The 117097-nt window shown below is 36.1% G+C and overlaps 1 protein-coding gene and 1 non-coding gene across 2 annotated transcripts; one reads left to right on the top strand and one right to left on the bottom strand.

The window, feature by feature from the left end:
- Positions 1-1328: 1328 nt before the first annotated feature.
- On the top strand, positions 1329-1435 carry LOC111693333. The gene has a single exon (XR_002763395.1). It is a non-coding gene; the product is annotated as a U6 spliceosomal RNA (small nuclear RNA).
- A 13943-nt stretch (positions 1436-15378) lies between these two features.
- LOC106648899 (transcription factor Sox-3-like) lies at positions 15379-94184 on the bottom strand. The gene is made up of 4 exons (XM_014366052.2): positions 91956-94184; positions 49603-49668; positions 20083-20209; positions 15379-15628 (listed from the first exon to the last, which is right to left on the bottom strand). Exons 1-3 carry the CDS (start codon positions 93413-93415, stop codon positions 20158-20160), a joined length of 1578 nt encoding a protein of 525 aa, XP_014221538.1. The 5' UTR covers positions 93416-94184; the 3' UTR covers positions 15379-15628; positions 20083-20157.
- Between the last annotated feature and the right edge of the window lie 22913 nt (positions 94185-117097).

Raw genomic sequence — 117097 nt, 5'->3', positions numbered from 1 at the left:
AAATTTTTCCCGCCAAAATTCAAAAATTTTCCCGCCAAAATTCAAAATTTTTTCCCGCCAAAATTTGAAATTTTTTTCCCGCCAAAATTTGAAATTTTTCCCGGCAAAATTCAAATTTTTTTCCCGCCAAAATTTGAAATATTTTCCCGCCAAAATTCAAATTTTTCCCGCCAAAATTCAAAAATTTTCCCGCCAAAATTCAAATGTTTTTCCCGCCAAAATTTGAAATTTTTTTCCCGCCAAAATTTGAAATTTTTTTCCCGCCAAAATTTGAAATATTTTCCCGCCAAAATTCAAATTTTTCCCGCCAAAATTTGAAATTTTTTTCCCGCCAAAATTCAAATTTTTTTCCTCCCAAAATTCAATAATTTTCCCGCCAAAATTTGACATTTTTTTTCGCCAAATTTCGAAAATAGACCCGCGTAATTTCTGAATTTTGTCAGGAAAAATTTTTCAAAATCACGTGGGTCAATTTTTGAATTTTGGCGGGAAAAAATGTCAGATTTTGGTGGGAAAATTTTTTGTATTTATGCGGGAAGAAATTTTGGAAATTTGGAGGGAATTTTTTTAAATTTGTTAGGATTTTGCACGGAAATTTAAAATTTATGCGGAATTTATCCGAAATATTCCCGCCAAATTGTATGACAACATTTTATACAATTCCTGCCATCGAAACGTTCAAATTGCTACTGCGAACACGTTTGTCAAGGAGAAGTTAACCTCTTCGGGCATGTTGGGTATGAGATGTGATTCTGTAAAAACCGTACGCAAGTATGTACGTACGTCGCACGATTGCACGCAATAATTGTAGGAACATAGACTCTATATGGACAGGATACTGCAGCGCACTGCACGTTGGCAGCTGCCGCTTCGGTTGCTGAGTCGTAGACACGCGCCTAAGAAGCAGCAGCAGTATACTCAACGTCATGTAACTCTGTCTCTCTCTCTCTTTCTCGTGCGCGCACGCTATGGGTGTTCATGCGTAGAGCGTCATGTCTGTTTGTCTCACATTTGTTATAAGCAAAATACACATATGCCCACATTACATCTTCAGTCCTGTATGTAGACGCGCCAATAATTTTTTGATTAAATTTGTAATACTTAACTATAATTCATCACGTAAAGACCTATTAACCCGTTATTAACGCCATTGTTTCCATATTTTGGACCTTAAAAATACAAAGATAGTATCGTTCTCAAAGGATAAGTTTATGGTTTTTTAGAAAAACGAGGAATTATGGCACAAGCTGAAGGCGAATATTCAGCTCGTACATTTTTTAAATAATTAAAAATGCATACCCAAGTATCCCTTAGTAACCCGATCGATCTTACTTGCTTCGGCAGTACATATACTAAAATTGGAACGATACAGAGAAGATTAGCATGGCCCCTGCGCAAGGATGACACGCAAAATCGTGAAGCGTTCCACATTTTTTCCCCGCGAAGTAATGCCCAACGGCGGTCCCGCGGGGGTCAAACAGGGGCAGAAGGAGATGTCGATGGGCCTTTCACACTTTTTGTTTTATATCTATTTCTCCACCTCTTACCTCACATAACATATGTAGCAAAAATACGCAAATGTATTGAAATACATTTTTCTTTTTAAATAAACTGAGCCCATCGCTCCCATTAAAAAGAAAAAAAAAAACCCGATCGATCCAGCTCGTGTAGGTATTAAATGATTATGAAAGTAAATACAAGCAGCCTGAGTAAACTAGCTTATGGAGTTTTTAAGTAATCTATTTTGCAAATACAAGTAAACCGAAGTAGCCAATCACGGACCCGACACTGATGTATGGTAAGATTCTTCGTATTTGTATGAAATATTGTAATCGTGTTAAGGATATTTCGCTCAATATTGCATAAAATTTTGTATGCAACACTTGCCTAAATTTTTGGCTCACACAAAACAAACCTTACCGTGCCGGAAACAAACGTAGCCGAAAAAAAACAGTCAAGCCCCATACCCGGTCGCAAGTTTGTGTGAAAAGTTACATTAATTACATTACCAAATTACATTAATTCAAACGATTTATGCAATAGAGAGCGAAAAATACTCAACACGATTACAATATTTTATACAAATACGAGGAAATTTACCGCACCTCAGTGCCCAAAAACCCTCTTTGTGCCCTAAAAAGTGTGCAATCTTTGAAAAGAAGAAAAATATTCAGCTATTAAGAAAATATTTAGATATTTAAAAAATTGAGTACGAGACTATATTCTTGTACTATACTTATACTATACTATTATACTATACTATACTATACTATACTATATTTAATGCAAAATAAATTCGCATGAAACATGCGAAAGAAATTGAATACTATAACCTATCTGACAGGCTAAGGTCATATGGCCCCCCTCTTTCTCTCTCGCTCTCACTCTCTCTGTCTCGGAAAAAAGTAACGTCAAAGAACCAATCGAGATTCAAGTTCAGATAGTTAATATTTCTCAGAGAGAAACAGACAGATAGATACAGTCAAGCAAGAACGAGACTTTGATCTTATATATATGTGCACGAGTCTTTCACTTAGGGTATCTGCGCGCGATCGTATCAATGTATTATCCATGAATTCAGTACGCAGCAGCGTTTTTTCTGTGGCATTGCTGAGAGACGTTTCAATTATTCCAACTGAAAAAAGTCGATTCACTTAGCCATGATTATTTCGATAAGTTCTCGTTTCACTTTAGGACGCAGACAAAAAATTATCCGAGCTCGTGTACTTATACAGAGTATAAATTTGTTGCATTCCATGGATTCATTAAAAAATTGTAGAAGCAAAATTTTTTCGTTTCATTTCAAGCCAGTTCTCTGAGACAAAAGTAATTTGTACAAATCGAGCAATTTTCGGAAGTACGGTGGGCGTAGCGAAAAAAAAGTGTCGGTCCATGTGGCTGTGTGTGTTTGTAAGCGCGCGCTCGCGATGCAGCAGCACGCGATCTTTCTCTGCACGGGTAACGCGTTAAGCGAAGCATTGCTATGGGTACAGCATCGAGAAATATTATTACCAATTGTGAGCGAGCGAGAGAATCAACTGATTATAGCCATTATTCTATAATAATGTGTGCATGTGGGATGTATGAGTGCACGACGTGTATACGTGAGTGTGCGTATATATGCAAGCGAAGGTTAGCCAACCAAGACGACAAGCGTATGCGCTATTTGCTGCGGCATCAGCAATTTTAGTTACACATTTTGGGAGAGAAACGAAAAAAAATTTTTCTCCGTTGTTGAGCGAAATCATGTCGAGCGAATATATTTGGACGCTACGGTGTGCTACGATGTTTAGTGTAGCAAATAAACGAGTGCTGGTATGGATATATGATACTATTTGAGCTATTATGCACAGGTCGTTTAATCGAAAATCCTATTGCTTCCGTGAAGTGGCCATCTCATCTTCCACTCGTCTCAACATCAAGGTGATTTTCAATCGTCCGAAACTTAGCACTACTGTGGCATGTTAACTATTACTTGCGAAAAACTCGCTGCATTTATTTTTTTGGCTCAAATTGAAATTTCCCTTTTACACTTATCGATAAATAGTGATATTATTATAATTTTCTTTAGACTGACTAATATATAATTCAAAGAAAGAAACAAATTATTTTTAAAGTAAATAATGATCAATGATAATGAGACTTGTGTGCGTATTTAATAATACCGAAAGAACGTCTTAAAATGAAATCTGCAATTTTATTATTAAATTGATTACAGATAATTTAGCGACATTACACGTATAAACACTTTGTAAATAAGTGTTATGTTTCATCTTTCGTTCCGAAACTTCGAACGAAGGAGAAATAAAGTTTTCTGAAATTTGAAATATACATTCTATATCATACGATAACGGTACAATACGTGCAGCAAGTTAATTTTCAGCGTCGTCATGCAAATAACGAAAATTCCAATTTCGTTTAGTTTGCTGTTGAAAGCAGCAGCCGAAAAAAAGCCTGCTGCTCAACAAGAGAAAAAAAAAGCGAGAACAATCTCTTATTCGGGCTGATGCAAAATATATACGTACCAGGCTTGCTACAGCAAGAACGTAAAAAAGGCTTCAAACCAAAACAAAACGGCGCCGATATTTTACATGTCGAAATTCTTGGAATATTGTGGCGCTCGACGCGAGTGCCTTCGCCGATTTCGCTACCTGTTTTTAAGTTTAGGCACGCGAGTCAGATCTCTCAGCTGTTCATTGCGTTTTTTCTCTTTTATTTGTAAGCTTTGGTTCAAACTCACAATCTTAATTATTAATAGCAGCCCAGATTCACAGCTACTGTAAACGAATCAAGCATAAAAATCGTTGCTAATTCATAAATAGAAAACATTTTCATTTTCGTGTTATATAATGTAACTTTTTAAATGTTCAATAATCCTTACGTTGTTTGTTTTAAATTACAGTTCAATTGCCCTTCTTTCATAATCAGTACACAAAATTTGAAAAATTACTTAAAAAATAAAAAAACATAACATAATTCAAAAAAATAAAACCAATTGAAAAATTTCTTTAACGCTTAACGCAATCACAATTGACAATAAATGCAGTAAATAAATGCAGTAAATTTAATTTCCTATTTTCGAGAGAACAAAATTATTATACGAGACCTGGTTTTAAAGGTCGTTTTACAACCTATCAGAGGACTTTCTTACGGAGGAACAAAATATAACACAGTAAAAGTTTCCGTTAAGGTCCTCAAGTAATTTATTCATTAGTTCTATTTATCAAAAAATTTTCAGCAGAATTTTGTTTCATAGAAAGTGTATATCATATTCTATGCCAACTTTGTCCCCGTTGATTATTTAATTAAAGAATCATAATACGTAATTTTGATGATTAATGGTCCAAAATGTATATTTTTTAAAATATTTATTTTATAATCATAATCAAGATCATTCATTAGTTTTCAAGCACTATAACGTGTTTAGATTTTATGCGCTAATCAATATAACTAAAGAATTACCAGTTAAATTTATCTGACTACTCTTTAAAAGTAAATTGTGGTGTTTATGCAATACTCATAGGTACTTATTTACGCATATCAAATTAATAATATTCGCAGTTACGCTATTGCAAAATTTTATCTCATCTATTTTTTATGTGCCCAACACCCTTTTGGTCTTGGTCGTTTCACCTTATTCGCTCGATGCATTTCTTTGAGTATTATTGCACTGGCAGGACGTGTGCGCTCGGAGATGTAGTCGCTCGCGCTTTCCCGAGCTAATTTATGCCTCCGGTCCGCGGGAGCTCGTTCGCTCGGGGGGTCCTCGCGCCATCGTTCGCTTTACGATATGCTGCTGTTGCTGCTCGCCTGCCTACATTCCCCTGCAACTGCCAACAATTAGTTATTTACGATCGAGAGACACATAATGCGCGAAAGCTCTTGACATATCACGGAGAAAAGACGTATAGCGTGTGCAAGAGCATCAGGACGAGCATTGCTGATTTCATTGAATTGAAAACTGGTCACAGCGAAAATTGAACAATCGTTTAAGTATTTTAGATGAAAGCAGAATTTTTGTAGTGCAAGCAAATGGTATCCTAGCTAATAATAATCAAGTATAAAATTGTATTTATTTTCGGGCAAGGCGTTTCTGGCCTTCATATCTGTGTTTACGCTATTATGATGTAACAATAATAGTGTCTCGAGTCGTAAAAATATATAATCAATATTACTCGTTATATTTCAAAAATTAGGTCCAGGCATTCCTTATCACGAGAAATAAAAATTGTGCATTCCTCTGCTCGTAAGATCGCAATGAGTCAAATTTAAATAATTAATTAAATCATTTACGAATCAAGAAAATATGCGCTAACGAAATAAAATATACATTTGCAAGCAAATTCCACAGTTGTTGGCCGCTAAAATCCATTTCCGTTAAGTCTTTCGATAAATTAGAAACGCTCTTAAAAATAATCCCATTCGTAAATCACCTGGCTGGTTATTATAATCATTAACGCGACAAATTTACACCCCAAGCTCTCGGTAATAACGTGCTTTCCGTCGATGTTTACACAAAAGCCAGAACTGCCATTGAAAAGCGCGCATCGATAAAAAAGCCAAAACTATCATATGCACAGAGCAAGAGCAAAAGCGAGAGAGTAAGAGAGTTATTTGTCTGGAAAAAAATTTACTGCAAAATTTATTAAGTCAACTACCGTTTATCCAAAGCACAGATGACGAAGATCATTTAAATTATTATTGGGACGAGCATGAGCCGTACATTATCACGATTCTCTCACCGTGGAAAGTTTTCTCTATATGCTGCTACTCGACTACCACACACACGATTTACGGCATGTAAATTCCACAGAAGTTTGATTTATAAGTAAAGCACGAATAAAAATTAACAAATAAAACCCGTTTATAAAGTTAACTACTGCGTGTAATGCGCAAACTTCTGCTTGTACTAGAGCTGATTTACACGAAGGTAAGACTCTTGTTGGATCCCTCAACAGTTTTGATTTTTTACTAATCTACTTGTTGGAGAAAACACTTAAGATCTAATTCAAATTAAGCCTTTTGATTTCGTTAATCTAAAGTAGACAAGTTCTTGCAATGCACGCGAAAATCGTTTATTTGACTGAATATCTTGGTCAATGTCGTGTTCTGTTATCGGAATCATTGGGTCTCTTTTGAAAAATCAGGTATATTAAGGATATTTTTTATCACCGTATTATGCACTACAGTACGTCAGGGATGCAGTGCGTTTCGATTCTCACGTTACACCTTCTGCTCTCGAGCAGCCTCTCTCTCTCTCTTTTTCTCTTCCTCTCTTTCTACCCGACGGGTGGCCGTTCGTAAGTAGGCGAGAAAAACCTCGCGTCAGAGGCATTAATAATCTGCGGTATGGTAGCTGCTCATATGTTAAACGTCCGCCCTGTATGTATGCAGCAGCCAACAAGAAACCTCTCTCTTTACCTACCGCAAGCGCGCCCAAGTTAGTTCTTACATATAGCTATCTTTCTCTCTGTGAATCGCGCGATTATCGCTGAAATACACGATTTTTTTATCTTTCTATTTATATGTTGGGTTATCTCGGCTACTAAGTTGAGAGATGAGTAATCGACGCGCATTCCGAGTTCTCCCGCTTTGCGTCCGTACGACTGCGGTAAAACGCGAGACCGACTCTTGGTCCATTCAGCTCACTCGAGCTTTTCTGCGCCAATGGGGAGGGGCGCGCGCGTGAGTCTCCACACGGTGTATTGCTATGACGAGATGCTTATCTTCTCATAAAAATAATTGAATCTTTGTTTTGCTTCTAGTAGTTGATCTTAGAAAACAAGCCAACTTGATTGATTGAAATGGTACAACTTTTTTGAAGCGATTCTGTAGCGTCTGAAAGTGTCAATTTATTATTACTTGCATTGGCTTGTAATTCATATTTATGAGCAGGAGGATTATATCGGTCAATTTCGATGCCTCAAGAATTGTACGATATCGCATTGAGACTTCCAAATAAGCTGTATACGAGCTTGGAACGTGAAGAGCTACATCTTTATCCAAATTTGTTGATATACACTCGATACTTCAGCGATCGTGCTCGCAAGTACTCGATAAACCGAAAGTTTATGCCATGCGCACGCAACGTCATCTCTTCATCTCGGGGCTAAAAGTTGTACGCACGCGCGCGCAACCCAATCGTATTTATGCGTCCACGATAAATTCTTGAGGATGAGATCGGCACGCGATCTGCGCAGTGCTCGTATACTGTGTAGGAGACGTCCCGCGGAGAACGGTAGCTGCATGCGAATTTCGCGCCCGGGCAATAATGAGAGATCAACCGGAGATATGAGCTGGAAAGACGGAGAGAACTCCGTCGAGTTATTAATTGTGCGTGTGCTCGGCAGCTTCCGAGCGAGCACAATCCGCCGTGTGAGCATCTCTTGTTTTTTCTATACTTTTTGCAGTGGCTGCACCGACGCCGCGTACACATTGTATGTGATGCATGACATGGGAGCAGAGCGAAATTTTTTTAGCCACGAGGCAAAATTTGAACTTCATTTCAAAGGTGTTGTTGAAAATAATTAATGCAATGGAAAAATTCCGTCTGCCGAGGTGAAAATAATTTTGTCGGCTCAGCCCTGATTCAAGCACGAGATCGATCAAGTGCGATTTCTCGTAATGACTCCCATTTTATCCATAATTTCACTACTGCTACGAAGTACTGTATAATTCTCAAATTAGATGTGTACACGTTTTTTGCGCTTGCGTGTGAGATTTATTAAGTATCGTTCATTAAATGCAGGCATTTTCATTTGTATTTGAACAGAAATGTAGCTGTATTTTCTCTGACAGAGCACACATGAATTTGCTCAAATTAGATAAAAAAAAGTAAACAGGCGGCATATTATTCAAAGACCATTGATTTTATCAATAGTTTCAGTGGAATCATACTGTTCATATTATACTAGACTCTCGCAAACTACGAGTATTTACGCTTTACAACAATTTACTTATCGATGAAATATGAGATTTTCAGAAAAGCTTTGAACTTTGCGTACGTGTGAAGATTTATTTTAATGTATAAAGCTTTGATTTTATTATTCAGTATTATTGACACAGGGTAATTTATTGTAAATTGTTCGAGGCGTTTCGGGTAGGAGAATGAGTGTAATGAGTTAAGGTAGCTTACTCGAGGTAATAATACGGGAAATAGAGAGAGATAAAGTTTGGGCATGAAAAAAAAAATAAATAAATAAATAAATAAAGGAACGTGGCTTTGATTTGAGAGTCGTCCGGCTTATCTTTGATCGGATACATCAAATACAAAAAGATAAAAAATTTCACTTTTTTTTCAGGTGTATATCAACATCCGCGACTTATTGCAAATTCGGCATATATTGAGCTCTCTATGTTTTTTTTAATTTTATCTACCCATATGCTTATTTTGAAAGTAGAAATAATTTTTAGTATTTTTTATGTATAACAGTTAAATTCAATAACGAGTCCAACTCGCATTAAACTTGATGAATGTTTGATTCTTGGATCATTTGTAATAATTCTCCAATTCTCAAGTTTCATGCGCAAGGTCTCAGAAAAATACTTTGTATTGTAAACTGTTTGTACAGTTTAATACACGCGTACGCATCAAATCGCTTTTGAGTTGATACAGGATACATAGTGTGCCGGTAGTAGTCAGAGATTGATTTCGTATGCCGAAATACGGAAGGCGAAATCGAGATGCGTGAAATACAAGAGTTGAAAGATCTTTTACACGCGTATAATGCTCTGCACAATTTCATGCAAGCCTCGGCTCATGAATAATCATTGTGAAACTATGATCGGCACACGTGTCAGGTAACCATGAAAAATACCAACAACATCTAACCAGTATTGTTGAGTTCAATTTATACCGCTTAAGTGCATAATATTGTTTGAAAAAAGTTATTTCATTCAAGCTACATCGTGATTTGGAACGCTCGTTTGGCGAACTTTTAATCCTGAAGTAACATGATCGTTGCAATGAAAGTCATAAGTTTCTACCTATGGTATTTATAATCATCGTCTCATCGGAACTAGTTACAGCAATATATCTGTGAATGCGAGGGTGATGCAACAGTCAAAGGTGCCAATTATGATAACAAAGCGAGGGTCCAAATAAAGCCATCGACTTATTCTTCAATCTCAATGTTAATGCATCTCTTTCGAACTCCCAATTTCCCGACGACAACGACAAAGAAGACGTTTCTACTCTCAACTTTATTATTATTTTCCCTCTCTTTGACATTGTCAGTGTACGCGCGTTTTTCACGACTGCGGCGACGAGCCCGATCTCTCTCGCTTCTCCCATTTCCAGTCCATTCCCCTCGTTTCCGTATACTCGAGTGTCCTTTCTCGTCTCTTCTCTGCTGCGTGAGGCACTTTGAAGATGAGATCTTGAAACAAATTACAACTACGAGCCATCTACAACCCTTTTTGCCTGACTGAACTGCACCAGTTTCCGTTCATAGTACTTGGTCTATCTCTCGCTCTTTCTATACGGGCTAGAGAATTGAAATAATGGCAGTCATTTTGGTAAGGGTATAGAAAGACAGAGCTTGCGCGAGAGAGAAAGTGGATGATTGTCGCCCGGGATTTGCAACTTGTCTTTACGTTACTGTTGAGCGATGAATTTAATTGGCGATTCAAGTGAGGTCGGTTGCGCTCTTGTATCATTTTTAATAAAATTTAAATTAATCCCTTTTTTTAAAGTAAATAAGCACCGCTGGCTGACGCTGCTTAAGACTAGACTTGATAAAATGTAACTTATTCACTTTTCAAAAAAAAAAATATTTATATAGTTTTATTAAAAATTTAATTGATCTTGAGAGGTGCGTAGAATTCCACTTTATGCTTGACTAAGTTTGTCAACTTTCCGCAACGGTTCGAATTTGCGTTTCTCGATAATATTATACGCCCACATGAAGCCACAACAAAAGTAACTAGTTTACAGTTGTCAAATGCAACCCCACGAGCTCCTCGCGACAATAGTCTGCAGCGATATCTGCACGAGCTTAGTTAAATCAACTCACGCCTAGCGCACTCGTCGTTTTCATCAAGGCTACTAGCACAGGGTCCACGCTCATCCTGCCAATCTACGTTTCATCATCAATGCCACGCGTGCATTCTAAGATTAGCCACAGAGCTTGGTATAAAACATACGTAAGATGCCGGTTCGTATCAGAGCTTGAATTTAAATGCAAGGCACAAGCACGCATTCGTACATGTCGCTTGCATCGATTGTATCACCCTTTCCACAATGTGTCGTGTACACGTTCACATTTTACTTGCTGATTTTAAAATTGATTTACATTTAAAGTTGATAAATGTATCATTTAATGATTTTAGAAAATATTCATCACACAAAGTTCCAATTATTAGCATTTCATCGGAAAGTTATGACGCAATTTGGTCTGAATTAATAAAAATCCTTATCGAAAGATGAAGATTTCTATCAAGATACGATGATGATTCAGTTCAATTTTGTAGACCACTAGGAAATGATAAAAGCAGTATTCAATTATCTCATATCCACCTTTTTATAGCTAGATAGCCCGTACATTAACGCAAGTAAACCCCTCTGGGAGACTCTGCGTTAGCGCCGATCGAAGTAAGCCGTGACACGTGCATGTATGTACTCGTACACATGTCGCCGCTGTGTGCAGTTAGAATCTCAACATTACATGTGGTTATTCGCGCTAAGCACAGTACATCAAAGAAATACTGGACTTACGTACACAATTGTAACGCATAACACAATTTTTAAAATACCGAACAAATACTGTTTACTGTAGCCTTCCTCAGTACTCAATTGATCATTTTTACTTTTTAATTTTCATAAAAATTAAATTTAAATAATAGTTTTTAAATTGATGCAAAAGTAAAATAAGTATTCAGCTAAAGTTTTAATGATGTTAATAATACTTTTAAACGTCTCTTCTGATTCGATAAGGGCTCAAAGGTGCCTTCAAATCGAAAAAAAAATTTTTGGAAGGGATGTTTCTTACCATTTTCATCGTTTTTTTTCAACTCCGTAATTTTTATTTCTCTTTTTGATGCAGCTTTTTCCGTAAATATTTTTTTTATATATTGTCAGTAAAAGTTTTTCTTTTTTTGCACTTTTTGAGGTTTCTAGTTTTCCAAAAATTAGTTTTATTTCCGTTTCAGATAAACCATTTAAATTACAGTGCTAGGATTGTGTACACTTTTCCAGAATATCAATGGTTACAGGTAAGATCATTTCTGAAATGTTTGAACACGTAGTTTATTCTAAGCATGTACTTGACCATAACTGTTTGACAAATTCCATTATAAATATACTGATAGAGAGCGACCTAATAAGTTTTCAATTATTTTGTAAGTGGTTTGAAACCATTGATGTTTTAAAAAAGTGTACGACATTTGAGCGCTGTAGCTCAAATGGTTCGCTCTGAAATTCAGATCAGTTTTTGAAAAACATGATTTGAGAGAAAACGCAAAAGAAGAAAAAATGTATCACATTGATTATACAAAGTAGGCTCACGGAAACCGTTGTATTTCAGCAAGAAATCAACAATTTAAAGTTTTAAAAAAAGCAATAAAAGTTTTTCAATTTTAAGGTACATTTGAGCCGTTAATAAAGAGTACGATTTTTTCATGTAGTATCGTTCGTAATCAATATAGAAATAAAAATGTAATCCTGAAAATAATTGGCATAAGAAGCTCGTAGCTTTCTAAACATCAAAGAGGTCTCTTTTTCCACATGGCAAACCAGAGCTTTTTCTTGTGTCCACTGAGCCGTGCCTAGGTTAAACAAAATAAATTCAAGGTTCATTTACAAAAGGGCGCTTGGAAAGTTCGATTTTTCGACGTCATGAAATCATGCATTAAATTTAAAAAAGTATTATTTTCAGGTAAATATACGATTTATAGGAAAATAATTTTTCACGGCATATTGTACACAACCATTTTGCTGATAATGCGAATCAATTCGATTTACAATAGTAAAATCAACGGGTAACGACAGCAAAATCTTCAATATACAAAAAGTAAATTAAACGATCCTCCATCGAACGACAAAAAAGGAGAAAAGTGATATCGGTCTGTGCGCGGAACAGGGCTACGGATAAAAGGAAAAGCTGCTGCGTCGCTGCTGAAGATCCAGGGGATTGTATGTCGAGAACCACGTAGGGGTTGCGCCAGCCGATTAGATCGCTGTCCTTATGCGGTGAGATGGGGAACGCAAAAAATGCAATCGGCTCTTACGATAATGAAAAAATCGCGGGGGCCAGTCGTTGAGCTCTGGTCTCGAAGGCCAAAAAAAAAATACATCTGCCTACCCTTGGTAATGTTTATTAGACGCAAATACCTTTGGCTTTCACATTTTTATTAGAAGATACAAAAATCGTCAAGCGTCTGCGTTAATTCGGAAAAACGACAAAATTTGACGAGTTCGTCATAATAATTTTTTAATATGTACAATATTATTGATTAAATGGATGTGTTAAAATAATTATAAAATAAATCAAATTTAGATGAGGACTGTTTAGTGCGATCTTAATCGCTGCGAATGCATTCCCACGCACGCCTGCTTTGCGTACCAGCTCAATTTAATTTTGAATACCATGTATATAGAACACTGGACCCCCCACATAGATAGCTATCGCAAAATTTGAAAAATGACTTTCTACTTATTAGGCCCACACATTTGTAAAATTAATTACTAATTTATGACCGTTTATGACCGATTTGAAGTGAAAAATATTTCATCTATATTTAAATATAACTTGCCAAATACTCGAATTTCCACATGAAATAACCATAGTAAGTTAACTGAGTTAAAATGGGAAAAAATTTAACTTTTTAAAACTTACAAAATTAATGTCGATAAAGAACAATTGTGAAAAACAGCAACTCCCAGGAAAAGCTTACTAATTAACGAGAGATCGAATAAGCTATAACGTTTAGTGCGCAAAAAGTTTCCATAGAATTTCGAGGCAAATTTTTTCAACTCCAAGCCAAGCTCAATATGTAATTGCTACACAAGATAATCATTCAAGCTAGTTTATTCATTGATTGACAAGGCCCGCCCTTGCTTTTTTCTCGTCTCTTAATCAGTACTCATATGTAAGCATATGCAGCGTTATCAAAATTAATAATGCTGACCTGTATTATGAACATACAGAGATCGGGTACGTTCGGCTTTAAAAAACATACCGATACGCGTTATAAATCGATACAGGTATATTAGTTACAGGCCCCATTTTCGATGAAATTGCAATCGAAATGAAGGCGAACAAGCATCTAAGCATGCATAAAACATAAAACTTCAAAAAACTAGGGAGTAGAGGGAGTGATTGAAATCATGCATATATACGCATGATTTATAAATGAGATTTTTAATAGAGTTGTTAAATTTTTTGGGTCGATTTTCAATATTCTTATTTTATTTCCTTATCCTGCGTGAAAAAAATTAGACATTTTTTAACTATCAATTTTATCAACTCGTGTTCATAGCAGCAAAAATTTTACGACGTTAAACATTACATTATAAAACTATTTTTTGAAAATTAGCAGATAAAAAAAAAGTTTGGTTTATTATCCAAAAACAATGGAAAAAGTTATTACAAAAACATGTAGTCTGTGTACGCAAAATAAATATATACGTACGAAGTAGCACAAGGTTAAGTTCTGCGAAGCGCACATTCAACGGGAAGGAAGAGGCGGAGGAGGAGGATGACAAGGAGTGGTAGAGCGTCGCACAAGCGCGGTATGAGCTAAAACAAAGCCGAGCCCCTAACCACCCCTTGAGCCGGGTGGTCGATATCCAGCATCGCGCCAATCAGGCGAGCTCTAGTAGTACAGCCAGTCAGATTGCAACACTGCCAGTACATATATAGTTACTTTCTCTGCTCTCTTGCTCCCTCTTGCGTTTAAAACTTGCACAAGTAGACAAAAAACTTTATTGTACTATATTTTCAAGTTTCGTGTCCTGTTTACTTAGTTGAATATTATATGTACTATCTTTTTGACGTTAAACAAGTAAATTGGCTAAAAAAAAGAATTTTATTTACATTGAGGACATTCAACATTCAAAGATTTATTCACTTACATACTTCTCTATTTTAATTCGTAAACTCGCAGCGAAGATGTAGTGAGAGGGATTAGCTGCTTGTTTCTACAACAACGTGAGAGAGCAGATGCCCCTGAAGGTAATTCATCTGTTTGTACACGTAAGCGCAAAAGTACGCTTTTTTTGAGTTACGTACCAACAGCTAAGCGAAAAATGAAGTTTGTTCTGGTTGAATATTGATGAAGTCTAACCAATAGTATATTTTAGGCGTTTCAAAGAAGTTTTTTGCTTTAATTAATGCAGTGACTTATAAAGCATATAACGTACATGTGACGAAGGAAGACGAACTTCCTATACTTTAGCGAATCAAATTATTTAGCGTCTAGAGCGCAAATGATATTTGTCCTAAGCTGTTACTAATTAGAGGAGAGTCACAAGTTTGTTAATTAAGTAACAGTAGGGACCAGAAGGAAGGAGGGAGAGAGATGAAAAGAGAGAGAGCTTGCATGTGCAAGCTTTCTCCGTGAGATCGCGCTTTCTCATACTTTAGTCGTAGAATAGCAGCAATCGCACAGGCTTGCGCTATTCTAATTACGCTCAAGTTCGGGAGTACGAATGCACGTTTCCAAAGCCTTTTGCTGCTAGGATTGTTTGTGCTTAAGGAGCTTCTGGGCCTGAATTAGTTCTACTTCCGAGGGTAGTCGTTGACCGTAAATGGATGCCAAGTCGTTCGCCACTTATCCGTTTGAAATCCTTTGTTTTTAAAAACATTCAAATACTTAATATTATTTTAATAATAAAGATGTGTAAGTAAATGTGATTAATATTTAACAACTTCAAGGGCAGTCGATTAATTACACTTTTTATTTAATTATAATTATTAAATGTATTTACATTAAAAAGTTGTTCTGAGTGCTATTAATGCTTTTTCAACGAAGATCATTCAACACTTACATTTTTATACATTATTAAATCGAAATCTACATAAAAATTTATTAAAACGAGCTTGAATGTATATGAGTTTTTCCGTTTATTTATGAAGTGGTCTCAGTTAAATCAGTTTTAGATTCCATTGATACTCGCAGCAGTTTGGATCTGAAAAAAATCAAAAAGTATTAGTTACTTTCCTGTTGTTTAGTTTTTTATTGATTATATTTTAATGCTTAAAAAAAATTCACTTTAATTAAGGGTTTGCCACTAAGGTCTCTTTGTTAAGATTTTTTGATGATGCATTGAAGCGTAAATTGACTGTTCGATTAGGTTGTTATTACGGAGCATTACACTAAACCCTGTGCCCAAGACAATCATTCCTCGGGGATATCTGTAGCTCGGTAAATACCTTGTTCCAACGCGTCAAACCGTCAAAAATGTACTTTTTGTTATGAGAAAAATAACCTTCAATCTCCCTAGAGAGTCGGCACGATATAAATGCAATGATAATTCACAATCACCCCACTGCTCCGAAGCTTTATTAATTCCACGAGATGATTATGAAAACTGCAGAGGTGCAACCGAATGTACAGTGATACTAACCCCACGGGAGATTCGATCTCGCTAGAATCACGCGTGGAGCGATGATATTCATTTTGTATTGGCAAATGTGTACGTACATCTGTGAGTGCACGTATGGGTACGTAATGAAAGCATTCGAATATATATTGTAACCTTTTATGTAATGTTTATGCGGGTCGCTGCTGATAATTTTCTCAATGGGTAATTACAGGTTTCTTTGGTCGAAATTAATGCATGCACTTTCACAGTTATGACGTTCACGTATACATTTGTGCTTAAAAGGGATTTGGATTCAGAGTATATTTACACTCATCCTCGCGTGAATGATGTCTTTTTTAATTTTTGCTGCATTGTGCCCATTATCTTTTTGTTTTTACTTTAATCAAGTACATGCAGGCGCGTAGATAATATTAACTAATTATTAACAGTACGTTTATTCACACCTTTAGCGATTTGACAATGAAATCATAGTTTATACGAATTAACATAACACCTATGAAATGTCTGCCCCACAGCGACTTTTCTTCCGCTACTTCAAGCGAATGAATTTTTATTAGCGTCAAGTCGGGCGTTCGGGCTTATCGAGGCGTCATTTATACCGAGCATCCACGCCCGCGCAATTGGCACAATAGACTTCGGCTTCAGGATATATCAAGTCTGCTGTCCCGGAGGGCGCGCGCGCCAGCTACACAGGCGCTTCTGCGCTGGTAATTATTTTTGTGGTAACGCTCCGTGGAGAAAGACAAGGACAGAAAGAGAGAAATATATAGTAGTGGCGTACCGACGGTATTCCTACCTCCTACTGCCGCTGCTACTGACAGCCCCGACAACGAATCGTGCAAGTTTGCAGAGACGCACTAGACGAGAAGTATTGCGTATGTTTATGCATGGTATAAGTATATCTGCCCGAGTTTATACTCCGTTTAATGTTTTTAAATTGTCCAAACTATTGGTTCATCAGCAATGAAATATTCATAATTTTATGATAAAATTGCAGGATAATCCGTTTTTGCAAAAGTTTGCTTTAAAAGGAAATACAAAACTGGCTTATGCAGTAATGAAAACCGAACAATATCGGGCATAATTCCATTGGTCGTCTTAAATTTCTTTCTCTTTTCCGATTGTAAAAAGTGAATCGGTGGTTAAAGTATTACTACAACTTATACGTCATCGCGCTTCTCGACTAGCGAAGGATCGAAAAGACTTGTCATAGTAAAACAGAGTGCGAGAAGGAAAGAGAGCATAATAACAATGCCTCGTGTCATCGACAGAAGAGTAACAAAGAAAAGAGAGGGGGAAATTGAGACTTCTGGAAAATGACAAGCTGGTTGAGCCGTTATCTTATGGCTAAAAGCTATATAATATAGCAAAAACGCGATATTTTCTTAGATTTGAAAAAAAAACAATATAAACTAAGAATGATTGTATTGTCTGAGTATTAAAAAACGATATATTACTGTGCATAGAAACCATGCAGTTATTAACGAGTGGAACCATTGGATGAACTACTAACGTAGCCTTCTCAGAAACCTCGTGACGGAAGTTATGAACAACTCTTTCGAAAAAATCGTTCGCACGACTTGTGTGACTAATGGATCGTGTAGAGAAAAGTCATATCACGCATCGCCTGAAATGTTGACTATATATGATTTAGACAGTTCAGACAGATACAAATATGTTCACTCAAATTATACTTATTTTTTTCTTTTCTATAAGAATTAACGAAACCTCCACCGTGATTTTTGTTATTGTCATGTTAATTATTTCCTTTTATCTTTTTTTCTGTTCAAAAAATCTTTTGATGTTCTCCCAAAATTAATGATTATGACTCGTTTAGCAATGTAAACGTTCTTTTTAACAACGCACGTAGTGACGATTTTGAAGTACAACAAAATAATTTTGTTTATTGTATGGAATAAATGAGAGATTTTTAAAATTTTTACTCAGCCACTCCATCACGTGTACGTGTCTCCAAAAATGTAATTAATATTTTTGTAAAGTTCAAAACTACAAATAGTTACATTAATAATTCTAATATTTAAATGTACTGAAGTACATTACGCAAAGTTGTGACTTGATGTTAGAACAAATTTTGTGTTGTGACAATCTTTCTTATCTACTGCATTAAAGCTGGATTAAGCAGTAGCCCTAATTAAAAGTTTTCTTAATACTTAAAAATGATCATTGAAACCGTAAAATGAGCGTTCTCGTTAGTTTACTCTTTCAGCATCATTTTCCTTGTAATAGATTAGGTTCAATGTATTTTTTTTTCGAAATCACACTCAAAAATTAGTGGCACGTCTATCTGTGGATATGTATCCCGTTGGTCGAACATAAGTATTTAACAGATCCAATAAGTGGATGATCAGGCAGAAAAATGACTTTCAAGATGTGAAATGCAATACGAGTAAGTAACAAATAATATATCCAAGCTCGCGGGTGATGTACGACTTTGCAACGTGTAATCTTAATTTCTGATGATGTGTATCTTGAGATGCAATTAAAAAGTGACGCGAACCAAATTACTATGTAATTGACACTCCGAAACACAGAGGCTAAACTAAATTATCAAATATATACAGGTAAGTGGTAAAACAGCGTAAGTCCATAGCTTTCCTCATATTCTAGTATACGGTATATGATTACTTCAATCGACTATCTGACGAATAAATATAGCCGGACCAATCGAACTTCTCACCCTTCATCTCTTGTCGGGTAAACCTCTCAGTTAATCGGACAGAGCGAGAGAGCGAGACGGTGGAAGGAGGAGTCATGCGGCAAAGCGTGATGGGCGAAAAGGGCCGATGGGAAGCGCAAAGTCACGACGTGTAACGAGCTCCATCGAAAGAGACGAGCAAAGCCAGAGCGAGAGAAGAAAACGAGAGTTTATATAGATTGATACGCACGCGCGCACAGGGATTATTAAAAGAAATCAGCAGAAGTTTTGACGCATTTCGACTTTTTAAGATTGTCATGATACCGTTGTATATGATTCTGATGGGAGTTAAGATGACGTGACTTCGAAAGTATAAGATTGCTAACATTTTTGAAGAGAATATCAAATGCATATTGTTTATACGAGTCTAATGAACATGTAGACTACACTTGCTAGTCATGATTAACGCCAATAATCAAATGATACGTCTTATCAGGGAAACGATTTACCGTGTTTGATGCATTTATGTCACATATAATTAGAGTTAATTCGATTAAATTTTTAGCATAAATTATCTTATCAAAGTAATGAATCAGACTTTGAACAAGATTGTAGATCTAAGAAAAAGGAGACGGACTATTTTAACAAACAATCTTTACTGATAACAAACGATTCGACTTAGTGCAAAAGGTTTTTTTTGTTGATGCTATATCAGCATCAACACTGTCTAGTTAATTACCAACTCGCAACGATAACCCATTACCCTTAGGTAGACGTTCGCATTATCTACTGTGACGAGTCAATCTCCCAAGGGTGAGAAAAAACATATGACGGCTTTTCATGACTCAGCAATATTAGGTGCGTATACTTCTATAACGCTTCATCTCCGGTTGCGTTGTACCTGTAAGTTTTTGGATCGAGAAATGAAAAATGAAACGGTCAGTAGGTTTTGGAATGAAAATGTTGACGCCTTGATCAAACTTAAAAGGGAAAATGACTTTCAATTTTCGATAAATTTACATTTTATTATGAAGCAAATAAAATTGATAATTTTATTTTTCATGTATTCAACGATCTAGAAAATGTGCGCGATGACTGAAAATATGTATTTTATTCCTTCAATATACTCTACTGCATGAATTTTTTCATATTGAATAATAGCGTGGTAAAGTTTAATTCAGATAATTACACCCTGAGTTCATCACGTGTACAAACAAATAATCACAAACTTTTAGCAGTAACAGACTACCAATAATAAATGCATTGTACTCAAGCGTTGTCAATTCAGAAACAAAAATAAATGAAATATTTTTTCAACTCCTTAGAGCACTAGAAAGTCAAGTTGCAGAAAAATGTCTCGGAATATCATGAGAATTCTCACCATTTACTGCAAGTCGATCTAGAAACTTGAGTTGTCGTCTTGGTGAAAATTCGATTGTTTCATTGTGAACCCCGCTCACGTAGGCCAAGATTCTTGTACTCGAACGTTGTTCGTCGAGTTCCATTCCCTGTAAAACACACAAAAATTATAAGAGTCTTACGTTCTGTTTTTGCGTTATTTATGAGTTCTATAACCTTTAAACCCATATGTAAAGTCATGTAAATAATCGTTATTCATTTTTTCAAACTATTTGAAACTGTTTTTTCAGTAATTATTTGAGGTAGTTTCTTCAGAACCTGACCTACCAATTCGGGCATATGTCTAGAAAAAATCTGAAAAAACTCATACGCTTTCCTTGGCAAATTCTAAGACTTGTTTTTTTTTTAAATTTTTTGTAGAGTTCATACTTATTAAGATAAAAAATCGCAAAGATTCATTGCTTGGAATTGTTTTTATAGCACTGCGTGGCATAAGTTCACATTTATGGCACGCTTTTTGGTGGCATAAGTCGCACATTCTGGCACCGCTGCGTTCGCATCACACTCGCATTACTTATGCCACTAGTATCGTAAAGTACTAGTACGATACTCGTGACGTGGAGACACATTTCGGCCCAGCTATTAGGAAACTACGCCGCGCCAAAAAGTGTTACTTATGCCACTAGTATCGTAAAGTACTAAAATTTGAATCGTATATAGCTCGCGAAAAATAGATTTTAGAGAAAATTTGCAAGAGCATCTTTTTGTTTAAAATGACCCTTCAAACCTTAAGAAGTGGATTTCAGGTCAAAAAGTTAAAATTTTTATTTTTGCAATGTTTTTACATCAAATTTTCTCAAAAACTGTATGGTCAAGTTTTTCCAGTTTTTGAGCTATGTTTCAGTACATACTGAACAATCATTTCCTAGTTTTTGAAAAGATTTTATCGATGTGTTTTTTTAAAATCACACAAAATAGCGTCTTTTCGACACGCTAGCATAGGGATCCCATGTTAAAGTACCGAACTTTGATTAATTATATTTCGGAAATGGTTTGGTTAAAGTTCCTGAAATTTCTCACATATATGAAAAGCACTGTCAATAATATGTGGTTAAAAATTCAAGACCCTTTATCGATATTCATTTTTTTGAGGGAACTACTTAATATTTTCCGCCTAAAATCAAAAAAATATCAGTTTATTCTAATGAATTTGGATCGATTTATTTTAGATCACCTCCGGTTCGTGCTATAATCCCTCGTTTTGCTAAAAAAATTATATGTGCACCCGTTAAGAAATATACTATTCTTTGATAACTTAAATATGAATCACTAAGCTGATTGATGGAATCAACAGCTTTGAGTATGACATCAACCTGCGCATCACCCTAAAAAAAAAGTAACAATCGCACCATCCAAATATGAATTATTAATACTCATATTCATTTAAAAGTGAAGAAGGGAGCAAAAAATTTCATGTCATTTATATTATTCTCGCTATCTTTCATGTTACTCTGTATTGGACCAACATTATTCAACGCTTTAAATTTTTTGCCAAGTCCCATAGTTTTTTATAAATGTAAAGTAATTAATATTAGCTATGATAAACACATTGCTAAAATGAATGTTGACATGTTTTTTCAAGCAATTATACTAGCGCTAAAAACGTTCAATAGTTTAATTGGTAAACAAGCCTCATTCAGTAGGTCGAAAAAAATATTCAATACTTCGTACGCGAGAAAATATCGTATGCAACTAGTGTACGAAAAAGATGACTTACTTAGAAGTCTTTGCACCCTCGTTACGCTCAGATGCAACATCATCTGCTTCGCGTACTCGTTACATAATATAATATAAATAATAAAATATATATTCGTAAAAAATAATTTTATATTATTTTGTTTTTCATATTCAATACGTACATTGATTGAGCTTATTTCCGAGGATTACCACTGTCGTTAATATTAAATAAGACACTGAAACATTTAGTGAGTTCTATTGTCAAACAGCTAGCCATGTATAGTCTGCGTAAAAAAATTTTTCCCCCGACAGGTCGTACATCGAGAATTTACATTCAAAAAGTAAGTTCATGAACTTTAATTAATGTTAAATTTCTTAACTATTCAACTATACAGATCTTAAAAATCAAATGTAACCACAAAATTACCACCTCAATCGATTTTTTAGTAGTCTAAAGAACTATCAATCTTAGACTAGAATAATTACCAAGACACTTCTTTGTCAAATCCTTTTTTTGTGCATTGAAGAATGCCTTCTCGCTTAGTAAAATGTTGATGCGTTCTTAAGTATATGTATGTATGCGTTTTCACGCGTCAGTTTATATATCATATATATTCGTGCAACATATTATATATAGACATTATACATGAATTCGCTTAGATTTCTGAGCGCAACCGACGTCGTCTTTCTTTTGTCGAAGAATTTATATGTGCATATATTTTTTAAGTTCTACGCTAACAGAAAATGTATATGCAACTATCGGTTGATTTTTTTAAATTTAGCTTTCGATTTTTATTGGCAAATGTACGCCTTGTGTATAACTAATTAACTTTAAATTTGCCTATTGTCGGATGAAAAAGGTAAACCTAAAAAATATCTGTAATCGTTAAGAGTAGAAAATAATTATTTGATGATGAGTTTTACATGCGCTTTTTATTACTGTCACCGCTTTGATGCGATCGACAGTAATTAATTAAAATAATGGGTTAATTTATTAATTATGCGCAAAATATGTTAGATACTTCATTGATATAGTTGCTAGAGCCCAATAGTTCACACGCTTATCTTTTCTTATTTATTCATACTCATAGGAATTGCAAGTTGTCAATCGTAGTCGCAGAGTTAACGAGATGAGCTCCAAGTAAAAGTGAACATCTTCTCACGCTGCAACGTCACATGATGAATATTCTTTCTCTGCGAATCGCTGCAAAGGTCGCGTATAATAATTAAAGCTCCGCTCAGTGAGAGTCAAGTTTTTCGAGATATATTCCAGCTCAAGTAAAGTATACAAATATACGCGTATACATACAGAGACATTATATGCAAGCATGAGCTTGGCTGAGGAACGAGCGAGTAATACAAAAGGATCTGTGACTACTGGTGCATTGAAATTTATGAGCACTGTACGCAATGTTCGCACTTGCAAGAATCTGAAATGATATAATTTTTGCATAATCTCATTTCAAAAGATCAATCTCTGCAATTAGATCCATACGTAATTGATTGTTTCAAGTACCGTATTTATTTATACTTTATTTGATGATCATTTTTATAAAAAATCATAAAAAAAGAAAATTTCCTCTAAAAGCTCTTAATAGGAGTTGTATTCGATGCTACTGCAATATCATGACTGCAGTATAAACACAGCAAAATATCGGGCTAGATATCTGGCTAAAAAAATTGCACTGAAAAATACTGAGTTGGGTGCGACGTTATTACACAGTTCATTAAGAAAATGTGCCGCAGGCGTTATGCAATACAGCAATTGCACGAGGCTTTTCAAAACTATACGTACACTACATTTTCATCATTACCATAAAATTGCCGCCAAGCGACTCTTTCATTAGTTACTTTCTTTTTCGCGTGTGCTTGTTTTGCTTAAGCATTATTTTCCAAATTTTTCTTTCTTTTTGGAAAATTCGTAAATTTGTAAAAAATCGTAAATTCTTCGATTGAAAATAGATTATGATTTACTTTTATTTCAATGGAAAAATCAATTTTTGATGTAAGAGAAGAATTCTTTAATATAGGTTTCAAATGTTTTAAATGAGATAATTTTACAATTTTTATATATACTTTTAAACGAAATGTAAAACATAAAAAATATAAGACTGCATAAGCTTTGAAAGAGGAGGAGAAAGGTAAGAACGTAAAGGAGGTTGGCTAGAGCAAGGCGAGGCTTCAAGTCCCCACTCTTTGAACTGCATGGTCCAACCTACAACATGCCTTATACTCCCTCCCAAGAATATGCGTATTATATGAACGCATGAAAATCACTGAGGCTATCTATAAGCGCATTTCAATCGTAGTGATGAAATAAATTTAGCGTTTAACTAATCTATTCCTCTATCATACCGGATACATTTTTGCATAGTATTAATATAATAAAAATGTACTTTTTTAAAGCATCCAACCATCCATTAAATAAACTCCAAACCTTTTTTAACGTTAAGTTACATAATTAGTTCATTACTTAATAACAAATATTTTGATGGAAAATGAACTCAAAATGATACGTTTATTCTGAATAGTTGAAAAGCAAAGTAGAAAGATCTTGAAACTAATGAGAAAATCTTCATTTCGTAGTGAAATGAAAAAGCTGCTGAAGAGTCGGTCAAATAAACGAAATCCTGTGTGTGCACTAATTAGCAAAGAATCGAGCTCTTACTCTCATGGTTCACCTCTTCTCATCATCTCTCCTCTCTATCCCTTTATTTTTCATATCTCGACTATAGTTTAGCTCTATTACTCGAGACCTGGCTTTAGACTAGGTTTTATTTACGATTCTTAAGTATCTCGAAAAAATTTTGAATAAGATATCATTTGGAAATTTGAGGAATCGCAACCTCCTGTTGGATGAATTATTTCATCAGCTAAAATTTTTTCTATCGACAAGTTTGGAACTTATAATAATGAAATATTTTGAAAAAATTAAGTAGCTAAATTAACATATTTATCACATATTTATAAAATAAAAGAAGAATTATTAGTTAAGTAGAAAAGGAGTAACAATGTAACTTTGGACACCGAGTTATTGCTTTAGGCTTTAAAAAAAGTTGGAAAGCAAAGTTGCAGTGACTCGTTTTCGATGTTCTCCGCAAAATTACGAGTAGCAGCAACAGTCTAGAAGTAGTAGTTTTGGCAGAGTGAGAGGAAGTCGACGAAGCGTGTAACGCGCGCACGCGGGGTCACGACTGCGACGCTTTTTATGGATTCCGGTTGGCCGGAACTTGCGCCGGACGATCTCATCTCTCTCTCTCTCTCTCTCTCTCTCTCTTTCTCTCTCTCTTATTCCACATGTATGTATGTATGCACGTCTGAGTGTTTATGTGGAATGAGTTTGCTTTCGCAAACAGAGCATGGCATATACAGGGTGGGGAATAAATATGGAAACCCCTGGAAATTTCGCAGAATAAGTTGGGAAAAAAAATCAAAAACCTCATATCCGACGTATTTTTTCACGGGGAATCCAATGGTGACCTTGAATTTGACCTTGAACATGACCTTCAAGCTCCAGCGACCCAAAAATCGATTTTTCAAATGTAACCCCCATTTTTTATTGCAGATTTGAAAAGAGCACAAAATTTCACGTCAAAATGTATGTTTTGTTTTTTTTTTCAAGGTCATTTTAAGGGCGTTACAGAAGCGAATAAAACCCCAATTTAACCTAAAACTAAGTTCAAGTAAGGGCTTTTTTTCTCATTGTACCGCCTCCTAAATGACCTTAAAAAAAAAAATTAAAATACATATTTTCACGTAAAATTTTTCACTCTTTTCAATGGTGACCTTCAATTTGACCTTGAACATAACCTATACTCTACGGTGAACCAAAAATCGATTATTCGCACGGTGACCCCCATTTTTTATAACAGATTTGAAAAGAGCACCAAATTTCACTTCAAAATGTACGTTTCGTTTTTTTTTTTTAAGGTCATTTAGGAGGCGGTACAATGAGAAAAAAAGCCCTTACTTGAACTTAATTTTAGGTTAAATTGGGGTTTTATTTGCGTCTGTAACGCCCTTAAAATGACCTTGAAAAAAAAAACAAAACATACATTTTGACGTGAAATTTTGTGCTCTTTTCAAATCTGCAATAAAAAATGGGGGTTACATTTGAAAAATCGATTTTTGGGTCGCTGGAGCTTGAAGGTCATGTTCAAGGTCAAATTCAAGGTCACCATTGGGTTCCCCGTGAAAAAATACGTTGGATATGAGGTTTTTGATTTTTTTTCCCAACTTATTCTGCGAAATTTCCAGGGGTTTCCATATTTATTCCCCACCCTGTATATATATATATATATTTATTTATATATATTATACGATGGTAGAAGGCTAGAAAATGTGAAATGGCGGATATTTTATTGTAACTGTTTGTTTTTGTACATTTTTAACGCTTTAAATTTTACGTGAAATTATTAAAGAAAATAAATAATAGATTATAGAACACTACATATTGCTTCTAAATTAATTTGTTACGTTATGGTGTGTTATATTATTATTACATCAATTTGTTAATGTAAAACGTATTTATGCTGCGTTCGCATCACATTCGCATACGCTCGTGCGCTAACGTCACTTCGCGCTACCAGAAAGTGCGACTCGTGGCTCGGAAAAGAGGGCATAAATGTGAACTTAGCACAGTGCTATAAAATGTTGTACGATACTTGTGCCATGGGGACACTATTCGGCCCAGCTATTAGGCCCAGCTATTCCAAACTACGCCGTGCCAAAAAGTGTTACTAATTATGCCACTGGTATCGTAAAGTACTATTATACATTTTTTACTGATTAAAAATCATTTTAACGGTTTCTGATCAATTTCTTAATTGAAAGTCATGTTAGAAGTACATAGATACATAAAATACATGGAAAAAAGGCTCAGAACTCCCGAGAAAATCGAAAATTCTGTATACCTACTACATCGATTTTATGTAAATATGATTTCTTTATGCAAAGCTTTCAAGTGAGATTCATTACTTGATGAAAATGAATGAATAAAAATAATGCTTAATATTTACAGAACGATTATAATATCATTCCCTTATTACTTGTAGCGTATTAAATAGTAACTTAACGTTGATTTGCATTATGTATAGTCAGTTTTAGAAATAACTTATGATTAAATTACATAGTAATAGTGGTTATATAAATTAATTATGCATTTTATAAACTATTTTTCCAAATACTAAAAAAACTTCTTGTCATCTCTAGGTCACAGATCCTACTAAAAAAATGTTCTGATTCTTCTGGTACCTAATAATGAAACTCATTATGTATAGGTTGATTCAATGGGTCTTGGACTTATTTTTCGATTCTATTTATTTTTTTCATTAATTTTTTTTTAACTCAAAAATGAACGTTGGAAACCAGAAAATGCCTAGAACTAAAATTTAGAATGGGCCTTAAAACTTATCGCATTAAACTAAGATAGAGAACTTTATTATTATGTACCAGGAGACCCCAAACAATTTTTAGTAAGGATCTGAGACCTGAAGGTGGAAAGATCAGCTCCTTGTAAGAGTAATGAGGATCATGAAGCTTTATAAACTATTTTGGTTACTCGACGTGTTCGCTAAACGTGCGATAAAAATTTTTGGATAATTTTTACTGTGATTCAAAATAAATTAAGATACGTTCATCATGTTACATAATTGGTGGTTAATAGTTATTTATGTAACAAGTGCCCAAAAAGCGCTTTTGGGCACGAGTGTGCGGAAAAAGACACGAGTGTCGGCTATGCCGGCACGAGTGGGTGTTTTTTCCGCACACTGTGCGCAAAAAGCTGGGCACGTGTTGCATACAAAATTTTATGCAATAGTAGGCGAAAAATACGTTCATATAAATGAGGCGTTTTACCGCACACCCGTGTCCAAAATGAGGCATTTTACCGCACACCAGTGTCGAAATGAGGCATTTTACCGCACACAAGTGTCCAAAAACGCTTTTTGCGCACTAAAAAATGTGCGAAAAAAGACATTTTTCGTCGTACTATTGCATAAAATATCTTTAATAAGCAAAATCTGCCAAATTTTCTGAACAGTCAATAAAAAAAAAATGAAAGCGTGAATTGCAAAACAATTTTTCACATCTGAGCTGTATATTTGTGAGGGTGTGTTCATCTATTTGCTAATCGCCCTGACAGAGCACAACTTAATGACAATCACAGCCAAGTGGTTGAAGTAAACATCGATAGAGCAAAGTAAAACATGAGGGTGAACTCATATGAAACCGAAGTCTCAAATACTTGTTTCGTTTCATGTAAATAATTCTATTCTACCTTTGTTCTGTAGCGAGATTATGTGTAAATTTAATTTGAGGGGTCTTATTTCTCACATGCACACATGTTTTTAAATTAAGAAATAAACAAAGGAGAAAATTAACTCGTTTCTTATTTTTAGCAATGAGTATTTTTTCACACGCAATGATATGTGCAATTAATAACATTAAATAATCTCGTAAGCATTGTTATCAAAATATGTCAAAGACGATTATGTAGCGAATAGAGGTTTTTCTCGGCAGGTGATGTTGTTCGCGTCATTTATACGACAATAAAAGTACGAACATAACATAATGATTTTACGTAACGTTTTCTTTTCAACTCGGAAAAAGAAACAGAAAGAGTGGAAAAGAAAGAGAGAGGGAGAAAAGAAACATCTGCAGTATCTAAAAAATGTTATACAATTCGCATCATTGATAATGACATTTTTGATCAATTAAAAATGCACGAATGATACATTCGTTATCAAATGGAGGCAGTTTCCATTTGACCAAATATTATTTTGATGGATCACATTGATCACATTATTTTCGTTCAATCCTCAAATTATGAACCCACCCACGAACGCGGTGCACGAAAATAAAAACTGCTTACCCATGGCATTCTCGCAAACATCAATGACGAGCCGCTCACATGATATCGGATCACAGCTCCTTTGGTCAACCTTCTTCGTATACGCGCGAAATAAGCGAGTCAAGGCAAGGCGAAGAATAGAATTGGCATGTCAATTCAAATGAGGTGTGCACGCGCGAGCAAAGTGACGGAATCTGCTGACTCGACGTACGATTTTTCTCTCTTTCTATTTCTTTGTCCTATGTATACCTATGTATATATTATCTCGGTGACATCTTCATCAATGATGTAGGCCATTTCTCAACTTTATAACTTACCAACTCGAGGTATGATCTGTGAGTTTTTAAGTATCTGTATTATAATGTTTCCTATACACGTAATATTATACTAGTATATGTCATACTCAAGTAATACGCGGATGATTTTTTGCTATATCTTAAAGTATATCATACTTCATGAAGCCACTACCAAGTTATCATCAAGGTCTCCGTTAGTATTAAAATTTGACTGTTATAATTAAAAAAAAATATAATCTATTTACAGTAAAAACGCAGACTAGATTTTGTCTGAATCGTGTATTAATTAAGCTTATAACTAGTATTTTAATGATCCTAGCACACAAAGATTACATCAAAATTTACTAATTGCCATTAATACATTTTGAACACGAACTTTTCACACGCCTTCTCATTATATATGTACGCAGTCGTAAAAATAAAATTTAACCTTGGAGCATGAAGGATCTTATTAACAATCAACTTTTAAGTATCGATAAATGAGCGACTCATCGTAGCGTGAGTATTCGTCAGTAGCTAAATAATCAAAGGTATGTATATCTGATTTATTCTTGAGATTTAACCAAGGTGTGCTTGCACAGCTCAGCTTTTATAAAAAATGAAACATCAAGTCAAGTTCCAAATAGGTATGAGAACACTCGCGTTAAATACACATATTTAGGGTCTCAAGAAGATTTCAAAGGTTTCAAATATGATATAGAAGAAAATATCATTGTCCCAGTGCAAAAACTGCACTACTAAACTCTACTGGCAAAAAATGTCATAGTCCTATTCTAGAACTCAAGTGTATTAGTGCAGTTTTTGCGCTGGGGTGGCGGTATATTCATTGTTTATTTCTTTGGTAACTACAAGTATAGAAAAATTTTAATTGTACGAGATTACATGCATGGTCAAATGATACACCTAAAGGTAAAAAATGTAGAAACTCACATAAGATTAACCTTGATTACATGAAATATTGAAACATATTTTTCGTACACTGATGATAATAATGCATATAGTTTACAAAAATTTGTACGAGTGAGCAGGCTAAATAATTGAGTTTGGTGGTTTGAGGATTTAATACAGTTACCAGGGTCAAGCGAAATGCATAGCTTTTGATGTCTTATTTCCTTTTGCCATATATACATATATGTGTACAGGTATACATTTATCCAGTACTTTTGCGGTTGATGGGTGTAACCACTAATGGAGCATTAAAATGATAAATAAACACCTACTACATACTTAAACATTATACGGAGTGATACAAAACATTGAATATTTCATTCATTACAAAGGAAAAGTTGAAAAAAGGAATCAATTCATGTTTCAGGTGATAATTTCAGAAATTACATTAGGCCTTGACTATAACAATTATCTATCTCATTTAAAAACCTGATAAAATTTAAGTTGATAATAAGCCTGATGATTGAGCTGTTCGAAATCCGAGAATTCAACAATCATCGTTGTAGAGGGCAATCCGAAGAATGACGGAGACAGAGTGTCTACCTCGACCAAGCAAAGAACGACAGCAAAGTATGAGCAAGGCAAAGTCTGAGAGAGGTAGATATTTGTAAGTCGAGAGGCCGAGCGAAAGACGAACAGAGATAAAAGGTAAATGAGACAGCGAGAGGAGCAGGAGAAGAGAAAAAGAGAGATCATGAGAGAGGGGAAAGTGGTAAAGAGGCAATAAGAGAAACGAAAGAAAGAAAGAAAGAAAGAAAAAAGATGACTCGTGTCTGACAGACACGCGAGTATTATGTCGGAGATTAATGTCGTGCGCATATGCTATATATGTATCGGAGTGTCATGCAGTCGTTACGCAGTGCAAGCAAGTGTGTCTGCCGAGTCAATGCATACATACACAAACTCACATTTTTAGTATTCCTTATACACGCAAATGAGCCACACGTACCAAAACTTCCGTCAAAATAAAAAAATTGTTCAGCGTTATTTAAAAAAAATATGTATATGCCCATGCTCTGCGAGCACTTCATGGTCTCCCTTTCAAAAATTGAGTTTTGGCTGTCTAACAGTGACGAGTAATTTTCGGTCAAATATACTGAATGATTACTGAAATGACATGTATAGTCGTTAGTTTACAGCTAAAGAAACAAGTTTTTTTTTCGAAAGAAATTTTCATTAAGAATTAAATGGTTTTAGATTGTAAAAAATGTTAGTTAATTAAAAAATGAAAATCTTATAAAAAGATGCAGGTGTTGCAAAAAAATTCAAACTAGTATTGAGATTGCGAGAATAATAGTGGCGATAGATTAAACCGTAAAAGACTTAATGTCTCAATTTGTCCAGTGATTTAGCTACTTTCTATAGAGATCATCAGCCCTTCTGTCCACAATTCACAGTAGCAAGCGAATGGAGTCGACATCGTATTTGGGAATAAACCATGAGTTTTCTCAAACACACGAATAAAAATTTCTATCATCACGGTTGTAGATAATCCTCCAAAATAAACCATCTTCTTAAAAACTACGAAGGAGTTTAAAAAATGTTTAAATACCGATCATCATTGCAGTACTTGGCAAGAATTTAAATACTCATAAGCCTAATGTGCGAGCTTTCGCTATGTACCCACATAAAACGGAGGTCTCGCGATATAAATTTATGGCTGAGCGGTCGCGCACGGTAAAGTGTGTGCGATTGCTATCGAGCTAGTTCCGTTCCGGAAAGGGACGGAAGAGTGCCCAGGGTCCTTACGTCAATGTATCTCTTTCCAGCTCTTACATGAGAATAAAAAGCAAAACGAAGAATGCGAGTCAATTTATACATTTCACTACAAGTGCCGCATGCGGTTTGTAAGTACACAAAGCCGCAAAGCTCTAGCTGTCGCACGCAGGAAATTGCGATAAGGTAACGGGTATTTATTTCTGAAGTGAAAACTCCCTGATGTAATACAAAGCATAATAAACAATATTACATATTCCAGAAAATGCCACATAAAATTGATATGTAAAATATTATTATTCTAAATCAAGTACGAACCATTCAATAAACGCCTTCATCAAAATGAAAATATTAAAATATTAGGAAGTAAATAGAACCAATTAGATATTTATATTCGATACTTTTTGTCTCATTAAAAATCAACTTGCACCCTTTGACAAGAGGTTGAATCGAATATTAAGGGGTAAGAAACGATTTTTTGGTTTGAAATATACGAAACTTTGATTTTTTTCTCGGTTGTTTCAGCAGGTCTGCTTCGGCGTTAATAGGTTGTCAAGATAGTTATGTATCAAAATATAAATATGCTTATGTCTAACTACTATAATCTCCCTATATGCTTTACGAAACTCTACTATCACATCAAAATAAGACAAAATACATGTAATTAATAGGGCGAAGTGTATGTAATAGCAGCTACTAACGATTACCACAAAACCATTTGAACGTAAATTGAAAATAAATTTTGGCGTGAAAAATATAAGAGAATGGTTGGAACATAGTTTAAGTCGTCACATCGATTTATTGTCAGCCTAAGTGCGCTGTTGTAGTCTGAAAACGTGATTTTTTGTAATCAGTGCTTTTCCACGTTAATACATCAAATGTTTTTTATCAATTAAACCCTAATTAATGTACTAACCGTTGAAAAAACAACATTTTGGAAAAAAGAATAACAAAAGGTTCATGTGCAGTATTTGACATTAAAAATATTCTTTTAATCCTTAGGACACCTGGTTCAAAAACTCGTTTCAAACCAATCATAAATAAAAGTTTTATTTTGGATGAAGCGAATATCACTCAAAATATTGCTTGTTCACACATTTTTTCATGTTTCTGTAAACTCAAAAAATTCTTAAGGTCGCACAACCTGTAAAAAAATGTTTAGACCCCTTTCCAAGCCTTAGTTTTACGAGTAAAATTTGAATTTACTTATTCATAAAACTTAAAATAAAAAATAAAAATTTATATTTTATGATGACCAAAGGTGTGACAAGTTACTCGTTGATAAACGATCTTACAATTGATCAGGAACTTAAAAAAAAGGAGATGCAGAAATTTGAGAAATGGAAGAAATATTCATGGATTAATAACAGTTACTTAAAGTAATTGAAAGGTAAATTATTACGCGGAAGATTTATGCTTTAGTTCTTTAAACTATGAAGTGATTTACGCTCGCTAAAATCGTAAATCGCATGGAACGAGTAAATCTTTTCGTGTATTCAAGAGAGCAACCCAACACTATAAAGCGCTACCTATTTTTCGTGCGAGTGCTCACACCTTGATAAAGTGTTACATGAAATATAGATATGAACTAAAAATTATTTTGATAGATTTGTTCGATTAAATTTAATAAAATTATTAATTATAGAGATATTTTTATTTTACACATGTATGAAGAACTCGTTAAAAAAGCGTTGTATCCTCATTATATAAAGTCAGGAAAAATTGTAATTTTTAAAATTTATTGAAAAACTCGACAAATTCATGAAAAGTGAAAAAAACATTTGATTTCATAAATATTTATTTTTTATATTAGTTATTCCTCCCAATTACCTGCCTCAATCTCACAAAATGCACAAAGTTTCCGCAAAACGAGAAAAACAACCATTAAGAATTGGGTAGAAAAAACAAGTCCTTTGCGCTTTGGCATAGGATTTTAATGCCTTCTGTATGAAAGGCCGTTTCTCTTAGTGTGGCTCAGGTCCTTACGCGTGAGCGATAAACACGTTAAGTTACGATTTCTCGGGAGTCGGCGACGACGGCGACGTGCAATTTTTACTTGTGTATGCTTGTATGTATTTATGATTGTGTGTATGGCAATGCACTCATGCACTTTCACACTTGGCTTGAGCGTATTTTTTGCAAAGAGAAATTTAAATTTAGAAAGCATAAATATACTTCGCTAAAAATATGTGTCATAGAACAAGTAGACGATGTGCATTTTCTGGCATGTACCACAATATCGAATTTTTTCGAACATTCCTGTAACTCGAAACAAGAGATCCAAAATTTTAATGCAACAATAGGTAGCAAAATTCAGAAACAAAGTTCCAAAAGCTAATTACAAAATCGATTTAAATGAAACAGTGTAAGGCAACTGGATTGGCGCATCAAATGAGTTTCTTATTATAATGCACCTTTGCTACTGTCAGCACATTCTCCTACTTGCGTATATCTCGCATTCATAATCACTAGTTCCCATATACAACTTATAATATGTTTTGTGGTTTTCTGAGAATGATAAAATTTTTAAAAAATTTTTGAGCAATATTTCGGCAGAAATGAAAAATACGATTGACAAATAGACCGATAAACAAGGCACAACTAAAAGTGTTTCACACAAATGAATTCAAATTATTAGATATTTTTTAATTTTTTTTACTTCATATTAAAATCAGGTCATAATATTTTTATAAATTATGCAAAAATTCTAGGAGTATAATTTTGTGTGGGAATCTAAGTAATGCAGTCACACATAAAATATTTTCAAAGTTTTCAGTCAATCAACAATGAATAATTTGAAATTCCAATACACTTTAATACTTCGAACTTGTATACTCCACCTGTAGTTTTGCGAAAAACAGAAAAGACCGTAGGAATCCAAAGCTCCTAAAATATCGCGTAGCTGAGATAGCTATACATGATATACGTGATCTACAAGTATATAAGACACGAGTTGCATTCTGAAAAATTCACCATTATAATAACAAATGCTTCTGGAAAGGCAGACTTGAGAAAAGCATCAAGTACAGCAAACGACGCATATTACGTACATTATTTCGTTCTTGGTCGAGCTCATACACTTGCTTAGTAAACAAACGAGAGACCAAATGCGAAACGTGAGATTGCATGCGTTATAATTTTAAGAAGCCACGAGTAAAATAAAAAGTAATGAGTCGCTTAAAAATTGAACAACTCGTACGAGGAAACCGACAAGCATTGGTTTGCGAATTGAGATATGAGATTTAACGTTGTAGACATGTTCATTCGAAATTTCGGAAGTATTAGTTCTGTTTGCAAAGAAAGTTTATCTGCAAATAGTCTGTTAAAAACACAAATAATTACAAAGAAATACTATAAGTTAATAGAAATGTACACTCTTCATTTTTTTCAGATTGATTCAAGTTCATGGTAAATAGAAATCAACTTATGAAAAAAATTTTTAGGATTATAGAGAAATATTAAAACAATTGAAAAACTAGCTTGAAACATTACAGCTGCATAATTTGAAGAGATAGCATTTCTGATTTTCCACCCTGAAATAGTGCATTAAAATTTTGTGTTTCGTAGAGTATATAAATAAACATACTAGAAATAGTAAGATAAAGAAAGAAAGCTCGAAAGATGCGCGACAAGCTTCGATGCAGGAAGAAGAGAAAAGGATAAGAAGGAAAAAGCAAGCTAAAAGTCGTCGAAAAAGAAAAGTTCGCCAGTAAGGCATATTTTATACACACGTATGTACGTATATACTTCCTGATGATAGTCGTGCCGTTATAGTTACCTATTGTCCAGGACAGCGTACGCATACCTCGCAGTTTGTGTTTGTTCGCAGTGTGATATGACGTATTCAACGAGTTCTAGCTATTTATCTCATAGCGCAGCCTATAGAAGCGGACACATACTCATACAGTGGCACGCTGAAATTTTCATGCCCATTTTCATGACCATTATTATTATGAATGTGAGTGCCATAGAGCTTACGTACTCACTCGAAGGAAGAAGTGTTTATGTCTCGTGCTTGATGATTGGCTCAATTTTTAAATTAAATTTTTTATTTTGTAGCTCAAATTTAATAACATATCATATTAATTAGAAATTCTCAACATTAATATTGGTCTAATTACCAAAAAATGGTTATTAAAATTTTAAAATACATTCTCATATATTGCCTTGTTTTTATGACCATTTTTATGAGACAATTATGTTACAAATACAAAAGCATTTTAAATGACCTAAAAATGACAATTTAATTATTGCAAAAAATTTAGACCAATTTTCAATCACTTTAGTTACGATAATACCACTCAAAGCCTTCACCACTAGAAAGCGTATACCTTTATCTGTCAATTTGCAAATAGCAAAGTAAAAATAATTGTATAAGGGAAGGCATAGTGTTTTTAAAATTTTGAATTTCCAAGTTGTAGTTGAAATCATGATGCGTCGACAAGCATGGGTCTGCAACATGGCAGTGCCTCAGTTAAAGCTAAAAGAGCACATTACTCTATTCCTAAATAATCCAGAAACTAGAGACTAATAATTTTACTATAAAAATAGGTGCAAACAAAAGTGGCCCGGCATAAGTAAAAATAATAAATAAAAATTTTAAGACATAAAGTGTAATGTAATCACCTAAAATAAATAAAGTGCACTTGAAAAATAAAGTAGGTTCAAGAAACTTTTTTTGAACAAATATCCACGATAAAATGTTGAGAATTTTCACCACCGTGTGAAATAAATTTAATATCGTGAACGTATTTCTTGTTTTAAATTAATAAAGATCTATAAAAATGATATATACTATAGTTTTAATAACAAAATTTAGTCAGCACCGTGGAACTAGAAGAAAAAAAACCGTAAGTTTTTTTTCTCCGTAATAATATTGCAAAAGTCATAGTTCGTAGAATGAGTGCGGCTTCGAGAATGCACAAAAAATGGCCAGATCGCATTCGAGCTCAAATGACAGCTGCGTCGATACATTTTTTTTATCTCACGCCTATCGTGATTGAAGAGAGATAGAAAGAAAAAGAGAAAGAAAGAGAAAAAAATTGCAGGAGGTTTACATGATTCTTCCGACAAACACTTGTTTTTTTTTTTAATTTTTCGACACCGACAGACAGAGTGGCTCCTTCTCTGCAGGATCATCAAAAAGAAACAGTGAGAATTACCACGTTCGTTGTGCAATGAGTAAGCACTATAAATACGTTTGTTATCTTTGCAAGGTCACGAAAAGAATTCGATAAGATTTCTTGTAGTGAGTTAGACATGCATGTACGACACCTGTTTAAGATACTATGTTGTATTGCGCTATTCTAAGTACGATAGATACAATTTATAAATTTTTATACAAGATGATGAATCTTTAAATATCCGTGCAATTAAATTCAAATTTCATGCAGTTTTTAAACATTTTGAAATGAATTTTGATGAAAAATATATTAATTATTATACAATGTTTATTAGGTACGAGCACGGTGAAGCCCCCCGCGGTTCAGCACAAGTTTAAAGCATCTGGCCGCCATCTCGTATTAAATGACGCACAGCTGGTTCAATCAGATGAAGCAGATTAGTCCAGCCAGTTTTTTTTGCTCATCATCTACTGTGACGAGAGATGATCAAAGAGGTATTAAATAGGGGGCTGATTTAGCTATATCTATCTATAAATATAGGCAAGTCAAAATAGGATAGGAATTCGGATTTGTTGAACAGATAATAGGAATTAATTACTTCAGATTACTGTAGCGTCATTGATTTCGTATTTAGGATGCATGAACTTGACCTCAAGCCAAAGATTATTAGGAAATAGTGGAAAACATTTTTTAATTAGAGTCTCACTATATTTGTATAAGTTAGTCTACTGATTGACGATTTTTTAAACTAGAACTAGTTTTAACCAGTTGCAATGTAATCAGAGTTTGAACGAAATCGTGGATTTTTTGAACTATTAAACTGTGAAATTTGATAATCTGTGAGGTGATATTTTCATATATCTCTTTGTATATTTATATTTAATACTTTAATGCTAATGCTGCTTGTTCTTTATGTACTAAATTTATTTGAACAAGTGATACAAATTCTTCATTTTAAATTTAAGTGATATATATAGATATAAAATATAAAATACACGTTTACATTAGATCACGTATTAAGCTCATGAACAGTAACAGATAAAACGTTGTATCTATCACCTGCCTAACTATATCCTTTTATGTCAAGAGATTATTTTTAGAATTTTAGTATAGTGATGGAGGCGTGAAACAAGGGCTAACGTTAATTTTCGCCTGGAGCAAAATGTAATTCTGTCTAGTATGAATACCCCACATCTCCCGTTGTGAAAAGTATTAAAATGTTTGGTCATTGTACTATTCACAATGTAATGCTACACCCTTCAAGTTTAGATAGCAGCGAGGAGCAATTTTTACCATTTTAACTATTAACTATGAGCTGCACTTGATACTCCTTAACTGTGAGAGATTGAACTTCTACTTGAGTTTTATGATTTTTCAAAATTTTGCTACCTTGAACTCTCTTAAATGGTTCTTGAAAATTGGAAAGAGGCTTGAATATTTTTCAAAGATTAAAAATTGAAGAAAGCTAGCATTTTATCGCCGCCGGTGGAGAAAAATGTCTCATTTAAACTCAGAGGCAAAAATTTATCCTGAGTTATAAGATGAAAAAATTAAATAATAGTTGTTTAAATTTTAAGCACCCTATAATAATAACTCAAGTGATATAAATATTTTTTCAAATAACATCCAATTTACTTTCGCTGCTTAATAGCGTAGGTTTATTATAAGACTTTACAAATGAAAATCACCTGATAACTATAGTGAACTAATATAGAGAAGGATAAAAGAACGTAAATAATAATTATAGTGAGTGACGCAAACAAACAAAGAATATCATGATCAGTCCTTATCAGTTTTACATTTCTGTCTCACATCATGGACACAACAAAATAGGATTGCGTGAACCGATTAATGATTACTTCATCGACGTTGTCGTGGCCGTCGTCGGGTGCATAATCGCTTTAATCAACGTGTCATCGGGCCAATTTCCGATGGCCACATCTACACTCTTCAGTATACATAGTAACAGCCTAGCTTTCCCCTCTCAGGAAATTGTGCGCGCATTCAGGAAGTCACAATTTATCAATTTCTAAGCTCGAACACCCATTTAGAGAGAGAAAGACAAAGAATATCTGAGATTATGGACTTTTAGAAATTTCGTTTATATAGTACCGAATAAGATGTTTTATAATTTGATTGCTATAAAAATGATTAAAAAATGATCGATGAAAATAAAAACTCATCTAACAATATCGAACGTTTGCGTAAGCCGATACAAGTACTCTTTCAGTTTTTTACTCCGGTAGATACAAACGTGTAAAGCGAAATATTTTGATTTACAATCAGAGTCTGCTCGTTTGTTCGATGATTTAACCGCTTCTAAACGCTAATATTTCTAATGACGCATTTTTTCGTAAAGCCGAGAAGCTCTCAATTTGCTGGGTAAATGTCACGAGGTGAAGGCTTACTATAATTCTTAACTTAAAAGAGATGATTCTCGCTGATATGTCAGCAAATAGCTCCTTTTTTCGGAGAGAAAAAAGATTTATATTGCGTCCGCCGGAGAGCAGGTGTTTTAGCTTGTAATAGGGAGCTATTAAAGTTCGTTTTTTATCGTTTTAACTCGTGACTACCGATGGTTATTAAATTCAGATCGGAGGTGGCACGATCTAACGTGCAATTTAAAATTGGCTTGGATTGGGTTGGATATTGTGTACTAGCCCGCCTGCCCCCGATAATTTGCTTAGTTCTATGGAATAATAAAATGAATGGAACATTTGTTATATTTACACCGAGATATAAAAATTTGCTAAATCGTGCATAATTTAAAAATTATTAACCTATAATAAAATCCAAAAGCGCAATCTTGAGTAAAACGCTTGTAACTTGAAGTGTTAAATATTTGTACTAGCGTTCAGATTGTGACGATTAGCAATAGAAAATTAGAACTCGATAATGGAATGCTACAGGAGCAGTATACCAGTGAAGAAAAAGAGCTAAAAAGCCATTTGAATCGCGCGTTAGAAGAGTTTTAATTTAAGTCAAGAGTACTTTGAATGCTCCATTTGAATGAACTTGATTTTGCTTCTCGCCTCTTCTACTTATTCTCCATACGGTTTGTACAAGACCGAATTGCAGAGGTACGCATTCTCTTATAAAGGTTCGTGTCCTGCACTGGAGGGTCTGTATAACGAATGGAATTGTGTTTGGAAAACAAATTTTCGACTGGATTTATTGAGTCAAGGAAAAAAACAATAAGCGATATAATAAGTTTCAACAATTAAATCTCGGATAGCGTAAGCTGGGCGTGTCATTCGATTAATTCGTACAAAACCACGCGGGATACGAACCAATAAAATATTTAAGGAATCGTTTATGCGGACTTGTAATGCGTGAGTAAATTGTACGTATGTATAATAAATGCCGCAACGTAGCTTAATGTACGACAGTATGCAGCGTTCCTTAGTGGTTTCGAGCTGTTTACCCTCTTGCATGTATACACATACATCCCCTTCGTATTTGTACTTGCACATGAACGCGCGATCTGGCAAACGTTAAGCTGTATAATTTGTAACGTGAATATCGGACGATTTATTGACGATTTCATTTTTTCCATATTATTGAATTTTTCGCTCGAAAAATCAAGTTCCCTACAATAATTGCCAATTCTACTTCGTACGTAGTCGACTTCGCATTTATGATACATACAATTATTATTTATTTATATGAGTTATTAAGAATAATTAAAAATAAATTTTTTCGAATGAATATGAAAAATGATCTTTGTGCGTGTTAAAACATTAATGTTCTTTTTGCAAATGAATGGTGAATTGAAAAAGTTTTATTTCAAGAAATGATACAAGTCAAACTGAAAGTATTGCGCGTTCTGCAACCCCGTTCGAATTATAAGAATAGCCGTTTTGAAATTTATCCCCTTCGATCACACACATGCCACTTTCTTCGACCCGCTCCGTAGCCCACTCGTATAAAATTTATACTTGCGTATGGTAACGTCTCTTGTAATGTAGCTGCTGCGTGCGGCACATATCACGCCCTTTGAATTTCACTTTTATACTTATCGTGGACAAAAACGCTTCTCTTATGAGTGTACGTGCATGTGTCTGTGTCTCTGTATAACTGCCTGTGATGCGAAAAATCAATTGGCACATTGATTATGCCATTAATCTTAGACTTCCCTTAGTGTACCGGGTACGCTAGACTTAGTTGTCAATTTATTCAAGTATATTCATGAGACCGTTTTCAGTACAGGAGTTGCTCTTTGATTGCGCGTATTTGTGAAAATGCGCTGCAATGATCTTTGTGTACAGAGATCGTAACGGAGTCGGTTACAAGTGCCAAAAAAAAGTACTTATGAGCGTAAGAAATTTTAAATCGACTTATTTTATTCAATCAAAGGTGAAAGTACATGAGGCGTGCGTAAGTTCATGAGTACATTTTAGAAAATATGACAACTCGCTCATACGTATTAAACTTGCGTTAAATTGAATTAGAATTTAAAAATAATACATCAATTATTTTAAGAGATATCAATATTTAAGCGAGGTCTTATGATTTCAATTAGCACATCTCAAGGAATGATTTCGTTGCCATATAAAATAAGATGTCAATCTTGAAATTATCTATATTAATTGTGATGTTCCAAATGGTTAACAAAATGATTTGATTTTTTTTAATTTGATTATTCTATTACTGAGCCCGGTCGGTATAACCCCATACTGTCCCAAGGCAAATTTATAGAAAACAAGTGAAACTTATAAGTATTATAACAGATAGCAATTAGATCAGCCGATGTAAAAATAAAAATAATAATAAAAAAATTGAGTACAGTAAATTTGGACGTACATAACACTATGTACATATTTCCAACAAAATTGATTGACTTAGGTACTTAGGAACTGCAATTTTAAAGTTTTGTTAATAAGTGAAAAAGCAGCAGAAACAAGAAGGTATTGAATGATTTTAGAATATAACTTATTTCAGGTCAATCTTACCACATATGCTACGTCGGGTATATATAGCGTATGGATCACGGAGTAATGAGCTGGATCTAATATCGGCCAATCGCGCTGCACTCCAACTGCCACGCGCATTTTCGGCTCTTCGCAGTTCTTATGCTACGTACAGCACTTCGTCATCGTCATCGACTCGTTCTCTCTCTCTCTCTCAGTCACCCCTGTCACGCGCGCACATACGCGAGCGAGCGAACGAACGCACAGCTGGAGCCTTGCTTTTTGCACAGCTGCCCCCGGGGTGGCTTTCGCGCAGGGGTGATGCATCAAGAGGTGAGAGCGAGAACTCTACATAACGACGCTCACTAGCTCGCTGGCTTTCGATGTTTTTAACTGAGATTTTTCAGAAGAAAATTTTTTTGTCACGGCTCTTTTTTTCTACAATTGTGCGCATAGAATGAATTTTAATCATGGGAATTGCGGTTAACTCACGTCGCTGATACGCCGCGATGGAATTCATTTTCGAAGCCGAATGTGCAGATAAGTTCAAGGCATGATTTTAAGCTATTTCATCTCCGAATTTTCGTACACATCCCATTTCAGTAATAGCTACAAGATAAACGAATGTTACTCGTCGAACAGCTGAAATTAAAACTTAAAGTTACAAGTGTGCAGATGCAGCGTATAATACATATATATATTCGGGTGTCCGAGGGGGTTATAGCTGTTACGAAGGGATGCATCGAGAGGTAGGGGTCGTCGAAGGCAGCATGTATAAATTGGCGGGATCTTGCACTTCTAAAAGCCCGTGAAGCCTAATCCTTTCTCGATTGTCGATCGCGATTCGACACGCGCACTCGGTGCTCTCGAGTCCATCGTATACGATCGCTACTACGTTTATAATACTCGTACCGTTGATGCGGGACCGAAAGTATACCCAATGCATGTGCGCGCAGGGGCTGCTTAGTGGCAGCGAGTAAATTAAAAACTCGTCTTGCTTTTCACGCACGCTTTGTGATTAGGTGCATTATTGCTGTCCCGCAGACGTGCCAGATTACAATGACGGTGGCTAATCATTTTTCTATGCGCTGCATCGACGTCGCTCCACTCCGAGTCTTTTCTATCGTTTCAAAAACGACTTTTGTGCGTAAAATATCTCGCTCCATTGTTCATAGCCCAGGGCCTACGAAGATGAACTTTCGGACGCATGAACGTACATTAAAATTCGAGTTAACTGGCATTATACCAACCGCAGTCGCGCGATAAAACCAATACCAATAAATAGTATTCAGTGTCAACAGTTATTAAAGTTAGTGGAGCTATTCTTCACTGGCGTGGCTGGCAAACTAAAGCGCACGCCCAGCTCACCGGGCGCGCGCGACCATAACAACTTGGAGCGCGTGTCTTTCTTGATATAACGTGCTGGAGGCAGCGAGCTGTGATATTAGGCCGGCTATATCCGACGCCTCCGCGTGTCTACATTTTCAAAACGCGTGAAATCGAAATGATTTTTCAATTTTTTACGTTAATAAAAAAAGTGCCGAGGCGCACGCACATGAATACACGACCCTTTGACCACAGGCGCATAAATCCTCGCTTCCGTGTATGGCATGCAGTTCGATGTGTAGTGTAGTGGTAGTAGTGATGCATTCCCTACTACTTCTCGGAACGATAAAGTCTAATTTATGCAAATCCTCTCGCTTGCTTTCTCTCTTGCTCTCTCGCTCGCTGTTGTCGCTATATGTGCAGCGAATACGTGCGGCCTTTAAAAGCAGGAAAGCCCATCGTTTCGTCGAATCTATCGTCGTCGTCGTCGTCCTCGTCGACGAACGATCTTTGCCTCCTCCTCGCTTCCCTATATACTGCTCGCTCCTTCCTTCCTTCTTTTCGCCCTTTTTACGCGCTATTTCACTTTTCGCGACTTTAAGCTTTTGCTTTATTAGTTTGTATATACCGAAAAGGTAGGCAGTCAATTTCACGATTGATTTTCCGTGAAATTGCCAGTTTCCGAAAGATCGCGCTTGTTTTTCTTGCGTTGGTGTATATATTTTCTATCGATGAAATAAGAATGTTTTCAATACATTTTAAAGCTTGAAATTATTTTATGTTTTAACGACATCAATTTTATTCATGTCCGTGATATCCACCATCGTTTATTCAACCATCGTATGCTTCAAATAAATTTTTACCTCTTTGGAATTAACAAAGCTTTTTTCTAATAGGTAAAAAGCATATTTTGGCTTTGCAAAAATAAAAATAATACCTACAGTATTATAATTTGGCTACCCTTACGACTACGCAGAAAAAATCCATTACACGAATAGTATTGCGCGAAGGTATAAAAATGACAAGACATTCGTCTCTTTCCACTCAACGTGCCTTCAACGACGACAACATCAAAACGCCTCCGGTCTGTGAAAATATTTTTTCAAATGCAACAAGTCTCGAAGTAGTAAGTGGTGGCAGCAGTTCAGCAGCATCGCAGAAGCGTCAGTAGCACAGTGCCATCAGTCGAAAGTATAATTTGCTCAATTTTCCGCTTGACTTGCTATCATCGGGGCAGGGTATATTTCGGTGCAGACATAAGAAAATCAGTGGTGTTCGCGCCTCCAGGGCACGCACATCCTTTGCCGACACTGAGTGAAATTGATGTCTGGACAGGTCTGACGAGTGACAGAGTGAGTGCATAACGTACCAGCACGTGAAACGGGCGTGTGCGCGCGCAACTATAGGTATATGCCTACATATACCGACGTATACGTGTGTGTGTGTGTGTGTGTGTGTGTGTGTATGGGTGTGCGTCGTTACGTGTCCGTGTTTACACACGCATACAAAGATCCAGGAGAAATTCGTCGACAGAAGGGAACGAGGGATAGCACACTGTCAGTTAGCCGCATCGTGCGTAAGAACAGAAATGCACTAGCCCTCAGCAATAGTTGTTGCGCCTCCTTTTTCCACTATCTCTCATGTATTATAGCACTGTCGTAAGATCTCGTTTTATAAATGTCCATGCGCGTAGCGAAGTTCTCGCATAAGCGCGCAAGACAGCGACCGATGACGACCCCCGGGCTGCTCATGTATAATCTTGTTACGACTTGAGCTTTTTCAGAGAGATTACGTCTCTGTTATGATTATGCGCTATACCTACATGTATTATGCGCACGCGGATAGTTCGGGAGCATTAAACTGCACACTAGTTGTGTCATGATGATTCCTTGATGGTGCTGATGACGGCTCGAAATGTATAAGCCTCGTTTTTCATTGTCCTTCAGGCCAATTTTTTAACGGCCTGCGTCGCTTCACGCGCGCTTGCACATTTGTAATTCGCAATGAGAATCAAATTATTTTTTGAAGCGACCATTACTTTGACTGATGAGCAGCATTAATGTTTCATCGCCCCGTTGTTTTATTTCGCTTAAACAACGTAGGTATACGTAGGCCTTTTTCAGTGCTATGAGCTAATCTTTGTGACACTTCTAACATCCACCGTTAAAAAGATGAATTAATCGCGAGCCCGTTTATGAGTTCTCGAAAATTGGAAAGAACTCGCAAACCTCGTAAATCGTGCTAGTACATGCTCATAGTGATACAGATCCAGCCTCGTTATGCTTCATTAACGATCAGAGCGCGCCTAAATAAAAATTGCTCGTGTACGTGCAGATATATTGAGCACTATAGGCAGTATGCCAGAGGTTGGAGTTTCCAATTTGACCGTATTATACATGGTATAATATATATATGGCCCTTCTCACGACGCTACAATGTATAAAGCGCATGTATCAAATTCTTATGGTGAAAGGCGGCATGCACGTGCGGAATCTCTCCAAGTTTCCCCGTGCGCTTATAACCCTCGAAATCATCGGAGGGTTATTCTTTCAGTCTAGCTTTTAACGGTTTTGTGTCCTTTTTGATCTTTGACCATTGTCATCGACGTGCGTCTATAGCAGCAACGTCAAATTTGCGATTTGGCTTTCTGTCGCACCGAAAAAATTTGAGTTTCGATTAAAAACGTGTCCAAAACCGGCGATCATTACGTCGTAAAAGGGTTACATGGACCCTGGAGACTTATTTGTACCTTTTTGTCGGTACACGTCGATTGATTTTTCAAAGAAAAATTTGACTACAGCGTACAAAGCAAAATCAAGAGAACTTGCGGGTCCATACACTATGTAAAAGACAAATACCGTGCACGAGTTTTACAGTTCTACATCGTTTCCGTTCCGTGTTCGTTACAGGGAACAATGAGGCAGCTTCTAAAACCGACTTTTAAAGTTTTCAATGGGATTGTAAAACAGCAAATGTTTATTGTGCATATACAAATATTAACCCGCTATGAAAGTTTTTGGCGAGAAAAAAAAGTACTTAGACAAACAAACTATATAAACTCGGCAATATTTCAAAACGAGCATATGCTGGCAAATTTGTACAAATTAACTAAAACGATTAATTACGCATCCGACAGTTCAGGAAAATTATTGGCTGCACAGATTTAAGGACGAAGAAAGGTGGCAGTGGTAGCGACCAAAAGGCACATTAAACGACTACATGCCGAAGCGAGTCAATGACTTCCTTCCCAGCGGCGATGCCGAGCGATGCGTGAGACAACTTACTCGGATAACTCGATGAATTTTCCGGAGTAGATGCTTACAAAGGGGATAAAGTCTCTGGACTAGAAGTCTAATATACCACTTATTTCCAAGGTCGAAAGAAAAAGTTTGTGAATCAATTTATTATTGTTTCGAGTAATGAATCATTATGCTACGTAGATATCTCTCAACAATGATGGAGCAATTGTTTGATAATATTTGTTTTTAATTTTTTGCAATTTCGCGCTTTTGACAAAACAATTTATTTAAACAATTTTGTATGGTATTTTCCAGAGTTAAAATAAAAGAACATAATAATTAATTATAATTAATATTAAAATAAGAAAACAATAATCCTATATATAAAAAATTTCTTAGAGATAAATAATTAAACAAAAATGCAATATTCTTTTTGAATACCTCATTCATTTTTTCTTCTCTTCGAGCATACTTTAACCGCGTTATATTAGTTTCACATATTAAATGTTACCAAAATCCATTATAATAATCCTTGACATTTAAATGATTTTTTTCGTGGAGTTTGATGGAGTTAAAATTTCTCTTTCTCAGATCACACAAAACATTTTTTCATAGGAAGAAAGAGAAAACTAAAAAACAAGAAAAATCACTGCTCGTACTATTAATTTCGGAAGGAATATTTAAAGTCAAGTGTATGCCGGAACTTAACTAGAAATTATTCAACGAATTGATAGTTTATTTATTTTAATTCATTCCTATGGCTAATTGATAAACTACTTTAAGGCAGGACAATTTTTTCTCTTTCCCATCAAAAATGTTACCATTTTTTGCATTGGTAAACGACAGAAAAAAATGTCATAAATATTCTTACTACAAGGTGATTTTTAATACTTTTCGAGGGAGAAAAATTACCAGAGGCGGCAAGAGTAAGCATAATCAAAAAATATCCAAATCGTCCGCCCGGTGGAAAATGGTGGAAAATGCTGCAACAGCCGTGAGTAAAGGGAGGAAGGCTGTGAAACGAACGGGAAACGGAAGTAAATCATGTTTCCTGCATCGACGTCACGTGATGACAAACGAGTTGTACAGTATTTGTGCACGTAGATGTACGTTGTTGGGAGCTGACTAGCGGCTACTATACACGAACAAGTACGACATCTGATAACAACTGTAATCGTATTAGGCAGCCGAGCAAACGAATCATTCATCGCTCCTGCTGATTTTTGAAACTTAATAAGCCTCAAGAAAGAAAAGCTAAACCATAAGAATAATTGAACTTCTACTTTTTCCCCCAGACGGTCATTTATATCACATAGTAATGAATTTTGTTCTTTCAGAGTGTGAAAAAATAATCTTTCACCTGCTTTACCCCTGAGCGGTCGAATGATGAATTCAATTCTTGCGAGTGTTGAACTAGTAATCGTTTTTTACATCCACAATGCTAAAGCGTGTAAATGTGATGAGATTTATAAAAAAAAGTTAGTATAGGTAAATAAAAGCTTCGCTCATTATTTGCACGAGGTCTTTTATCGATCAGGGGACATGAGCGTAAAATGACGAATCATGATTTCTACGACTCTCTGACATTAAAAGAATTTGAAGCAAGCTCGAGTAAACGAAGAGAGACTCGAATCACTCGGCGGCGCGTCCGTGCGAGACGTAAAAAGTGCTTTTTTACCGCAATGTGCTAGCTTGAGCTAGCCAAGCTCTTGCAAAGGGGTTATACAAAATCGCAAGTGGAAATGAGGTGGTGGCGACGTTGTCGGTCGACGATAAATTACCCAGTGCACGCTACCCTTTGCTCATGTAAAACCAAGTGAAAGCGCAAGAGCTAAGTGAGAGGAAAAATTCGAGGGTGTGCATGAGAGAAAATTTAGGGAGAAAATATTTTGTACAGGTAAAACGTATACGATGTATCTATAATACTCGAATAAAACTCAACAGTTATAAAAAATTATCGTCTGATAGAGATAAAAAATTATATCTTTCAAACACGTGGGTCCGATTTACCTGTAGAAGTTTCTTGTTATATGTACGAACATATTTTTATACACGATCATGTACAAAGTAAATTGAGACAAAGCGGAACGAACGAGAAGGACACGCGCTTCTATCATGAAAGCCTTGTGGTACCAAGGTACTCTTAGCAGGCCTCAAAAGGGTATGTGCACCCACACTTGCTTCTTCAGGCAAGTGAGTCGTGCATACGTGTAGGTCTATATATACATGTATGCGTGTGAATATAAAACCACCCTCTACAGTGGTTGTGCAGTAGCGACCACTCCAAATGACAATGCGACATTTTTTATTATTAAAGTCAAGTGGGCTGTACGTCACCGCCACTAACGGTAGCGCGACACAACGAAGAATCAAGTGCCTCTTTTTTCTTTATTCTGTGTGAACCTTCATGTATAGATGTGTAATGGAGTACATGGAAGTATCTTATGTCACAGTTATAAGTGAGCCACAAAAAGAAAGCCTAAATCTCAAATAAGCGATAAAAAATATGTTTGATTGGTCAGAGGCAATTAATCTGATTGTCGACGCCATCATTGGGATTCGGATGTGGAAGTTTCAATCCCATCTTTAACTGATGAATGGTGAAAGCTATTTTCCGATAGAATTCCACTGTTTTTTCCCTGCGCATAAAACAAATACGATACAGGCGTATAAAGGTAGGATTAATAGCTTTTATTAGCTATCTAGTACGAACGAGTGAAATTTGGCGACTAATTTAAAAAAGTTCATGTTTAGCACCTAAGATTAGTAGGATTTGTAAGTAGTCTCAAACAGATTATATAGAACATTCTCAACTTTTGTAAAAAAAATTTTTTGTATTATAAAGGCTCTTTCGCCATAACACCATTGCAATTGTAAATAATGAAAGAGAAACGATGCGACGAAATTCGGAAAGCGACTTCACCACATTGGAAGAAATAAAATTTGCATGGCAGGAAAAAAAATGTGCATATAGTTTAAAACTGCGATTATACTACTCACTTACGTTCATCATCAAAGACGCTCGTTAACTAAAGAGAGCTCCCTTTACTAATGAACTCACCTCTCTATCTGTGATTTATTCCTTTTCACACTTATAAAAGTGCAAACCTTACGGCACAAGTGAACTTTGTAACTACGAGTTAGTTTGCGGATCTGATGTAAAAGTACTATGCTACATAGCTGTAACGCGCTTTATTGTCCTTGGTCGAGTTTCCACGCGTCGAAGCATCTACATGAGGTCAGGAATGTCAGGGTCTCCCAATAAATGTTTCACAAGGTATATATCAGACGATATTTACGCATGTCTTTTGCAAGTACATGAAGAAACGAAATTATAGAGATAGCGTTAAGAGGTCTGAAGTTACGAATTCAAGATTGTCATATAATGTCAACTTACCATATTCTCACAGATTCTGCGTAACACTGTGCTTCCGGGCTCATCATTTTTCTCTCGCTCTCGGACCTGTGAACAAATAAAGCCATAAATCATAACCATTGATAAACACAATACTTTCAAGTATCATGGTAATTCGTCAATGCTGTATCAAACAAGATGTCTTTATGAATGCACATGTATTACATATATTTGCGAAAGTGCCTCCAACCAAATTCACTAATTAGCCGCATTGCAAGTGTCTAATAGTCTTTATTCGCATAAGATTTTGATTTGTAATTTATCAGACTCAGTCATCGTCTACGCGAACTATGCTCATATAATAATAACAGGAGCCTAGTATATAACGGCAAAAAATTGGCCCATGCCATGTAATGACAGGTTCGACATGTACGCGCACACACTTGCACACTTGATGTGCTCGCGACGCCAATCGATTTATCCGAGCTGCGCCGCGCCTTTTTGTGCATCGTATAGCAGGCTCGAATAATCTATTCGTTGCCTGCTCGTGCGCATGAGGCATTTTTATATTGCGATGGAAACACGACACTCATTCAGACAATCTCTTCTGTGTGATACAGCAGATAAGCGCGTGCTTGTTACGCATACAGTGAAAGAGGTATTATTTCGTGAGTATATGAGTTGTAATTTTAATTTGGTATTTCAGTAGAGCAGAGCATTACTCAACTTTTAGATAAATGGACTTGCTAATGAGAGCACAGTAGTGTCGCTCGTGTTTTTAGCTCATTTGCCTCATTATGAATCAATACTTCATTTGAGATTATGCATTTTTATAATCAAAGCCAACCCTTTTTACCAAAATCGTCAACTTACTTGTCTTATTTTTGTTCTAAAAAGTAATTAGTTATTTTCAATACTTACAGAAAAAGATGAAAATAAAACAATACAAAAAATAGTTCATAATTTTGATAAAGACAACCTATTTTTATTAAACTTAACTTGAAAAGTAATTTAATTATATCTGATGCCATATTTTTCTTTCTTGTTGCAAAGGCCCACCATTGAATACCATTTTTGTATTTATGGACAGATTTCTTTGAAAGATCATGCAAAAAAAATCAGTACACAAACGCAGAACTAATAATCAATCACAATGCGGGAAGATGTCCGGTTCGATATGATCTGAGCTAGTAGTACTCTACGTGACAATAAAATAAGCTTGGTGGAAATGTCGTTCCTGCCTTTAATAATATTAGCATTATACATAAAGTACAACACACAACAACAAAGGCACTGATGAGGGTGGCGATTAAGAATATAAGTTGTTTATACATATGGGGGAATCACTGTCACGTTCAACTTTATGAGTTATCTATGGCTCACAATCAATGAGCTGAAATGACAGATCCTACCAGAATTAGCTCATTCGAAAATCGTAAGATCACTAATTGACGTCCAAAAAAAGGATAAACGTTTGCGAGTGAAAATAATATGTAACAGACAAGTATCTCCGACTATTGTTATTCAATGTTCTCACCCTCGCTTTCTATCTATACGGGTTGGCTACGAATGAATCAGAGCTGAAGTTATACGTATCTTTTGGAATTTGTGCACGCACGTAGGCAGCTAACTAAAGGTGTTCACCCCTCGAGCTGTGTGAGATCCCGAGTGCGGAATTCTCACACAAGCATGAGCGGGCCGAGCGCGCACCAAGCTGCACTTTGATTTCCACCCCCTTTGCTTTCTCACAAACTTATTGCGAAGGTGTATATGCGTGACTCTGGCATACCTGAAAAGTGACTGCCGCACGCACTGCTCGAGGGGATGAAGTGTGGGAAGGTGTATGTTGAGGGATGAGTACTACTGCGTCGCTTGCGGCTGTGATTTCAGGTATACGTCAAGCTATAATCGCTCTACGCCGTTCTACCGGAACAACCAACGACAATGATTTATGCCGGCTAATCTCTAGCATTTGAAAATGCGAAAAAGGAGATTTTGAGAAAAAATTCAAGGATCGATGTTCTCTCCAATTTGAGTTATCGTTAACGCAGAGTGTCTCAATTTTCCTTTATGTTTATAGTCTGTGCGAAACTGATTACTTATTTTTCCTTATTCTACGCTCGAAAAACGTTTTTCCATTTTTTGATGAATCATGAAATCTTGTTGTAAAATCAATTTTCATTTTTTTTTTAATAAAAAAAAATTAGTCGTGGAAAAAGCAAATCGAATCGAAACAAAATCACACTATCAACCTCAGTAAAAATTGAAATAGTTATTATGTGAAACGGCTGGTCAATTTCAGCTTTGAAGTACTCGTACGTATATAAGGTAAGGAAACGAAGTAACCACAGGTGCTTTTCCCCAACACAACAATCATGCACGTTCCTCAACCCCATGCATAATGCACGTTTTATAATAAGGCTATGCTGTGCTCTGGACGGTCAATGACAAAAATTCCCTTTTTACCTATATTTATACACAAATTCGCGTGTACCTACAGCTTATGTACACATATCCCCTTGTAAAAAATTTGTCACGTAATTCTCGTTGTGTCGTGCTTCGCACTATAGATGTCTCCAGATCTTCGTGCCTTTGTTTCTCTTAGTCTCTCGGAGTAATTACTGGTATTTACTGTCAGAACTATATGGTATAATGTGTATAAAAGGATCGAGTTCCCATAGCCTCGTGAATACGATTACGTGCATAAATGTCACCTGTTGGAATCTCTTCTGCCCGTTGTGACCGAGATATGCTCAATTTGAGTGTAAGACTCGCCGCTGTAAGTACGTAGGAATAAAAAATATTCTCGTGAAAAAAAGCAAAGGGGCAATCTATCGAACACGATTTCATAAGACGGCAGCTGTTTTATATGATTACTATTGTTTCAATTCAAATTGATGGAAAATCAATATTTTTAAAAGATTTAATTTTTAAAATATTGATTAAAGTATTCGTTCACGCTTGTAATCAAATTCGTAGTGATCTGGATTATCCTCGAGATAATTTAATCGCGCATAATTGGTAGGGAAACGTGCTTATAAAAAGTGGAAGCAGCCAAAAAACGCGGTAAAAATCACACCGCATAGAAATCAGACCTAGCGTTACATATACTCGCACGATTCGAAAAACCGCACGCGTTTTTTGACAGGTGCCTCTCCTTATACTTCCTGCACGGCTGTACTCGCAAATGTGGTTGGCATACCGCTGGACGTTAATTAAAGCCATGGGGATCACCTGTGCGACACACTGCCGAGATTCCCATGGATGCGTGTACCGCACGGCATTTAAAAACACCGATCGCTGGGAAACAGCAACTTATAAATATTACGATGGGTGCGCGACTTTCGGCATATCGCGCGCGGCCACAAACAATAAAAAATCTGTTCTCACACTCATTACTTCGGAAAAGGCAATTATGTAAGTCGATCGATTACATACATATATAAGTCGAGTTATTGACGGACAGAGCGATAAAGGCGTGCGCGAATCGCTAATGACACTGATTTGATTAGTGAGTAATTTGGATCGATCAGCTGACGTGAACGGGAGATACATCTCATACGGAGTTTGTAAACACATTGGCGGATCGACGCTCGAAAACGTGCGATATTTGACGGATATATACCATATGTACGCAATGACTCGAACATCGAGATCAAACTTTTCAAGTACGACGAGCAGATCTATCTGGCAGATATATAAAGTGCTAATAGTCGTATGACTCAAAACACAACGATCCGAAGAATTCGCATTTCTCCAGTGCGCTTTATATCTTGATCGCTCAACGTCACAATTAATACATTAAAGCTGACTCTCGTAATATTTCGTGGCTGTCTGATTAATCGTTCGATTTATTTGCGTGCAGCGTCCAAAGCCATATGTAATCTCTAATCGTTGGTCGAGTTTCCTTAAAACATTAGCGCGTCAACATTAGCGGTCTGTATATAAAACGCGCAACGTACTATATACCCGCGCTATATGTATGTATGTGGTTACCTTCAGGGTAGAATCAGCAAGGTGGTCCGCCAATCAAAGAGCAAAGAGCAAAGAGCAAAGAGCAAAGAGCACGATGAGCATACTATCGAGCGAAACATGTGTACTGACTAATGATCGCGAGGTGTTTCAAGTATGTGCGAAATTATCGATCCAAGCAAAACCTACCGCGTCGTTCGATACTCGTCTCAAGGGTCGATCCATTAAGGTCGAACGGTAAGCGCTACAGCATATAAGGCGCATGATTAAAAGGGCGATTTATTATTCACGTACGCGCGCGAGCACGAGATGATGACTTCAAAAACGATCCGTCAATCTTTCTTTGACTCCGCAGCCAATGGCTCGAGCCGTCCGGTAAATTGCTCAAAGGAACCGATAGCGCGGCTTACCGTGTCGGTCTCTCAGCACATCATGAAACGCTCGAGCATTCTTAAGATTTTTACACTTTTCTGTGATGCGTAATGTTAGCTTATAATATTCGAAAGTAAATTCGCAAACGCTAGCTAAAAACTGAACTATACCTAGTGTAGAAAATAAACCTAATTGAGCTACGAAATGTAGGATTATTTTATTTGATCTCGACGAAGCAAATATAAGCGACGCGGATTCGAAACACTAAATACAACGCAATCGTAGTTGTAGCCTTTCATCAGGACGTAATCAGTGCACGAGTCCGGTGATGAAGTGAGAGGGTCGACGAACAGATATTTATATGTGTACATACATATATACATATATATATGTACACGCTACACCTCCGCACCCTTCCGCTTCCTGTGTTCCGGTAGGCTTGTCCAGCGCTTCCGCAGGTTCCCGGGATACACGCTTAGCCGAGCGACATGATGTTCTTCGCGCGAGACCCCCCGCTGATTTTTAGTGATACTTTTACGCGATACCTTTTCTACGCTGACAGCAATAGCTGTGCACTCGTAGCTTTAATCAAATGGGTATTGGAATCGAAAAAACTGCGGGCCATCGAAGAATTTAACTTCATATGTATTGGGGCTGTCGATTCTTGTAATTAACGAGTCAGTCTGATTGTATGTATCAATGTCTTAATTTCCTAATTTGACAAATTGAAATTAAATTAAAAATTTCTGTATCCCTTGAGGTTATTCACCCTTTTGTTTGACATAAATCATTTTCAAATTTAGCATGCAATCACATCTCTCGACAAGTATCGCTACAAATAAAATAATAACCGTTAACGCATTGCTGTAATACGTACACTCCCTTTGTCATTATCAAAATTTATTCTTGGCTCTCCCTACGTATGAACAAACGAAAAAAAGATTACACTGTTTCTCGAAAATTTTTTTAACCTTTCGTTTTTGCGTACACCGTACAGTCTAGTCTGAAAAAAACATACGATGATGGGTGCAGTGGCGCATGCATAGATGCGTATAATGCCTACAGCATGTGTACTATGAACCTGGGAATCCGGTTCTGACTTCCGGACGATGGCGTTCTAGATTTGCTCGTGATATAAGCGTAGCACGAGATATCTCTCGCTTTCACCGGGTCGGCAAAAAATTGGCGACGCTGGAGTAGCGGACCGAATGCGTACGCGCATATGAACCTAATCGCGAAACGCGAATCTGATGGGCTTGATCTTGCGAGTACCCGTTATTCTAAATGGCAAAATATTGTCCGCTATCTCTGGGTGGACAATTTTTTTCTGGTTGCTGCTACTGCGAACGCTCGACCAGTGGATCGGCCTACGCATTCATATAGGATCTATGAGCACGTTGACTTCGATTGAGATTTTAATACCAAAAAAGCAGTGTGACGTATTGCACGTGTCCATGTTTGATGCGAGCTACTGTTACAGATTCAACCTACGTGTTTTTATCGATTTTAATAGGGATTTAATATATTGCCTGAAAACCAGGCTTTAGCGAGTCTCTGTAACATTTTTAGTCTAGCGATATTGCAACGAACGTCAATAGCCCGATCGTTTTTTTTTTTTTTTACAAATGAGTTTGACTTGATAGAAGTAAAGTGAAAATTCATCAACAATGACAAAGCAAAATAGCAAATAATTTTTCATCGTCAACTTCGCAAGAGGAAAATTTCAATTAATTTTTTTATCATAAAAATAAATAGTTTTAGCAGTAAATTTTAGATAATTGAATGTTTTATAAGCTTTGTAAATTTTTATAATAGCACCAAAAATTATATTATATATGCGACTAGATTCCTGACAAATCTTATACAATATATGACAGCCAAGAAGTTAGTGACATTAGGACCTATAAACGATCTTATGCCTTTTGTTATCATGAAAATTCATGAGAAACTCTCTTTCTAGCAGCGTAAGTTTTCATTCTCATTGTAAAATGCATTAATATAACATGCGTTCAATATAAATAAGTGTGCACACAAATACCGCTTATAACATCTTTGCAAATCTTCAATTTGAACAAACAAGCGCGTTCAAAGCTAAGACTCAAAGTACACATATACTTGCGTTTGCCAACAATATTGCGGATTTACCAGTAAAATTGTCATGGTAGAACAAATTGATAATTTAATAGTTTAATGTGCGTGAACGAAGCAGCAGAGCATTACTTGAACCCTAAATTCAAAGCGTTAAAACAGCTTTTTTCCGCGTTCTACTTGTGCAAATATTTAAAGATAATCTCTCACAAACGCATTTCAATGCATTTATCCCGGTACCCAAAGATCTCTCGATTTATGAGACTTACATTATTTTATGGATGCAAGTAATTGGTAAAAAATGTGAATAAACCATAACCCTGGAATTCCTTGATTAACAATAATTGATCCATCGAATGGTGGCTAGGTCCCATTTGTTAAAATCCACGATGAAGAAATAATTTTATGAAAATTATAAGGTCTTCTTCAAATATTTTGCAATTAGATTTCAAATTAGAATTAGAAAGAATAAAAAAACAGGCAAATGGTCATTTGATAATTCGAACTATTGGCTTGAATCCCGCACTGCAGCAAATGATGCGCTAGTATACAGATGTATGTGTGATAGATGCAGGTAGTACAGGTTTGGAATATTAGAAAGCGCTGCAGCATCCACTGTTGCCGGATGCTGTACGGAGTTCATCGAACACATTTCACGGTGCGGCAACGTAGCCAACCCCTCTTCTGCTTTCTGACTGTGTACTCGTATTTACGTGCATGCGTACACATCTGTATATACGTATATATACATCCACGTAGCTTGCGCACACCTGGCCAATCTCTTTTTTTCTTACTCGTACTCTCTTGTGCAGCTGCGCGACCCCTACGTCGCATCGCACCAACTGGGGGTTGTAGTAGGTAGTAGTATGTAAGAATACTACGTTTATAGACGTCTACATACGGGACTGGAGGGGAAAAATGCTAGCGTATACGCGCGCCAGCGAGCGAAAGCGACTGAGAGACTGTAGTCGTGACGTAGGATACCAGGCAGCGTACAAGCAACTCGTAGGAATATAGAGATGAGGGCGCATCTCGTCGTTGGAGGAAAGGCGCACACGTGCTTCATTTTCACGACGACAATATGTACATCTCCGCGACTTTTGCTAAATATATCTATCACCTATTTCTCAACGCTGGAGGTCGAGCATTGTAGCTTTTTACCTATTGAATGGCACGAAATAACTGCTGTCAAACTACTACTGGCGCGAAACGATACAGAAAAACCAAGTTATTTCGAAGGATATTCATTGCTCACAAAATCGATCCACGACGAAAAAAAATCATTATTCTTGGGGGAGTCGAATTTTATTTAAAATCGAGCACCTTGAGAGACGATCAATATTCCTGAGAATAAAAAGAATGCATGTATGTACAAACATTGTGGTTTATACATATCCTACGAACCCTGAACGAGAATCGCTCGTTTTGAAAGAAGGGGTCACATACGTACGTTAGAGGCACGCGCCAAAACATTGTCAGAATGATTTCAATGAGCGCACACGCAGCATCTCGAAAACTTTGAGAACAAAGAACCGATATACGCGTGCCAAAACGCGGTTGTATATGCGTAAACAGTTTACGCTGATATTGTAAAACGTCACAGAGATGTTCAGACATGACGCTTCTGCATGCATAATATTACATAATAAATCGCTTTGAACTATATTAAGACTTATTATAAATTTAAATAATAATATTTTCATTGTTTGTTATAATCAGTTACTCAATGAACACAAAAATATTTTTTTTTTATGCAGGGTCAAACGGAAATTCAAAAAGAGACCATTTTTTATAAGTAATATATTATTTCGTAGATATTATTTAGAAATTTGCAGTAAGTATTATTGACTTTTGACAAGACCAAGGTCAAGTTTGTTGATGGTACAAAACAAGTTCGTCAGAAATTCATCAAATCCATAATGTATAATAAAACGCGCATTAGAGACAGCACCAAGTCAGATATAAAAAAAAAAGATGGATGACGCAAAAAAAAATGAGAAAATGAAAAATTCGTAAAAAAACTAACACAAAAATTAGGTATCATAATTCTAATAATAAAATTATGATCATTAATTGAATTACTTTATAAATATCACAGTATTTTCATTGAAAAACGTATTTCTGGTTGAACAAGTCATTGAACGCCGTCTGTACCTGTACAAGTTCCTTTACGAAGAGAACACACACAATTTCAATTTTCTATTATGAAAAAAAATATTGTCGTGAAGTTTAAAAAGTACACGGAAAAGTTTCGGTTGCAGGGGAGTAGGACAGAGATCTATTATATGCGACTGATACATTGTATCCGACTTCACTTCTACTTCGCTCAATACAATATAATTCAACAACGGGAATGATGTTTCAGGTTTACTCGCAAAAATGAATTGGAACCTGATAAAGGTAAAGTCATGTATTAAGGGGAACAGGTAATGGATTGTAAGTGAACCATTGAGTGATGTCCTTTTTTGTGCATAAAATTCAATTATAGTTTTTGACACACTTCACAGGGTTGAATCGTTAATGATTCAACCCTGTGAAGTGTGGATAGATTGAAGGATATATATGCAAGATAAAGAGGCATGCACGGTATCAAGTAACTTTTAACTTTAAAATTACTTCTTTGACTTTAAACCACGCGTGAATCAAAGCGATCCCATTGCGGCACCTTGTGGACGAATAAAAAATCATCATGACAGATCACAGGTACCGAGTTACGGAATGCTACGCTCGTTTGCTCAGGCGCGCGCGTGCGTCTAACATCCAATAAATCACCACACACCTATACAATAAGAGCAATAAAAATCAGACGTAAAAAAATCGGATGCTTTCAAAAATAATAAAAAAAATGTTGAAGAAGAAGCTAAGAAGGAGGAGTTGGTATACATATGCAGAAGCAGTAGAAAGAGACGCGGGCGAAAAAAAGGGACAAAGAAAAAACCGGCGTGATCGGCTTTGGTTACGAGGAGACACGCTCACCGCTGGTGCTGATGCTGCTGCCGTTGCTGCTTTCATGCCCTTACATGTATATGTGTAGGTATATATACCGTCACGCATCGAGACCCGAATCTGCGTCAAGCACGAAACTATCGGAATTTCAGAGAGGTGCGAGCGCACACACACGCGTACAGACGAAAATATTACTAATTTATGATAATTCATCTGTGCTGACTGCATCGTCTCGCTCTCTGTTCCGAAATATTATTCTATTTCTTGTTGTTATTGCTTAAAGGCTATTTATACCACGCGACTGCATACAATAATGATGATCATAATTGCGTGTTTTCTCCATTCCTTCGTTTCTTAATATCCATTCGTTTCTCTCACTGAGACTTTTTCTTTTTTTCTTTCGCTTTGGTCCTTCGTTTTACCGATGAGATATGCTTGAACGAGAGAATATAGGTGTTGGTAATTTTTGGACGTTGGAATTAGAATAAAGTTTTTCAAGTTATACGTTTTACTCCTGGTATAAAGAATTTAATTTGTTACATCGTTTTTTGGATAAAGTGTTTTTTCTCCAGAAATTGGAATTCAAGCCAAAAGTAATATATTGTATTGACATTAATTTTTTGGAGTGTCATTAGAATTATCCGATTAAAAATTAAAAAAAAATTTCAAAGTCATAATTATTTATGTAAAGTATTTATAAATTATAAATTTTAAAATATCATTGAGGCAATGAGATCGAAAAATTATTCTCATTTAATCGATTAAGCGGGAAAATTTTCTTGAAAATTATTCGTTTTTGTATTGTTCTCTTGAACAATTGTTTTATTATAAACATAAAAAAAAATTGAAAAGTACAAATTGTTGAAATACTGTCAAAAAAATAATTTTCAACGCACGATATGCAAGTGGAGAATTCAAAATATTCAAGCAAATGCTGATGGGGAACAATACAAGCAATGCGATTAGATGAGAATAAATTTTATGATATACTTTAGAAAAAATTAGATATGATAGCATGATAAATTTGCAGGTTCTTATATTAGAAGAATTTAAATAACTGTGAAAATAAACTATCATTTATAAACTTTAATATTCAATTAAGTTATAGGTATGCTTACCAGAACTAATTTAAAAACTTTAATTGATTGGTTTTTCCCAACTATAAAAAATATTCCAACTCTAAAACTCACCGGTAAAACACACATCTCTACGTTGCAAGATAATTTATTTCAACAGTAAAAAATTATACTTACTATTGTTGACTAAAAAAATAAGGGTGAACGCAATCATTTACTTCAGGGTATGAACTTGAGATTCATTCTGTGACAACTGAAAAATTCACAGATACAAATACTCGTACGGGTAAAGGCGCATTCTTCAAATATTAACTGAGAAAACACTGACAAACGTGTATTTTTTGCCTCCCTAACATAATGCGGTATTGTTATTATTACGGTTATACGTATAGTTTGCTTGCTCTCGTAAGACTAGTAGCTTCGCGTTTACATGATATTTCTTGAGCACTCGTATAACCTTGTGGAATCGTAACGACATATAACATGTATAGGAGAGAACGTACAGCAGCATCAGTGATTTTGACCTTCATCGTTTCACTACTCGATCTTCTTTTATCTTAATATACCGTGGTGCATATTCCGCTTTTCGTAACTTGGCTCGTTCTGGAACGTGTGCGCGAATACTAATTTTTGGTTGGTTGATTTTATCGATCTCTCTGAAGTTTGTGTACAGCTGAGGGCAAAATAATTATTACTTCTCTGACATTCAGCAAACAGTTCTTGCAGCAATTTCATAGGCGATATAAAATTAAATTATTGATCATTAATTGCTTGATCGATAGCCAAATTTTAATTTAAAATTATAAATAAAACTTAAAGCAGCGAATGACACTACGAAAAATCACTGCACTTTTTATTTATTAACCGACACAATGTTCGATCAATTATCTGCTTTATAATAATTATAATAAATAAATTATTAGTATGCGCTGTAGTATTCAAAATGAGCTGTAGAATTTAAATTATCAAAAATATTTAGCAACTAAAATGACATTAAAACCGGTTTTTACCGACACTGTTACATCACAATATGTATAAAAGTGCAAGAGAATCGAGACGTGTAGATAATATCGAAATCGATTTTGAAAAACCAGTTTCTCATTCGGCAATTAACTCGAATCAAGGAATTTTGCAGTCTTAAAAATATCCTCAATGAATCAGTATATATTGAACTCTCCTTCTGTACACTACATCACTTTAGTTCAGCTCTTACACAAAATTTTGTTGTATCAAATGAAAAATTTTTTAAAAATGAATAAGTGCATAGTGGTTTTAGTCATACTTGCGATTGTATTTTCCTATTGCGAAGCTGGTCTACTCCGAAAATTTGGAGAAACATCAAAGACAGTTGGTGAATCAATATACTCAGGAACTATCAAGGCAGAAGAAAAATTGTTGCATTTGAAAGACCGAGTCTTTAACAGGAATTCGGAATCACTAGCAGCGCATGTGATAACAGATGATGATAACGAAGACAGTTCCGCCAAAAAAGATGTTCAAAAAAAGAAAAATCCATCGACAGCTTATATAATCACAGATGACGACGATGACGTCGTAGAAACTTCACAGCAACCGTTACCAACCGAAAAAAATGTTGAATCAAAAGAAAATAACAAGGAAATTATCGACCCTAATCACAGACACATTATTGAGGGGGCCATCCGATGTGCTCCAGGTGAAATTTTTGCTCTTAATGAATGTCGCCCAGTTGATTAATGATATTATATTAACGTATGTATTTTGTTACTGAAATATACTGAAAATGAGTACTCATGTTTCTGCAAAGTTTTAATTGACTATGACTGTTTATTTTCCCGGAAGCGTTTTTGCAACTATCTTCTAGAAAATAATTGAATTCATCTCATAACCACAATCGTCTAGAAGAAAATTTACTAACATAATATCAGCATTAAAAGTATTCTATATACTTTTTAAAAGATAGTATTAAATCAAAATAATTTCAAGGTCATAGCCTTTCTTTAACATTTTTTTTTCTTAAACATAAGATTTTAGTTTTGAGAAAGATAAAAAAATATAAAAATGTTATTAAAATTTTATTTTTTAAGTTAATAATTCAACCACTATGACATTGAAGGTTCGATTTTACAACTATTCAATTCATATGAATAATTAGTAAGATAAAAATGTACATCGTTGTAAAAGAATAATAAGTACTAGAATTGTAAAATAATAAATCTATCATTAGAAAAATATTATGTTTATCATATTTAATTAAGTATTGTATTTAATTTACTTGGGCTTTAACTCTTAAATTAATTAAATGTATGAATATTTATACATAAATGAAATAAATGTTCAAAAATAAAATAAAAAATTTAGTTCATTCATTCATTCATTAATATTGTATTTGAATATTTTTAACTTGATTTTTATTCACAATACACTTTTCAGAGGTAATAAAAAAAATCAAAATATACTTGCACATTGAAATATAACTTGCCCAAATCGTGAAATAGTATCTAGGTCGAGGAAAAATTTTAATATATGATCGCGGCAATCTTGAAAATTGAGAAGATTTTACTAACTTTATTTCACCCTAAGAAATAGATCAACGGGAGAACAGTATCGCACTATAAAAGATAGATACTACGCGGAAAAGAGATGATAGAACGAAGGGTGATCTCTTGGGCTAAAGCTAGTAGAGTCCCCCATTTTTTTGAGAACATGCACACCTGGCACAACTGTCTCTCTCCCCTTTCCTATTTTTCTATTTTGCTACATTCTACTCATGAGCAATTGTCTTTGTCTCTTTTATGAATTTTTCGAAAAAAGGAAATGAAAACAAGGTTGAAATCTGATAGATATTGAAGGTGTTGCAGTTCAAGTGCGAATGACGACATCAGCGTAAATGTTAAAGAATACAAAAAACTTTATCAATAGCGTAACTAGGGAGAGAAGTTAAGTGTCTAAAAAATGAGTTTTATTTCATTATAAAGTTAAGTAAATAAGCGTGCTTCAGAACTCAATAGAAGTTTAAGGTCGAAAAAATTTTTCATTCAATTTTTGGAAAGAATTTTTCTTTCGCTTTTTATTACATTTTTAAAACTCTGAAATTTTTTTTAACAGATACAGCCATTTCCATGAGCCATTTTCATATACTTGGTGTGTTAAATTGTTTCCTTTTCTTGTGTTTTCTGGCGTTTAGTTTTTTTTGAAAAATACGTTTACTTATCACAATATGCAAAGCAAACTATTAAAGGGCGCTTTAGCGGTATCCACTTTTTATGAACATTAAGTTACGGTCACAATTTTAGCAGATGATTTCTTTCTTGTCGAGTAGTTTTAGGATGGGTATTATGAAAAAACTAGCGTCATAGCTCACAGGAAAATTCATTAAAAATGTAATCCAAATTTAAAGATTCAAAAAGCGAGGCTTTTTTATTAATTTTTTTCCTACAGCTATCACAAAAAAAATTCCAGTCAAAAATCATTATTCAATTGAAATTTGGAAAAAGGCTAAAGAAGTGCATTAAATCTGGTCAAGTCTAAAAAATAATATGTCATAAGACACAATCATGCCTTATCACGAAAAAGAAAAAAAGTCAGTCATTATTTAGTAATTTAAAAACTATTCGATACCTCACGCATAGCACGTCCAAGGAAAAATCTTAAAATTGAGAAAATTCCTAAAAACGCATATAGCAAATTGTCTCAGTTTCTAAAAGTGCAAATTACTTTGAAAATAGTCAAGGGTTTGTTTTTATGAACATTCGAAAAAATTCTGTATAAAAGAAAAAAATTTTAATATTCATAAAAAATGAACTATTGATTTTTATCGTGTAGTTCGCTTTTTTAGAAGCAGGATTACATTCAAAATTGATCTGATTTAATTTTTTTTAGAAAAAATTTTCTCCTTTTTTTTATAAAATAGAGCGATCTACGGACTACGAAGCAAGCACTGCGCCCCAAGGTCTTGTCTGTAACTATTAATGTTCCGAAGAAGAGTACATCACCTGGGTATTTGGACTTTAATTGAATTTTGTTATACGTGAACATATTTTTGAATAATATAAAACGTCATAGAAAACGCGAAAAAAGAAGAAATTAACACCCAAAGTATACGAAAATGGCTCAAGGAAATGTCTGTAAAAAAAGAAAATTTTGGAATATCAGAAAATACCAAGAGAAGAAAAATTGTATCAAAAAATTGATTAGTTTTCTTTTCTCGATTTTAAGCCTCATTTGAGCCCTTTAATACCAAACTAATAACTAGCAAATACTAACACTCCATATTAATTTATATAGAGTACTGCTTTGGTTGTAATTTAATGTATAAATTTTCCCGTTTAGAAAACGATGAAACGAAGGTAAGCCCCCGTAATTTAGCTCTTGAAAACGCATTTAAATTGAAAACCACAATTATATATCAATATCGTAAACTTCGTTACCTCAAAGTATCGATCATACTAACAATGTGGAAAATAAGTGTACAATTGTTTTGTTGTACACACATAGTTGCACACAAGGTACATAGAGCAGCTTGTTACAGGAATGATTTTCACAAGCGAAACCCGTAAAGTGGGCAATGTATTATATCATAAACCGCGCGTACGCATTAATCACGAAAAAAATCGCGTGCTAGCACTAATATTATAGGTACGCGTACAAGAAACGCCCTGTGTAGCCCGCATACGGGAAAGTGTGTCTGTATACATGAGAACCCTCGAAAGTTCACGTAGACGGAATGAGGGATCGAACGCAAAACGAGAGTAAGCAGGAAAAGCGAGAAAGAGAAAGAGAAAACCAGACGACGTAAGGTCTCCCTATAGCGCATTCACTCTTTTGCTCTCTTTTTGGCCTGGATTCACTATTATAACGTGTTTCGCTTCGCTGAGCATCGATCAATAAAAAGTTATTGTGTACATAAGCGCAAGGATTCAAAATGTAACAGGTTATTCTAGTTCATGGTATTGCGACTCTATGAATAAGACTGATAGCTAGTTAACTATCCTCATTGCTATGAAAATCTTTTAAAGTAACTATTTACCGCATGACAAATCCGAATGATTAAAAAAAATGAAAAAATGATGAGAAATATTTGCGCAAAAAGTCATTCAAGTAATGCATAAGCACGTCGTCCCAAAACAAAGTATATGGAGGTGATCAATCATCGATGAACACCATCAAAGTGACCCAATTAAGTGTGTAACTCTCATCTCTACATCACATTGCATCTCCGCACAAAGAAGCAACACGTGCCCTTTGCTTCCGTAATGCCCTGACGTACGACACAATGTACAATACGCATCAAAATGAAATAGAGAGTCGAGCGTCACTTGTGTACTCATTTCACCTTCTTTGACCGACAACGCATTCTACATAACGCCCTTCAGTTGTCATGCAGAATAATTTGGATATTCAATGATCCGAGCTTTCAGTAGAGAGCTGGGTTTGAAAATAATAAAATGAATAAAAATTTGAGGTACAAAGAAAGAAGCTTGTGCCCTAATTTATCGGAGGAAAAAAATTCCTGAATATAACGATGGAACGAAAACTGCGCATTGCATTCGAGGCAGGTTCTATCGATTGTTTATTAATGAATGATGAGTCGATCAGACCAGTGCAGGTGGGTTCGGTCGAATCTTTCATTTGCATAATTGTTTACGTCTATAAAACGTGTATAACACACAGAGCATGTTTGGGTTTTCGTGTGTTGAATATAAGTACAGCGACATAGGTGATTTTTTGATTATTCAAAGGTATGACTATATTATCAACGAAACAAAGCATGTTTGGAGTTAGTAATCGTGACCTGTTACCAAATGTAAGAAATAACTTATAAAGTTTAAGAAAACCAAGAAAATTGTTACAATGAACTCGTGATAAAAATTATTAATTCATACTTTTTAAATTTATAAAAAATTTTAATTTATGTTTTGAATTTAGAGGTACCTATATTTTTTCCTTTATATATTTATAATAAAAGTCCGTAACATTAAATAGTGTACATATACTCTATCAATTCCGCAAAAGAGCGTTTAATGCATGGACAAGCAGCACAAGTGAAAGCGCTCGTTTGAGTGTCTTAACAATTTTCGTCAAGAAGAGAATAGTAAAAAGAAAAAGGACAAACAAATTTTGGTAGGTGAGTTTTAACACCCGACATCTAGAACGATGATAGTACCAAAAGTATTACCAACAAAAAAACAAACACGAGTAAGGTAAGGTTTCTTGTTACCAAGGGTTTCCTATATGGAAATCACAAAAAAAGGAAAGAGAAGAAGAGAGAAATGGATTCTGGGCCCATAGCGTAAGTGTGCATCTGTTTGTAAACTCATGCATACGTGTGTTTTCGATAATCTGAGAATGAAATCAAATATAGCCTACATTACGATCTGAGACTAATATTGCTTCCAGAACAGAATTTATATAGGGACGTTTTTGGTGCTGGCCTATGCATAAATTATGCGTACTTACATGTAAATAAACGTATCGGTGAACTGTACTTGTTAGAAACACACGTTTATGGAGTCAAAAGATACAAATTCAGGATAAGACCGGGTGGCAAGAAGAGTCTTTCATAATATTTGAAGGATCTGTTCATAGGACTCTGGTGGTATGTTATTATAATAAACACAGGGGAGGGGGGTGCAGTTAATTCTATCATCAAAATGGCTATATTACTGTTAATTTTGTGTGAAATGACGAACATTTTAACACAGTACTCTTGAAGGCATAGAAAGTTGAAAATAAAAATAATAAACACATATTATTAGCGAATTATCTACTGCCTCTGTGCCAGTCAACAAGATTTAATTTTAGAACATCAATATATTAATGCAAACGTTAACTCTATAATTTATGGTAATATTTATGATAGTAGTATAGTATCTCACCATTATTCTACATTACATATTTAATACAAAATCATCTTGCAGTTACAAGACATATCATCAATAATAACTTTCCCGATAAAAATAAATAAAAATAAAATGAAATTAATTTTACTGAAAAAATTTCACTTTAAAAGTTTATGTGAAAAAATGCTAAGATTAAAATAAAATATGACGACTACTGAATAAAGCGACGATAGATATAATTTTGATTTTTTCATCCAAATTAACGACCTTCGTATAATCACTAATAAATCTAAAAGCCACCTTCATGTAAGCAAAATACGATCGGTTGGCCCATAGAGCGCATCTCGTATATCTGTATGTATATATATATATTCGTATAAAAAATTCCAACAGAAACAGAAGGACATCAGTCGCAGCCCCACCTAACACCGGTTTTTTACACCAACTGTGCAGTCGTGCTAGTCTTCTTCTTATGTAAGCCGCCCTGGCAAATTCTGCGAGCTGTGTATATTCCAGTCGAGTTGCGCTAGCCTATGAATTTGGATCGAATAGCAAAGTAAGAGGGATAAGGATGCAAGTCAGCGTACATATCTTTTGAAAGAGAACAAAAAATAGACCAAGAATGAATACATTTCCTTCTGGGGATTTTCACATTTAAGAAAATGAAATTTTTCTACAAGTTATTTATTGAAATTTCAATTTCAAAACTATCAACTTTGTTCAAATGTTAAACTTAAATTTGTAGGAAAGTACAATATATTAGTAAAAAAATGGTTAAGGATACTCATTTAGAACATGAGAAATTTTACTTCGCAAACACAATAACTGGATTTATATTTTTAGATAGATATACGTTCTGTTGAGAATTTAAATTGAAAAACAAAGTTAAATTTGGTTTTATGTGACAAAAATGTATTTCAATCAAATTTTATTTTTATTGTTTCAAGTAATATCTCAATATTTGATGGATTCTATTGGGATTCAATTGAAATTGGTAATAGTAATTAAAAATCGTACACTGTGAAATTAGCCACAAATTCGTACCAATCTTTAGATAAATAACTCATTTAAAACGCCTACCAGGAACTGTTGCTCTTTCTTACTTCCGCGAAAAACAGTTAGTTCAACGGTTGTACATAGCTTGCGAAAAAAATCACGTCGTTTATTATAACCGTGGCTAAGGCGTTTAAAATGAGAATCTTGCAAGCAAAAAGAAAAAATAAGCATCACGAAGCTCATACAGAGTTAGTAAGTCAACACCCATGTTGCAAAAGTGAGAAAGAAGAAGAAAGTCTATACAATGCGCCTTGTCAAAAAATATATCACCTAACTTAATTTTCGTAACGATTTTTGAAGGAATATGAAAATCGATGCTTTGAAATTTTTTAGAAACAGTATCGGATTCGGAAATTTTTTCTGATATGCAACCCCTATATGAAAGTTTTTTCACTATTAGTTCTTATAGAATATCCTGACAGAATTTCTTCTTCCCTTTTTTATTAATGATTAAACTCACAACCATTTCAACGATGTGCTTTTACGATATATCACTTATATTTTTTTACTTTTCTATTACTTCTTTGCTTTTCTTTCCTCAATGATAATATTATAATTGCAATTGAAGGCGATCGTCTCTAGTTCCAGAATCTCTCGCTTCCTAGTATCTCGTTACAAGGAAAATACCGTTTAAGTGAAAATCATACTTGAACTTCTTATGTTGTAGTTAATCAAACAATAGAAAATATTGAAATCAAAATTTAAAATAATTAGCACATTATCTACGTTTCTGCATGAGTATACTTTAAAAGAAGGAGGAAAAAAGTTTCAAAAAAAGTTTTGAGTGTCAAATAAAATCTTTTGAGATCTCATTGATGAAAATAAACGACAGATAATATGTTAATCTAATCTTTATGTACGGTCTGGCGAAGAAAATTCATTTGCAAGAACGGAAGTTTCACTACCATTTTGTCGCTCAGGCTACGATGAAATATTCATAGTCTACCGTTCAAGTTTCTTCGAAACTACGACGAAGAGTAGCAACAGCTAAACAGCAGAAGCATATATAAAGGAAAAAAAACGTATGGCAGTGTCGCGCGACAGCCACGTGGCTGCATAAGAGCCGTTGCGACGCTCGGGCAATAATTCCAACTTATCCGTGAGTCTCATCAAAGGCACGTTGATCGTGTGCTGAGCGCGAACTGATTGATCGCAACCCGCACGCCGAAAGCTTATATATATGTATACGATAAACAAGTGTGCGTTTTTATGTAAACACAGTGCATACGTATTGAGGAATTAATAATTCAAGATGCAACATAATCGAGCCCATACAATAAATAAACATCCGACGTGATGTAACGAATTCCTTGTATTGTGCAGTTTCGCGCAGATTGCTCTTAATGCTTGATAAAATCATAAGTACGATCGAGCAATCGAATAATTAATCTTATGGGCACATTCGATACAAAAATAAGGCAACTCTAACCCAAAACGGATAAAGCAACTTTTTTTTAAAATTCCCGATACTTTTTAAAATTAACTCTCATAAAACTTCTTAAACCGCGTGAAACTCTTGAACTCTAAACAAGCTCGAAACTTAAAGTTTCTCTCTCTCTCTCTCTCTCTCTCTCTCTCTTTCTCTTGTGTACGAGAGGAAAGCTCAAAAGCCGCGTCGTCGCGTAAGTTCATCGCAGTAGTAGTTCAAATCTAGTCGTGATTTCATTTTCCAAGTTTCTACAACTCACAAGGTATTGCTCACGGGGAAAGTTCTGCTGCACGCAGTGCCGGTACTGCGCTGCAAAGAACAAGTTTCTCTCTCTCTCTCTCTCTCTCTCTCTCTCTCTCTCTCCCTCTCTTTCTCACACACACACGCACACTCTCTCTCTCTTTCTCTCTCGTGCTTGCTCGCCCGCGGGTGCGTAAATCTATATATATCTCCATAACATTTGAGTATAGCAGTTTATGAATTTATAGTCCTCGTGCCGGCCGAAAATCATACTGGTACAACTTGTACGTCTCCCTCTTTCATTCGGCGAGATCTCTCGCCATGCGCGGTGCTATGCATAATGTAGACACTGCGTTTATTCCACCTTGAGATTTTCTTATTCTTACTTGAAGTTCGTCGGAGATTCGTTAAAATTTAACGCATTCGTCGGCAGCTAACTGGAAATGATGCGCACGGGATAAAATGATTGGATTTCAAATTTAGTCGGCATAAATGCACGTGAGCAACTAGTTGGAATAAGTAAAAAATTAAGACCTAGCGGCAAAGCATCTTCGAGAAAAGGGATGTAATCGTGTGAGAATGCCAAGATATTTTAAAGTTGCAAGTCGTAGTAGTACCTTGTGCACGAACGTTGAGATATCGCGTATTTCATTTCCACGTGAACACGACGCGATACGCTAGTTCCAGTTACAATACGTGTGTAACAATACGCATGCGAATGTTATTACACATCGCACGGAGTCAGGCTGCTCGGTTCGTAGGCGTACGCTGCAAATGCCTCTCGTTAGTGCTCAACGACAAACATACACACATACACACACAAATGTGCACTGCAAGTTTGCCCATAGCTGTGCTATGTTTGGATTAGTATCGTTATCAGTTTTTGAATAAATTAAAAAGCTTATCAATATATGATCCGATGGCGAAATAATGCGTCAAACGGTGGATATTCTCGGTGCAAAGATACTTGCGATATTTAGCGGAAATAAAGTAAATTTGAATTTTAACCAAGCCCAACGAGCAGCAGCAGCCAATGAGGCGTAAATCAAGGTGCGCTGGCTTGCAATCGTCGGCTGTCGTGCCGTCATTGTACGAGCTGCACTGCGATAGAAAAACGTGCGCGCTTAGGTAAATATAGACGCGCACGCTATATATATTTTCCGCAATGTTGGAGGGCAAGCGGTCACGCTTGATGACGAACGAGCTGCGCGACACTGCGTGCTCTCGCGCGAAGCTGCAGCCACATATATCGCATGTATACACCTATGCATGCACGCGTTGGCGAGCTGTGCACCCACCGTGTCTCCGGTCAACTCGCGCTTACAGGTGTGCGTACACTCGCAGCGAACAAGTGTCTACTGTTAATACATCATATCACGCAGCCGCTTTTTGCAGCTTATAAATTTCATCATACGTTGTGAGAACGACGCTTCGCGCAGTGGTTATTTCAATGATAAAACATAATATTTAAGCGTGCGACTGTACATTACCATGTCGATCCGAGTCTCGTTTTGGAATGCTACTCATCTGATTAAATAATTTAATGCAAACACCATGTTTTTCCAAATAATCGTTGACTACTTACCTGAAATAGAAAGAAAAAAAGCATTCGTTAGTTATGTACATTTATATTTATTTATATTATATTATGTAAAACCTCGTTGTGTATGTTGACCATGACCTTTGATATATTATGTATAAATGTGTTACGACTGATAAGCCGAGTGTCAAGCGTATCGTAAATAGAAAAAAAAATAATAAAACGCCAGAAGCATATTTTTTTTACCGCAGTCAGCAAAAACATAGACGCAGTGTGCATTGATTTAGTCAAACTATAATATTTGTGCGCTCGCTATTAAAAACGAGTTTCTAAAATTCATCGATGCGACGAGTCCGAGCAAATTAAATCGTGTATTCTCAAGAGGCGTTTTGACACGCGCCATCTAATCCTATCAGCAAAAAATATCGGAAACATTATCGATATAAATCTCTTTGGTTTTATAAACACATTCACCTGATATTCATGACACTTCAATAAAATTTGATGTTATTCGCTACTATGCATACAAATTAACCCATTATGAGCGAATAAAAGGGCTACCTTATATGCATATATACATGAAGCAACGGCTGCGCTAGTATAGTAGCAACAGCGAACTTTCTACTATAAATATAAAATAGGCACGTTTTGCTCACGTCCAAGCCCAGTGCATCAATAATTCTTTCGTCCGCTGAGGAATAATCCTGCCCGCGTGCCACCTCAGTAGCTGGTAAGACGAGAGAAATATCGAGTCGGCAAATCGAGAACCTGCTTTTTCGCCCAATCGGCAGATAAACCTCGCTCGAAGTTGATGTAGATGTGCGAGACTGTGTACGTACGAATAATAAAAACGATAGATCCCCGGAAATAAGCGACACGCGTGCCTTGTGGTAGAGATCATCGAATAAACCAAACACGTTCTTGATTATGGAGGGACACGCGTCGCCTCTTGCTCGGCCGCAGGAGGAATCATGGTTTCGAAGAAGGCATCGGCAATGCTGGGCCAAATTTTATACGGTTATTACAAGCTATATACCGGGGATAAATAAAAACGTTATTACTCATACAATCGACAGGTGAAGCAAACGTATATTATTTGATTGTAAAATATCGTAAAAATCGTGTTAAACGAATCCATTTTATGCCTAATGATGCTATAATCTAAAGTCGAAAAAACATACTCTCGCTCGAAATGAAACGCGTTTCGCATTAACTGATAAATATTCATGCAGGCGTTAAAACGCGGCCTGCGCGCGCAATATTATTGGCGAGCTGGCGGTGTCGATTCTTGTAAGATTAATTACTTTATTGATCTCCCAGGAACGGGAGGGGAGAATATTTGTTGTAACAATTAATAAAATGCGCACATGACAATTAAATAATTCGAGCGTAATCTAATTGATTCGCAACACTACAGGCCCAGCGCACAAAAATGCTACTGCAGGCACCGTTATGATACGAATGATACAGATCGCACAAAGATACGCATCCCCTCCTCAAAGTCACTCATCTCGATACATCAATAATACAATAATTTTGCTCTCTTCTTAATACTGCGGAGATACTTTGATACACAGTCACTGCCGACACGCACATATTCGTTATTCAAAAGCCACTAGCATGCATTCCCACTTTTTTTGTGTAGATACACACTTGTATCGTGACTCTGCAGTTAACACCTCGGTTGCTGCGTGCGGTGTTGCGAGTCATGATACGCACTTCAAAGTCACGTGTCACGATTGCTTTTGGGATTCCATGAAAATTTCGCTCCCTCTCTCGACTTGGATCGCGCGCGCACGCTGGCGCGCGTGTCGGCCCCCGTTGATGATTACAGCGATGATGATGAACGATCCTTTTTTTATTGCCATTTTACAGTTTCATCATCGACGAAGAAGTATTTTTTAGGCATCGATATGTATGCGAGCTAGTATTGGGCTAATATGTGTGATATCATTGTGATGGGCTGCTCAGGGGGAACTCAATATACATTGTCGTCATTACCTGTCGATAGGTCATGAGGAAACGATGACAACTATTTGCCGCGAAATGATCGCTTCTTCTCAACACGATCCATTCGAGGTATGCTTTATGGCATCATTGCTGCCTCGATTATGATCAATGACGGTATATGAATAAATGTCGCGAATCATTGGCTGTCACCTAGTTTTCATGCTTCCACATAGTTATTTTTTATATTTTTGTCATACTCCGTCGATCTACTGCTATGCTCGTTTGATAATCTCAAATTCACAACGGCCGCTTGCAAAATAAATAGAAAGGAGAAAATTAAAAACTTATTTCTTAGAGTAAGTAGCAAAACAAAATGCCCTTCTGCCACGTACTCTTTTAAAAATTCATGGGCAGCGTGGCGCGATCGGTATCAGCAGGTAATACCTTATATACCTTATAAAAAATTAAACAAATCATTGATTGTCGCCTCGAATCAGCCATTCTCATCACGTATTTTTGAGATAAAATGAAATTTCCAGTCGAGCTATTAGTGTGCGGCATGAAGACAAAGGCGCGTGGCGCTTCTCCGAATGCTCACTGTAACTGTTTGTGATGTATGCAGATATAACATAGAAGGCGAACGAATAAATATATACGTACGTACATGCAGTAACATGTAGACGCACGTCGAGTGCACTTGCAAGTTAAATTTTTTAGGTATTGTTAGCGGAAGAGGCTTCCGGAGTACATTTAATACTTGCCGCAGTATAGACTTACTTTCAGAAAACACACATTTATAGGTTGATGGTGAACAAAAAAAATGTGCAAATAATGAATTTATTTGATTTTTCTTCACTTTTAGCTAATATGGATAGTACGGTCGAGTATTATTAATTTTATAAAATTCAAGCTGCACGCTTGTAAAGACAATTGCAGAGAGGAGTGTTCACGCCAATTATTTAACATCATTGAAATTTAACTCATAATCGGAAAAATATAGCTACACTGCGTCCGCGAGAAGAGATTATAAGCTGCGAGTCATAAAGAATGTGATGCGTGGAGCAAAAGCCTATAATTATATGCGATAAAGACGATGAGAGTTTGCATGAAAATACACGCAAGCCCTCAGCGCGGAAGGAGGTACCTTGCGGTGTGTACTCGTTGTCGCTACGGTAAAAAAATGCACTCGCCTATAATTCAATCGCAAGCATCTTGCAAACTCGTTATTTAATTGAGTCGTACCACTCGTGGCAGTACGTGGGAGTGTGGTGAAAAATTAATCCATTATTATGGGAATAATATACGTATTAGGCCCTCGATAAAACTGCGATATGTGACATTGGTTAGTCGAAGCTGATGATCAAGAAGATAATCTTCAACCTAGAGATACTTTCACTAATTTTACACAGATGATAAGAAGGCGCAGAGACATCGCGTCTATTCCCATGAAACGCCATTGAAACGCTCACTACGTATACGAAGTATTTTCCTGTCTACGTGCGAGCCTACAAGTACATATAGCGAAAAGCAGTTTTGCACTCAACTGACTTACGGCATCTTCATATGCATATCTCAGCTATAGATGCCTGCACTGGTGATGCAGCTCCGTACACCCGGGCTGTTGGCTTCACGGAAAATTTATGAGCTAAGCCATTGTTTTAGCCGAACGTGGCAGGCGCTCCGCCGAACCGATCGTTATAGTTTAGTGTGTGTGCGTTCGCGCGTACATTTGTGTGTGTGTGTGTGTGTGTGCGTGCATGTATGTATGCATGCATGTATGCGTGCGCGTGAATACAGCGTATACCCAATTAGTCAAAAGACCTCGCTGGGGCCATAATAATAATGGTGATGATAATGCGATCCTCCCCTTTTGAACGATCATGATCGGTAAATCAAGTATTTTGTCGTTTTAATTAAAAAATCGAACGAATGAGAGGTAGGTCATTTCAAGCCGCGTCATAAACGTTGCCGCTGGATATTTTTATTATTGTAAAAATGGTTTATTGGCAGATGGAATGCACGAGAGCTTTAACATAGTGTACACAAGCAGCCGTGAGCTGCATTTTCAATCCAGAATCGTGGCACTATTAATGAAAGTTTTAGTCGAATACGCGGTTAAATGATGCAAGGTTTGAATGAAAATCTGAGAGTCTTGGTAAAATTTCTTAAATCGAGCATCGAGACCCGCGAAAAAAAAAAAAAGATCTTTTTAAGATCTTTTTTTTTTCGCGGGGAAGTTTCATCGCTTCTCAAGTGCTTTTTCTATTTAAAAAGAAAAAAAGTGCTTGTAATTTTCATTATATGTAAACAAGTGCACAATCCAACAGGAGCTAATTGTACATTGATCATATAAATTAAATGCAAATAGACGAAAGAGGAACCAAGACTGTGTGATTTCTCTCTCTTTTATTTTTTGCTATATGTTTTCTTACTCTCTCTTTGGCTTTGTTAATTCCTCCCTGAGGAATCTGTGTCGTGAGCTTAAAATTTACGTTTTTAACTTATAGCTGTAGGGAAATTCTCTTTACATATATGAAAACTCAGATTTCTGACAAGTCTTGACCCAAATAAGACAGGAGATGTGTCTGATCACAAAAAACTACTATATATTATCGGTATAGTAAACCATATACGATAAACCAAGCTTTTAATTGAAATTGACTTTCGGACAACTATTGGAGATGCGGGAGCTCAAGTTAATTCTCAAAATTTTCAAAAAAATATTTGCGTTCGTTTTTAGTACATTGCCTTCATAAAATGTATTCATCAGTCTTTAGAATGTCGTATCAAAGCCTACGTGATTAACTTAGGTGTAGCGATGACGATTTTCTATCATTTAGTTCATGTTTATTGATCAAATAATAATGAAAATAGTAAATACATTAAAGTGTTAAAATGTTTCGTAAAGGTTTCAATGAATTTGTAATTGATAAGACGAATAATCTTCATTAGCTCAAGTTTGAATAATATTTTTGTTTTGAATTTCTACTAAGAAAATATCTTATTTTGAAGTACTAGACTTTTTCGTAGATAGATTGTTTTGAAATTTTAGAATAAGCATCAGAATATTGCATCAATCTAAATTTGTACTTCCAATAATTTTGATTATTTGTTCAATCCAGTCAGCACACTATTTAAACAGTCAAATCAAACTTTCATCTAATAAGTTGCTCAATTCTGAAAAATACTATTTTGTCTTATTTTTTGAATTGGTATTTGCGAAGCTATAGCTGATTAAAATAATAATGTACAAAAATTGAAAAAAATAAAAAATTTAACGCCCTTATATTTTCATGTAATTACTAAAAAAATACAATTAACACGATTTTACAATATTGCATACATAGTAAAATAATGCACACAATACTTAAATAAGTATAGGAATAAATTTTTTTTATTAATTTATTAGTAGATAATAGTGATATTCACTAAACAAACTTCAAAATAACTCACACCGAGCTATACAATAAGTACATATAGAAACTTCATGTATAATGACATATTTTTGTTTACGAATCATAACAAGAAGAATTGAAAATCATCTTATATCAAAACTCGCTCGAATATTAATCATAATTGAATAACTCTTTCGGCATTTAAAGCCAGCAAACAAAGCTAGAATTCTTAATTAAATTAAAAGTTTCCAGAGAAAAATGCATAACTCTCAGTGTGGTGCAAGAAAGAAAAGTCCCCATGGTACTACACTAAGCAACTGCAGTATATACACTCGACAACGAAGTCGAACACGAGTTTCCAAGCTCGCACACAGCTTTTCCAAGTGAATGAGCGCTTGTAACGATTAACTGATCCTGTGCGTTGCTGCGTCCAATTAATTATATCGTCACGCGTACGCGAGATGCACTTGTAATCTAGTCGCGCGTACCCGTTAATTAATGCTTCGCTGAACGCACGCCACAGAGTCGAAGGGTAAGTGTTTGGGGATCTCTTGTCGATTGAAGCAGGTCGTTGCCATGAGACTACATTGCTTTTGGGTATTGTGCAATTCATGTAAAACATTTCAAGTTTCTTGTGTTTTCATTTGTTCACGAATAATTGAATGTATATTTTTTTTCATTTGAAAAATAAAATTTGTAAAAGAACGCATTCGATTGATAAAAGAATTTTACATGATAAGAATTTCAAATCTTTTTCACTACAAAGAATTAATATAAATTAATTATGAAAAAATGGTAGGTTGATATATGCACGATTAACGCTAGATAGTTTCTACAAAGACTAATAGAGAGCGGTATAGGTACCTACAGTAGCGCATACTTCTAAAATCACCTGAGCAAGCTCAAGCCTTTTTTCCTTACATTATTCGTAATTTTGTGCTGACCATTTCATTCCTCGAATTTTCTCTATTCGGCTGAAAGCTGTGTTTCTTCGATTTATTATTAAGCAATTGTTTTTAACCCAATTCATCGATCATAAATCTTCATATTAATAAAACTTGTAGAACCTTATAATAATCACTTTATAACTTTAGTTTTTACGTGCATGAAACAATACAAAAAAACAGAAAAATTTGTAATTAATGAAAAAAGGAAATACAAAAAAAAAATAGATAAAATTTTGAGACTTTCGAAGCATAGAACATCTCGATCTTCCTTAATCTCAATTTTGAATAAGCTATACAATTTTTAAAAATAATATAAAAAAATGTTATTACAGACTTTTTTTAACTACGCATAATGATTTTCTTTCGCAAAATCATTTTGAGTGATAGTAAAACTAATATAGTAAATTTTTGTTGTGTGTTTTAAATTAAAAAAAAGTTTTAATTATGTGAATCAAGTTGCTGACATTTTTTATCAAATTTAGAATCTTATAAGCTACATTAGATAACAAAACTTTGAAACCATTGATTTTCAGTTGTCTTTTAAGGGAATCTAAATTTTGCACGGAAGTAATTCTTGAATTTTAAAAAACATAAAAAATTTTCTATTTAGTACTATTGCACTTGCTTGGAAGCTGCAATGTTCACAGCTCTACTTCAAGGTTACACTTCTCAAGTGACGGATTACAAGCATAACCGTCTGACCTCCGCTTGAAGCGTTAAGTGACTTCGAGCGAAAAAGGACAGGACAAACAAAAAGATGTGCTACATAAGACAAGTGTAAGAAATCACAAGAATAAAATTTATGATCAATGCTGTGATTTATTTGTTGTTGGTTATGAAATTTATTTATTGCTTGCTTCAAGTAAAACTTGTCTTAAATATTTACAAAAGATAAAAGTGATGAAAGATTAAGCCGCCTGAAGCTACGAAAATTTATGTGTTACAGTTTAAAAAATTTAATTAAATCTAGAATTTTGTGAAATGCATGAGAGGCGAAAAAAATTGAAGTGAAATAATGAAATAAAATTTTTGAACATTAATCGAAACACGCCGTAAAAAGTTCATTCATATACAGTAACGGTGATCAATAAATGTGCAAACAATTATTATTGTACCGCAATGCCAGGAGAGTACAAGAAGCTCTTTACGAAGGCAAACATATCAAACGCAAGTATAAACTTCACCGTGAACGAGATTTTATGCGATGCAGTAGCTACTTTGGAGAGAAAGACACCCACCACGAGGTTTGATTTACAGCCTGGCGGCTGGCACTGCCCCACCCAAGAATGCTATATGGTTACGGGCAAGATTTTTCGGACGAATCTACGACCGTTGCGAATATGATAAATTTTCAAGCTTCTGCTCCTGTTTCGATACAACAAACATGAACGTATGCAAACATTGAGTTCAGTGCATATTAATACCTACAATCTTATGGAAAAATTGAAAAATAGCTAAGAAAGGGTGATACTCGTATAAGTATCGTGATCGATCCGAGTCAAAAGTCAAAATTGGAGAGCAAGCTATTACATGAATTATGAATGAATACTGTATTATAATCGAATACGAAAGTTCATGAGTACATGTGATGGGTTACGATTAATATTTTATTAAAAATGTATGAAATGTACTAATAACCACTCAGAAAATGCATAACTTTGAATGATACCCATACATTACATGGTGAAAGGCTTATACTTGAATTTCTTTATCTCACGCGACATTTTTGTTTCCAAGAATGACAGTAATAACATGCGCAGCCACAACATCATCAATCATATTTTCTATCATTTATCAAATGGCTGAAATATGAACTGCCAAATTGATAGCTGAGAACTTAAAGCGCTTCTCATTCAATTTGATGACGTCGTAGAGGATTCCACCCGAATTTTAATTTATAAAAATTTGGTCGATTATTTGTGATAATTTTGAATCACAGGTATGTTTGAAGTAATAATCATTGTTTCCACCGCGTCGCGCGTGCACATATTATAAAGCTTGAACATTGTCATTGAGTTGAGAAAATTAGCATAATGTTTGCATCTCTTGCCTGCGTACACTTTGTTTCTTCGTCCGAGAAGGGTGTCAAAACCACTTGTTTTTAAAGTACTGTGTGCGCTCGGACCCCTCATTGTCTTTCTTCGCCTCAATAATTCACTTGCACGCCTCCAAAAGTTTATGTGTCTAAGTAAATTATGGGAAACACGGATTCATTTAATATTATGATATAATGTGCGTTTTAGAAGCACTAATGATTCAATAACGATGAGGTTAGACTTTTATAATCAGCACGGAAGCGAGTTTGTGGTGAGCTCTGATGTATCTTCACCGTGCATCTCAAATGCGATACTCATCAAATGCCAGTTAGAGTATGAACGCACACTCTAAGCATTTCCAACGGGTAAAAGTGAGATCAAAGAAATTTCTATTCAAAAATGTTATCCTTCGACGTAGAATGTATAATGTTTGTGTCGCGGCTAAGAGTTGCGCGACAAGCGTTTTGTATTTCAAAATATAATTAACGAATTTTTGTATGTAGAAGTGTGAAACTATCATCAATCATTTTTGAAGCAACGAGTGACCCCATTATACGTCATGTTGAGCATTGTCTTGACGTTTGAGCGCGTATGCGAGTGAGGTCTTAGCGTGCCGAGTGTCCAAAATTTTTCTCGAGAGAAAATTTGATCGATTTTGTAAAACGAGGCATGATGTGTCTCCACGTTAAAAGTTTATTTCTGCAAATTCGCTGCGGCAGCCAGCCCGCGCTCGTAAATTAGCTAGCTCGTTTTTTCGGATAGCAGTCCTTGTGTGCTGCTAGCTGCGCTGCACTGCAGTTTGAACGATGATTTGTGGCTATAGCAAAGGGAAACCAGTTCGTTCGTTTCGGGAGCGTGTCGCGCGAGAATTTTAGGAGAGAATTAGAGGGAGAAATATGTATATGTGTACGGTGACTGCTCCCAGGTGATACCAGTAGAGGGAGAATAATGTGAAATGTACGTTCCATGTATTATTATAATATATGTTTTCGACTTATAAATGTTGGAATTCATATTGCGGTGTGAGCGTGTGTTGTACTTATGAAGATTGTTATTGGAGTGTCTACGAGGTCTAGGCTTTGGCTACTCTGCTCAACAACTACAATACATAAGTGTTTTTCACACTAAGAAAATAATTCGTCTTTCAATTTGGTGTCATGCACATGTTGTTCCCATAATCGCTTAAGTATTGTGCAATACTGCGTTACATGGACTTTCGAATAAATTTTCAATGATTAAGGTTACATTACCTATATAATATTTTATGCATTTGCCTATAAAATGGTGAAATTTTTACACATCGCAACTTTTCATAAAATTCGAAATAGATTAGCGTTGATACATTTCAATTTTGAATCAATGTCGTGCAGTTATCAAAATGAAGTCATGACAAGACTTTGAATTTAGCATTTTTTTTTTGCCCCAATTTTTGAATTCAGGAAAATAATCTAGAAAGCGCCGCCAGAATAAGAACTGTTGCAAACCATCGTTACTAGCCCTACAATACAAATAATGGTAACTCTGTCATAAACATATGTAGAAATTTTAATGCTGTTCCAAACTAAAATGACCGATTTTGAATGATTTTTGGATTCCAAGAAAAACACTTCAAAGTTACTTTTTTCGCAACGTTATAAAAATTTTATATATTTTTGGCGCGCAGCGTAGGGGCATAATAAGCATGACTTTTGATCAAACCGTACTATATAATGAAAACTAAATATATTTCAGTTGGTTTTATACGGCCAGCTGACAAAATTGTAGATGACTGAGAATTCATAGTGTGAAAAATCAAAATATTCAGGAGGAACATTAAAAAGTAAAAACTTATTAGTAAAATATAGTTAAACATCACGATCATATTATTATTATTATTATTATTATTATTATTATTATTATTATTATTATTATTATTATTATTATTATTATTATTATCATTATGTTACTGATAAAAAAGTAACGGACCAAAAAGTGAAACTGCAGTACGGCTTCTAATTAGCTAAATTCTGATTAGCTAAAAAATTTTTGACACAACTAATGACACTTTCGAATTGAAATATAGGGACATCTACAGTCAAAATACTATCTTTTTCAAATCACTACTAAATAATTGATGCGCGCAAAAGACGTATAAGAGTAATTATAGTTTTCAGTAAACAATGAATGATAGTTCTGATATCAGTATTCCCAAAGACGATTATTTCGAAAAGTCGGTTTTACAGAAAGGTGAAATGTATGTTTTACTTCAGTTCATTCATTAGGGTATAAACTTAAAAAATATTTACTTCATAAAGGAAAATTTAAGTAAAAAAATATCATAATGGAGATTAAAATTATTATTTAGTCACTCAATGTTGTTGATATGCACAATCGAGCTCATCGCAGCAAAGACTATACGATATAAATATGTGAATACATGAACTTTCCAATCTTGATTAGTATGATGCAATTCATATTTATCAATTTAATCTCACTAGTCTAAAGTTAAAAAACTTTGTATTAGTACGAAACTGTTGGGAATTATGTGTTATTTTCTAAAACATCATTCGACTGAATTGCAACAAATATTAATAACAATTCATAATTATTCCAATCTCGATTCAATTCGTAATTTTTTCAAATGTAAAGATAAGCGTGACAAATTGTGTCCAGGTAATACTAATCGCGCAGCGTGTGAAATGTGTTGTATAACCATGTTATAGATCTTAAGCGGGAAACCAAAAACTTCTACGTGCATTACATACACCCGTAAACTTCTTGGAACTTTAAGTACGGGGAAAAAATTTTCATACAAGCTGCAAAGACTAAAAAACTTGTACGATGCTGCATCGTGGAGACGAAGAAGGCGATGACAATGCACGGAAATTAGCCGCGCGCGATCGACTTGGGTTACGGCAATTGACTCATTTTGTTATGCGCTCTTACTTGAAAAGTGAGCAGAAAGACTTTTTACAATGCACGAAGGGCAGCATTTTTGTCCAATTTATACGATGCATCGCACATTATATAAGTTTTTGCCTTGAACCAATGCATTCTAACCCATCACAGTTACATATTTTAATAATGTTAAGAGTGAAAAATGAAGTAGAGCATATTTTGCTGAGATCCTAACTGTACTTGGTTCCAGTGGCATTTACATTCATCGTCAGGAGCTACCATAACTGTCGAGTGTCAAAAGATCTCACCTTTTTTGACAAATGTAAGCGCTAATTTGTCTAGCCCATATGCCAATATCGTGAGAATTCAGCCGATGACTCATTAAAAAGTATATATTCCACGGGCGGAGCGATATCGCGTCTGCGTGTACAAATCTGTCCGAATGTTGGTGCGAGTATCGCACCTCGGCGCAATAGGCGCACACGCGCGTGCGAATCGTGTGTCGTTTCAATTCGAGCATTCGGCGCGTCTCATGAGTTTCCGAAAAAATAAAAAATAACAATAAAACAAACTGTCCCCGGTGTGGAGCGCGCTTTACGCACCTCGCACCACACACACGCCCGAGCACTTATGCTACGTGTAAATGTACACATACGCTTGAGATCTCAAGAGAAGAGACATTTATTGTGATGCAGATTCATTTAGCACTACAAGCATACGGCAGTTTAGCGTCTAGCTAATGGCGCTGATAATATTGACAGAATGCATGCACCGCGGGAGAGCACCTGTGCGCTCTTGGGCTGCCGTACTGACTGCTAATCTGGACGTTCACCCTCGCTCACGCATCGCTCTCTGCCTCGTGCGCCTGTGTCTTTTTCAAGGTAAATATTGTTTCACGAAAGCAGCATACGAGCACACACGCGCACACGCACAGACACACATATACTCACGCTTATGCGTACGCGCTCGTAGCATCATACGTATCGTTTCGAGAAATACGAAGACACGCGAGGATACAAGAGTGACTAAACGTGTGTGCCCAAGTATATATATGTCGCAGCAATTTTTTCCTATACGAACTTTACGGGCCACCAGGAGCTGTTGCGCTCGTTCAAATATTAGTTGTTTGCCGAGGATTTGCTGCGATTTTTAGCTTCCCGTAAACTGTGCTAGTGGACATGTAGGATGTCGGGAATCCCGCGTTCAAACACTTTTTTTAAGCACGGTTATGTTAAAAGCTCGTGAGATTCGAATTTTGAAAAATAATATTTTTCAAAATATTACTCGCGCGTGTGCATTTGTGTAGTGCATTTTCGTAATGCGCACGAGCAGCTAGTAATATATTTGAAACATTTGTCAGGGACTAAATCACAAAGCGATCGTAAAGAATCGGTACGTAGAAGCAGCAGCAGCACGAGACCCCGAAATAGTCTAAAACTTGAAGACAAATTGCTAATTGGGACATTTACCCTGCTATGCAGCTTTTACATTTTAGAGTCACGCAGCGAGCGCTTGAAATTGGCAGAGAGCGAGCGGGCGGGCGAAAGAGTGAGAGCTAATGCTAGGCTTGCATGTGAATTGCACAGGAGCTACGAGCCACCCGCCGCGTTTAGATTAATTCATCCCGTGATCGTAATCGTATCGCGATTTGTCTTAATTTCGGAACTCGGCCCTGTGCATTGCGACTCTGGCACGAAGTGTACATTAATACAGCAATCCTTGATACCACACGATGGGTATATACTTTGAGGCCATGGCAGGCACATATCGCAGCGTTCTATCGTTCGCTTGATCGCATGCACGACCAGCAGCAGCCACTGCGGTAGCAGTAGCAACCTCGGCGCACGTGCAAAATGTAATTTTTCAATTTTTGAAGCGTCTTTTCAATCGAGTTACAGCATTTGCTTTCAGCCGTTGTTGCTTTCTTCGTGCAGGACTTGTCATCGTTTACAGTGCTCCTCTCCCCTCTTTTATCAGTCTCTGCATGTACTTAAAAAAAAAAAAAAAAAAACAGTTACTATCATAATAATTTCACGCAAAATTGGTCATAAACCGCTTGTTGTTTGAATTTATTTTCATACAGATGTATCTAATGTTTTATCGACTCTGCTCAGATGCATTCACTCATTTCCAATCAAGCCTACTACCAAAGTCAACAATCCATTAATATCTATTGAATGCGCATTAGTGTCAAAGTTTCTTGTATCTCCTTTAGGAATTCTAGAGATACTTCCGTAAGTAATCTCCTCAAAACATTAAAAGTCAGGTTTCACACCTCAAGTGATTATCGAAATATTTTCTCAAACAGGTTTCATGCAACGAGCTTTTCTTATATTGAGTAAACGGTCAATGGATAATTACAGTTCTCGCGCTACTGTTTAATGATCATGATCGATTTCATGTACAGCAGATGCCTAAAAACACGCAGAAGTCATTCTTCATAGGTGATCTTTTAGATTGGCTTTTTTATTTATTTCTCACAAATCACGAGTGATTTAATCATGAAGTTACTAAATTTATTCAAATTCGTAGTTTTCTTGCATATTTTCCAAAAAATTCAATGACTGTGATCTTGCAAAATACAAGCTCAAGTTAACACACGTGCAATAAACTCGACAACGTATTCCTAGTTTTTCCTAGGCAAAAAGACGAAATGACGACGGATTCAGAAATGGGCAAGGAGATGCTCGGACGCGCGCGCATAAGCGTCAACGACGATGCCGACGATTTGCGTATAGTAAATATGTACGAGCATGGGGTGATGTTAGGCCATTAACGACATTAATGTTGTACTCAGAGCAAGCGAGATAGAAAGAGAGAGAGAGAGAGAGAGAGAGAGAGAGAGAGGGAGAGAGTGCGTGGAGTAAGCCGAAGGCTCTATATCATCTCCGGATATGCGCTCTCTGCATATGGGCTCGCAACCAGAGGCAGTGGCAGCAAGAGTAGCAGCAGCAACAGAGCCGCACGTATACGTATCTGCGTAATAAACAATAAATTCAAGGTGAAATACGGCGTCGAACAAGCGTAACCCATTTGTTTGCGATAAAGTGACCCTCAAAGCTAGTCGGACCAGTCGCTTGGCCAGCAACAGCAGCGACGGTAGCAGCACCAGTGCCGCTAACAGCGACGACTGGCCAGTTCTCTCGCTTTGACACGGTTCACCCCTCCTTACTCCACCCTGTTATTTCTTACGTGTTTATGCCTGTATACCAAACTACTTGAACGTACATACGCACGTATGCACACATGCACGAGCACATGCGCATTTGTACACGTTCGATTGATTATATGATATTGAATTCGGCATTTGGTAATGAGATCATCGAATTACTAGAAATTAAATAGTACTTGCATCGCATTGATTTTTTTTATTTATCATATCAACTGGGTACCCTCGCCGTTACACAGGTAGAGTATCGATTTTTTTTTCTCACGTTCTGCCTGGTTAGGCGTTCTCTGCTTGGCCCGAACACAAAGATTGCAAGAAAAACATGAAAGTGACGGCGCACTGATGTACCGCTAGCGTAACAATTTGATTCTCGTTAGCGCACGATGACAAGGAGTGAAAGGTTTTTGCTGCTAATCGAAAAAAAGCCTCGCGATGTGTCGCTGACGCGACAGCGTACGCGGCACTTTATTCAGCCAGTGTGCAAGTTTGTTGCATAAATCTTCAAAATTAAATCACCGATCAAGCCAGAGATTTACACTAAATCAACTGCGCCACGCGAAAGGTACAACGCGTACTTTAATATTTTTCATCTTCGAGCATCGAAGTAAGAATAACAAACCACGCCGTAAAAAGGTCTTTAAAACAATCAAGTCGCGCAGGACCGTAAAGAGCTATTCGGCCTTTTGCGAATCTCGCATCCCCGCGTCTGAGTAAGTATTAGGTACTTCTCGTAAATCAAAATGTTCGCATTTTATTATCTTTATGGTTAACCATAATAAAAATCCTCATTTTTCATATCCACAAGCGTATGGGCATCTCGAAACAACCGATAAATACCGTTAACCTTCTTTTAATCACAATAGGAAAAAGTCGCATAGTCGCATAGATGTATCGCTGTGACTATTTTCTGCAACCCCTGGAAGGCTCATAAAAGACTTCGGTCACGCGTTCTGCACAACTAATTACCAGCTCCTACGAGCAAGTTTGTACAGTTTTCCATCCTACGGGATTCGCGTGTGTCTATTAAGAAATTCGGAGCGAGTAAAGCGTATACGCAGTGTGCGCAGGCCGTTTGTCGTCATAAACGTCATGCTTTACGCGATAAAGACGCGCTTGGATATGGGAGAAAAAAATAAGCAGAAGAGGAACTAACTAACGCAGTGAAACGCAGATATAGCTTTCAGGTTCGCCCCTGTGGGCATATACATCTTCTAGTAGTTCGTTTTTTTTTCGACGATATATCAGAGCCGACCAGGTGGTGCTGTATGTATATATGAGCGTCGAGAGAACGGGTTATAAGTACGAGGCTGAAAAAATATATTTTAGTAGGGAGAAACGAGACGGTGGCGACGATGCAGAGCTGTACTTATGTACGAGCGTGTGTGTGTCCGTGTGCGTGCGCGCGCGCAAGCACGTCACCCGCGCGCAACGCGAGCAGTACGACAATTATTGCGCGGGGTTAAAAGAAGAGGGCCTTTGACCGGCTGCTTGTACTTTTGCGGTCTCGCGCGCACTACACCTCGTATACACACTACGGTTCGTACCTCTGCATGGCGCTCATATATGGGGCCCATATAAAATTATGAATTGTGATTTTTGTCTCAAGCAGGGGGATGACTTCAATTAGCGTTGAATGGTTGGTGGGGTTGTATACGATATACATATGGTTGAGGTCCTGCACGATGAAAATGTTGTGCGGTCTTTGTTTGATAGGACCACCTTATAAGCAGATATCGAGGAGATACTACCTTCAGGACCAATGATTTTTATATTGATTAGCGAATAAGCCGAGTGTATTAAAAATCAGTAAATCGATATGATATGTTTATAGATAATTTTACTGCGAGACACAAGCAACGACAAAAATCATTGGCAAAAGGATAATTGTCAAGAACAATTTGTCACCAAAAATTGTACTGCGTAGCAACATTTATTTTGTTTATTGGCTCTAATAAATTTGTTATAAGGTATCGCCCCTATTTTCGATCAGTTAGGCCCTAATTTCGATCAAATTTAAATCAATTTTTTACATAGGATTGAAACTTGATATCTGATTTTGAATAATGTATTTCTGTTGAAGATATTCGATTCATTGAGCCAATAATTAAAAAAAATGTTCTTTCGTACAATTAAGTTGTTAATATTAATCATTGATCGAATATAGGGAGATGGTCAAAAATAGGGGCATATACCTTATAATGCGCCTGTAATTGAAGCAGCAAAACGCATACAGTTATTCACTTGAATGTCATTTTTCATTGTAGTAACTTTCAGGCGCGCTTCGCGCGCGTACATTTTTCAGTCAGTTTCGAAAAAGTTGCTATTTTGACCGTAGATGTCACTTTATTATGTTCCGACTGGAGTCACAAGTCAGTCGACCAATTAGAAGCCGAATAGATTGGCTTCACTTTTAGGGTCATCATTATTTTAAGAGAGGAACGCTATAACGCTATATATGAAAGAACAAATTGAACATATTTTTGAATTTCAAGCATCCACCCATAATCATTTGAAATGTAATGATGCGACCTATCGTGCTGTGTGAGTTAAAAAATAAGCAAAGATACGACGTGACAAAGATGCGACACTATACTCATTTAACATGCGGGATGTACACCGATATTCGGGAGCCTTGCGTGGTCTATGCTATATGCGTGCGCGCATATGTACCAGGCGCCGACAGCACAGTCGTGCACTGCATAAAAATCATCCTCTAAATTACGCGCTACACAACGAGATGACGCGACATGACGAGAAGGGAAATTTCGAATACGTTTATGCAAATAGCGTCAAACGACTCATTAGAAAACAAAAATAATGACCGAGAGACCATCGAATATATATTTTATAAATAAGGCAAACATATGCTTGACGCCGGTTACATATAAATTGGCAAATTTCGATAAATGACTGCGAACAAGTACCATTACGAACCTCTGATTGTAACTCTGAGTACACGGAACGTATTATAAAGAACAAATACAAATTTACTACAAGGTGGGTAGGGAGTGATAAAATCTTTGCATCGAGTTGATCGATACAAACTAATTATTTGTGCGTAGCATGTGTCGATTGGAGTGACATAATAAATCTCGATACATACAACATATTTTGAAATTTACAGATATCAGTATAAAATATCACAAATTTTCCAGTCATATGGAGGAACTATTTGTCATAGCGCACTCACATAACATTCACGATGGACATGGTCATCATCTTTTGGTCATTTGCTACGTGAATTCTCAATATTATTGCGCGATATACGAGGATAGTCGTTAAATGGAAAATATATGGCAAATAAAGCGTACTGTTTTTGCATACAGCTGTATGAAATATTTATTGGTTAACTAAATGAGCTCCTTTTATTTTTATTTCTCGTATCGGTCGTCGCGCTGTTGCGCTAACCGTATACTCCACGGGCGTTCTGTACGCTCATGCGCGTGCAATATGTACTCATACAGATACACACAGCCGCGTGCTCACAGACACACACACACACACACACACACACACACACACACACACACACACACACATACTGGTACATTTCAGTACAGTGAGCCGCTAAAATGGCGACAGCAGAGTGTCGTTTAAATGTGAAATTCGCTCGATGTCTCGTATAACTGCCATGCTGTGTAGATGCAGGGGGAGTTGATAATGCATAAAACCGTGATAAAATAAAGAAAAATGAAATTATAATTACCTGCATGCAGTTTCGCTTGATTGTACATACTTCTGCGTATGCACTGTACATCTTTGGATCGTAAAAATATAATATAATTGTTTGAAATAAAATTCATAAAAAATATTCTATTCAAAGAAACATTTTATTAAATATAAATGAATGAATAGATTCAGATGGAAATGAAACTGTAAGCTGAATAATTTCGTAAAATCAAAACAAAACAGTTTTTCATGTAAAAATTTACGCCTTATTAAAGAAATAAGATAAGTGCTGAGAGGTAAGATTAAAAAATTCAGCAGTTTTCTAGGTATTATAATGGTTTTTTATATATTTGAAATCGCCACTTCGTAAAAATAGCAGTATGTATGAAAGCATTATATTTTTGAACATTAGTTTATTCGCTTATGTTATTGTTATGATTATAAACAGTATCTAATTTTATAGATATTTTTATTGGTGATGATTTTAATATTTTCTGCTTTTTAAATTGAAGTCAATACCTCAGTTTGACTTTTATTATAGAAAATAATCAAGCAATGTTTAAGATGAAGTGTAAAATGGATCCATTTGATTATCTTATATGTTGCTTTGAAACAATGAATTTAAAAGACATTATTATAAAAAATGTTAAATTTTAAGTATGACTTTTTTTTCTATACTTCATTTCTTTTGAGGTGGAATGTTTTTTTCTAGGAAAATTGCAATGTACAATTTATAATTTATTCAGTCCTCTGTGCCAATGAATACTCGAAAAACATTTATCTATCGAAATTTCCCCTAACTGAACAAAGAGAAGGATGTTTTATATATTTCATTATAATTTTGATTTTTACTGGTGTGCATTATTTAACCTTAATCTCGTTTTTTTCTAACACGCATGCATGTAAAGTTCAATAATAATTTTACACAAAAGAATTGTACTTTAATAAATATAAGAAAAATTAAATTTATAATTCAAACGTGAAGCAAAAATGAAAAAAAATTAGGTTAGAAGATGTTATTTATGATCAATTATTAAAGTGCAATGATTTAAGGACAATTAATTGAATGAATAATAAAAAATTAAACTTGAAATGCTCGATTACTTGGTTGATTCGGGCAAAAAAGTTTTGATTTAGCTCAATGCGTTTGATTTTTGGATTTCGTCGATGAAATTTTTTATAGGAAATGGGCAGGGGAAAAATAATATGTGTACATGGTATTTATGTAAAAAAGGTGCAAAAATAAATGAAAACAGTTTGTTATTGTTTGAATATGATATATAATGTTATATACACTCGAAATATAATACATTTATTCTTTACACAAATTTCTGATCATATGTATAAATACTTTTTACAATCGTATACTATATATTTCAGTAATGATCATTCGCGGTGCAGTTTGACATTATTCGCTATCATTACACCTTATTTTTTAACGTACGCATATTTGCATATATTTTCATTCTCTCACTCATGCAGAAACAGACGCTAATCGCAAATTTTAACTATTTAACTATAAATATATTCATATTTATTATATATAATATATTGTATACTCGCACGGTTATTCCTTGTGCGTTTATTATCACAGTGGTTATTTGAGGAGAACGAGTCTGCCCCGTATGCTCGTCAACGAATCACTGAGCGCATTTCTTTTTTTCTCTTTTTCTACATTATTAACTCTCTACTTGGACGATAAAATTCATGTTGCTGCAATGTTGCAAATAAAGACGTCAACCGGCCAAAATTTTGAGAAAAAAAGAAACGACGTAATTCTCGTTGTCTTTCGTAATATATTTAATATTATTTGCACTTGTGGAAAGCGCGAGCGAGCTAATATGCTCGCACAGAAACGTGTACGCCGTTGAAAATTTTGATATCGTCCTCGATATTCTTATCTTAAGTAATCGAAGTTGAATTGTCGAACATTTTTGATATCGGTCTAGACGTCGGCGTGCAAGAGCACAGACTTTAGCGTTCGAGTCGCAAATAAAAAAATTTTTCTCAACAACCGTCATAATGATTATCGCATTATGTGGTAACTATTAAATATAACCCTATACTTCAGACTTTTTCCATTTCAATGAAAAAATCTAAAAAGCAGTATATTCGAAAGGAGCATTGTTACGACATTAAATAGACTAAATTACAATATTTACAGAATTCAAAGTACATACACTTAACGTGAGTGTATGTACGCATATATAAAATGCCGCAGTGCAGTTAATAAAATACTAAAAATAAATAGTGAAACAGGGACTCTCGCGCAGTTTTGAACTCGCACCGATGATCGAGATTCTCTTGTTTTTTAATCATCTCTTCAGCTATGAACGAGGATCTCCGCAAGATACGAGGAGATCAATAATCGCTTTGTTACCGTCGGATTGTGCAAGGAGATTGGGTTTAATTCAACAAAAAAATGTACAGAATAAAAAACGAGCAAATGAGTATTGATGAAAATGTGTTGAGCCAATCTCTTTGCCACATGAACGTAATTGCGAAAATTTGGCTAACAGGCCTTATGATTCGGACTTATCGTTATGTACATTAAAACCATCAATAAAACAAAATACTTGTACAAACTTTAAACAATCACATGAACGACGGTGTATGCAGTCACCAGCTTTACATTTCATAAAACTTTAAATTGAGTACAAGTATTGCATCTGATTGATGCCAAGTTTAGGAAAAAAGATGTGCACTAACATTGAATTTTTACAATGATTACGCTCAAGAAATAATCATTTCACATCTTATTTCAAGTAATTGCTGTGAATAATAATATATCGTATTATGTAATAGTGCTTACATATGCGGTATTGGCGGTATGACTTGATGCTGTCCCATTGCATCTACCCCTGCGTTGCTATAGTAATTATGTTGATCGATCATATTTTGAGCCGGGTTCTCGATCATCATATTAAACATCTGAGCCAGTTCCGATGTGGGTTGCTGCTGCTGGTGCTGTTGATGTTGCTGCAGCTGCTGCAATTGCTGATGCTGATGGTGCGATTGTTGGTGTGTGGGCTGAACAGACTGTTGGTTCATGAACTGTGAATTGTCCCTGGGTTTCGACGGCGCCGACGCCGAGGGGCCCGTGGGACTCGGCGTTACACCGACGCTACCCGGGCTGGTGGGCTCGCTCTTAATGCTGCTGCCCGACGGACTATTGTTCGAGGACATTTGCGATCCGGCTTGTACCTGACTGTACGGCGACGGTGATCCGCCCTGGACGTTGCTCGTTGGCTGCCCGTAAGCGTTACACGCGAATCCGTTGATGTAGGCGTTTATCTGCGAAGGCGGATTGCCCGATGCCAGTGGGTGCTGCATGTCGTAGCGGCTGGAGTACGAAGCCGCCGCGGCAGCGGCGCTCAAATGTCCGTAATGCGGCTGGTACGGGGTCGCTGGATCGTTGAGAATACCGTAGCTGTTTGGCAAATAGCCGTTCGACATGTTGTAACAATTTTCGCGCGAGATCGGAGCTTGTTGAGAACTCGTATTGTTGGCGACCTGACGCTGGTCTAAGATGCCACCGACGCTCGCGCTTCCTCCCAATTGAAACTTGTCCTTCTTCATGAGGGTCTTTGTTTTTCTGCGTGGCCTGTACTTGTAATCGGGATGCTCCTTCATGTGAACAGCCCGCAATCGCTTGGCCTCGTCGATGAACGGCCTCTTCTCGTTTTCCGTCAACAACTTCCACTCGGCTCCCAAACGCTTCGAGATTTCCGAATTGTGCATTTTCGGATTTTCTTGAGCCATCTTGCGCCTTTGGCCTCGTGACCATACCATGAACGCATTCATGGGCCTCTTGACCCGATCGATATTGTTGTTTTTGCTCGTGTTATTGTTATTGTTTGGAGCATGCTGTGTTTGTGTTTGGTTGTTGTGCGACTGTGGCGACTGATGATGGTGCTGAGGCTGTTGCTGTTGCTGCTGCTGCTGCTGCTGCTGCTGCGATTGCGGAGCGGCGTTATGCAAATTTAAACTCATCAGATTTTGAGACATATTTTGCTGATGCGACGTTTGCTGTTGCTGCTGCGATTGCATCGACGCGTAGTGATTCTGCATCGACTGATGATGATGATTCACATTTGAAATAGAGAGATTGTTCATATTAGGCGGGCTCCCCGATAACGTAGGGCTATGCATGAGAGAACCAAGGGGTGCATACGGAGAAACTGAATGATGGCCCATCGGCGAGACTCCCTGATGAGGATGAGGGGGTATGTTGGCGTGGAGACCCTTCATGTCAGATTCCATAGTCAGCATATTATCCACTGTGAGGGTACGCTGTAAAAATGCACCACAACGATTAATTTGTACACTTTTAGCTCACGTCCTGGTGCAACAAACTTCGCGCTTTCTCGTTGCTAAATATCAAGTTTAACTATCTTTCAACTGTCACTTGAACTTGCCAACGTGCAGAGTCCTGCGTTCGAGACATCAAGTCCGAATCTCGATTAGCTAAGACAACACACCTTATGCACAAATATTCACTAAAATGCACAATTTTTCGTTTTGAATAGTCGGTACAAACGCGACAGTTCTCCACAAGCTAGGGTCGCTCACTCGGTGATTGTATACACTGCTTGTTCACAGACATAAACACCGTATCGAGGAGACGCAAACGAAACAAGCGGTACGTCTGGTCGCTGAATTGTCTTGGGCAAAACTGGTACACACTGAAACTCGCGGTAAGCTGGCACCCTCCACTACTGCAGACGAGGTCTCGATGAGATCTTTCCCCTCTACTGCGATTTCCCGCTATTGGTAGATGCGTGTATCCAATGAATGGCAGCACAGGCGCGCGCTATTTCGAATATCTTTGATCACGCGTTCCTCGATAACAACAATTCATTACGCACTGTATTATCACCGCTCGATACGTCAAGTCAAAAATAAGCAGAATTCTTTATTGACGAGTTCGTCGGAGATTTACACACGCGCACTGAGTACACACACTGGGAACAAAAACGTGACGAAAGGTGAGTATCGACGGCAAACTGCTCGACGCTGCCTATCGTACTTTGGCTCCTTTCTGTTGAGCGAACGAGACTCGAATGTGCTGTCCACTACTATAGCTGCAACGCGCCTCGTAACAGGCATCGCGCACGACCCCACTTTCCTCGCGGTGGGATCTATTGGAGAACGGGCAGATCGATTGGCTGCGCGCGCCTACCGTCGCTGCTGCAAGCCAATAACGCCACGAGTGTTTGATGGGCGGGGCCACGATCCCCGCCACTGCAGCTGGCGGTGCCTGCTCGCCGATGCCGTCTCGAGCCCTGGCTTACAAACATGACATCTAGCGGTCGACTCTAGCACTTTTTACAACCAACAATGAGATACAAAACAACATTTTTTTATGTAATATTTGATTCATTTAAACAAACAAGGTGTTAAATTGTTTGTTTTTATACAAATGTCAAGTGATTACGACTTTTCGTCTATTTTTTTTATGCACATATGCACTCGATAGACTCGATAAGACATTTGTTTTTCTTAATTACTCATAAATAATGAGTGATTTGCATCACAAAGGTTCTATCAATTCCATACAAGCCCCTTCTAATTGATCTTTCAAAGTAGTTACAGATGTAGAATTTATATATATGTATTATAAATATATTATATATACGCAGTGCATTCTCCACAAAAATCCGCATTTGGCTTTTGTGTTGAACAGTAGAAAAGAAAACGAAAGTAGGACCTGTTGCGGAGTACATACGTGTCGCTCCGTGCAATAATGGAAGAATGCTGAGTCGTAGATAATCGTGTATGTGTACATATAGCTCCGCCAAGTGGCGCATTCGCGGGGTAGCTATATATGTTGATGGCTGCCTATGTACATACACATCGTGTACTCGTACACGTACGTACATGCACGTGTACATACATAAACGCGTCCAGACTGATGTACGTAGGTATGCATACACACACACACACACACACACACGCACATAAGCTAAAAAAGACGCAAGATCGAGCAACAATCGGCATCGCGCGCTGTACAATATTTTTGCCGAGAAGGGTGCGCGAGAAAGAAAAAAGAATCTGTACACATGTACGTATAGTATATATATTATGTCGTGCGAATTTTCGATTCGTTTTTCGAGCGCATGCATTTGAGCGCCATCTCGAGTGCGGAGACGGAGGGTCCGTTAAAAAAATACATGTCCTGTTTTGAGCGTTCGTTTTTGAATTTTTATATATTTTTTACTCTTTTCCACTCTTTTGTTGGTTTAAACAGCCAAACAAAATTGAAACGTATCAATATAACGGTTATATTAAATAATTGTAATCACGATAATGACCAGGAACCAATTTACGACAAAAATTACAATGATAAATTTGATAAATAAATATCGAAAGGAAAGGCGAATAGGAATAAACTGATAAAATTTCGGCCATATCATCCTGTGTGATTGCCCTGCACGCTGAACACTGTTCATGTGTGTACATGTTCCTTTACTGCACACATCTGTATTATCGAGTCGAGCCTGTACATTATAGCTCTTTGTACAACGGTTACATGAAAGCTTTTGAATGCGAATGATGTTATGCATCGTATACTAGTGCTCGAGTAAGCGCCTATATATATGTATATATTTATGCTGCTTTCGAATTTTTTCGATTCGGATTTTTGCGGATTTGCCAGAGAGGCAAACCATTATAGTAACTTCAAAGAGGATATACAGACATCGAAGCAGACCCACGTCAAAATGATGTTCGATGACCGAGCGATCAGCCTTTTAGTAATCATTAGATGGTCAGCTGAAATGTTCATATGAACAGGGGGTACTTTTGGCTGCGTTCACTTTTATAAATCATTTGAAGTTGTTTGAGGCTGCATGAGTTTTTGTGTGCATGAGCACGCCATTTCATTTTCGATGGAACTCACTTTATAGTACAATCTTGATTTTCAGTTTTATAAATTAGCAAATTACGTATAAAATTATTTTAAAGCTCGAACATAAAGGGTCAGGAGCGAAAAAAACAGTTGATTATAAGGACGAACGACTTACTTATGCGCATACATTAAGGTACCGTATGGGAGTGATCTGGACTTCAATTTCAAGGAATGAATCGGCAAGTTTTGCCGTTCGATTGCAAGTTAATCGATGTAATGCACATCCAGTGCCAGAGCGCAAATCAATCTCTCGCACAACGCTCGACTTTCTCTCCTTGCCTTATAATACGTAGAATTGCGACACATTTTTAATACGTACGTTCGTACGTGAGATATACGTACATAATACGCGTTCGCCTGAGCTAAACGTTATTTCATTATTGACTTTTGCAGACTCACCGTAACCCATTGGCAATACGCGCTCGACTGCAGATTTGCGTATGACGAGTTAATGTCTCGGTGGTTTTGCGCGCTCGTGATAATTTTTTTCATTCCAACCTTCTATTGTTTCGCATCACTTTTGGCTGTTCCGCGAGAAGCATTGGCTTGAAATAATCACAGACTACCTAGTTGATGGAGTCGGGATTGATGGGAACTGCGCTGCCTTCTCTTCACCCCGCATTTTTCGTTTACTTTTTTCGAAGAGTCGGTGATGTCGAAAGTAAAAAGTATATGCATTTCTGATGACCATTAATCTGGAACAACCCACCTGGCAGCAGTGGCCAGACAAGAATCCCCCTGTTTCCACCTACCCTACATCATTGCCCGTTAACTTCTAAGCGAATTAATTTACAGCTCGTGCCGCGCTCTTAGGTCATGCTCATCATACACGTATGCATGCCAGCGAGAGGATCTTGTAACACACGCACACATACGCGTGATCGCACATGCACGTAGTCGCACAGTACGTAAGAAGGTTTGAACCTCGTTCGGTCGGCATACGAGAGTGAGTGAGAAAGAGAGAGAGAGTAAAAAGCTGACAAGGGCGACAACACAAGAGTGTATGTTATATAAATGTATGAAGAGAAGCTTGTTCGCTGCGATGACAGACGCGAAAGTGGCGTGACAGCTGTGTCGAGGTTTTAGCTCGGCTCGCCACCTCGCCATCTCCTTCTTCGCTCTTTGACCGTATATGTATAGGTACTTGGCCTCGAACTTAGGGCTCGGTCCTACCTCTACCAGTTAGTAAGTTAAAGTCATATCAATCTCATTTATGCCAATTTTGAGCTACAGCCACTGATGCCGTTGCCGCCGCTACCGCTGTTGCTACCACTGCTACCGCTGCTGCTGCAGCGCACCCTTAGCAAAGGCATCAGTAAGTCTCAAGAGCTCATGAAGCTCACGAGATTTTCATGACAATCGCTCGCCTTCTTACACGGTTATGGGGTGATGCATGCTCATGTCCAGAGTCTACGTGTCGCTTCATGAGGTGTATGCAAATGTCTCGGTTTGACGCGTTGGTCAGAGTGAACATGTATCTATTTATGTATTGCTTTCGGACGTCGAAAGGATGATAACCCCGTTAGAGGAGAAGTGCGACATAGGCTTAAGTGGTCCTGACGTTTCGGCGTTTCGAAGCAGCTGCCTGAGATACGTTCATAAATATACGCACGCTCGTGTAAACGTATTTAACGCACCAGAGCCAAAGAAACTCATTGCCACTAACTCTACTCGTCGCACTCACATTATACACCTGCACCGTGTAAGAGCGCATGTATATATGTATCCACTCGTTCTATTAAACCGTATCGTTCGTACGGCGTTATATGGTAAACTCTAGTTGACAACCATAGTAGGCATGATCATTGCTTCTTTATTAGCTGCCACAGTTTTGTCTCTTGATACATGCGTAAAATTGGTAATTACACTTGTTTTATCGTCAATTTGAATCGATCTGGCGCGAGCCACGAATGAAAACAAGTTATTTTGATAAGTCAAACATTGATTAGGTAAGATTTTTTATTTTGATACAAATCAGATGAAAACAGAAATTTAAATATTTAATTCCGAACAAATAGAAAATCATGTTCACACTTCCGGAGGTAAAAGAGAATGAAATAAATTAAAATTACACGTCGATGACGTATAGATTAATCTAACTTTCACTACCATCATCGTAGAATAAAATTCATTTTAGTCTACCGATGGATCCATAACAAAATTCTGAATGATCTTATCCTCTTCATTAAAGTCAATCGATTGTCACGTGTCCACGTTAATAATATGCAAACCACAAAATATTTTTTGAACATTTACGCCACAAAAAATACAGTTAAATTCCGCATGCGTGCGAGATCTATTGCTCAGGCGCGTGAGTGCATCGACACCTTATAAATACGACAACGGCTTTAATTCGTATACTTGTGTAAGCCAGCTCAGAAAATTAAACATGTATGCTCCCTAGTTTTTTCTTCCATGTATTGCATAGATTTAATGCGCAAAGTACACGGGTGAACTTTTAAAATATGCCACTGTACTGTGAGCCTAGCGTCCAGGCCAACACGACTCGTGATTCCAAAGAACAAACTACGTCATCGTGAAGGAGATTGAATACGCCTAGAATAAAAATACTGGAAAAAGAGAAGCGACTTGACCCTTCTTTTTTGCGTACTTTTTACCTGTCACCGCGTTGATGATTCGTGACATACACGTACGTGCGTCAATGTGTGACTGTAAGAAACCCCTTGTCGTGAAATGCATCCAAGTAAAACGAGATCCATGCGCCTCAAGCTTTGGCTAAGGACGATTCATATTTTAATTAGAACATCTTTTTGCACTTTATTGGTCCTTACATACATATACATATGTACATCTAGTTTACTTTGACTCGTCACTAAAGTTGCTGCTTTCGTATACAAACATACGTATATACATTGAGAACAAGCGACGGCGGGGAGGAAAAAAGATAGAAAAACTACAACGCTAAACTGAAGAGTCAGGATTATGCGCTTACGCTTACTCGCGCGCGCGAATCCGTAAAAATAAAAGACGAAAAAAACTAAATACAAATTAAAAGACTGACGTTTAAAATGCGCGTTTTTCTGCTATGCTACGTGTGAGTACAATGCGTTGTTTACTTAACACGATTTAATTCAGTTGATTTTATTTTAAAAAGTCTAAAAACTAAAAAAGAATAATTAACTAGAGTTATTCGATAAAATTAAATACGTTTTTAGAATAAATAAGTACACAAGGTGCCAATGTATTTGAAAATTTAATATTCGTCAATGACACTACCATTTCTCGTGCTTGTCTTATGCAATATAGAAATTAATATAAGATACCTTTTCGTTTGCGTTATTAAGGTGCGTCTTCAGTTTCGTTCCTGAGTATGTGCTTTAATACACGTACATGTAAATGAGAGATACATATAACGAATCGTTATTGAGCGTAGATACAGCATTCGGTCATGATAAGAAGTCAGCTCGAGTCTGGCTGCTTTATCAGTTCACACGTACACATGCAGGTCTTGACCTAGTTTCCAATAGAATATTGTACGCGTTTAATTCAAATTAGGAATTCAGACATCACAAGAAAAAGTTTGCTTTAATACAGTGTCATTGACGCGCATTTTTAAATACTCGACTCATCTTTCACGGCTATGATTTAATTTAATGGATAAGTATGTTTCTCCACTAGAAACAGTCTTTTGAAACTGAAACAAAAGCAAGCAAAACTAGTGTGAAAAATTTTACAATACTCAATAAAATCGATAAGTAGAGTTGTAAATTAACTAAATTAACCCTCTCTTTGCGTTGCAATATTGCAATGTATATATAGACTGTATCTTTTTGGATTTATTGCACACAGCATAAAAGTGGAAATTCAGCAAAGTATAATTTGTACTTGATACTTCACATGTGTATTGATATACATCGATACATTATAGATATGTACGCACGAGGTCAATTTTATACAACGATATTCAGAATATCTTTACGCACTATGACAGATTAATAAACGTCCGTTGGGTACCGAACCGATTCATTGTATCATTCGTGACTTCGATTCGATTGAAAACACATAATCATATCATCGATTTATGAGTCGGGTTTGATTTTGAAGAATTAATAACCGCGATATGCTAAACGCGTTCCTCCTCGCATCTTATTTAAATTAAATTTTTTTTTTCATAGAACCATTAAACTGGAATACCATTACAATTCGGGAAGTTCTTCTTTAAGTATTGGTGCTTATAATTATTGCGCTACGTACGCGTGCGCTGCATTAATTTAAATCCGAAAAACATCTTCTATACAACTCAGCCGTAATATTTACAAGACATTAAAATACCTATTGTACCAATTCATGGATAATAAAAACGGAAAAAATGCGTGAAGATCTCATTACCATAATCTCCTTGGGTAAATTAACTAACGTTCTATTTAATTAAAGTTTTTCGCCCGTACGCGTGTCGCGTCACTCGTCAAAACTCCCCACTTGTACATCTTGCGTGAGGTCTTCGTAGCCTACATTACATTCGATTAAAATCTGAAAATTTTAGAGTGTTGAAAAAAGTAATATGTAAATTAGTCGCGTGGCACGATTTCAATACCATACAACTTGTGCGACAAAAACAGAACGTCAGCGAACCATTCAACGATAACGAAGAAGTATTGTGTACATTTTTTATCTGATAACTTGTAAGAACAGTTTTCAAAAACATCGGGTAAACAAGAAACTTTCTTATAGAAATTACTGATTAGTTTATCCGTTTGATGCATCTTACTATTATTGGCTTTGATTTTCAGTTTAGTTTAAAAATAAATTAAAATAATAATTTAAAAATGGTTCATATGATAACTATTTGAATCATCTATAAACTTTCATTCGTTTTAATATGTGAATATTTTACTCCAACAACAACTGCTGACTGGTCCAGGCCAATCAATTTTCTAATTCTATTCATTTAAACAGAGCGAAAACGTTGAAACCACCAGGCGCATCAAAAATTCCTAAGAGCATCAAAGCTCTCGAGCATTTTCGAGCAAAAGAAAAAATTTGGATCGCATGTTTGTCCGTCGGTTCTCTCTCTCTCTCTCTCTCTTCTCTCTCACTTTTTTCTTTTGCTAAAATTAGAAAAAGAAGGAACATGTGTTTTTACACGTGAGTAGAGAGAAAGAGAGAGAACGAAGCGTATGCGTGGGTAAATTTACAAGTCAGGGGAGCACTACCATGCAATCACGGAGCTTGAAATTTTTATGAAGTCCTCGACCAAGCTTCTCTTCGGAGGCACGCTGAATAATTCAGGGTCAAACGGGAGTAGCGTAGGCTGTAACCCTCGGGCAAGTAGTCCCTTGTGTGAGTATGTGTGTATACGTGTGTACGTACGTACACGTGTATATGTGTGCAAACTTGAGCTTGCACGAGCTTTCGTACGCATAACGGGTTTGGAAACTGGGAAATTCATGTGGCAATGAATTGTTCGGAACGTTTGCAAGTATTTTTATTAAAAATTCATTTAGTCTCTACCAACATTGATGAATTTGATGAATTTATTTTTCTTGAAAGACAAACTTATTCAAGAACTATTCAAAAAAGCAATCATAGTAGTTGATAAGTTAAAGGAAAATAAAAGAAAATAAATGCAGAAAATTTTTGAAAACCCTTTATTAATCATTTAACAAATATGTTTTCTCGAGCCATATAAAAACATAATGAAGAAGCAGATTGTTCAATACACTGAAAGTTTCCGCATCTTAGAAGGTCTTACAAATTTTTACAATGCGATCAATTACATTTGCTGTAAAACGTTAACGGTTTCTTATGTATTGACATAGCAACATTGTCGACATTTGTATTTCAAACGTGAAGTAAGTGTACGTGCATGAGACCTCAAGAATTTGAGTAAAAATAACAGAGTTCCATTTTTGTAAGCTTAATTTTTTTTTAAGTTTACAAGATTCTCTCAATTTATAATCTTAAACGCATTTTATGAGTTAAGTTTTTCAAACCTTCAGCAGTTTCATGTAAATATAAGTTTTGTACCGAGTAATTGAACAACATGTGTGTTTCGGAAAATGTAAAATTATTGTAAAAGACGAATTTTATCGGCAATGCCATTTTTTAACGAACATTATTGTAACGCAACACCATAATAAAAAATTCACTACAATAGTTACTAAGCGTTCTAAAAAATGAAAGCTCCATTAATTTTCACCTCGGTGCTACAACAATAACGATATCACCTCGTTTCGTGCTAGAACTTGGTGAACGCACGATGACGCATCAGCAACAATGAGAAAACCCATATTATATATCCGCGTCAAATGCAGTTGCACGCTGTACTTTATCTGCTGTTAGAAAAAATTTTCATTTCTTGCGCGCGCCAGAGCAAAACTAAAAATTTTCTCCTTGAAAAACAAAAAGTTGAGACGTTTTTGTGCCCTCAGGCTGATCCCTCGCATAAATCGTACGCGCGGGATTAAACCGGCAGTGAGTTGAAATGTACTACGATAACACGGGATAAAGAGAGAGAGAGAGAGAGAGACAGACAGACAGAGAACGAGCGCGCCGTACGGAAATGGCCGTGGCACTATCGGCTTGCTCGCACGGAAGGACTCACGCTCGCTAAGTCCTGAAAGAGTTCCAATCTTCTATTCATACGTGGCGCTACGACGATGCGAAAGCTTTTCCTTACTCAACTTTTGCGAGTGTACTGTCCTTGTTTATCTAAGCGAAGCCTGATACTTCTCCGACGCGAGACGTATGGAAAAAGGAAAATGTGTGTACATGCGTGTACCCACAGGAGCTTGATTTTTCGGTCATTAATCCTAAAAATTATTTTACTATTTTACAAGCTATTGGCTACCTTATTTTGATTTTCATGATCATTTTGAAAAAAATTTAAGATTTACGCTGTGCGTTCTTTTTCGCCGAAAGCGTAATCTTGACGGCATCAGATTGTAAAACGAAGCGTCTTAAACCTTCAGATCGTTAGAAATGTCTAGCAAGCCGAAAACAAGCAAAGGCGAAGAAAGAGAAGAGAAAAAAGAACGAGGGTAAAGGTAGGTGCTGCTGCCTTATTCTAGCATGGCGGGGGAGCGATGAAATCCCGTAAGCATAAACTTACGCGCGCACCGGTGAAAGAAAAGATCCGTGCGCGCGATATTTACCCCCGCATGCTCAAGGCCCCGAGCGGGAGTTTCTGTGTTCTGAATTTCCTGACAGGCCGTACGCTAGCAGCTCTCGGGTTACACGCCCATCTTCGTTTCTTCAAATCTAGGGGGAGGAAGGAGCTGTTGTCGCGAAGTTTTATACCTTACAAACGGTTTTAACTCGTATAGTCTCGTTTTTTTTTTCGAGCTGATTGGAAATTATGAAATACGTGACATCCGTGATTTTAGTCATAAAAGTATAGTGACTGGTGGTGGAGAGTATAACGGAGGCGAGTAGAACTTCTTGAAGCTACCATTCACGTCTGCAGAGCAAACTCGACTAGTGGGCTGCAACGAATTACTCGCGGTTTCAGGCAAAGCTAACATCTTAATCAGATGCTTTGTTTCGGAGCATCAATTTCACCGGCATTTATAGTGAACACGGCGTAGAATAAACACACCTGAAACGACCAAGCACTTTGGTCGCGATTCCGCTGCAATATGCGTCTCTGCAGAATTCCGCTACTACATGTGTACATACGCGCACGTGTATAGCAGCCGTGTGCGGCATATCTCATCATGAGCGCATAAACAAGCAGTATAGCTCGTAGCGGCGACGTCTGTCTGGCTTAGTCTCTGTTTCTCTCTCCAGCATGGTAGTCGCGGGCAACGTTTGTCGAGAGAACTGGAACTCGCGAATATGTGCACGGGTATACGTACTCGCTAGCTTGCTTGGTTGCTCTCTCTCTCTCTCTCTCTCGAACGCAGTTTGTAGCTCGGGTATTCAGCTGTCACTCAAGAAAGGAGAGAGAACGTATACAACAGTACACGCATAGGGCCGAGTCGGATAGTCCCTATATGCGCGCGCGTGATTCCATAGCAGCTGCTTGCGCGTGTATGAGAGAGAGAGAGACGGAAAGCGTCGGTGGAATATTCGTCTGTACAAGCTTGCTGTAATACCTACAAGCATATTCACACTCGTTTTATTTTCCATGTGTGAGTGTATATATTCCTACTGCGTGTGCGTGCGTAACGCGTCACATCCTCCCCCTCTCCCGAGCTCTTTTCGAGTACCCCCTCAAGTGATGTTGGCTGTCAGCCTTGCTCCGACTGCTACTGCTGCTGATCCTTACAATATACCATCGCATAATCTATATGCGAGAAAAACCAAGAGAAAGAGAGAGAGAGAGAGAGAAATTTTTGTGCGAGGGCGAGCTCGGCAAAGGGGAATAAAAAGGAGAGAGAGAGGAGTGTATAATTATTTGCCCGGTCGAGACTTGCGCTCCAGTTGTTACGTTGGCGCGAGAGAAAGAAAGAAAAAGTAGGGGGAGGCTGCTACTCCACACATATGAGTATACCGCTGCACGTTTGTGACGCCCTTTTTTTGTATAGGAATGCGATGATATGGCCAAAGCTAATTCGGACGCGGATACTGTTTTAAGCAAAATATAAGAAAAGCACACAATTCATTCAGCTTCCGATAGCCTACTTAATCAAAAATAACAAATGTATGTGTCAACATATTAATGTATTATATTAATGTAATAAATATTAATTATTAAAAAAAATGTATCTGTCATCAACTCGCTACAAATAATAACATCATTAAATTTTGTTGTACTTTATATTTTCACGCCTTTTTCACAGTCGTCACTACTAGTCACTTTACTGATTTGTTAACAGGTAAAATAAGTAAGAAATTGCAAGATAGGCGAATGAAAGACCTTCTTTGTTTTGTCTTCAGACCAATTAGTAGTGACGAATGTGAAAAAGGCCTACAGAAAAACGTAAAGAGGATTTTAATATTGATATATAATTTTGAGGCATTTTACGTTCAGTTTCTAAAAAAGATCCATTTCATATTTTACATATATGCGATATAATAAAAAAATAAGTCAATTGTGTAAATACTAGACAAGAATTTTTGGTTTATAAAATGAATAATACATTTAATTCAATATGAAAGGGTTATAATTAAATTCGCTTCAAAATATTAAAAGTCCAAAACGAAAAATTAGCCAATGACTTGAAAACCCGTACTGATCTCAGGCATCTGCTTGTACCGTGTACCAATTCATCCCTCGAAAAAAAAATCTAGATAAAATGTGCACCCTAAAACGTTACTGGGATAAGCTAGTTCTGATCAAGATCATGCTGAAAAACGAAGGTTGAATAAAACATATCTTCTTCATGCAGGCGAGGATTAGCAGGAATCAAGATTAACTTTTAACGGTCAACATGGTTTTGCATTTGCTAGTCAAATATTTTTCAAGATAATATCGTATTATTACTGTAAAGTCAATTAAAATTTAATTTAACATTAGTATTAGTATGGCTTCTCTAAGAAATTTCATAAATTATCAGAATGAAGGAAAAATGAAATTTGAAGATATCTATAATATGATAAACAATAAAATATTTGCCTAATCCGGATTGTACCTTGTTCAGAAGTGCACAAATAGCGTCTACTTGTACGAGCGATTAATCAGCTTGACTTATTTTTACAGTTACAAGTTTTGCTACCACCATGAGACACTTTTTTATTGATTTTCATTAAATAGATCTCTTTCTCTATAAGTAATCCAGAAAATCGATAACTATAACGACTTTTTATTTATTTATATGATGTAAAAATATAGTTTGTGCCTTTCCAAACATTGTAAAAACTTGATTCATTCTTCACTAGCAGACAATAATAGAGCCACGAAGAATTTTGTGTCAATGAAATCAGAAATTACGCATCACGCTAAACTCATCATTGTGCAATGAAATATTTAAAAAGTATGCATGAAAATAAAATATGTTGATGGCCATCACAGTAAAGAAAATTCGATTGGTTTATGAGAATAAGTGGAAAGAAATGTTTAATTAGTTATTCAAAGTTTCCCAGAAGAGACTGGTCAACATGAATAAACGGAATGAAGTTTTTTTGTACGAATTAATAATTTGCGTTGACTTCACTTTACTTTGACCAACTTTCATAATTTGTTTAAAAAAATAATCTTACCTATATATATGTTTTTTGAATTTTTTTGATAAAAATTGGAAATGTTTATAATTATCTATTAAATATTTGTATTATGTCTGAGATGAACAACAATTTATGCTTGAACATAACTTTTGAATATTATCTTAGGTCATACCCGATCGAAAACGAATCCACTCATAAAAATCACATACTTGAAGAAATTCAAAATTTCGAAAATTTTAATAAATGTAGCAATGACTTTGAAACTTAAAAAGCGATGGAAAAGACAAACCACATCCTGTCCAGTGAAATCTCTTGCAGCTATAATTGTAGATGATAAATTAGATCGATCAATTATAATGTTAAAGAAACTTGGCAGCACAGTAGCAGGTTAAATAATTATAGTGATGCGTAGGTGTATATGAAAGCACTACTCTATTTCACACCTGAAGACCTCGAGCATGATATGCACTTTTTTCACATTCAAGAAGATCTAAGTAAGTGAATCTTAATCCACTTACTTACAATTCATCATTAGAGTTCAAACTGCTAAATAATGAATCTATCAAAATAAGCTAACCAATTCATTATGTCACAGGTTTGAACTTCCTAGAAAATTTTTTTTCAAATCATTACTTTGGTTTATATGAAATGAAAAATGCAATTCAAACTATATGCATCAACCGAGCATCATTTGCAAAAATAATTAACTTTACTAATAAGTTAATGATGATTTTCACAAGAATGCGATTATTAAAAATGTCAAAAAATTGTAATTATCAGGGACTATATTTGTGTTTATGGATTATTTTATTATGCAATTAAAACTTTAGATATACATTTTTATTCTGCAATGAACCACACACATATAAATCAAAAAGAAAACTAGCTTACGTTTAAAAGTAATATCGAAGTCACTTTTCTACTCTATAAACAATAGTGAAAAGCCTATTTGACAGCTATTTTTAAATACTATTTATTCCTTCGTATTGAAATTAAATGCCCATAATGTGAATGCAGTAACGAAGAGAAAACAGTGTGATGTTGTTTATATATTTTTTCGCGTTTTGTTTTAACATGTATTAACTGGAAAATTGCAGAAAAATGCCGTGTAATAGGTATCCCTTTCGTCTAGACGCATTAACAGAAGTCTATCAGTGGCAGACACGCATATAATCATAAATTTCCCCTGACATCAACGTCAACGACCTACTTTAAATAAAAACAATAATGAAAGCCGATGATTTTTGTCGCGAGCGTCGCCGCCGGCGGAAGAGACGACTTTTAACTCTGTGCAAGCATATAAATATATAGTTCATTAGAGTGTTGCGATAGTGCGCGCAACTGCACCTTTGTTTTGCTATTATTAAGAAAATTTTCATTGTCGAAATGAAACCGTAAAAGAAATCTTAATTATTTTTAAAGCAAAATTTTAGATTATTACAAAGAGAAAGCAAATGTGAGAAACTGCGACGTTGAAGATTTTTGCCCAACAAAAGTGAATGTTATCATAGCTATTGACGTTCAGTTCAAAAAATATTTTCTGGCAGAACTACTGTATTAGCCTCATTAACTGGCGCTGTTAAGCTTTATTTTCGCTGTACTTCAAATATTCTGCTCATAATGGCATGCTATTTTCATCCCTATTCATTATAACCTGTGGCTTCGTATTTTTCAATTTTTTTTCTACTCTCTTCTGTCGCACGAGCTAAGTTTTTTCTCACGTAGTCGTCCATGCAAAAAAATGTCCTCGCTAGACAGTATATCCATGTATGAACGTGCATTAATGTCCCCGCTAATGAATACGATTATTTTGCAAAAGACAAGTTTATCTGACGAAGTAGCGCACGCTTGGAATGACACGAATAATCTCCAGTAACACGTTCGGCACAGTCAACGGCTAATGACAAGTTTTGGATGCATGAATGAACTACATGTGCTTTTATTAACTTAAATACATGAACTTTTATCCAGCTTATTGGGACCAGTCAGAATTAGTCGAATACGTAAAAAAATGACTGGTTTAATGCTGTTTATGTTCATTGCAAATTGATAATAAAATATAAAAATTCAACAGAGAATTTCTTAAATTAGAAATTATTAAAATTAAGAAATTCAAACTTCAGTAATGAAATAAATACTGACAACGATGGTCAAGATGATATTATACACGATTCGCCCGTAAATTTCGGGACGAGTCGCGCGGGTTTTCTTAGAAGCTATACCCGCATAAAAAAGTAATTAATATGGATTCTATAAAATATGCGCTCGTGGCCAATGACACCTGGCCACGCGCTCACTATAACTGTTCACTTTCTACGTACGCGTGTGCTGTGTGTCATCATATTTTAGATCAACTAACTAAACTGTAGCAGCATGTAAATTCGATCATTAAATCTGAGCCGTCGCTTCTAACCAAAAATGAATCATGAGAGGTGTGAATGTGAAAAAAAAGTAATCAGAAAATCGATGATTGCTGGTTAGAATCTAAAAATATGACAAATCCGTTTTTCCTTCCTACTTCAAGCAGCTGAATGCTCTTTGCACATTTCTTCAATGAGATTATGATACTCATTGATAGGATTATGACATCGATGAAAAGATGTGAAAATATACTAAAATCTATTCTCAATAATTAATTAAGATACTACGTTAAGTACGAAGGAAGATTCACTTGACTGAAAAAAAACAAAATATAACCAACCCTGTAGATTGCCAGAAAACACCTCACCTTCACCCTCTTAAGTAGTACTATTCAAGATTTCTATTCTTTCAAAATTCATGCTCGGCTCGTATTATATTTTTTTATCCCTACTCAGGATTCGACTTCCCCACGCCTGCTTTATACTTTTTTATGCTTGCCTGAATGAAATTTCACTAGCACCAATGGTACCTGTTGCTATTTTCTTAAACTGAAATACATGACTGGAACATCAGTGCAGTCAACAACGGCCTACTTGATCAATGAGAATGAAACTCATGGACAGTGACTTCTCACTTTCTAATATTTACCCTCGATTATCAGCTTGCTGAACCATAAATGCTTTGAAATATTTCTGGACATTCAAAATATATCAGCCTACTCATTTACAAGAAAAACATCGATACTTTTTAGATTTTACATCATGTGAAAAAATGATGAGAAAGTCTCGCTTTATCTTGTAAATCGATTTTTTCAAAGGGGTCTAAATAAAGTCCTTTTGATGTGTGAAGACAAACGATGCGTGTACCCATAAATGTATCAAGGCCCATACAGATCGTATTAAACTTATCCCTCAGTCAGATTAAAGACTATAGTGCCCAGTCCCTTCACGTTTGCACTTATCGTAGAATCGACCATAATACCCATACTGCACATGTCGCTTTATTTATACACACCTTATCGAAGAGTCTACTTGAGAAACAAGCTGTAGGTGAAATATCAAACGCAAAATGATAGCGTTGAGGTGTTACATGAAAATCTGTTTAGAAAATCATGGACAAATTATATTTTACAGATATTTCTTTATGGAAATGCGCGTATAATTAAGTGTCAAATGGGAGGAAATAAATTTAATGAGTTGTTATCCAGCTAAACCAAATTCTGCGTAACATCTTTATAATCCGGAATTCTAATATTATGTCCGGTGCAGATATGTATTACTACATTTTTTGATACTACGAAAAAAATTTCTCTAGGCCTGTCGCAATCGATATTGGAATTCTAAAAAATTATCTTTATTTCAAATTGAAGAGTAAGTAAGAAGTCTTCAAAGGTCATTCAATTAGTAAGTTGCAAAAAAAATCGAAAGAAATCGAAAACAAGAAATCTTTCACCCTAATTGTTTCTTTTCGGGTATTTTGCTTTAGTCTTTCGCGATCAAATATGTATTTGTTTATTTTTAACGATACCATATTGCGAGTAAAATGTTTAGGAAAAAAATGAGATTTTTAAAGAGAAAGTGAGGCAGAGGGTGAGAGAGCTGGCGGAGTACTATACTAAAATATTGTTTTCCCATCACACGCATAATCTCCTTTTATAAGTAGAAAATAAAAAAATCTACCCTAGTTATTTTACGGTGCATTTCAAGTTTCATCTTCTCTCAAGAGTTCAGTTAAGAGTGTAGCAACGAAATGAGATATATTTAAATAAAGAAAGAGAATCAGCCCGCAAGTTTTGTCCTTGTGACGATTTTTTACGCGCTTTCATCGAAGCAGTTACACATGCTAAAAGTTGCGCTATAATATGATTATAAATATAAATATGAGTATGAGTTGCAGAAATGCATCTTTACGTGCACGTATGGGGTCATATTGTCAAGCAAAAAACATTTCGAGAGAATAGGAAATATGTGCATATAATAAGCATGTCCTTTTTGAAAGTTAAGCTATTAGCGCGTGAACGCGGGGTATGAGACTGCGCTTCTGCAGTCCTTATAATAATGACTAAAGGGTGAATTTAAACACCGAGACAAACGTAAGTAGTTTATATTTCTTTGTCAATTGAATATAATATGTATATTACACATTCTCTGGTTTTCAAGTACCTTCTTTTCTCGAGTTGTTAATCTTGTCTCTACGCCGTACCAAGTGAGAATGTATATGTCATAACGACAGTTTAATTTGATTTGTCTACATTTGTATTCCACGTTTACAATGCAAATCGAAATGACAAAGCGTCCGTCTATCAGGCGCGTTTAGTACGTGTGCATACTTTCCAGTTTTAAAGTAGTGAGTGCAAGTATCTGGGTTTTGAACATGCACGTGCATCGTAATTTACATTTTTATTGAACATTTTTAATGCAATGAACAAACTCTTTGCTCTACTGCAATGCGTAGCCTCGTATTGTTTGGAACAAGAACTGTGTTTATTGTACTATAATTCTCAGATCGTCTTGCACTTATGAAAACACTGAAAGACATAAATCTTTTGACATTCCTATTTATTTCCTTTTATCGATGAGATTTTTTTCGTTAAATAATTTTTGTCTTGTAACCAAATCTCATGCAAGTTAAATTCAAATGTTCAGTGCATTTCTTTTCAATAATTATCGATTGCCTTTAGATACGTACATTGATACGCTTGGAAATCTGTTGAATTGTAATATGCATACACGAGGAAAGAACATCATTTTTCACGCGCGCAGTTTGCAACTGGGTGTTTCAGAGAAGACTTAGCGACATTCGCACACAAAACGAATGTTTCCAAGAAAGGCACACTTGGAAAACCGTAAAGAAATCCGTTAAGACGCGCGCCCTCGAAAGCTAGGGCGTATAAGCAGTCGAAGTAGCAGCAGCATCAGCAGTGGCAGCTCTCGAAATGTTCGCGCACGGCAATACATTTAAAACGAAAAACCACGCTAGAGGCATTCAGGCGAGCAAACGTAAGTAGAGATTTCCGGGCCTCTCTCGGCGGGGGTGACTGCGTGTATGGGAAAAACAGACGTGCGAGCTATTGTTCGCCCATATAAGTCCAGGTATTCCGCTCGTCTTCGTGCGAAAAATGAGATGGTAACTCTCAAAAACATATTCGCTTTATGCTTTAAAGGTTACACACGTGCGTTTGTGGGTGAATTTGAGGTTACCTAGAATTTTTTAAACACATCGATGTTTCTCACGGAAAATTGTATTATGCACATATATCATATACCTGTACCCCCAAAGGAGATGATTTAGGGATACACAATTAATTTTTTCATGAAAAACTAAACTGGAGTAGAACTTAAAATTATTTTAAGTCATATTGCTGATAAAACGTGTTAACATATTTTTATACATAAAATTTATACCTTGCGTAATCGAGAGAGCATTTTGTTCATAAAAATTATTTTTAAAATAGAAAAACATGAAGCCTAACCCAAAAAAGATCATAAGATTTTTTTTAATGCTCAAGTTAGTTGTAAAAATATAAAAATATTTCATTTGTTAAGGTATATAAAAATAAAATTTTATAATCCGTGGCGTAATTTTTAATCTACAATAGAAGTAACTTAAATAAAGCAGCGGAAGATATAACAACGAGAATAAAGGTATACAAAGGTCTCAATAAATCTACAACTGTCCAATCCATAACAATAACAATGACTATTCTAAAAAATCATTAATTCTCACTCACCGGGTGATGTGGTGTCCATTGCCTTTGCTAGTAGGCATACGCCTGCAAAGTAAAAAGTAAAATATTACTATGAAGTAAAAATTATTTTCTGTAAAATCGATAAATTTTAAATAATTTTTCATAAAACAAATTTTATTGAAACGAAGTGAAAACTACATGTTTTTTAAAAAATATTTGCAGAAATTTTTGAAATTTTTTTTATTTTATCTTGGCATGACGCGAAGAATAAATTGAGCTGAGCTATTAGAATTGTGCAGTTAAGACACTAATAAAAAAAAATAATACAATCGTAATGCTCACATGCTTTATTGCCTTTTTTTATTCATAATGCGATGTTTTTCAATTGTGAATTTAAATTTTTCGTTGCTGAGCAAAGTGAAACTATCTTTCTAAGTTTAGGAACATCTTTATCGATGTTAAGGATGAATATACAATACGAGTTCATTCACATCTTTATATTTTAAGATTAGTATAATTATAATATTCGCTTTTAAAAATATTTGATCGTTTTCATTATTATTTTCAATTCAAGATGACGACTTTTCAAGTACGAAATAATGATATTCAGGATTATTGACGATTATGTTAACTAAAAAAGACCGATTATTAAAGTGATTGATTAGACAGACAAAAATTGAAAGTGTCAATTAATGTTTTTAGTGCAGAAATAGTGCTATAAAAACAACATACTAAATTACTAATTAATGATTATTTATAAGTTGAATGCAGTGGTTATAATGTAGAAAAGTATATATTATTATAGTATTTATTAGAATAATATATAATATAAAAAAATGAACATTTTTTGTTAAAATTACCAAATTAAAAAACAGCTTCTTTCTAAATTTCAAAGCCTATTATATGTTATTCAACGGCAATAGGATATTCTTATGTGCCGAAGTTAATATTTTTCTAATAAAATGTCTACCAATACCCCCAAAAAGTTGACTTTCATAGTTCCATAAAATAGGTGAAATGTACACTATTCACCAAGAGGGTTGCAAAGGGTTAGGTAAATACTTTTTCATTCGTGAGATACTAACGTCAAATGAAATAAAAGATGAAAAGACATCAAGTACAAAGACATAAGATACAATGCATTGGATCTCCCTTTAAAAATCGTGTAACACAAGTACAAATTTTATATTTAGTTCTCACCAGCCTAGAAGATAACAATAAAATATAGAATGTCTAAAAAAAGTAGCAGAGTTTTGTCTCAAAAATATGATTCGGTTTAAAATTTATTACTTGAAGTGTTTTTAGAAGCCATTACTTTTGTGCTTTCTCCTTTTTGTGTAGAAAAACTAGTGTTGCACGTCTTGAAACGGGTAGGGAGTTATATAATAGAATCTATCGTATCGGTATTGAGTAGTGTCCTATTTTTTTCTTTAAACTATCGACTGCCGAATGTTTTTAGGATTTTCGATTCACTTTTTTGACTTTTTAGTTAAAAAAGGTTACTATTTCATTCGTTCAATCGAACCATTTGGCAAAATAAAGATAACATTACATTTTCCCAGGATTTCAACAAGGATTCGTTTTATTTTTCAGGCATAGGGATTAAAAATATTAACTACAGTGAGCCAATAAGGCATAAATGATCTTAAATTATGCAATTAAGGTGACAACGAAGCTTAATCTTGGTCAATAGCACATTACCATGCACATTGAGTCAATTAGATAATTGGTTAATTTACAAAACTCAAAGTTGATCAGAGAAAAAATAATATTTACGACCTATGATTTGACAGTCTCAGTACATTTTGCACTGGTGCGAATAAATGAAAAACAATATCTTCTATTTTAACTTATATACGCATTAACGATAATAACCATTTGAATGAAATCTTGAAATTGTGCGTCTTGATCTCTTCTCGCATATAATAGTTTCTTGGGTCAGATATAATTATACGTGCACGCATATATATGTAGATATTCTGTACAGTCGATGTCCGATGTACGTCGCTGGAATCCTGAGGCACTCACCTCATCACGCCCTGAATAGGCGGCTAATGAACAGCTCTAAGCCCAGACCACAGACGTACGCGGACAATCATCATGCTACTTCGTGAACGGATAGACGTATAGCTTGGAAGCTGAAGCTCTCACTCACTTTTATGTCGACTTGTAGATGTATATACCCATAACTTCGCTTCTACTTTTAAGTACACATATTCGAGCAAAAAAAGGCTAACTATATGCGATGCTCTTCCGTACGTTTGGCATCGCTATTTGAATTAATTAAGAGGAGAGATACTTAAGTGTAATTCTGCGCGTATGCCTTTTCGTATAGGCTTCAAGTGATGCTGAGAAATGCCAGTGTCGAACGTGGGATAGGACTCGAGAAGATTATTAGAGAAAAAAATTAATGATTAGTTTTATTGTCACTCGTGTCACAGTATCAAACTGGTCAAGACATAGATTTCCCGAAAAATAATTGATTGCGTCAAAATTTACGGTGGCAATTAATCATGCAGTCGCTTCATAATACTATCGGCATCCATACGCATACATAGGGATACAGTATACATCCCCTAGTCATCCATCAAAGCTCATAATTCCCCTCTGTGCCTCATTCGTAGATCAATAATAGAAATTCCCGGAGCACCTTCGCTAATTTGGCACTCGCAGATCGGGGCTAAATCCTCCCACATTTTATCCTTTGGTACGTGAATGTAACATCAAAGCGTTAGCTATGAGACGCCGCCTGCAATACATGGGCAAATGTGTGTTCGGGCGTGTGTGTACAAGTAAAACTGCGCCACTCCAGAAGCAAACAAGATAGAAAAGAGAGTCTGTCATTCACAGAGTAGTTAGAATTTCAATTTTACTATCTACCCCAATGAGAAGACGCCAAGAACGTGGCCATTTTTCCATGGTATGAAGGAAGGTTGGCACTCGAGATGCGATACAAGGACGACAGAGGGTATGTAAGAAAACGCTTCACCGTGGTCGACGGAAAGCCACTACTGTAGCAAGATGACGGCGCAATGCAAGAGAGGGTCAAGATGAGCGAAGTAGAATAAGAAACCGAAAAAAACATTGATGACGCTCGTTCGAGATAACGTTTACGACATGCTGTCTTTTGTGTACTGCAACGTTCTCAGATACACACACTGGAGCTGATACGCGTGTTTTGCCGCTAAATCGTTTTCGGCGCGCAACTTGACAAGATAGCACTTTTCAATGCCTGTACTGTTGTTAACTTAAGAATGGTAGTAATACTAATTTAGAGACACTACTCCTACATTATCTTTTTTTTATCGTATTTTTGTAGTCAATATCAATTTTTAAATTTCTTCCTTTCTTTGTGCTGTACATTTTAAATCACTCAATTTCAAATCTTTGTTTTTCAATGTCTTTTCTCAGTTGATCAGAAATAAATTGATATAAAACGCCTGCGTTGTCAAATCGCCCCAACTTATGCAGATCAAGGTAATTGAATTTGATGAGTTGCTTGCTTGTCCAAACCCCGAAGAGAGAGACCGAGATAGAAAGCGCACGCGCATTGTAGCTCACCATATAAACTTACCCCAAGGAGATGACTGCTTGCGTGTGCATTGATTGGGAGCTGATGTTTCTGCAATTGATGATGTGCTCTTATACTAGAGAAATGTATACCGTACATCTATGTACTAGATGGAACAGACACCCACGTAATGTGTGTACGTAAGAGAACCGAAACCAGAAGGGTGAGTATGTACATACATAGTAGCTACCCTTTGTTTGTATTTGCTAGAGGCTTTGAGAAATTTTAACAAGAAACTTTATATAATTATGTATCAATTATCACTCGTCGAATGAATTCACTTGAAGCTCCCTTCTGCTTTGAATAACATTGTAAAGTGTGTTAGTTGACGCATTTTTGACGACAGTTTTCAAGGTCACCTGATGATGCTTGATCAAACGAAAAAAAAAAAAAAATAACCGCGGAGTTCACGATTTAAGAAATATTTTGAAATTTGCAGTAAATAGAAAATTTATAATTTTCACGAGCTTGTAAATATACTTTAGTGAATAAACTTCTAACCACGAGACACCAATAGTATTTGAAATGCAGTACACGCGTCGAGGTATAATACGGTATTCATTAACTACAGTCTTGAATCTAAGACATACTTGATGCATTCGCAATTGAGAAACCAAGTCAATTTAGAACATCTGCTCATTAGATTCATTTGTCACGCGAAAAGAAAAAACATCAAAATTTAAAAAATACTAAACTCGACCGAAGTAAGTTCGTCAATTTCTTACGAATCTTTTGCGATTTACAATAAAGAAGCTAAGTATTAAAAATGCGCTATTATGTTGCTATGAATTTTAAAATGTTTTTATTACTTATTAGCTGTGAAACTAAGTGCAGACGAAACTACTTTTTCTCATTAAATTTGAACGTGCACTCGATCTTTGTGCGAGCGTATCAGTAGCGCGTCAACAACACCAGCAGCGGCAGCAACGTATCATATCACAAAGAAGTCGCACATTAGCAGAAGGAAGAGGCCGAGGCGCGATTGGTGCTTCAGTCATTATCGGGTGCTCTCAATGACACCAAGTCGTGTCGTCGTGTCGTCAAGCTCTCCAAGCGAGCTCAGAGGCACTGCTCGTTCCGGAAACGTCGGACATTCTTTATTTAGCGCGTATGATCTGGCTCTTCCCGTGCCGACGACCATTCAGCGTTCCCAGGAGGTCGAACAAAAGCCCCAACAACGCAAATTATCCAATCTTGCGAGTTGCTAGCTGCTACGATTGGCGGCGGCGGTCGCGCGCGCGGCTTCACGGTAATGATACATACCACATCGACCAGATTGGGCAAGATTGCTCCTACTCATCGAGTATATCGTTGACGAGGTGAAATTTGCCCCGACATTAATAATGACCACTATAT

The sequence above is a fragment of the Trichogramma pretiosum genome, unplaced genomic scaffold (genome assembly GCF_000599845.2).
Source record: "Trichogramma pretiosum strain Unisexual culture from Peru unplaced genomic scaffold, Tpre_2.0 scaffold22, whole genome shotgun sequence".
In the NCBI taxonomy this organism is placed as follows: Eukaryota; Metazoa; Arthropoda; class Insecta; order Hymenoptera; family Trichogrammatidae; genus Trichogramma; species Trichogramma pretiosum.
This window is presented reverse-complemented; position numbering and strand designations above follow the sequence as displayed.

What these genes read in the sequence shown, in the direction of transcription:
- LOC106648899 (XM_014366052.2), bottom strand. Translation starts at nt 93,415, where the DNA reads ATGCTGACTATGGAATCTGACATGAAGGGTCTCCACGCCAACATACCC. An exon ending in ATACCGCCAATACCGCATAT is followed by an intron (nt 49,669 to 91,955) that starts GTAAGCACTATT and finishes ATTTGTTCACAG; the next exon opens with GTCCGAGAGCGAGAGAAAAA. An exon ending in GCAGAATCTGTGAGAATATG is followed by an intron (nt 20,210 to 49,602) that starts GTAAGTTGACAT and finishes TGTGTTTTACAG; the next exon opens with GGAATGGAACTCGACGAACA.